Source organism: Triticum aestivum, chromosome 5A, assembly GCF_018294505.1.
Source record: "Triticum aestivum cultivar Chinese Spring chromosome 5A, IWGSC CS RefSeq v2.1, whole genome shotgun sequence".
In the NCBI taxonomy this organism is placed as follows: domain Eukaryota; kingdom Viridiplantae; phylum Streptophyta; class Magnoliopsida; order Poales; family Poaceae; genus Triticum; species Triticum aestivum.
The window spans coordinates 615,260,210-615,403,888 of record NC_057806.1 but is presented as its reverse complement, the minus strand read 5'-3'; the positions used below and the strand labels follow the sequence as shown (position 1 = coordinate 615,403,888).

Sequence of the window (143,679 nt, the reverse complement as noted above, 5' to 3'; positions counted from 1 at the left end):
CGTGAGTGCTATGGATGGCGTTCTCGTAGGGAGACGGGAGCGGATCCATAGTGGTGTATTGATATGGTGAATATGTGGACTCGTGTGCGCCACCTCAAAAGAGTTACTTGCAGTCGTAGTTCAGGATAGCCACCGAGTCAAAGCTGGCTTGCTGCAGTTAAACCCCACCACCCCTTGTTGAAAATGATGCATATGTAGTTAGTTCTGATGTAAGTCTTGCTGGGTACATTTGTACTCACGTTTGCCTATTTTATGTTTTTGCAGAGAGACTTCAGTCTCACTAGTAGTTCCACGTGGACTTCGACGTTTAGCTTGTTACCTCAGCTACGATCTTGTGCCCTCGGCAGGATCTGGTAGATAGTCAGGCTTCTCAGCCTTTTTCATTTATAGATGTCTGTACTCAGACATGATAGCTTCCGCTTGTGCTTTGACTTGTATGCTCTGATTGTTGGGTCATGAGACCCATGTTTGTAATATCTCGCTCCTCGGAGCCTATTGAATAATTACTTGAGTCGTAGAGTCATGTTGTGATGCCATGTTGTATTTGCACATATCGAGCATATTGTGTGTATGTTATTGAAATGCTTGGTATGTGTGGGATCTGACATCTAGTTGTTTATCTTTAGTAGCCTCTCTTACCGGGAAATGTCTCCTAGTGTTTCCACCGAGCCATGGTAGCTTGCTACTGCTCCGGAACACTTAGGCTGGCCGGCATGTGTCCTTCTTCGTTCCTGTGTCTGTCCCTTCGGGGAAATGTCACGCGATGAATACCGGAGTCCTGTTAGCCCGCTACAGCCCGGTTCACCGGAGTCCTGCTAGCCCAGTGCTACAGCCTGGATTCACTCGCTGATGACCGACACGTTCGATGCTGGGTCATGGATGCCTGTCCCTGTAAGTCTGTGCCACTTTGGGTTTACGACTAGCCATGTCAGCCCGGGCTCCTTATCATATGGATGCTAGCGACACTGTCATATACGTGTGCCAAAAGGCGCAAACGGTCCCGGGCAAAGGTAAGGCGACACCCGTGGGAATACCGTGCGTGAGGCCGCAAAGTGATATGAGGTGTTACATGCTAGATCGATGTGGCATTGAGTCGGGGTCCTGACAGCGTTGGTATCAGAGCCAGACTGCCTGTAGGATTACCAAGCCAAACTGGTCGAAGTTGAGTCTAGAAATTCTTAGTTATATAAGGGAATTGATTGTGGGATGGAACGTAAGGCTCTTTTTACTCCTTATACCTCATGGCCCTTCTGATCTAAGTCATCTTATCTTCCTACGGGGATTAAGAACTAGGCTATCTCTTCTTTCTATCAGGATCACGCGTTACTAATCCGTAGACTTATAAGATTGTTGGATTTAAGCTTGAGTTCAGTTCCTACTACTTCTGTATGTTAACTGTTGACCTCCAAACCTTGATATTGTGCTTCTGAGTGGTTATGCCACCATTTTTGTGAATGTCTCAAATCTTTTTTTGAGCATTTACAGCCGTTATGCTGTCCGAGTCATCCCAGGGTTCTAAATAGTCTGATGCATTTGCAAAATCCTTTTCCTATGGTTTCAATGTCTTTTAGGCCAGGTTAATCACACAAATTAGTGAGTTGAGGTACTTTATTGCCTTGACATATATGTTGGAATAATTATTATGACCCTAGGTGTCTCAGGGGATCATCTAGTAGTCTAGCCATGTTTTGTGTTTCCAGTGTGATGATTCAGGCCGTCATTATCGAAAGCATCCCGCGATGCCATTTAGTTAGTAGTATTCTATTCCTGGGTTCTTGAACCCGAGATCCACCCTACTTACTTCATGTTGATAGTAATTGCTAGTTCCTTCAAGATATTAGTAACTTTGCGATAGTCCTCGAGGTCCGTGGTATTTCCTTCTTCCAAATACTATGAACCGCTTATGGCAGATGTTTATTGGATCAAAAGATCACAATTAGGGTACTCTTGAGGAGATCTCCATTCATAAATCGTGACTCTGCCAGTCCTACCTCTCTGCATGGGTTATCCGGAAGAAATATGTTGAACTTGGTTCGACATACTAATCTATGCATCCACAACTCAGAAAATTATATGTTCCTTTGAGTTGTTCTCTTTAGTTGCATTCTGACCCTCGTCTATCAATTGATAGTCAAGAGTATGCGTGCGTTCGTTTATCGATGCCTATTACTCTTGTGGTCCGTCAAGCCATTCTATCGCAGAATGACTAGGAGAAACAAACTCCAGTACCTCTTCCATATCCAGGATTGGGTCAAAGAAGTTGTGCTCCGCAGATCAAATTGCTAATCCAGCTTTTGTTCTGTTCTACCTTGGAGTATTACCATCTTTATATCGGGATTGTTATAGGAATCGCACACCATCCTATGAACTCTTGGTACAGTGATACTTCTTGCCATCATTAGTCATTCCTCGGTCTTCGTGTTGATGCAACCGGAATACCGACAAATGAATTGTGATGTGTGAAATCAATACGCCTAGCAACCTCGTTGCTGGGTAGTTAAAGGACAATAATTTCATTCTTAGCATGTTGGTTTTTGAATCATCCTTCTAAGACTGATCGTGCTACCTAGTCCTTATTTCGGTGCACCCTTCGTTTAATGAGTTAGGATCTTGTCAAGTCCTCACTCATTTGATCATATCGTCTTGCTCTCAAAAGCGAGATTGTTCTCGAGCTTAGTAACATACCGGTGGTTCGTGATTTTCCGAATATCTTCTCGGGAGTATTACCAGGTTGTCACCTGACCGCTATGTTGAGTTCGTGATCAAGTTGGTTTATTCCTGTAAACCACCCCTTCTCCAAGAATCCATGTTGGATACCCTGAGCTAGTTGGATAAGCTAAACAACAACTTGGAGAGTTGGAAGATAAAAGCTTGTCCGACTTAGTTCATGTTAAGGGATATCTTTTGTGTGTGTGTGTGTGTGTTGAAGAAAGATGATATCTTCATCAATTGGTCCTCGTGAACAATTGTTGGATCTATTATCTTACCCAAACCTTTGATTGAGTATGGGCTATCATCCAATCAGACCAGAACCAACGATATTCGTAATGTTGTCTTACTCGTGGTTGATCCCTCGAGCATACACCATTACATCTTGGTCTGACCAATGCTATCACCGTGTTCACTTAACTATGGAATTCCTTTTAAAAGGAAACCCAGATGAATTGTTGTTGAGCCCATTGACAACATCCTTATCTCCTCCATGATTTTGTTGGACATTAAGCTAGTGTTGGAAACTTTTGAAAGCATTTTCTTCATGCTAGCTCATGGGGTATGTGTTTGATGAAAGGAGTGACTTCCTCTTATACACGTGCATTTGGTGAAAGTTGCCGCCGTGAATTTGAGAAAGTTAATGTTGTTTCCTTTGGAATCATCCCAAATCAGTCATGCACACGTGCGAAGAATTCTGTGGTTTGAAGACTTGCAACCTTCATTCCATATGTGTCCCGAGCACACCAAGCCACTGATTGATTTGTTCAAGGAGAAGAAGTTCCTTCATAAGAGCTAATCATATGACTTATGCAAGGACTTCGTTATCCACGGTGATGGTTCCCAACCAGAACTCGGTAGCGTTTTATTGTAAGACTACCACGTGGTCATGCTTGTCCGAGACAACATGTTCACACGTGCGTAGCAGAACCAGCTCATGTTTTGGAGCTTGCTATCGTAGTTCATTCCCCGAGAATCTCGCAACGTCATCTCGTCGAATTGTGTTGCAAACTTTCATTTTTCTTCCTAGACTCGATGAGTCTGGAATATCCTAACACCAACCAGATCTGAATCTCAGGCAGATATGATGGTTGGAACATTTTCCAAGAACTATAATATTGGTCCCTCGATAACCGGTAAAGTGGATGTCGTGGCCAACACACCCAACCGGAAGACCTATTATTGTAGTATCTTGTTTGAGGAAGTTGGCCACCTCCCCATAAGGACTTCGTAGGATTTACCCCCTAGCTATGCCTTATGATTTTAGTGTTTCCGAAGTACGACCTTTACCTGATGTTCTAGATACCAGACCATTTCAAGGAATGGGATACGCTAGTACATCAAGGAGAACATTAGAAGCGGAGTGCTAAATGTCTCTCGGTCGATCATCCAGATTTTATTTCCCTGGCCCTGCCAAGGGTGAAATCTGAGAAAGTGTTATCTTCCTTTGCATCTGCATCATCCATCATCATTCGTCATGGTAGCAAGCTGTGTTGCCAGGATCCTTGACACGGATATTGGTAGAATCTTGATGATTGTGGAAATGCTCAAGTTCTTGAGAGCACGCACAAGCGCTACGTGTTACCATCGACTCTAACTGGATTCCTCTTAGTTTCCTCGGCAATGCTATGACCTTTTCAAACAGTGAATTCACTCTCTATTGTTGGGTTCTTCCCCAGTTACCAGAATCATTCCCAGCATTTGCATTTTGTTCCCAGCTTGCACCGCCAATTTGCCATTCTACCATGGATCTCCTCCATTTCCGGTGATAAGCAAATTCATCCATTGTGTTGTCTTCAACAAGGTAATCCACATCATCCAAGTCCGAGTATGCCATTCTACCGACCCCCTCCAAACGATCGCTCGAGAATTGTCTTAGGCTGGTTTAAAGAGTTTCAATGATCTCTGAATCAAAAGTATTTCTTTTTGCCACTTAAGGTAATAATCTATGAATCAACTTCCCCTCCTCCAGGATGTTTTCGTCGTGGTATCATGGCAACTCAACTCCTCGCTACGTTGACAATCGTTTACCACCTTCTTAGGTGTGGAATTGTTGTCCACCTAGTGAACCTTCGTCATCCGTTTCTTTCCACCCCTCTTGATGTGTATCTCGTGTCTCAACCCGAGAGATGGTCCTATGTATCATTCCGTGAGTTGTTCGATCTTCGAGAAGATCGACCCTTCTAGAGTCTCTTTCTTCCCTCCATGTCATGTTGACAGGATTTCTCAGAGCAAGACCTCGAGTCAAAGATGGTGATCGAATCAACGTTCCTATGAAGTGCAACCTGGATCGTGAAGATTGTACTAGTTGCGTTCCCCCTTCACCTTACCCTACGCTTGAATCTCGGGACGAGATTTTTGTTTAGTGGGGGTGAGCTGTCACAGCCCCAGATCAGCCCTTGTTTGTTTTTGTTTTAGCATCCATGCAACATGTTTAAATTTTATGAAATTTGAAATGGGGATGACCAAGCCCTAGCACCAAAGCATTGCAAATAGGTTCCACTTCAAAGTATTTTCAAAGAACCCAAATTGGTTTGCAAAAATGTTCATGATTACTGGAAAAGGGTGAAAACCATATCCAGAGATGATGGATATTTTTCCAAGACATTTTTGGATTTTTGAATAAACCATATTGTATTTGACTTTGGGCATTTAAATACTATAAATAATTTAAATGTTCAAATAAATGTTGGAAATTGTTAGGGGTCACTGAAATAATTCAGAAAGCACCCATAATTGTTTCCAGGATTTTATAAAATGATTTGATATTTTAAATCAAATCAAAAACAAATTGCAGAAAATAGAAAAGATAAAACAGAACAGAATTATAAAAAAAAGAGCAGAACCACCTGGACTTACCTGTGAAGCCCACCTGGTGGCCCAACAGGACCGGCCCAGCGTAGCCCAGCCCACCCTTCTCCTGTCGTCTTCCTCCCTGCCAGGAGGACGGACACCGCGACGCCGCCGCGCGCGCCACCTCCACCCTGCTCGGCCACCTCCTGCTTCCCCCCGCCTCCCTAGCGACGCCCGGACGACGCCACGCACTCCCCCTCGCCCCCTGCACCTGTCCTCTCTCCCCCTGGACCCCATCCCCTCCTCTGCTCCCCTCTCGCGCACACCACCGAGCGGAGCTCGCTGTCATCGTCGCTGTACCCGTGGCCACCGGCCACCCCTAGCCCCGCCGATGCGCCCAAAGGCTCCGCCTTGACCCCCTCCTCCTCCTCCACCGAGCCACGCCCCTCCAGAAGCCCCGAACATCCTCTCCGGGCTCATCTCCTACCTCGGACCCACCGGTCGCCGTCGCCCAAATTCGTGGAACTCCGGCCGTTCCCGAGCAAGCCGAGCCCCTCTTCGTGATCGCTGTGAGCTCCTCCACCCTTTCCCCCTCTTCCCCGCTTCATTTGGTCGCCGTAGCCGTCGCCCCCTTTATGGCCGAAAAACGCCGCCGCCTGAGCTCAACGTCGGCGTAGCTCCGGTGACCATTTGGTCCCGGGCATGCGCCCAACGCGCTCCCCGCATCGCGTAGAGCCTCCGTGGCACCTCGCCGCGCTCGTTTGCGCACCGCAGCCCCATCCCCACTTGCACCCGAGCTTCGGCCGCCGCCGAGCTCGTCGCCGGCACCACTCCGGCCACTCCCCGGCCGCGCCACCACCACAGTTGGATGCGGACGAGCGTCCGCATCCCGAAGCTGTGCTCCGCACGCCAAACCGAGCCATGTGGGCAAAACCCGAGGCTCGCCACCGCGGCTGGCCTCGCCGGCGTCAAGCCGCCGGTGGGTTTGACCCATTTTGGCCACGGCGGGACCCCCCCCCCCCCTGTGTCCATGACAGGTGGGGCCGGCCTGTTAATTAGGTTAGGATTAGTGTTAACTAAAAATTAGTTAGACTAATTACACTGACATATGGGTCCCACAGGTCAGATTTGACCTGGACAACGCCCGTTGACTTGCTGACGTCACCGTGAAGTCATGCTGACGTAGTAATAGGTTTTCTGGATTTAATTTAATTCAGGAAATTCCAGAAAATGCCTAAAACTTCTAAAATTCATAGAAATTCAACCGTAACTCCAAATGAAATAAATTATATATGAAAAATTATCAGAAAAATTCAAGGAATCCATCTGTACCATTTACATGCATGTTAGAACAACTTATCACTACTGTTTAGGGCAAATGAAGTGAATGACATTTAAATAACCACATATGGAGTTTGAATTTGAATCTTGGATTCAAACCAACTTCATTTAATCTGGTTTTAGATGCATTAGCCCAAAACACATTCATTTTGCCATGTCATGATCATGCATCATATTGTGCATTGCATTGATTGTGTTCCCTTCTGTGTTGCCGGTATTTGTCCCCTCTCGATAGACGTGATACCGATGATGTGATCGTTGACACTGATGAAGACTCAATGTTATCTTCAGAAGTGCCAGGCAAGCAAAACCCCCTTGTTCATTCCGATACAATCCCACTCTCTCGCTCCTGCTCTCTTTTACTGCATTAGGACAACAACGACATATTTGATACTTGCTGCGGTAGCTGAACCCCTTTATCCTTTGCATGACCTGTCCTTGCCACAGTAAATAGATGAAACCCACTAGCATGAGTAGGAGTTGTTTGAGCCCTGATGTGCCTACTCATTCATGCTTGTTTGTCATGCCTGCTACTGCTTAGAGTTGAGTCAGGTCTGATTCATCGGGGATGAATCAGAGGTGTGTGAACATGTCCTACTGTGTGTGAGCTAAGTGTGTGAACACGATTTGGTAAAGGTAGCGGTGAGAGGCCATGTAGGAGTACATGGTGGGTTGTCTCATTGCAGCCGTCCTCAGGAACTGAGTTCTGTGTTTGTGATCCATGATTCAGCTACTACCATGCATTGGGCCCTGAAATATGACCCCGCTCGACTTCTTAATCACCCTAGTCCTCTGTCCAGGAGTTGCAAGTAGTTTCTGGTGTTTGTAGTATGCTGGAGGCCGTGGACAGCGCTGACCGTAGGGGTGGGCTGTGATGCGGTAGGCACGTGGTCGGGTATACCGGGCGCCCGTTTGGTGTCACGGAACCCTGTTCACATCGTTTGGGGCTGTGAGCGAAACTCCGGCCGGATCTCCTCATGGATGGAACCCGAATAGGCGATAAACCTGGACTAGAGACTTGAGTGTTTAGGTAGGTCGTGGTCTACACCCACGTCGGCTTTCGCTTGAAGTCTGCCGAGCACATGTCGTGTGCAGACGCTAAGTGGTGGAAACATGTATGAAGAAGTACACCCCTGCAGGGTTAATATCATCTATTCAAATAGCCGTGTCCGCGGAAAAGGACTTCTGGGTTGCTTATATCAGTTCATAGACAAGTGAAAGTGGATACCCTAAAATACGCAAGATAAGCGTGAGTGCTATGGATGGCGTTCTCGTAGGGAGACGGGAGCGGATCCATAGTGGTGTATTGATATGGTGAATATGTGGACTCGTGTGCGCCACCTCAAAAGAGTTACTTGCAGTCGTAGTTTAGGATAGCCACCGAGTCAAAGCTGGCTTGCTGCAGTTAAACCCCACCATCCCCTTGTTGAAAATGATGCATATGTAGTTAGTTCTGATGTAAGTCTTGCTGGGTACATTTGTACTCACGTTTGCCTATTTTATGTTTTTGCAGAGAGACTTCAGTCTCACTAGTAGTTCCACGTGGACTTCGACGTTTAGCTTGATACCTCAGCTACGATCTTGTGCCCTCGGCAGGATCTGGTAGATAGTCAGGCTTCTCAGCCTTCTTTCATTTCTAGATGTCTGTACTCAGACATGATAGCTTTCGCTTGTGCTTTGACTTGTATGCTCTGATTGTTGGGTCATAAGACCCATGTTTGTAATATCTCGCTCCTCGGAGCCTATTGTATATTTACTTGAGTTGTAGAGTCATGTTGTGATGCCATGTTGTATTTGCACATATCGAGCATATTGTGTGTATGTTATTGAAATGCTTGGTATGTGTGGGATCTGACAACCTAGTTGTTTATCCTTGGTAGCCTCTCTTACCGGGAAATGTCTCCTAGTGTTTCCACCGAGCCATGGTAACTTGCTACTGCTCCGGGACACTTAGGCTGGCCGGCATGTGTCCTTCTTCGTTCCTGTGTCTGTCCCTTCGGGGAAATGTCACGCGATGAATACCAGAGTCATGTTAGCCCGCTACAGCCCGGTTCACCGGAGTCCTGCTAGCCCAGTGCTACAGCCTGGATTCACTCGCTGATGACCGACACGTTCGATGCTGGGTCATGGATGCATGTCCCTGTAAGTCTGTGCCACTTTGGGTTTACGACTAGCCATGTCAGCCTGGGCTCCTTGTCATATAGATGCTAGCGACACTATCATATACGTGTGCCAAAAGGCGCAAACGGTCCCGGGCAAAAGTAAGGCGACACCCGTGGGACTACCGTGCGTGAGGCCGCAAAGTGATATGAGGTGTTACATGCTAGATCGATGTGGCATTGAGTCGGGGTCCTGACAGGCTCGACCTTATGCCTGGTGTTTTGTTCCACTCTTGTCGCCTTAGTTTCCGTCATACCGGTGTTATGTTCCTTGATTTTGCGTTCCTTACGCGGTTGGGTGTTATGGGAACCCCTTGACAGTTCGCTTTGAATAAAACTCCTCCAGCAAGGCCCAACCTTGGTTTTACCGCTTGCCACCTAAGCCTTTTCCCTTGGGTTCCACGGACTCAAGGGTCATCTTTATTTTAAACCCCCGGGCCAGTGCTCCTTTGAGTGTTGGTCCAAACTGGGCGATGTCCGGTGCCCCCTGGGCAACCAGGGTCTATGCCAACCCGATGTCTTGCCCATCTAGTGTGCCCTAAGAACGAGATACGTGCGACTCCTATCGGGATTTGTCGGCACATCGGGTGGCTTTGCTGGTCTTGTTTTACCATTGTCGAAATGTCTTGTAACCGGGATTCCGGGACTGATCGGGTCTTCCCAGGAGAAGGAATATCCTTCGTTGATCGTGAGAGCTTGTGATGGGCTAAGTTGGGACACCCCTGCAGGGTTTTGAACTTTCGAAAGCCGTGCCCGCGGTTATGGGCAGATGGGAATTTGTTAATATCCTGTTGTAGAAAACCTGACACATAACTTAATTAAAATGAATCAACCGCGTGTGTAGCCATGATGGTCTCTTTTCGGTGGAGTCCGGGAAGAGAACACAATCTTGTGCTATGCTTGAACGTAAGTAGCTTCAGGATCACTTCTTGATCAATATTAGCTTCTCGACTGTGCTTTGCTCCTCTTCTCGCTCTCTTTTGCGTAAGTTAGCCACCATATATGCTAGTGCTTGTTGCAGCTCCACCTCACTACCCTTTCCTACCCATAAGCCTAAATAGTCTTGATCTCGCGGGTGTGAGATTGCTGAGTCTCCGTGACTCACAGATACTTCCAAACAGATGCAGGTGCCCATGATGCCAGTGTAGGGGACGCTACCGAACTCAAGTGGGAGTTCGACGAGGATTCGAGCCGTTACTATGTTTCTTTTCCGGATGATCAGTAGAGGAGCCCAGTTCAGACGATCGGGGATCTAGCATTTGGGGTTGTCTTTCTTTAATTTGGTTCCATAGTTGGACCTTGATTGTATTCTTGATGATGTATGATATATTTATGTATTGCGTGAAGTGGCGATTGTAAGCCGACTCTTTATCCCTTTCTTATTCAGTACATGGGATGTGTAAAGATTACCCCTCTTGTGACAGACCTACCATGCGGCTATGCCTCTAAGTCGTGCCCCGACACGTGGGAGATATAGCCGCATTATGGGTGTTACAAGTTGGTATCAGAGCCTACCCTCGCGGTTACACGGATGTTTGCGGACAGGTGTGCGGTCATGTTGTTCATGACGTTTGTGACCCGTCGTGGCACACGGCATGGTACATGTACCGGACTGGATGCACAGACATATGTGCCAAGAGGGAACGTTCTTGTGGCCCGACGAGGACGTGGTTCCTCTGAGTGGGGGTGTATGTGATGGCCTGGCTTATTAGGGATGATAGACTACTCATATCAATAAGGAATTCCTTCTTTTCCGAGAGCCCATTTGGACAGAACTCCAAAGTTAAGCGTGCTCAGCTTTGAGTAGTGTCAGGATGGGTGACCGACTGGGAAGTTGCTCCCGGGTGCGCACGAGTGAGGACAAAGTGCGCAGAAAAGACTAGTATTGATCTGTGGGGCCAGTCTAGATCTCGCCAGGAGTAATGACCACCGGCGGGTGTGTCCGGGGTGTTACACGGTCCTTGTTGAAGGTTAAAACAACACACTTGGCGAAAAATTGTTGTGGTTTTGATGTGTAGGTAAGAACGGTGCTTGCTAGAAGCCCGTAGCAGCCACGTAAAACTTGCAACAACAAAGTAGAGGACGCCTAACTTGTTTTTGCAGGGCATATTGTGATGTGATATGGTCAAGAGATGATGAGATATAAATTGTTGTATGAGATGATCATGTTTTGTTAAAGTTATCGGCAACTGGCATGAGCCTTATGGTTGTCTCTTTATTACATAAGATGCAAGCGCCATATAATTGCTTTACTTTATCGCTATGCGGTAGCAATAGTTGCAAAAGCAATAGTTTGCGAGACGACCATGTGACGACACGTTGATAAAGATCAAGATGATGGAGATCATGGTGTCATGCCGGTGACGATGGAGAGATCATGACGGTACTTTGGAGATGAAGATCAAAGGGACAAGATGATGATGGCCATATCATGTCACATATTTTGATTGCATGTGATGTTTATCCTTTATGCATCTTATTTTGCTTAATATGATGGTAGCATTAGGAGACGATCCCTTACTAAAATTTCAAGATATAAGTGTTCTCCCTGAGTATGCACCATTGCGATAGTTTTTCGTGCCGAGACACCGTGTGATGATCGGGTGTGATAAGCTCTACGTTCATATACAACGGATGCAAGCCAGTTTTCCACATGCAGAATACTCGGGTTAAACTTGACGAGCCTAGCATATGCAGATATGGCCTCGGAACACTGAGGCCGAAAGGTCGAACGTGAACCATATAGTAGATATGATCAACATAGTGATGTTCACCATTGAAAGCTACTCCATCTCACGTGATGATTGGACATGGTTTAGTTGATTTGGATCACGTGATCATTTAGATGACTAGAGGGATGTCTATCTAAGTGGGAGTTCTTAAGTAATATGATTATTTGAACTTAAATTTATCATGAACTTAGTCCTGATAGTATTTGCATATCTATGTTGTAGATCAATTGCTCGCGTATAGCTTCCCTGTTTTATTTATGATATGTTCCTAGAGAAAAATAAGTTGAAAATTGATAGTAGCAATGATGCAGACTAGGTCTATGATCCGAGGATTATCCTCATTGCTGCATAGAAGAATTATGTCCTTAATGCACCGCTAGGTGACAGAACTATTGCAGGAGCAAATGCAGACGTTATGAATGTTTGACAAGCTCGGTATGATGACTACTTGATAGTTTAGTGCGCCATGCTTTACGACTTAGAACCGGGACTTCAAAAACGTTTTGAACGCCAAGGAGCATATAAGATGTTCCAAGAGTTGAAATTGGTATTTCAGACTTGTTGGGGATATAGGTACCAGGTATGACCCGCCCAGGAGGGGTCGGGTCAGCCCCAATGGCGGGTCACAAAGGAAGCCCAGTAACATTCAAGGCGATAGTTTATTAAGGTTTATAGAAGGCCTAAGCCCAGAGGCGGCTTAAGGCCCAATATTGTAAATCGCTATATGTAAGGAAAGACTTGTAAAGAAAGGCATATAAAAGAAGTCACCGAGCCAGACACGTTTTATGAGCTGACCGGGACTCTGTAGGCCGCCAAGCGTCAATCCGTGTATATAAGGGGACGACCCGGTGGCGGCTTAGGGCAAGAAACAAGAGATCGATAACCAAGCCGGCGGATTAGCCTCTTGGTGATCGAAACCCCAGCAATTCCAAACACAACTAGACGTAGGCTTTTACCTTCATCGTAAGGGGCCGAACTAGTATAAAACCTCTCATGTCCTTTGTCCCGATTAACCCCTTTAAGCTTCCTAGTTGTGATGACCCTACGACTAAGTCCTTTTGTTAGGACATCTGCCGTGACAATTCCACGATAGTTGGTGCCCACCGTGGGGCCAGCGCATGGTGGATTTGAGTTCTTGAAGGGCAACTTCGAAGGGCTCAAGGGATACGTTGTGGGCCGGATGATCAAGAGTCGTCGCGGCAAGCTCTACATCGACGACGAAGGCTAGGGCCCCGAGGCCGGCTCAATTGAGTACGGGTACCGGGTCCCCTTCGGCGGAATTCATGTCTTCATCGGTCGGATCGGCGAATCAGGCCCTAAGCCGGACGTCCACACCAACCTCGTCGAGACGGCTCAGCGCGCGAGATCCACCCGGCTTCAACCTGCTGTGAGGCATGCCTTCGTGGGTTGCGTCGATAGCGGTGAATACTCTGAAGGATTAGTGGATGGCGGTGAGACGGCCATCTGTTCTGACGCTACGTCATCAACAGGCGAGACGGATTCCTTGTATCAGCTGCAGGATGGCATGCTTGGGGGCTGTTCCGATGGCAGCAATATTTCGGATCCCTTTGAGCCGCCGAATCGAGCCGGAGTCTTCATGGCAGGCACTCAGCCTGGGCAGAACTCCACGGCTGCAACAACAACAACCACCGGGTCGGCAGCGGCCGGATCAGGAGACCCCGCGCGCCCCCCGGCTCAGATGCTAATGGACCTCATGGATAAGCTGACGACTCTGTTGACTTCCGTGGTAGAGCCGGCGGATAAAGCTCAGCATGACGCGGAGGTGGCACGGGTACGCGAAGAGGTGGCACAGGCCAAGGAAAATTTAGCAGCAGAAGAGGTCAGGATGGCCGCGGAGCGGGCGGCTTTGGACGCTCGTGCTCAGCAGCTTCAAGCGGAGACTTTCCGGCTCTCGGTGGATCTGAACGTGTCAAAAGAGGTCATGAGAAGAAGGCATCAGAAAACTCAGTCACGTCTACCTCTAACGCTCGATCCTAGGAACCTTTTCCATACACCCGGGGCCGGTCCAAGTAACCCGCCGGAGGCAAATCGGATCACGACACCCGAAGCACCAGTTCAGCCGCGGGCCATGGAACCACCTCGTATGTATACCGCTCCACCTCATTATGCGCCAACACCACCAGGTCACTTCTCCAATCCTTTGGAAAACCTCATTGTTGTGTCGGCTCGTTTGGCGGCTCTCCCAATGGAAGGCGACTCTCCGGCAGCAATCGAAACACGAAGGGTGAGAGAACTTCTTCAGACGGCTCTGGCGCAGTAGGATGCGTACTCTTACAGTCGAGACAGAATCCATTCAACCGCTCGTCCGAGCCGGAGTCTGAGCTATAGCAGGCATATGGACTCAGCTGATATGTCAAGCAACCTTCAACACCGTAACCAATCGCGCAGGCATGAGCCGGTGCAGGCTGGAACCCTTCACTTAGCTGATCAGGAGAGGATCCGACAAGAGGATGAGCGGGCGGTTCAACTGGCAGCTTAGTAGGCGGCTCATCAAACTTTTCCGGCTTATCCAGCAACCTCTATTGAGGCAGGAGTAGACACAAGAACAGGAGGTGTTCCTTGCCTGGTGCCGGCTATACGTAATGAGCGCTTACCAAAAGACTTCAAGGGGCCTCGTAAGGTGCCTAATTACACGGCCGACTTGCAGCCTGGGGCCTGGATTGAGAGTTATGAGATGGCGATGGAGCTGTTGGAAGTCAGCGATGCAGCAATGGCCAAGTACTTCACTATGATGTTGGATGGGACGGCTCGCACTTGGTTGAAAGGATTGCCCCCCAATTCCATCGGCTCATGGGCTAAATTAAAAGCCCGGTTCATTTAGAACTTCAAGGACACATGCAAACAACCTATGTAAATCGTGGGCCTGACTAATTGTAAGCAAGAGGAAGGTGAATCCACAACCCATTGGGTGCGTCGGGTCAAGGAGATAATACATTCATCTGATAAGATGGATGGCGGCTTGGCAGTCTTAATGTTGGAGAAGAATTGCCGTTTTGAACCTCTAAAGCAGAAGCTAGTGCGGCTCAAGCGTGACTGCAATGACATGGGCCAATTGATGGCGGCTCTGGTCAAGTATGCTGATTCTGACAGTACCAAGGATCCCGTGTCTGATGAGGAAAAAACAGGGAAGAGAAAGAAGAACGACAACGGAAAGGGTCACCAGCATAACCCGACAAATCAAGGAGGTAATAAACGTAAGGCTGACGAATTTGTGGCTAACACCAATGCACATGGCAATAATCAATGGTGCAAGGGTAGGCAACCCCCTCGGTCAGGCGGGTCAGATCCCACCCTCGAGCAACTATTGAATGAACCTTGTCCAAGACACGGCACCCGGGAGAACCCAGCCACCCATCTGTGGAAGGACTGTACAATCATGAAGGCATTTAAAAATTCAAATGCATTTGATGGAAGTCACAGGCCTGGCGGCGGTTCAGGTGGAGGCAGCTTTCATGGCCCGGGCGTCGGTTCAGCTGGAGATGGTTTTCACGGTCAGGGCCATACGGGTAACCAGGGAGGTTATAATCCACAACCCGACCAAGGTAATTAGCAGCAACAGTCCGGATATCACAGCAACCCAAAACAGTTGAATAGTGGGCAATACCATGTATTTACCACTAGTTTATGTAAGAGGGACCAGAAGCTTCATAAGAGGGTTGTCAATGCCGTTGAGCCGGCGATTCCACATTATTTAAGGTGGTCAGAACAGCCTATTGTGTGGAGCAGAGAAGATCATCCTCCCCGGGTTGATAATCTGGGTCACTTAGCCTTGGTAGTGGCGCCTCAGGTTGGTGGATATAAATTCACTAAAGTGCTCATGGATGGAGGCGGTAGCATCAACATCCTCTACTATGAGACATTCTGTCGGATGGGGTTGACTGATAAGAGTCTTAAGCAACCCAACACTGTTTTTCACGGTGTTGTACATGGCAAGTCGGCATACCCAGTTGGTAAGATTGAACTGGAAGTAGCTTTTGTGGATGAATATGATTCCAGGGCGGAGAAGTTAACTTTTGAGGTGGTTAAGATCAAAAGCCCATATCATGCTCTGTTTGGACGGCCGGCTTACGCCAAGTTCATGGCTCGGCCGTGTTATGTATATCTGCAGCTCAAGATGCTGGGTTATAAGGGCACCATTATAGTACATGGAAGCCGAAAAATAGCCCTGGAGTGTGAAGAAGGAGATGCTGCATATGCTGAGTCTATTTGTGCAACAGAGGAGTTAAAGTTTTATAAAGATAATGTTGACCCGGCAGACATGACGTCTTTAAAGAAGCCAACAACGGAGCATGAACCGGTGTTGAAATTCAAATCAACTGATGACACCAAGACGGTTGATTTTGTGCCCGACGACTCATCCAAGCGGTTCATCATCAGTGCCAACTTGGATCCAAAATAGGAAAGCACGCTCATCGAGTTCATCCGTGAGAACCGGGACATCTTTGCATGGAAACCTTCTGACATGTCGGGTGTCCCGAGAGAACTCGCTGAGCACACTCTTAATATTGATCCGAAGTTTAAGCCGGTCAGGCAGTTTCTCTGACGGTTTAACGAGGAAAGGCGCAAGGCCATTGGAGAAGAGGTGGCCCGGCTCTTGGCGGCCAGGTTCATTGTGGAAGTTCTTCACCCAGAGTGGTTGGCTAACCCGGTGCTTGTACTCAAGAAGAACGACACCTGGCGTATGTTTGTGGATTACACCGATTTAAACAAAGCTTGTCCAGCTGACCCTTTTGCTCTCTCTCGTATTGATCAGATCATTGATGCTATGGCGGGTTGCGAGCGTTTGAGTTTTCTGGATGCTTATTCAGGTTATCATGAGATCAAGATGGCAGTCAAGGACCAGGAGAAGACAGCTTTCATCACTCCGTTTGGAGCCTTCTGCTATGTGTCTATGCCTTTTGGGCTTAAGAGTGCCCATGCAACTTATCAACAGTGTATGCAGAATTGCCTTCACAATCAGATTGGCATAATGTTCATGCTTATGTGGATGATATAGTGGTGAAGTCCAGAAAAGAGGAAACCTTGGTAACATATCTGAAGGAGACCTTTGATAACCTCCGGGTCTACAAGATGATGCTTAACCCGGTCAAGTGTGTTTTTGGAGTCCCAGCTGGCCAACTCTTGGGTTTTTTGGTGTCCAGCCGAGGTATTGAAGCTAACCCGGAGAAAAATAAGGCAATCACATCCCTGGCCAAACCAACATGCATCAACGACGTTCAACGGCTGGCGGGTCATGTTGCTGCTCTGAGCTGGTTCATAAGCCAGTTAGGGGAGAAGGCGATGCCTTTGTATCAGATGATGAAAAAGACGAATGACTTTGTTTGGAGTGAAGCTGCAAATTCTGCCTTTGAGGATCTGAAGAAACAGCTTGCTGAGCCGCCGGTTCTTGCTGCTCCGGTTGAGAAAGAGCTGCTATTGTTATATGTAGCCGCTAACTCACGAGCTGTTAGTGTGGCAATTGTGGTGGAACGAAAGGATGCCGGCAAGGAACATCCAATCCAACAGCCGGTTTACTACGTCAGCGAGGTGTTGATTGAATCTAAACAAAGATATCCACATTGGCAGAAGCTCGTGTATGGGGTGTTCATGGCAAGCCGGAAGCTCAAACATTACTTTCAGGGTCACCCAATCACTGTGGTCAGCTCTGCTCCTTTGGGAGACATCATTCAAAATAGAGAAGCTACTGGACGAGTCGCCAAGTGGGCCATTGAACTTGGGTCTCGTGGGTTGAAGTATGTACCACGTACTGCGATCAAATCTCAAGCACTGGTTGACTTTATTAATGACTGGACAGATATGCAGATGCCAGAGGAGAAACCAGACAACACATATTGGACGATTCTCTTTGATGTGTCCAGACAGTTGGAGGGCTCGGGGGCTGGAGTTGTGTTAACTTCCCCTCGAGGTGACAAATTTTGTTATGTGTTGCGATTGATGTTTCCTTGTACTAACAACGCAGTAGAATATGAAGCCTTGCTCCATGGTCTTTGAATGGCAAAAGAAATGAGTCTAAGCTGGGTCCAGTGCCTTGACGATTCAGATTTAGTGGCTCAACAAGTGTCGAGCAAGTGGGATTCCAAGGACCCTCTCATGGCGGCTTATCGCCGAGAGGTCGATGTTGTTGCAGGGCATTTTAAAGGTTATCAGGTGGAACACATTGACCATAGGAAGAACGAAGCGGCCAATGCTTTAAGCCGGTTGGGATCTCAGCATAAGCCGGTTCCACCTAACACCTTTTTGGATGTTTTGCATAACCCGTCTGTTAAGTTACCTACAGAGGAAGATTTAGCCGTTCCTGACCTGGAGGCACAGTTGGTGGCGGCTCTTCACGTCATCCCACATTGGACAGTACTATTCTTGGCTTACATGACCCGGGGCGAGTTGCCAGAGGATGAGACCCTGGCCCGACAGATAACCCGGCGGTCCAAATCAATGACGATTTCTGACGGAGAGTTATTCCATCGCAGCGTCACTAGAGCGTTTCAGCAGTGTGTTTCTCCTGAAGAAGGCCAAGAAATACTTCATGAGATCCATGAAGGGGATTGTGGTCATCACGCCGGGTCAAAGTCTCTTGTGGCCAAAGCCTTTCGTCATGGTTTTTACTGGTTGACGGCTCACGCTGATGCAGAGGATCTGGTCAGTAGGTGTGATGGATGTCAAAAATTTGCACGATGAGCGCATGTGTCGGCTCAAGAGTTGCGGATGATTCCAATCACTTGGCCGTTTGTGGTCTGGGGGCTTGATATGGTTGGACCTTTCAAAAGGTGTAAGGATAAAAAGACACATGTTTTAGTGGTAGTTGACAAATTCACAAAGTGGGTTGAGGCAGAGCCAGTGAGTAAGTGTGATGCAGCCACAGCGGTTTAGTTCATGAAAAAGGTGATCTTTCGCTTTGGCTTTCCACACAGCATTATCACTGACAATGGCACTAATTTATCCCAAGGGGCTATGGAGGAGTTTTGTCAACGTGAGCATATCCAGCTTGATGTTTCTTCTATAGCTCACCCTCAATCTAATGGGCAAGCTAAGAGAGCAAATCAGGAAATCTTAAAAGGTCTCAAACCCCGGCTCATGGTTCCCTTACAACGGACGCCGGGTTGTTGGGTAGAGGAGTTACCCTCGGTACTGTGGAGTATCAACACCACTCCTAACAGATCCACGGGTTATACACCCTTCTTCATGGTTTATGGAGCGGAAGCGGTATTGCCTAGTGACATCCGTCATGACTCGCCTCGTGTGGCGGCTTATGTTGAAGCTAATAACAAACAAGCCAGATAGGATGCACTTGACTTGTTAGATGAGGAGAGAGACTTAGCAGCGGCTCGATCAGCAATTTATCAACAGGACCTACGCTGTTATCACAGCCGTCGGGTTAAGTCCAGGACTTTTCAAGAAGGTGACCTGGTGCTCCGGCTCATCCAGGATCTGTCAGATGCACACAAGCTATCCCCGCCTTAGGAAGGACCCTTTGTGGTCAGCGAGAACTTAAACAACGGGTCATATTACCTCATTGACGTTCGAGAGCACAAAGACTCACGTAAGTCGGAGGAAGAGACCCGCTGGCCGTGGAACATTGCTCAACTTCGGCCATACTACACCTGAGCCACCGGCTCTCGTCATGTACATAATTTGACGTTGTATATACTATGATAAGTAATAAAGCAGGACCTCTGTCCTTTTCCCTTTCAAAGATTATATATTTTTACTCTTTTTTACTATTAAAATGACTATTAAGGAGCTGATTATATCTGAATCAAGTCTAACCTTTTTGGTCCGTCTTATGATCGTATTCGAATCTAGCTGTAAACCTCATGATCACTTGGGGGCTTCCTGTTCAAACATAGGTCGTATTCGAACCAAAGAGAACATAGCTGTCGTAACCCTCTTGATCGGCTCAAAGCCAAACTCACTAGGGGGCTTATTGATCGTATTCGAATCATAGCTTAACCCCTTTTGGGTCCGACTTGGATCGTATTCGAATCAGGGTCGTTAAAAACCTCTCAGGGTCATTTGGGGGCTTCCTGTTCAAACATAGGTCGTATTCGAACTAAAGAGAACATAGCTGTCGGTACCCTCTTGATCGGCCCAACGCCAAAGCCACTGGGGGCTATATGATCGTATTCGAATCTTAGCTTAACCCCTTTGGTCCGGTTTACTGATCGCATTCAAATCAGGAACCCCCAACTTTCAGTTACAAAGTTAATTTATATTGCAAACTGCTATTTTGCCTTCCTGGTCTTTTATTGTCTCAATTTTAAATGATCAGGACGGTCTTTTCACCGGCTTGACTATTTGACAATAAGCCGCCCAGGCATGATGATCATCAGGCATGAAGAAGCATCGACTTCTCAAAAATGGATTGGATCATCAACCTCATCACCCGGGTTATATAAACTGGTGGTCCAGAGGTAAAAAATACAGTTTTTTCCTTTTCTACAGGAACATAGCCGAAATATTACAGAGATAACCATAAATGTGACGCATATATTGGCATCAAGAAGCAAAGAGTCACACACGGCATCTTATGCACGATGGCATAGGCAAAGTATGCAGTTGTTTCAAGCTAAATCTATTACAGGGCTCTAAAGAGCCCACGAAGATGGTTCTCACTCTTCCCTCACCGGTTCACCTCCTTCTGCTGATTGGAATCTGGGTTTTGACCAGTCAAAATCGTTCACGGCAATGAATTCTGCTTCTTCATCAATCAGGCCAGCCGGATCAACTTCTGGAGCAAATGTATGTTGACGAACCGGCAGGATTAGATCTGTCACCTTGTACGAGGGAGTTGCCATCTTCTTATTCTCCAAATCAAAACCCGGCTGATATTTGTCAATATTGGTTTCATCTCCAAGAATGGTAGCCTAAGGTCGAACTCCTCTCACACAAGCAACGAAGTCATCCTGTTCAAATGGAGACACGTCTTCCTTCACGGTAGGGTACCCCCTGGCTACATCCGCCGGGTCTAGATCTGGCACCTAGGCTTTGGAGCGGCTCAGGGCAGTCAAGGATCTGGCTCTCGCACAGGATCGTTTGACTTCTTGGAACCTGGCGAGTAAGATTGACAACTTTTTTAAGACATCACTGAGCCGGTTGGGTCCTTGCTTGGCAGGAGAGATAGCAGCAAGTGCTCGTTGAGCGCCAATGTACAACTGCTCCACTAAGGTATAGACTGCCTTCAGTTTAGTCACATTATCTTGGCTCAGATTCTTGCTTCGCGGGCCTGCACATATTTTGTAAACAAGGGGTCAGCTGGCGGTTTATATTCCGGGTAAAAAGAAGGTATAAAAGATCAGTACAGATGGCTTACCAAAGATGGCGAAAACCATTTGAGACACCCGGTTCTTTAAACCGGTCAGCTCAGTGGTAACCTCTTCAAGAGCCACTTCAGCTTTTTCGGCGCATTGTGTCAGCAGCGTCTTTTCTTCAGCCCAGGATTTCTTTTTGGCAGTCAAGCTGGTTTTTAGTTTTTCTATCTCAGCAAGACTTAATTGAAGTTTAGAATCAGCAGACTTGATTTCTACCTCTTGGTCCGCCAGCCGGGTCTTGGCGTCAGTTAATTGGGAACCCAATTCAGATAAGGCATTCTACAAAACATACACAGGTGTGTCAAGGTTTAAACTAAAAGTTCAAGATTCAAGTCTCAAGTACTTTGCACTGCAAAACCACTTGACACTTGGGGGCTAATGTATGCCAAAACAATTTCTTGTGACTCTAATATATTTCAAGTCCCGAGTACCTTACAAAGTAAAAACACTTGGCACTTGGGGGCTAATGCATGATATTCAGAAAGTCTCTCAAGATTAAGCCGGATTACAATATTTGTTGGGTTCGGCACAAGACAGTTATGAAATTAAGTACCGGCTCATTTATGATCAAGTGAACCGGCCCTTGGGGACTACAGGTGAAGTTTATACTACTTTATTAGACTTCAAAAAAATCTAAGGTAAAGCTTTAGCCTATATCATAAGTCTACAGATCATTCAAGTTTTATCATAATCTGAAGACTTGGGGGCTGGCAGAATATAAGTAAGCCGGAAGTGTTGGGGATCGTAGCAGAAATTTAAAATTTTCTACGCATCAACAAGATCAATCTATGGAGTAATCTAACAACGAGGGGAAGGAGAGTGCATCTACATACCCTTGTAGATCGCTAAGCGGAAGCGTTCAAGTGAACGGGGTTGATGGAGTCGTACTCGTCGTGATCCAAATCACCGATGATCCTAGCGCCGAACGGACGGCACCTCCGCGTTCAACACATGTACGGAACGGAGACGTCTCCCACGCCTTGATCCAGCAAGGAGGAAGGAGAGGTTGAGGAAGAGAGTCCAACAGCAGCACGACGGCATGGTGGTGATGGAGTGGCAGTTCTCCGGCAGGGCTTCGCCAAGCTCACGCGGAGGAGGAGAGGTATTGGAGGGGAGGGGCTGCGCCAGGTTCAAGGGTGTGGCCGCCCTCCCACCCCTCCACTATTTATAGGTGGGGAGAGAGGGGGCCGGCCCCCCTAGATCCCATCTAGGGTTGGGGGCGGCGGCCAAGAGGGGAGGAGTGCCTCCCAAGTCAAGTGGAGGCCCTTCCCCTTAGGGTTTCCCCTCTCCCATGCGCATGGGCCTTGGGGGTGCTGGTGCCCTTGGCCCATTAAGGTTAGGGCGCCCCCCTACAGCCCATGCTGCTGTATTGGACGTGGTGGAACATTTTCCAGACCTCCGGACCCCTCCGGAATCCTCCGGAACCTTCCGAAAGCTTCCCGGTACAATACCGGAAAAAACAGAACTTTTTCCGGAACCCGAACAACAACTTTCCATATATAAATCTTTACCTCCGGACCATTCCGGAACTCCTTGTGACGTCCGGGATCTCATCCGGGACTCCGAACAACATTCGGTAATCACATACAAGTCTTCCTAATAACCCTAGCATCATCGAACCTTAAGTGTGTAGACCCTACGGGTTCGGGAACCATGCAGACATGACCGAGACAACTCTCCGGCCAATAACCAACAGCAGGATCTAGATACCCATGTTGGCTCCCACATGTTCCATGATGATCTCATCGGATGAACCACGATGTCAAGGATTCAATCAATCCCGTATTCAATTCCCTTTGTCCAGCGGTATTGTACTTGCCCGAGATTCGATCGTCGGTATCCCGATACCTTGTTCAATCTCGTTATCGGCAAGTCTCTTTACTCGTTCCGTAACACATCATCCTGTGATCAACTCCTTGGTCACATTGTGCACATTATGATGATGTCCTACCGAGTGGGCCCAGAGATACCTCTCCGTTACACGGAGTGACAAATCCCAGTCTCGATTCGTGCCAACCCAACAGACACTTTCGGAGATACCTGTAGTGAACCTTTATAGCCACCCAGTTACGTTGTGACATTTGGCACACCCAAAGTACTCCTACGGTATCCGGGAGTTGCACGATCTCATGGTCTAAGTAAATGATACTTGACAATAGAAAAGCTTTAGCATATGAACTACATGATCTTTGTGATAGGCTTAGGATTGGGTCTTGTCCATCACATCATTCTCCTAATGATGTGATCGCGTCATCAACGACATCCAATGTCCATGGTCAGGAAACCGCAACCATCTTATTGATCAACGAGCTAGTCAACTAGAGGCTTATTAGGGACATGGTGTTGTCTATGTATCCATACATGTATCTGAGTTTCCTATCAATACAATTCTAGCATGGATAATAAACGGTTATCATGAACAATGAAATATAATAATAACCAATTTATTATTGCCTCTAGGGCATATTTCCAACAGGAAGAGCATACCTCATACTTCAGCTACAATTGCTTGACCATCTCGATTTCTGAGTCACGGCTGGAGTGCACATGACTGAGATAGCCGGACAGCACGTCATTGACATTGAGATGGATGTAATGGGAGACATCAAACCGCATCTTCTACTTCTCTAAGGCTTCTTGTTTAGCAGTGTGTCGAGCTAATATGGTGGGGTTCCCTGGCTCAACAAACCGGCTAGCAGTAACCAAGACGTCAGTGTCAGAGGTTGTTGGTGGGTTAGCTGAACTAGACGGTTCAGTTATAGCGGGTTGAGAGTGGTCTCATCAGCTGACAGTTCAGGAGGGTCGATTGAGCCGTCACAGTCGGATCTTCTGGCGCTTCAGTTTGAGGGGGAGAAGTTGGCATAACCGATTCAGGTGCAAGAATTGACGGGTCTTCCACTGGTTTAACCACTTTGGCCTTCTTGGATTTGGCTTGGCCACTAAGAAAGATTTTATAAGACAATTAGCGCAACGGTGCAAATTTTAAAGATATAGAGGAAATATGATTTTTTTCCTTACCCAGGGGCAGTCTTGAAGGCCAGAAATTGCGTCTGAGATGAGTCGCCAGAAGAGCGAGAAACCTCCTTCAAAGGGCAAATAATGTCAGTAACACAAGAGAATAGATTCATTAATGAAAGCCGAAGAGGAATATAAAAGAGACCTCATTTTGGCGTTTTTGAGGAGTTTGTTGTACAACAGAAGGCGGCTCGTCGTCGTTCCGGGCTTGATGACGGCTCTCGTGTTGCTATATTTTCAAAAGAAAATAAGGGTCCAAATAAGCCAAAGGGTGCGAAAACCTTAATCTCCGGGTTACCCGTCGAAGTTTCTGTCTCGGCAAATGGTCTGAGTCGGAGGAAATAATTACCTCTTCTTCTCCGGCCTGACTGGCCCCCGTGTCGTCCTGGTAATAATCATTGTCAATAAGGTTATTAAAAAACTGGCCAAGGGAGTCAAGGGCTACCTCCGACTCAGAAGTATCATCGTCAAGCTTTAACAGGTCCTCAGCAGTGCTCTTCTTCTTCTTCTTAGACCTCCGGGTCATCTTCTTGGCGGTCATGGCGGCGGCTCTAGCCTTCTTGGCGGCTTCATGGTCATACTTGGCTTTCCAGAAATCAGATTTGGCCTGTAAACAAATAAACAAGATAAAAGGTCATGCAGGTATTTAAAACGGCTGAGAAAAATACAAAGAGAAAGAGGTCAGAGGTTCTTTACCTCTGGCGCCGGGTTAAGTTTGCAGAAGGGGTTTAACCTGACTTTACTGCAGTCTTCATATTTGCCGTTCACCAGAAGGGTCGACATTGAAACAATATCTTCTTCAGTTAATTGAACGGAGTTGTGACAAATAGAGTCATTTGGGCCTCCACCATATTCATACATCAATTTGGATCGGCGGCTTAGAGGGATGACCCGCCATGAGACCCAGCAAGGGGTCAAGTCAACTCTGGTTAAGCCGTTCCCCAATAAGGTGTTAATCCTTTTGATTGATGGAATAAGCTTCTTGCGTTCGATGGCAGTGAGTTTGTCAGGGAGCGCAAACTTGGAGTCAAGACGCTCTGCGTGATAACCCGACAGTGGCTTCTCATTTGCTGGTGAAGTGTCTTGACAATAGAACCAAGTCTGATTCCAGTCTTTGGGATGACTCGGCAAGACTATTAGAGGGAAGACGGCGCCCTGTCGACGCTGAATTGAGATGCCTCCAAGTTCCAAGCTAGGGCCATTGGTACATTCGTTCTAGCGGTTCAGATAAAAATACTCTCTAAAGAGTTCCACAGTCGATTCTTCTTGAAGGTACACCTCACAGAGAACTTGGAAATTGCAGATATTGGATATGGAATCGGGCCCGAGATCTTGAGGGTGGAGTTTGAAAAAATGGAGGACATCTCTGAAGAACTTTGAGTCGGGTGGTGAAAAGACACGGTTCATGTGGTCAGAAAAGACAATGACTTCACCATCTTTTGGATTGGGCCATTCCTCGTCCGGGTCAGGTGCACGGTAAGACATAACATTCTTCCCTGGCAAAAATCCTATGGAGAATAAGTCCTTCAAATTATCCTCAGTTACTGTTGAGGGAACCCAGTTGCAGACAGTCGGTGCTTTTCACGTCATGATTTTCAAAAGACGAACTGAAAAGAAAGTGACATGCCGGTTCAATTCAATGATGATGGTGAAGTTAAGTGATGATGGTACAAAGGAGTAATGGCGGCTTAAGTAAGGGCTAATGTCATATAAGGAAAAGTAAGGCGGCGCAATAACCCGCCATGACTACAAATATTTGAGAAAACAGATTCAGATAAGTGTTGAGACAAACAAGTGTCCTAATTGCTTGATATTATTCTAGATCAAATGGCTATTCAAAATGGAAAATATTCTAGACCTAAAAGTCTAGCGTAGATGAGTTCATGAGTCCTAATGAGGCCTTTATATCGGGAAAAGGGATCAACTAGTATCAAGAGTAGGCACAAAACAACTACCGCACAAGTATATATCTCTTTTTGGATCAAGAAGAGGCTGCAGTGGAAGAACTACGAAGAAACTGTGATGAACTATGAATAACACGCAGAAACCTAGAAAGCCCTAATGCAAATCTGAGGAGCAAGAAGGGAAATGCTTACGGCCACAAATCTTCCGCAGAGAGTTGCCGCCGTTCTCTGGACCGATTCCAGTTGATGCAGCAGCCAAAGTCGACGGAGGTGAGGTGCTTTCTGACAGCGGCGGAGCTCGAGCAACAGTGGGGGTTGCGAGAGGTAGAAGACGAAGAAGAGAGAAGAATGAGAAAGACCGGGGCGTGCCTAATAAAGGGATAAGTGAACAGGCGGGCGTGAAAATCGAGGAAGACCCGAATAATGATTATCCAACTAAACGGACGCCTCGATTCTCGGAAGGCATTAAAGGATAGAGATCTGTTGAGAGATGACGTCATAATAGTTTTTCATGTTTTCAAGAAATGACGTCATGGCGGGTTACAAAAATTTCTGCGAAGAGAGGAAGGTGGATTTCATCGAAGTATTGAAGATTGACAAAGAACAAAGTTCAAAGTCAACCTGGGGCTTAATGTGGGGGATACAGCTACCAGGTATGACCCACCCAGGAGGGGCCGGTCAGCCCCAATGGCGGGTCACAAAGGAAGCCCAGTAACATTCCAGGTGATAATTTATTAAGGTTTATAGAAGGCCTAAGCCCAGAGGCGGCTTAAGGCCCAATACTGTAAACCGCCATATGTAAGGAAAGACTTGTAAAGAAAGGCATATAAAAGAAGTCACCGAGCCGGACACGTTTTATGAGCCGACCGGGACTCTGTAGGCCGCCAGGCGTCAATCCGTGTATATAAGGGGATGACCCGGTGGCGGCTTAGGGCAAGAAACAAGAGATTGATAACCAAGCCGGCAGATTAGCCTCTTGGTGATCGAAACCCCATCAATTCCAAACACAACTAGACGTAGGCTTTTACCTTCATCATAAGGGGCCGAACTAGTATAAAACCTCTCGTGTCCTTTGTCCCGATTAACCTCTTTAAGCTTCCTAGTTGCGATGTCCCTACGACTAAGTCCTTTTGTTAGGACATCTGTTGTGACAATTCCACGACAAGACTCATGTCTGAGTCGAGAGGTATGAGACCTCTGACAAGTACTTTGCCTACAAGATGGAGGAGAATAGCTCAACCAGCGAGCCAGTGCTCAGATTGTCTGAGTACTACAATCGCTTGAATCAAGTGGGAGTTAATCTTCCAGATAAAATAGTGATTGACAGAGTTCTCTAGTCACTATCACCAAGTTACTGGAGCTTCGTGATGAACTATAATATGCAAGGGATGACAAAAATGATCCTCGAGCTCTTTGTGATGCTGAAATCGACGAAGGTAGAAATCAAGAAAAGCATCAAATGTTGATGGTTGACAAGACCACTAGTTTCAAGTAAAAGGGCAAGGGAAAGAAAGGGAACTTCAAGAAGAATGACAAGCATGTTGCCACTCCCATGAAGAAGCCCAAAGCTAGACCCAAGCCTGAAATTAAGTGCTTCTACTGTGAAGGAAATGGTCACTAGAAACGGAACTGCCCCAAATACTTGGTGGATAAGAAGGATGGCAAAGTGAACAAAAGTATATATGATATACATGTTATTGATGTGTACTTTACTAGTGTTCATAGTAGCCCCTGGGTATTTGATACTGGTTCAGTTGCTATGATTAGTAACTCGAAACAGGAGTTACAAAATGAACAAAGACTAGTTGAGGGCAAGGTGACGATGTGTATTGGAAGTGATTCCAAGGTTGATAAGATCACCATCACACACACTCTTTACCTTCGGTATTAGTGTTGAACCTAAAATAAATATTATTTGGTGTTTGCATTGAGCATAATATGATTAGATCATGTTTATTGCAATACGTTATTCATTTAAGTCAAAGAATAATTGTTATTCTGTTTACATGAATAGTACCTTTTGAGGTCATACACCCAAGGTGAATGGTTTACTGAATCTCGATCGTAGTGATACACATATTCATAATATTGATGCCAGAAGATGCAAAGTTGATAATGATAGTGCAACATATTTGTGGCACTGCCGTTTAGGTCATATTTGTGTAGAGCGCACGAAGAAACTCCATGCTGATGGGCTTTTGGAATCACTTGATTATGAATCACTTGATGCTTGCGAACCATGCCTCATGGGCAAAATGACTAAGTGTAACATCCCAAATTTTCAATTTGGATTGTTATACATAGGTCATTCATGCATACCATATTTTAATGCATTTTTCTTTGCGATCCTTGAAATTCTAAGCAACTCAAGGACCCACTAAGAGAGTTGGGGATTTCACGTTTTTTATATTTGAATTTTATCAAATATCAAAACAAGGATCATTTTGGTTTTAATTATTTTCCCCTCTGAAAATATTTCTAATTAAAATATATGAGAGGAGATGATATGACTTCTCCAAAATAAATGAAATATCAGAGGAAAAATATTAAAATCAAATAAGTAATTTCATTTGGATTTTTATTGCTATTTTATTTGAATTAGGAAAAATGCGTTTTTCAAAATTGCATTAGAGGCCTAAATAAATGTTCACTTTGTCCGCAATATTATTAGAGGACCGTGAAAATTTATTTCAGGATTTTTGGAGTCTGTTTAGTATTTCTTTCGTTAGTGTTTCTGTGCCAGGATTTATTAAAAAAAAGGTGAACCAACCTAACCGGGCCGTGTCCGACTAGGACTCCTGGCCCAACCGACCTTTATAAGCCGGGAGGCCCGACCCCGCCAAACCCTAGCCCGCCAGCCTCCACCCACGCAGCCGCCGCCGCCGCTCGCCACCGCCCCGTCCCGCCGTTGCCACCCGCCGTCTCGTCGGAGCCCCGCCGCCGCCGCCCCGCCGCCAGACCCGATCTCGCCGGAGGTATAACCGCCGCCGCCGCCGGTTTTCGCGAGAAAACCGTTTGTTTTTTTAGAAACCCTAGTTTCATTTTGTTTAGATAGGTTCATTTTTTCGGTTTAGTTAAATAGCAGACGTTCGTCAGTACGTTCGTTTTAACGAACGCTGTTCATCCGTTAGCCGCAGACAGCGAACGTTCGTTTGTTAGCCTGCTCGTCAGTTTTTCTTTTTCCAGGGTTTTTCCGCGATTATTTTCGATCGCGATTTCTGCCCTAATCTTCGTTTTAGTATATCTTTTCGCTCGTTTATCCGAATCAGGTGAAACAAGCGCCTAGATCTTCGTCTCGAAGCCCTCTTTCTGTTTAATCAACTTGAACAAGATTTTGGTACTGTAAAATTTGACTTTAGTCCAGATTAGTAATCGGATCTTGTTTCTTTCGTAGTTTGAGTTTCGTTGCTCCGTTTGATTTGATTCTTTTTGCAAACCGGAGTTCTTTAGTTGAACTTTCTGGTTAGATCTTCTTATTTGAGTTTTACCCGTGCATCTTTGCCTGAGTGCTTATGTATGCTATTGTTTGTTTGCGATAGAATTCCCGGAGTGCGAAGCGTGCTACTATGAGTCTTTAGGATTTGCAGATCGTCAGCAAGGCAAGCAACACTTTGATCATACCCCTTTATTACCCAGTTTTTATGCATTAGTTCAACCCTCACACATTGCATGAGTAGGATCTCTTAACATGTGGGTCTGGAAAGTAGATTATGAGGTAGAACCTATTACCTGTTTTATTATCAAACCTTTGGGAGTTACTTGTATGTTATGCTTATTGCCATGCTATGCCGTAGACGTGGATTGGGTTTGAGAGTATCCATGACAGATGTGAGTTGTTAATTAATGGTTCAACTTAAGGTGGCAACTTTAATACACATCTGGGTGGATTGCTTGTGGGCTCCTGGAGAATCCAGTGTTGTCCAAGGATATCCCGGAGTACCCGTGTGATCATCCTACGGTCCGCCACCCAAGCTCAAAGGGATCATAACATGCTAGAAACTTCCGTGTGCAGCCACAAGTCATTATGGGCTCTGGCATAGTTGAGTATGTTGTGTGACCTCTTTCAGTGGTGGGCTAGCAGATGTAGGGGAAAGTAGGTGTAACTATCCACCCAGAGTAAAGAGTTAATGCTTCTGAAAGACTGTGTCTCGGTCATCCGTTTCTCAAACACCCTGTAGCGCGAGAAATCCAATGGAGGAGATCGAGTCTTGTGGGGAAAAGTGCGCAAACCTCTGCAGAGTGTATAAACTAATCATGGTTAGCCGTGTCCCCGGTTATGGACATCTTGAGTATCTAGTACTTGAATTATTGATTTGATCTCATCACTCTAAATTAATTTGTTGGGATGTTAATGACTACTTTAATTGGGATTGAGTTGGAGGAACCTTCTCAATGATGTTTCAACTACCATGATAGTTAAATAAAATATATTCCTTTATTGTAGGGAAAAATTAGCTTTTCGCAAAACAATATGACCATAGAACCTCCACCAGCCATATATGAATGTAGTGATAGCATTTATCTGTTCATTGCTCTCTTGTGTTATATTGCCAGCATATTCCATGTGCTGACCCATTTCGGGCTGCAACATATCATGTTGCAGACCTTTCAGACGAAGAGTAAGGTGCGCTAGGTTGTTTGTTGTGCACTCAGTTATGCCGTTGGAGTTGATGGACTCGCTTTATCTTCCAAGCCTGTTGTTATCTTAGTTAGATGGCCTTAAGCCATATTTATTGTAATAAGTTCTCTTTTGAGACATTCTATGTAATAAGTGTGTGATTGCTACTCTGTTATAAATCCTTAGAGTACTGTGTGTGTCAGCATTACCAATCCAAGGATGACACTGAAGCACAGAGACTTGACCGTTTGAGGTCGGGTCGCTACACTAAGACTCCGTTCTCCGGAACAATGGAGCAAGCAACTGACTTATTGGAAATAATACATACTGATGTATGTGATCCGATGAGTGTTGAGGCTCGTGGCGGATATCATTATTTTCTGACCTTCACAGATGATTTGAGCAGATATGGGTATATCTACTTAATGAACCAGAAGTCTGAAACATTTGAAAAGTTCAAAGAATTTCAGAGTGAAGTAGAGAATCATCGTAACAATAAAATAAAGTTTCTACAATTTGATCGCGGAGGCGAATATTGAGTTACGAGTTTGGCCTTCAATTAAAACAATGTGGAATAATTTTACAAACTCATGCCACCTAGAACACCATAACATAATGGTGTGTCCGAACATCATAACCGTGCTTTATTAGATATGGTGCGATTTATGATGTCTCTTACCGATTTACCACTATCATTTTGGGGTTAAGCATTAGAGACAGCTGCATTGACGTTAAATAGGGCACCATCTAAATCCGTTGAGACGACACCATATGAACCGTGGTTTGGCAAGAAACCTAAGATGTCGTTTCTTAAAGTTTGGGGCTATGATGCTTATGTGAAAAAGCTTCAACCTGATAAGCTCGAACCCAAACCGGAGAAATGTGTCTTCATAGGATACCCAAAGGAAACTATTGGGTACACCTTCTATCATAGATCTGAAGGCAAGATTTTCGTTACTAAGAATGGATCCTTTCTAGATAATGAGTTTCTCTTGAAAGAAGTGAGTGGGAGGAAAGTAGAACTTGATGAGGTAACTGTACCTTCTTCAAATTGGAAAGTAGTTCATCAGAGAAATATGTTCCCGTGATGCCTACACCAACTAGAGAGGAAGTTAATGATGATGATCATGAAACTTTGGATCAAGTTACTACAGAACTTCATAGGTCAACCAGAGCACGATCCGCACCAGAGTGGTACGCTAATCCTGTACTGGAAGTCATGTTACTAGACCATGTTGAACTTACGAACTATGAGGAAGCGATGATGATCCCAGATTCCGCAAAATGTCTTAAGGCCATGAAATCTGAGAAGGGATCCTTGTATGAGAACAAAGTATGGACTTTGGTGGACTTGCCCGATGATCGGCAAGCCATAGAGAATAAATGGATCTTCAAGAGGAAGATGGATGCTGATAGTAGTGTTACTATCTACAAAGCTTGAATTACCGAAAACAGTTTTCGATAAGTTCAAGGTGTTGACTACGATGAGATTTTCTCACTCGTAGCGATGCTTAAGTGTGTCTGAATCATGTTAGCAATTGGCACATTTTATGAAATCTGGCAAATGGATGTCAAAACTACATTTCCTAATGGATTTCTTAAAGAAGAGTTGTATATGATGCAACAAGAAAGTTTTGTCAATCCTAAAAGATGCTAACAAAATGTGCAAGCTCCAGCGATCCATCTATGGACTGGTGCAAGCATCTCGGAGTTGGAATATACGCTTTGATGAGTTGATCAAAGCATATAGTTTTATACAGACTTACGGTGAAGCCTGTATTTACAAGAAAGTGAGTGGGAGCACTACAACCTTTCTGATAAGTATATGTGAATGACATATTGTTTATCGGAAATGATGTAGAATTTTCTGGAAAGCATAAAGGAGTGTTTGAAAGGAGTTTTTCAAAGAAAGACCTCGGTGAAGTTGCTTACATATTGGGCACCAAGATCTATAGAGATAGATCAAGACGCTTGATAAGATTTTTCAATGAGTACATACCTTGACAAGATTTTTGAAGTAGTTCAAAATGGAACAGTCAAAGAAGGAGTTCTTGCCTGTATTGCAAGGTGTAAAGTTGAGTAAGACTCAAAACCCAACCACGGCAGAAGATAGAGAGAGAATGAATGTCATTCCCTCTGCCTCAACCATAGGTTCTATAAAGTATGCCATGCTGTGTACCAAACCTATTGTATACCTTACCATGAGTTTGGCAAGGGAGTACAATAGTGATCTAGGAGTAGATCAATGGACAACGGTCAAAATTATCCTTAGAAGACTAAGGAAATATTTCTCGGTTATGGAGGTGATAAAGAGTTTGTCATAAAGAGTTGCGTCGATGCAAGCTTTTACACTAATCTGGATGACTCTAAGTCTCGATCTAGATACATATTGAAAGTGGGAGTGATTTGCTAGAGTAGCTCCGTGGAGAGCATTGTAGACATAGAAAATTGCAAAATACATACGGCTCTGAATGTGGCAGAACCGTTGACTAAACTTCTCTCACAAGCAAAACATGATCACTCTTTGGGTGTTAATCACATAGCGATGTGAACTAGATTATTGACTCTAGTAAACCCTTTGGGTATTAGTCACATGGAGATGTGAACTAATCACATAAAGATGTGAACTACTGGTGTGAAATCACATGACGATGTGAACTAGATTATTGACTCTAGTGCAAGTGGGAGACTAAAGGAAAAATGCCCTAGAGGCAATAATAAATTTATTACTTATATTTCCTTATATCATGATGAATGTTTATTGTTCAAGCTAGAATTGTATTAATCGGAAACTTAGTACATGTGTGAATTCATAGACAAAACATAGTGTCCCTAGTATGCCTCTACTTGACTAGCTCATTAATCAAAGATGGTTAAGTTTCCTGAACATAGACATGTGTTGTCATTTGATGAACGGGATCACATCATTAGAGAACAATGTGATGGACAAGACCCATCCGTTAGCTTAGCATAAATGATCATTTAATTTTATTGCTATTGCTTTCATCATGACTTATACATGTTCCTCGGACTATGAGATTATGCAACTCCCGAATACCGGAGGAATACTTAGTGTGCTATCAAACGTCACAAGTAACTGGATGATTATAAAGATACTATACAGGTGTCTCCGATGGTGTTTGTTGAGTTGGCATAGATCGAGATTAGGATTTTTCACTCCGATTGTTGGAGAGGTTGATGACGCACAAGTATAGGGGATCTATCGTAGTCCTTTCGATAAGTAAGAGTGTCGAACCCAACGAGGAGTAGAAGGAAATGATAAGCGGTTTTCAGCAAGGTATTCTTTGCAAGTACTGAAAAAAGTGGTAACAGATAGTTTTGTGATAAGATAATTTGTAACGAGCAACAAGTAACAAAAGTAAATAAAGTGCAGCAAGGTGGCCCAATTCTTTTTGTAGCAAAGGACAAGCCTAGACAAACTCTTATATAAGGAAAAGCGCTCCCGAGGACACATGGGAATATCATCAAGCTAGTTTTCATCATGTTCATATGATTCGCGTTCGGTACTTTGATAATTTGACATGTGGGTGGACCGGTGCTTGGGTGATGTTCTTACTTGAACAAGCATCCCACTTATGATTAACCTCTATTGCAAGCATCCGCAACTACAACAAAAGTATTAAGGTAAACCTAACCATAGCATGAAACATATGGATCCAAATCAGCCCCTTACGAAGCAACACATAAACTAGGGTTTAAGCTTCTGTCACTCTAGCAACCCATCATCTACTTATTACTTCCCAATGCCTTCCTCTAGGCCCAAAAAATGGTGAAGTGTTATGTAGTCGATGTTCACATAACACCACTAGAGGCTAGACAACATACATCTCATCAAAATATCGAACGAATACCAAATTCACATGACTACTAATAGCAAGACTTCTCCCTTGTCCTCGGGAACAAACGTAACTACTCACAAAGCATATTCATGTTCATAATCAGAGGGGTAATAATATGCATAAAGGATCTGAACATATGATCTTCCACCAATTAAACCAACTAGCATCAACTACAAGGAGTAATTAACACTAGTAGCAACCTACTAGCACCAATCCCGGACTTGGAGACAAGAATTGGATACAAGAGATGAACTAGGGTTTTGAGATGAGATGGTGCTGATGAAGATGTTGATGGAGATTGCCCTCTCCCGATGAGAGGAGCGTTGGTGATGACGATGGTGATGATTTCCCCCTTCGGGAGGGAAGTTTCCCCGGCAGAACAGCTTTGCCGGAGCCCTAGATTGGTTCCGCCAAGGTTCCGCCTCGTGGCGGCGGAGTTTCGTCCCGAAAGGTTGCTTCTAGTTTTTTCTCGACGAAAGACTTCATATAGCAGAAGATGGTCATTGGAGAGCCACCAGGGGGCCCACGAGGTAGGGGGGCGCCTCCCACCCTCGTGGACAGGGTGTGGGCCCCTGGTCTTCATCTTTGGCGAGGATTTTTCATTATTTATTATAAGGTATTCCGTGGAGTTTCAGGACTTTTGGAGTTGTGCAGAATAGGTCTCTAATATTTTCTCCTTTTCCAGCCCAGAATTCCAGCTGCCGGCATTCTCCCTCCTTATGTAAACCTTGTAAAATAAGAGAGAATAGCCATAAGTATTGTGACATAATGTGAAATAATAGCCCATTGCAATAAATATCGATATAAAAGCATGATGCAAAATGGACGTATCAACTCCCCCAAGCTTAGACCTCGCTTGTCCTCAAGCGAAAGCCGATAACAATAAATATGTCCCCATGTTTAGAGGTAGAGGCGTCAATAAAAATAAAATACGGACATGAGGGCATCATGATTATTCTCATAACAGCAACATACATAGATATTGTCATTTGATTACTTATGTTCAAGTGATGATCTATTCACAATGCAAAAGTATGAATCAGAAACCTTATTGAGAACCAACAAACTATAACCTCAGTCAATGAAGCAATTGCAATTTATCATAACATCAGAAAGAGTCTATGTCAGAGCTAAAAAGCAGGTCCGCATACTCAACTATCATCTAGTCCTTCATAATTGCTAACACTCACGCAATACTTGTGGTTACGGAGTTTTAATCGGACACAGAGAAAGATAGGGGCTTATAGTTTCGCCCCATAACCTTTTACCTCGAGGGTAATGTCAACAATAATAACTCATGCCCCCCTACATCCAATTAGATATATATATCAGGTTCTTTCCAACATGATGGGCTTGCCAAAGGATAAAATGAAAAAGGAAAGGTGAAGATCACCATGACTCTTGCATAAGGTAGAAGGTAATAATAAAAGATATGCCCTTCGCAGAGGGAAGCAGAGGTTGCCATGCGCTTTTATGGTTGGATGTGCAAAATCTCAATGCGAAAGAACGTCACTTTATATTGCCCCTTGTGATATGAACCTTTATTATACAGTCTGTCGCTTTTATTACTTACACATCACAAGATCGTATAAAGCTTATTTCTCCCACACTAATCATACATATTTAGAGCAATTTTTATTGCTTTGCACCGATGACAACTTACTTGAAGGATCTTACTCAATCCATAGGTAGATATGGGGGACTCTCATGGCAAAACTAGTTTAAGGGTATTTGGAAGCACAAGTAGTATCTCTACTTGGTGCTGAGAATTTGGCTAGCATGAGGGGGAAAGGCAAGCTCAACATGTTGGATGATCCATGACAACATACTTTATCTCAGATATAAGAAAACATAACCCATTACATTGTCTTCCTTGTCCAACATCAACTCTTTAGCATGTCATATTTTGATGAGTGCTCCCAATCATAAAAGATGTCAATAATAGTATATTTATATGTGAAACCTCTCTTTCCTTATTACTTCCTATTAATTGCAACGATGACCAAAGCTATGTCTGCCAACTCCCAACAACTTTTAATCGTCACACTCTTTCTATGTGAACTCATTACTATCAATAAGATCAATATGATCTCTTTGTTTCTTCTTATTCTTTTTCTCTTTTCTTTTACTCACCCAAGATCATAGCAAGAAAATCAAGCCCTTGACTCAACACTAATCTTTATTATATAGCTCACGGACTCGATTACATAGAGAGATCATAAGGCAAAACTCAAAACTAGATCATGCCATAAACTTTATTCTACTAGATCAAAATACTACTAATAGGATCGAACTAAGGAAAACGGTAAAGATAGGAGTTGTGATTGTGATACGATACTGGGGCACCTCCCCCAAGCTTGGCTGTTGCCAAGGGGAGTGCCCATACCCATGTGATTATATCTCCTTGGTTGGTGAAGAAGGTGGAGGTGTTGTTGATGATGCGGGCTTGTCATCCATCTTCCAAGGCATAGGTTCACCATCATAGAAGGATGATCGAGTCTCCGGAATCCTCGAATCTGCAGCCAAACTCATTCTTTTGAATCTATATTCATACTCACAGTTTTGGTTTTGCAGGTCATAGATTTGGGCTTGGAGGTGCTCGATCTTCTCATGTAGCTTGAAGATGGCCTCCTCGGTGTTCTTGGCATCCGGCTTGTAGTTGTTAGTGAACTCCGTGAGCATCGTGTGGCTAGCATTGATTCCATGCTCCACCATCCCCTGGCAGTTGAAAACTTGTTGCTCCATTGCTTCGAGCCTCGTCTCAACGCTTCCGATTCCCTTTGGTCCCTCAGCATCGCGGATGTGCAGCAACCCATCATGCATCTCAATGGTTTGAGGGTGTCGCAGCAGCTCCGCGAGGTAAGGGTTGATGACCTTCTCGAAGAACTTGTCCTTGGAAGCACTTGGGGACATCACGATAATCTAGATCTGTCAGAAAAATAGCTCGAAACAAGAACAAAGAATATTTGCATGATACGGGAGTCAAAACCTTCGGGAGAATATATAGTGATTTTTTACCGACCAAAATACATATCGTGCAAGAAAATAGAGTCCGGAAGGCACACGAGGTGCTCACGAGGTAGGGGGGCGCGCCCAGGGGGTAGGGCGCGCCCTCCACCCTCGTGGGGCCCTCGTGTCCTTCCCGGACTACTACTTAATTTTCTATTTTTCTAAATATTCCAAAACGAAGAAATATTGCCTTAAAAACTGTTTTGGAATCGGTTTACTTATCGTACCACATACCTATTCCTTTTTGGAGTCTGAAACATTCTGGAAAGTGTCCCTTATGTATTCCTCCAGGGTTACGGTTTCAATAATATTGGTTTCAACATTTATGGGATTACCTGAGATATAATGTTTGATTCTTTGACCGTTTACCACCTTCGGATTTGTGCCTTCGAAGTTGTTGATTTTTATGGCACCGGAACGATAGACCTCCTCGATAACATAGGGGCCTTCCCATTTAGAGAGAAGTTTTCCTGCAAAAAATCTTAAACGAGAGTTGTATAGCAATACATAATCACCTACATTAAACTCACACTTTTGTATCCTTTTGTCATGCCATCTTTTAACCTTTTCTTTAAACAACTTGGCATTTTCATAAGCTTGGGTTCTCCATTCATCAAGAGAGCTAATATCAAATAACCTCTTTTCACCAGCAAGTTTGAAATCATAGTTGAGCTCTTTAATAGCCCAATATGCCTTATGTTCTAGTTCGAGAGGTAAGTGACATGCTTTTCCATATACCATTTTATACGGAGACATACCCATAGGATTTTTATATGCAGTTCTATAGGCCCATAATGCATCATCAAGTTTCTTGGACCAATTCTTTCTAGACCTATTGACAGTCTTTTGCAAAATTAATTTGAGTTCTCTATTACTCAATTCTACTTCACCACTAGACTGTGGGTGATACGGAGATGCAATTCTATGATTGACGTCATATTTAGCAAGCATTTTACAGAAAGCACCATGAATAAAATGTGAACCACCATCAGTCGTTAAATATCTAGGGACTCCAAACCTCGGAAAAATAACTTCTTTAAGCATTTTAATAGAAGTGTTATGATTAGCACTACTAGCTGGAATAGCTTCTACCCACTTAGTAACGTAATCAACAGCAACTAAAATATGTGTATATCCATTAGAGGCAGGAAAAGGTCCCATATAATCAAAGCCCCAAACATCAAATGGTTCAATAACAAGTGAATAATTCATAGGCATTTCTTGATGTCTACTAATATTACCAATTCTTTGACATTCATCACAAGATAGGACAAACTTACGGGCATCCTTGAAGAGAGTAGGCCAATAAAAACCGGATTGCAATACCTTATGTGCAGTTCTATCTCCCGCGTGGTGTCCTCCATAAGTTTCGGAGTGGCACTTGCGTAGGATCTGTTCCTGTTCATGCTCCGGTACACAACGTCTAATAACACCATCTACTCCTTCTTTATAAAGATGTGGGTCATCCCAAAAGTAATGTCTCAAATCATAGAAGAACTTTTTCTTTTGTTGGTATGTGAAGCTAGGTGTTATGAATTTAGCAACAATGTAATTAGCATAATCAGCATACCAAGGAGTACTACGAGAAGTACTTATGACATTCAATTGTTCATCAGGAAAGCTATCATCAATAGGTAGTGGGTCATCAAGAACATTCTCTAACCTAGATAAGTTGTCTGCAACGGGGTTCTCAGCTCCTCTTCTATCAACAATATGAAAATCAAATTCTTGTAGCAAGAGAACCCATCTAATAAGTCTAGGTTTAGCATCTTTCTTCTCCATAAGATATTTAATAGCAGCATGACCAGTGTGGATAGTTACTTTAGAATCAACAATATAAGGTGTGAACTTATCACAAGCAAATATAACTGCTAAAAGTTCTTTTTCAGTAGTAGCATAATTTCTTTGAGCATTGTCTAGAGTCTTACTAGCATAATGGATAACATTTAATTTCTTATCAACTCTTTGCCCTAGAACAACACCTACAACATAATCGCTAGCATCACACATAATTTCAAAGGGTAAATTCCAATCAGGTGGCTGAACAATAGGTGCAGAGACTAATGCTTTCTTAAGTATTTCAAATGCCTCTACACAATCATCATCAAAGACAAATGGTATATCTTTTTGTAATAAATTAGTGAGAGGCCGAGAAATTTTTGAGAAGTCCTTAATGAACCTCCTATAAAATCTGGCGTGACCAAGGAAACTTCTTATACCTTTGATGTCCTTGGGACATGGCATCTTTTCAATAGCATCAACCTTGGCTTTATCAACTTCAATACCTCTTTCAGAAACTTTATGCCCCAAGACAATACCCTCATTAACCATAAAGTGGCACTTTTCCCAATTCAAGAAAAGATTAGTTTCTTCACATCTCTGCAAAACTCGATCAAGATTGCTCAAGCAATCATCAAAAGAAGATCCATAGACGGAAAAGTCGTCCATGAAAACCTCATGAATCTTTTCACAAAAGTCAGAGAATATAGCCATCATGCATCTTTGAAAGGTAGCAGGTGCATTACATAAACCAAAAGGCATACGTCTATAAGCAAAAGTACCAAAAGGGCATGTAAAAGTAGTCTTTGATTGATCTTTAGCCGACACAGATATTTGAGAGAAACCAGAATAACCATCTAGAAAGCAGTAATGTGTATGCTTGCATAATCTTTCTAGCATTTGATCGATAAAAGGTAAGGGGTAATGATCTTTCTTAGTAGCCTTATTTAATTTGCGGAAATCAATTACCATCCTATAACCTGTAATAATTCTTTGTGGAATCAATTCACCTTTATCATTAGGAACAACAGTAATACCTCCCTTCTTAGGGACACAATGAACAGGACTTACCCACTGACTATCAGCAACGGGATAAATTATACCTGCCTCCAGAAGCTTTAGTATTTATTTTCTTACCACTTCTTTCATTTTAGGATTCAGACGTCGTTGAGGATCACGAACTGGTTTGGCATCTGCTTCCAAATTTATTTTATGTTGACATAGAGTGGGACTAATGCCCTTAAGATCATCAAGAGTATATCCAATAGAAGCACGGTGCTTCTTTAGAGTTTTCAATAATCTTTCTTTTTCATGCTCTGAAAGGTTAGCACTAATAATAACAGGATATATCTTCTTTTCATCAAGATAAGCAAATTTAAGATTATCAGGCAACGGTTTAAGCTCAAACATGGGATCACCCTTAGGTGGAGGGGGATCCCCTAGGATTTCAACAGGCAAATTGTATTTTAGAATAGGTTCCTGTTTAAAGAATACTTCATCTATTTCCCTTCTTTCATTCATAAACATATCATTCTCATGGTCTAGCAAATATTGTTCTAAAGGATCACTAGGAGGTACGGAAATAGAAGCAAGACCAATAATTTCATCCTTACTAGGCAATTCTTCTTCACGGTGTTGTTTACTAAATTTAGAGAAATTAAACTCACGAGTCATATCATCTAAGCCGACAGTAACAACATCCCTTGTGCAATCTATGGTAGCATTAATAGTATTCAAGAAGGGTCTACCAAATATAATGGGACAAAAGCTATCTTGTGGGGAACCAAGAACAAGAAAATCAGCAGGATATTTAGTTTTCTCACACAAGACTTCAACATCTCTAACAATTCCCATTGGTGAAATAGTATCTCTATTAGCAAGTTTAATAGTGACATCAATTTCTTCTAACTCAACAGGTGCAATGTCATGCATAATTTCTTTGTAAAATTCAATAGGTATTGCACTAGCACTATCACCCATATCACATAAGCCATGATAACAATGATCTCCTATTTTAACAGAAATAATAGTTATGCCTACCACAGGTCTAGGTTTATCTGTATCACGGGGTTTAGCAATTCTAGCAGTTTCATTACAGAAGTAAATAACATGCCCATCTATATTATCAGACAAGAGATCTTTAACAATAGCAATATTAGGTTCAACTTTAACTTGCTCGGGAGGTGTATATGTTTTAATATTGCTTTTACGAACCACAGTTGAAGCTTTAACATGATCCTTTATCCTAACAGGGAAAGGTGGTTTCTCAACATAACAAGTAGGAACAATAGGATCATTATAAGTGACAGTCTTTTCTTGAACTTTAATAGGTGCAGCTACTTTTACTTCTATGGGAGGATGATATTTAAACCACTTCTCCTTAGGGAGATCAACATAAGTGGCAAAAGATTCACACAAAGAAGCTACTATCTCAGAATCAAGTCCATATTTAGTGCTAAACTTACGGAAAATATCGGTATCCATAAAAGATTTAACACAATCAAACTTAGGTGTCATACCTGACTCCTTACCTTCGTCGAGATCCCAATCTTCAGAGTTGCGTTTAATTCTATCCAATAAATCCCATCTAAATCCAATAGTCTTCATCATAAAAGAGCCAGCACAAGAAGTATCGAGCATGGAGCGATTATTTTCAGAAAGCCGAGCATAAATTTTTTGAAGAATTGTTTCTCTTGGGAGCTCATGATTGGGGCATGAATATAACATTGATTTAAGCCTCCCCCAAGCTTGAGCGATGCTTTCTCCTTCGTGAGGCCAAAAATTATATATATAATTGCGGTCACGATGAACAAGATGCATAGGGTAATACTTTTGAAGAAATTCCAATTTCAATCTTCTATAGTTCCATGATCTCGTATCATCACATAGCCTATACCATGTCAATGCGTCTCCCTTCAAAGATAAAGGGAAGACCTTCTTCTTAGCAACATCATCGGGTATACCTGCAAGCTTAAATAATCCGCAAAATTCATCCACATATATTAGGTGTTCATCGGGATGCTTTGTTCCATCTGCTGTAAAAGGATTAGCTAGCAGTTTTTCTATCATACCCAAAGGATACTCATTAGGAATTTCATTTTCAATAGGTTCAGTAGGTTGAGGAGCAACTCTTTGCTCTACTGGTCGGGGTGAAGATACCCCGAACAAGCCCCTCAGAGGATTACTTTCCATAATAACAAGTGACAGTAAATTTCAGCACACTATATAAATTTTTCCTTACCAAATTCCACCTACCAAAGGCGCTTCACTCCCCGGCAACGACACCAGAAAAGAGTCTTGATGACCCACAAGTATAGGGGATCTATCGTAGTCCTTTCGATAAGTAAGAGTGTCGAACCCAACGAGGAGTAGAAGGAAATGATAAGCGGTTTTCAGCAAGGTATTCTCTGCAAGTACTGAAATAAGTGGTAACAGATAGTTTTGTGATAAGATAATTTGTAATGAGCAACGAGTAACAAAAGTAAATAAAGTCCAGCAAGGTGGCGAAATCCTTTTTGTAGCAAAGGATAAGCCTGGACAAACTCTTATATAAGGAAAAGCGCTCCCGAGGACACATGTGAATATCGTCAAGCTAGTTTTCATCACATTCATATGATTCACGTTTGGTACTTTGATAATTTGACATGTGGGTGGACCGGTGCTTGGGTGATGTTCTTACTTGAACAAGCATCCCACTTATGATTAACCTCTATTGCAAGCATCCGCAACTACAACAAAAGTATTAAGGTAAACCTAACCATAGCATGAAATATATGGATCCAAATCAGCCCCTTACGAAGCAACGCATAAACTAGGATTTAAGCTTCTATCACTCTAGCAACCCATCATCTACTTATACTTCCCAATGCCTTCCTCTAGGCCCAAAAAATGGTGAAGTGTTATGTGGTCGATGTTCACATAACACCACTAGAGGCTAGACAACATACATCTCATCAAAATATCGAACGAATACCAAATTCACATGACTAATAATAGCAAGACTTCTCCTTGTCCTCAGGAACAAACGTAACTACTCACAAAGCATATTCATGTTCATAATCAGAGGGGTAATAATATGCATAAAGGATCTGAACATATGATCTTCCACCAATTAAACCAACTAGCATCAACTACAAGGAGTAATTAACACTACTAGCAACCTACTAGCACCAATCCCAGACTTGGAGACAAGAATTGGATACAAGAGATGAACTAGGGTTTTGAGATGAGATGGTGCTGATGAAGATGTTGATGGAGATTGCCTTCTCCCGATGAGAGGAGCGTTGGTGATGACGATGGCGATGATTTCCCCCTCCGGGAGGGAGGTTTCCCCGGCAAAACAGCTTTGCCGGAGCCCTAGATTGGTTCCGTCAAGGTTCCGCCTCGTGGCGGCGGAGTTTCATCCCGAAAGGTTGCTTCTGGTTTTTTTCTCGACGAAAGACTTCATATAGCAGAAGATGGTCATCAGAGAGCCACCAGGGGGCCCACGAGGTAGGGGGCGCGCCCTAGGGGGGCGCCCCCCACCCTCGTGGACAGGGTGTCGGCCCCCGGGTCTTCATCTTTGGCGAGGATTTTTCATTATTTATTATAAGGTATTCCGTGGAGTTTCAGGAATTTTGGAGTTGTGCAGAATAGGTCTCTAATATTTGCTCCTTTTCCAGCCCAGAATTCCAACTGCCGGCATTCTCCCTCCTTATGTAAACCTTGTAAAATAAGAGAGACTAGCCATAAGTATTGTGACATAATGTGAAATAACAGCCCATAGTGCAATAAATATCGATATAAAAGCATGATGCAAAATGGATGTATCAGAGGTATCCCTGGGCCCTCTCGGTAATGCACATCACTATAAGCCTTGCAAGTAATGTGACTAATGAGTTAGTTGCGGGATGATGCATTACGGAACGAGTAAAGAGACTTGCCAGTAACGAGTTTGAACTAGGTATGATGATACCGACGATCGAATCTCGGGCAAGTAACATACCGATGACAAAGGGAACAACGTATGTTGTTGTGCGGTTTGACCGATAAAGATCTTCGTAGAATATGTAGGAACCAATATGAGCATCCAGGTTCTGCTGTTTGTTATTGATCGGAGAAGTGTCTCGGACATGTCTACATAGTTCTCGAACCCGTAGGGTCCGCACGCTTAACGTTCAATGACGATTGGTATTATGAGTTTATGTGATTTCATGTACCGAAGGTTGTTTGGAGTCCCGGATGAGATCACGGACATGACAAGGAGTCTCGAAATGGTCGAGACATAAGGATTGATATACTGGACCATGTTGTTCGGACACCGGAAGTATTCCGGAGAGTTTCGCATAAAACCAGAGTGACGGAGGGTTACCGGACCCTCCCCCCGGAAGTTAATGGGCCACCATGGGCCTTAGAGGAGAGAGGGCCGGCCAGGAGGTGGCGCACGCCCCCTAGTCTGAATTGGACAAGGGGTGGGGGTGGCACCCCCTCCTTCCTTCTCTCCCCCTCCTCCTTCCTTCCCCTCCTTGTTGGACTAGGAAAAGAGGGAACCTACTCCTAGCAGGAGTAGGATTCCCCCCCCCCTTGGGTGTGCCCCTTGAGGCCGGCCGACCCCTCCTCCCCTCCTTTATATACGGGGGAGCAGGGCACCCCATAGACATAGAAGTTGATTTCTTAGCCGTGTGTGGTGCCCCCCTCCACAGGTTTCCACCTCGGTCATATTGTCGTAGTGCTTAGGCGATGCCCTACGTCGGTAACTTCATCATCACCGTCACCATGCCGTCATGCTAACGAAACTCTCCATCGGCCTCAGCTGGATCTAGAGTTCAAGGGATGTCACCGAGCTGAACATGTACAGATCGTGGAGGTGCGTGCGTTCGGTACTTGATCGGTTGGATCACGAAGACGTTCGACTACATCAACCGCGTTGCTTAACGCTTCTGCTTTCGGTCTACGAGGGTTGTCGGGGATATACCCCACGTTATGACCCGACCGGAGTTATAACCCGGCTGGGACTTGGTAAGCCGGCGGGTGTTAAGTCAGATGATAACCCGGTAGGTGTTAAGTCAGATGATAACCCGGCAGGTGTTAAGTCAGATGATAACCCAGCAGGTGTTAAGTCAGATGATAACCCGACATGTGTTAAGTCAGATGATAACCCGGCAGGTGTTAAGTCATAACCCGACAGGCAATCATAACCCGACAGACAATCATAAACCGGTAGGAAGTCATAACCCGGCAAACCATCATAAACCGGCAGACAGTCATAACCCGGTAGACAGTGATAACTCGGTTGACAGTCATAAAACGACAGATAGAGTCGCCTGGGGTTATGAAGCCCGAGAAGTTATGAATCCCATGAAGAGAAGTCAGAATAGTTTAAGTCTTAATCCAAGTTGGACTCTACATGTAACCCGCCCCTTCGACATATATAAGGAGGGGCAGGTCACCCTAAGAGCACTACAAAAAAATACACTTCTGTGATGATACGTGTTTGTCATAGTAGGTCGCTTTTTTGTCATGCATGTACATCCATGACAAATTTATGACAAAATCAAGATAGTCATACCTGTGCTATCGTAGAAGTGTTCCATGACATTACCAAAATTATCACCATGGAAGTGTCCACTTCCATGACAATAAATCGCGCGTCACAGAAGTGCTTTCGTCAAGGGTGACCGACACGTGGCATCCACCGTAACGGAACGCCGTTAAGCTATCGGGTCGGGTTTTGGATCCGATAACCCGTTAACAGCCCCGACCAATGGGGATTTTCCACGTGTAAAATCATCATTGGCTAGAGGAAACATGTGTCGGCTCATCGTTGGGACAGATGTCATCCACTCACTGGACAGAAGGCACCTATGATACGTTGACACGTGGCACAGCCCAACAGTGGTCCATTCCTGTGAAAAGGCCGGCCCATTTGACTTGGTCAAAAGCTGGTGGGCCGGCCCATGGAAAGCCTATTAACGGCTTATTCGCATATAGCCCATTTACAACCCGCTAACCCAAGGCCCGTTACGCCCTATCCGAATTAGGCCCAGTAGCGTCATCTGGGCCATCCAATATGATTCCAGCCCGTTTTCACTTCTGGCCCATGTATAGCCCATGACGTCTTTTGGCCCATATGGGGCCCTTTGTAACTCTTGGCCCATTAGCGGCCCGTGCTAAAATTGGCCTGTAATGAACAGTGTATCACTTTACACCCATTAACGGCCCATGGTGAAACTGGCCCGTAATGAACAGTGTATCACTTTATACCCATTAACGGCCCGTTATTCCGTTGGGCCGTCTCCAGCCCATGTTATCTCTCGGCCTTCTCAGAGCCCATTTATTCTTGGGCTCATTTCCAGCATTCGTTTACTTACGGCCCGTTACTGTCATTTTCTGCTTGTGGGCCAAATTCAGCCCGTGGTTACAGTTGGCCCGTTTGTGGTCCATTAATACGTTGGGCCGTTTTCATAGCGTCATTAAATACGGCCTACTAACGATGGCCCATTATGGTCGGCCCATGAACGGTCGATTCCAACTCTAGCCCGTTTACGGCCAGAATGCGGTCTGTTTGGCCCATGTTTGGCCAATCGATCATACGGCCCGTATAAGGCGCATTGATGATACGGCCCGTAGAAGGCCCATTGATGATACGACCCGTAGAAGGCCCACTATTTCTACGGCCCGTAGAAGGCCCACTGTTTCTACGGCCCGTAGAAGGCCCACTGTTTCTATGGCCCGTAGGAGGCCCGGTGTCACTACAGTAAATATTAGCCCATGGTTATTGTGGCCTAGTTTTAAAAAATAGGTTATTGCAGCCACTAGCAAACCGCAAAAAAAGAACTGCACTGGCTACAAGCAAAGAAATAAATAAGACAACAAGGAAATAAATAAGCAAGCAACTTACACTAGGCTATCACGACTATTACACATATTACATCCACTGGGCATCAAAGTTCGCCACCAGTGCAAATATAGGGAACACAGCAGCATATAAACGCCGCAGCAAAACAAGTCCAGAACTGAAACCACTTCAGAAGAGCTCAAGAAACAATATCTTGGGTACCCATAATGCTGGCAAGATGCTTAGCAAGCTTATTAAGTTTCTCTTGTTTAGCGCTTAAGTCCTCCAGCGCTTGCTGTTGCACCAGAAAGTATGCATCTGAATTCTGCAGGGACTTCCTCAGTCCTTCGGCTTCCTGTCGCATAACATCTGATCAATGTCTTTCAACTTGAAGTTGAGACTCAAGAAGCCGAACTGATTCAAGCAATGAGTTCGAAGAGCTGGTGCCAGTAGTGGTAGCCAGTAACTCGAACACTACATCAAGACAGGACTTTGGGGTTGTCTCAGTGTCTTCAATATAGTTTTTATCAGCTTTCTTGGAGACCAACATGGATGTCTCACTATCTTGAACCTTATCTGCATTACTTCCTTTACCATTGCATAACAGGGTACTCTTCTCCAATATTTTATCCGCGTTCTAAAAGAGAAACAAACAAACACATCTCAGGTTTACAATGTAGTATATGAAACTCATTTTGATAAACCAGTTCAGTAGTAAGGTGGACAGGATAACAGCATGAAACAAACATATATCTATGTAGTATGGTCACTGTATGGTCTATATCATTCTAGTTTATGTTGCCAAATCAAGATAGATACAGTTCGAATCATATATATTTAAGACAAAGCAGCATAGACAGAATATAAGTGTGGGAAACTACACAGCAATAACAACACTTGTAATGTGCATGGCATGAGAACATAACTGTTTATTCAATTGAAACTGAAATCAACATAGGGCAAGTTATAACAGCAAACAGCCAAACACGTTGAAGAAATAGGTTTAAAACATACCTGTTGCACCATTGGAGTTTCAATTGCATCCTTCAAATTTGAAATTAGTTGGTATCAGTAAATACAGTGATGCAAGAGCAAAGTAGTATGAACCATAGCTACGGAACCTAACCTGAGAACAATTCTTCTTCTACTTTAAGCGTTGACTTCGGGTTCGGAGTGGTGGTCCTCGTGATTTGGGCACTGCAGTTGCCTTACTAATTGCTCATGTTTGGGTGCTCTCTGGTGGAGACGGTGCTGTGTCAACGGGAACTGGGTGTCTATCTGCTGGGGTTCGGGTTAGAAGGGGTGTAGCTGGTTCTCTGTCCAACTGGGTAGGGGTACAATCTGCATGAGTGTGGGTTATGTGTGGTGGGGCTGGTTCTTGGGCAAGTACAACCGTGGTTCTATCTGCATCGACATGTAGCACGATCTTTTCTGAAGACCGTGTTTTTACTCCCACAGATACTGCCATCACTCCCTCCAATTGAAATGGCTGATAAACAAGAAAAGTAATTGAATGTATAGACATTGTAAGATAGACAGGTGCAATGGATAGTAGGGAAGAAAATAGGGCATGAAATAATTCACATTTATGTTGTCTAAGCAAACAGAATAGCAGGACATAATTTCACATATACGATGGCTAATTAAACAGGATAGCATGACACAATTTCACATGTATGATGGCTAACTAAACAGGATAGAATGACATACTTCAAAATATGATGACTATGTAAATAAGATGACATGATATAACTATGCAATGTGTCTATTAAAGTGGTTGGCATGCCATAAATCACAAACATGCCGTCGATGGAAACATGATGGCATGATATAATTCACGGATAGAATGACATAATTTAAATATGATGACTGTAAACAGGATGAGATGATATAACTATATTATGTCTTTAGAAAATGGGTTGGCATGCCATAATTCAGATACATGCTGTCTATGTAAACATCATGGCATGACATAATTCAAATATATGATTTATATACTAAGGAAGTGAGCAGAGGGCAATCACATATATGATGTGTCAACTAAGGAGATGACATTCAATATTGTGTATATGATGTAAAAACTAAGCATTGCAATACAACATATGCATTATATGAGTAATATAACCCTGCCAAGTTTGAGCATACACCTCAGGGGGGTAATAGAACTGGTCATCTGCCTCTGAATCCTCCTCTAAAGAGCTATCTGTAACTAGCAAGATATCTGCTTCAGCAGGTAGCATTGTCTGCTCTGAAGACCTTGTTTTCACTCCAGATTTCTTCATCACCAATTCAAATGGCTGATGCACAGGAAGAGCAGTTGAATATACAAACATTGTCGACAAAAGCAATGAGAAATACAAAAAAGGATGGCATGATATAATTCACATATATGACGCTTGCCTAAACAGCATGGCATTGCATAATTCACATACATAATGCCTTGCAATAAGATAACATTGCATAATTCACATATATAATGTCTTGCAACAAGATGGCATTGCATAATTCACATATAGGGTAATTAGACACTAAACAGGTGGCATTCACACAAAGCATGTCTAAACTAAGCAAATGACATAGCAATGCAAGATACCATACGCATGATATGAGCAACATAACCCTGCCAAGTTAGGGCATGCACCTCGGGGGGGGGGGATATGACTGGTCATCTGTCTCGGAATCCTCCTCTGAGGAGCTATCGGTAACCAGCAAGACATGCGCTTCGTCAGATAGCATTGTCTGCTCTGAAGACCTTGTTTCCACTCCAGATTTTTCCATGACCGTGCCAAATGGCTGATGCATAGGAAGAGTAATTGAATGTACTAAAATTGTTGACAAATTTAACACGTAATAAAAAAAATGATGGCATGATATAATTCACATATAAGATGACTGGCTAACCAGGGTGGCATTGCAAAATTCACATATATGATGCCTAGCTAGACAAGATGGCATTGCATGATTCACATATACGATAAAGAAACTAAACAGATGGCATTGACACAAAGCATGTCTAAACTAAGCAGATGGCATCTTTAATGTATACAGTAAGCAATGCAAGGCACCATATGCATGATATTACCAACATCAACATGCCAAGTTAGAGCGAAGACCTCATGGGGTAAATAGGAGTGGTCTTCTCCTTCTGAATCCCCCTCATAACAATTATCTTCCTCTTGATTATGATCCGAAATGGGTGGAGGGGGCTGCCTTTGCGCCCACCATGGAACGACGTCTGCATGAAATTTTATTGCCACGCAAGGCTCGTCTCTTTTACTCTACATGATCAGCTCCATTGTGTACAATAACTGGCATGCATAGGAATAAAACATAGTGAGATTATGTAAGGAGTGCATGCACAAATCCAGAGTGATGGTAGCAAACTGTGGATAGACCCAAAACCAATGATAGCAAGCAGATAATAGCTTCAGTTAAAAAATATAGATAATGGCTCCTTTAATGTTTGTTTGCACCCAACATGAAACTCATAGTAGACACCGGAGATTAACCAGATAGTAGACAGATAGTACTGATTGTTGCCCCAATATGTACCCCACAACCATTTAAAAACTCAAGTTTCAGCATTAGTTTGGACCTGACTCGGAGTCTAATAGGTGAACACGACGATAATGTAGCATGTCATCATATTAAGCGACGCATAATGTAAGCAGACACAGAAGAGTGCGACCTCTCTTGCGGACCCGTGTAGTCCTCAAGGTCATCTGCTCAGTTGATGATGGTAATGCAGTTGCCGTGGCTGCCGGCGGCGGTGAAGAAGATCTAAGGCGGCGAAAGACAGTCTGGAGAGCGGATCCCTGCTATGGTGAACCCTTCCGTCGTTGGAGCAGTTGAGCTGGGATGGAACACATCGCCGCAGGAGCAGGACAAACCACACAAGGTTTTCTTTGACACATATCTGTAACAGAAGTAATTGAGTAAGGGCTTGTTTGAATTTGAGGATTCTAACAATGCAGGGATAGGAAATAGACAGGAATAGGATAGGAATGCACGTGCAAAATAGAGAATTTAAAAACACGGAATTTCTACCAATCTGGGTGTTTGATTCACAACAATTGGAAGATCACAGGATGCAAAAAAGCATGGTGAGATTAAGTCAAACCACAAGAAAATGTACGGTTATAATGCTATTATGCTACTATCTCTTAGTCTTGTGCTTGATGAATAGGAATATGAAAAGGAGGAGAGGTGGAAACTAGAATTCCTACGGTTTTTCTTTTAAGGAGACACTAAAGGAACAAATCCTACAGTTTTCCTTTGCTCCATTCCTTTGCACCAAATTCATGAAAAGTAGTACCATAGGAAACTTTCCAATTCTGATGTTTATCATTCACTTTTCCTTTCAAGCACTGGCAATTCTAGTAGGCACGCTTGAGCAAGGAAAATCCTACACTAAAAAAATGTTTTTGTGCTACTTCTATTACTTTGGACCCAGGCCACTGCCATACTAGCTCAACTCCCAGGCCCATCGAAAAATGCACAGCTCAAACGCGCAGAGATAAATAATGATGGCGTTCAACAGAGTCCATCACGGATAGCTAAGTTGCCTGGTACCTCACTGCTTGTCATATAGTAGGATAAAATAATCGTATTTCCCGTTACTACGAGTGCTCAGTGGACAATATATATAACATGTAGAGTAAAAAAGAGATGCAACAAGTGTACAACCTCTTTGGTGAAGCCATGTCGATCTCAGTGTGATTGGGTTGGCCGGTGAGGATGCTCCGGTTGGCTTGGCTGTCGGAGGAGGGGAAGAAGATCTTAGGCGTCTGGAGATGGAGCCCGAGGTACTGCTCTGCTGTGATGGAGGGTTTCGTCGTTGGAGCAGCTCCGGTGAGTTGTATGACGCCGAGGCTGAAGCAGGACAAGAGAGACAACGAACAACGTTAACCTGAGTGGAATTCTAATAGCATCTCCAATACATGAAGTAAAATACATAAACACAAAGTGCTAGATGTAAAATACATCAGCCGCTCATCTCTAAACTTAACTGTCGAAACTGAATTTAACTGTCGAAACTGAACTTAACTGTCGAAACTGAACTTAACTGTCGAAACTGAATTTTGCTGTCGAAACTGAATTTTGCTGTCGAAACTGAACGCACTAGCAAGGTGAGGCTACACGTCGGTCGACTGACTTTTCATCTCTGGTCAGTCGATTTTGCAGCCGTTGGATACAAAATTAAGGGCGTGCGGTTCATCTTCAACCTCCACCCCCTGAGCCGGCCAAACAGCAGCCCCCCGCCGCCCGCGGCCGGCGGTGCGCCACCCCGCCCGCCCCGAAAACACCCCCACCGTCGGTCCGCCGCCGCCCTGGCCATCCCTCTAGGCCCCCCCCCCGTGCCGAGCTTTTTCCCTGGAGATCCCCACGCCACCGCCCCGCCAACGCCCCGCCACCGCCGGCGACCACCGCCCCCATCCTGAACCCTAAGATAGATAGTGGGTTACCTCTCTGATGAGCCCCCCTCCCCGCTGTGGCTGGTTCTTCCTTCACCCCGGTGGCATCGGAGTGAAGTGTAGCTAAATCGGAGCAGCATCGCAAGCAAGAGCAAGAGCGAGAGCAGCATCGCGAGCAAGAGCAATAGCAAGAGCAGACCAGGCAGGGGACCGAGAGCAAGAGCAAAGCAGCAGCATGAGCGAGAGCTAAAACAGCAACAGGTCCTACTAATGTGGACATCGCCGTCGAGGGAGCGACGCCGTGGAGGAAGTGGCCGGCGACGCTGCCATGGATGGAGCCGCGCCGTGTCGGCTCGGGACCGAGCGCCAGCAGCACCATGAGATCGAATCAAGAAGAAAATGCGGCGATTAGTGTACAACCTCTTTGGTGGCGCCAATTAGGCCGCAGCTTTATCCGAGGAAACGGTGATGATGATGATCTTCCGGTGGTGCAGGTGAAGACGGCAGTGTGGGAACGGAGGTGGCGCGAAACACGAGGGGAACATCAGGGCAGCTCCTTAGAGGTGGAGGACGGTGTGGCTGAACCGACGGGACAATGAGATCGACGATGGATCCTCATCCGGTACAGTGGATGAGGGACGTCGAGGTGTTGTTGTGGACGACGTCGTCGGGGAAGAGGCTCCGGCTGGGTGGCGGACGGGGCAGGGTGTGCGGTTTCGTCGCGGGTTTTCGCGGCCTCGGTGTACGAATGGGTAACCCGACAGGTGTTAAGTCAGATGATAACCAGGCAGGTGTTAAGTCAGATGATAACCCGGCAGGTGTTAAGTCAGATGATAACCCTGCAGGTGTTAAGTTAGATGATAACCCGACAGGTGTTAAGTCAGATGATAACCCGACAGGTGTTAAGTCAGATGATAACCCGGCAGGTGTTAAGTCATAACCCGGCAGACAATCATAAACCGACAGGAAGTCATAACCCGACAGACCATCATAACCCGGCAGACAGTGATAACTCGGTTGACAATCATAAATCGGCAGATAGAGTCACCTGGGGTTATGAAGCCCAAGACATTATGAAGCCCATGAAGAGAAGTCAGAATAGTTTAAGTCTTAATCCGAGTTGGACTCTACATGTAACCCGCCCCTTCAACATATATAAGGAGGGGCAGGGCACCCCAAGAGGGGGGAATAATCTTAGGGCTGGACATAACTAGGAGGGCTGGTTTACGATGACTCCCTCATGATCATAATAAGACCTAGACACAAACAGCATGTAGGGTTATTACCGGACGATGTTTCCCGGGGCCCGAAGCTGTCTAAATCCTTGTCTTGTGCGTTGATCCGCCTCGCGTCTCTCGATTCTGACCAACCCCTTCAAGCTACCGCATAGATGCGTTGGCCTCACGACTAAGTCCTCACACTAGGACATCTGTCGTGACAATTCCACGACAAGGGTACATGAACACACTCTCCCCACTCGTTGCTATGCTTCTCCTAGATAGATCTTGCGTGATCGTAGGAATTTTTTTGAAATACTATGTTACCCAACAGTCCTAGCAGACAAGAGCTTTCTGGCGCTAAAGTCAGGGAGCAATCATCCGTCCCGAAAGTCCTCCCCTTATTTATTTCTAGGTCAAAATGACTTATATACCAGAAGTGGGGGACCGGAGGTGGGCCGAGGAGGGCACAACCCACTAGGGCGCGTCTTGGCTGCCTGGCGCGCCCAGGTGGGTTGTGCCCACCTAGTGTGCCCCCTCTGGTAGTTATTTGCTCCAATATTCATCATATATTCCAAAACAATTCCCCGTAAATTTTCAGCTCATTTGGAGATGTGTAGAATAGGTAATTCCGACGTAGCTTTTTCAGGTCCAAAATTCCAACTGCAGACATTCTCCCTCTTTGTGTAAACCTGGCATATTATGAGAGAAAATACATTAGAATTACTCCATAAAGCATTATTATGCATAAAAACATTGTAAATAATAGTAGGAAAACATGATGCAAAATGGACGTATCAAGTTTCATCGTGTTTGGACTCCGTTTGGTATTGATTTTCTGAAAAACAAAAAACATGAAAAAATAGAAACTGGCACTGGACACTAAGTTAATAGGTTAGTTCCCAAAAATAATATAGAGAACATACAAGATTGATAATATAATAGCATGAAACAATAAAAAATTATAGATATGTTGGAGTTGGAGACGTATCAGCCGACGCTGCCGAGGTAGTGTAGAATGCGACCGCGCGCCTTGGGCATGGGCGGCGCACGGTGCTCCTCCTTGACGACGCGTCGGGGCTGCGGTGAGAGTCGCTCCTTGTTGACGTGATGTCCGATTTGGACACCGCGGGTGCGCGACGGCGGCGAAGAGCGTGGAGGGGATGTCGGCTTCGGCTTCACGGGGAGGAGCGAGGCCATTGATGTGGACGACAGAGCGACGAAGAATCAATTCCATCTGGTCTTCGAACTTCGCATCGGTGGCGGCGTAGACCTGGACAGGCACCACAAGCGCAGACTGCTGCTGCGGCAGCTGCTAGTCCTCCTCGACGCCGGAGGAGATGACGATCTCTACTTCATCGGGGAGCCCCTAGTCAATGAGGACGATGGCCCTGGAGTTCGAGGGCGGCATCTCCACGACCTGCCAGATCCCGCCCCGGAACCGCCTGCTACCGCCGAAATAGCTGGCAGGTGGAGTGATAGCTATCAGTAAATGAACATGCCTTCCTCGCTTGGCACTTTCTAGACCTGGGCCCGTTGCTATTTCTCGTGAAGCCCACTACTGAAAGAAGCCCAAAACAGTTTTGGCCGGGAAACCTCTATGTACAGGTGGGTTTCGTCAGCTGGAAAAGGGCGTGGTACAACATCGCGTATGCAGCGAGCCCAGGCAAGTTCCCAGGGTCGCTGGCGCTGGCTCCGCCCTTGGCCGGAGATGTGGAGGGATATGAACGGGAAGAGGAGAGGAGGACAAGGAGGAGGAGGATGCGATGTGAACGAAGCCGGAGCGCGGATTATATATCCGACGCCAGGCCATGCGAAGGGCCGGTTAGCCGCTTCAATGCAGCGGAGTGGCCGGAGTTGGTTGTATCTATGTTGAAGCGGTGGATGCTGATTGCTTGTATCTATGTTGGTAATTCCCCGAAGAGGAGGGGATAATGCAGCACAACAAAGGTAAGTATTTCCCTCAGTTATGAAACCAAGGTTATTAATCCAGTAGGAGAACCAAACAACACTACGTAAACAACACCTACACACAATCAACAAATACTTTCAACCCAACGCATGAAGGGGTTGTCAATCCCTCAGCAGTATTGAGATATATTAAATTGTAGGAGATTTGATAAATAGATCTAAGTAAAAAACAAAATAAAATAAATAAAAGAAAATTGCAGCAAGGTATTTTTCATTTTAGTATGATAGGTAATAGACCCGGGGGCCGTAGTTTTCACTAGAGGCTTCTCTCAAGAAAATAGTGAAGGAAATATGCCCTAGAGGCAACAATAAAGTTATTATTTATTTCCTTAAATCATGATAAATGTTTATTATTCATGCTAGAATTGTATTAACCGGAAACATGATACATGTGTGAATACATAGACAAACAAAGTGTCACTAGTATGCCTCTACTTGACTAGCTCGTTTATCAAAGATGGTTATGTTTCCTAACCATAGACATGAGTTGTCATTTGATTAACGGGATCGCATAATTAGGAGAATGATGTGATTGACTTGACCCATTCCGTTATCTTAGCACTTGATCGTTTAGTATGTTGCTATTGCTTTCTTCATGACTTATACATGTTCCTATGACTATGAGATTATGCAACTCTCGTTTACCGGAGGAACACTTTGTGTGCTACCAAACGTCACAACATAACTGGGTGATTATAAAGGTGCTCTACAGGTGTCTACGAAGGTACTTGTTGAGTTGGCATATTTCGAGATTAGGATTTGTCATCCGACTGTCGGAGAGGTATCTCTAGGCCCACTCGGCAAAGCACATCACTATAAGCCTTGCAAGCATTGTAACTAATGAGTTAGTTGCGGGATGATGTATTACGGAGCGAGTAAAGAGACTTGCCGGTAACGAGATTGAACTAGGTATTGAGATACCGATGATCGAATCTCGGGCAAGTAACATACCGATGACAAAGGGAACAACGTATGTTGTTATGCGGTTTGACCGATAAAGATCTTCGTAGAATATGTAGGAACCAATATGAGCATCCAGGTTCTGCTATAGGTTATTGACCGGAGACGTGTCTCGGTCATGTCTACATAGTTCTCGAACCCGTAGGGTCCGCACGCTTAAAGTTCGGTGACGATCGGTATTATGAGTTTTTGTGTTTTGATGTACCGAACATAGTTCGGAGTCCCGGATATGATCACGGACATTACGAGGAGTCTCGAAATGGTCGAGACGTAAAAATTGATATATTGGATGACAATATTTGGATAGCGGAATGGTTCCGGGTGAGATCGAAAATATACCAGAGCACCGGGAGGTTATCGGAACCCCCCGGGAGGTATATGGGCCTTATTGGGCTTTAGTGGAAAGGAGGGGAAAGGATCAAGGGGGGTGCCCCCCATCCCAATCCAAATTGGGAGGGGGGCCGGCCCCCCTTTCCTTCCTCCCTCCTTCCTCTTCCTTCCCTCTCCTACTCCAAGTTGGAAAGGGGGGAATCCTACTCCCGGTGGGAGTAGGACTCCCCTTGGCGTGCCTCTCCCTGGCCGTCCGCCTCCTCCCCCTTGCTCCTTTATATACGGGGGCAGGGGGCACCCCATAGACACAATAATTGATCATTGATCTCTTAGCCGTGTGCGGTGCCCCCCTCCACCATAATCCACCTCGATCATATCGTAGCGGTGCTTAGGCGAAGCCCTACGTCGGTAGCATCATCATCACCATCACCACGCCGTCGTGCTGACGAAACTCTCCTGTGAAGCTTTGGTGGATCGGAGCTCGCGGGATGCCATCGAGTTGAACGTGTGTAGAACTCGGAGGTGTCGTGTGTTCGGTACTTGGATCGGTCGGATCGTGAAGACGTACAACTACATCAACCGCGTTGTGCTAATGCTTCCGCATTCGGTCTACGAGGGTACGTAGACACACTCTCCCCTCTCATTGCTATGCATCACCATGATCCTGTGTGTGATTAGGAAAATTTTGAAATTACTACGTTCCCCAGTAGTGGCATCCGAGCCAGGTTTTATGTGTAGATGTTATATGCACGAGTAGAACACAAGTGAGTTGTGGGCGATACAAGTCATACTTCTTACCAGCATGTCATACTTTGGTTCGGCGGTATTGTTGGATGAAGCGGCCCGGACCGACATTACGTGTACGCTTACACGAGACTGGTTCTACCGACGTGCTTTGCACACAGGTGGCTGGCGGGCGTCAGTTTCTCCAACTTTAGATGAACCGAGTGTGGCTACGCCCGGTCCTTGTGAAGGTTAAAACAACACTAACTTGACGAACTATCGTTGTGGTTTTGATGCGTAGGTAAGAACGGTTCTTGCTCAGCCCATAGCAGCCACGTAAAACTTGCAACAACAAAGTAGAGGACGTCTAACTTGTTTTTGCAGGGCTTGTTGTGATGTGATATGGTCAAGACGTGATGAGATATAAGTTGTTGTATGAGATGATCATGTTTTGTTGAAGTTATCGGCAACTGGCTGAAGCCTTATGGTTGTCTCTTTATTGCATAAGATGCAAGTGCCATGTAATTGCTTTACTTTATCGCTATGCGATTGCAAAAGCGATAGCTGGTGAGACGACCATGTGACGACACGTTGATAAAAGATCGAGATGATGGAGATCATGGTGTCATGCCGGTAACAATGGAGATCATGATAATACTTTGGAGATGGAGATCAAAAGCACAAGATGATGATGGCCATATCATGTCACATATTTGGATTGCATGTGATGTTTATCTTTTATACATCTTATGTTTGCTTAGTTTGATGGTAGCATTATAAGATGATCTCTCACTAAATTTCAAGGTAAAAGTGTTCTCCCTGAGTATGCACTGTTGCCAAAGTTCATCGTGCCGAGACACCACGTGATGATCGGGTGTGATAAGCTCAACGTTCATCTACAACGGGTGTAAGATAGTTTTGCACACGCAGAATAATCGGGTTAAACTTGACGATCCTAGCATATGCAGATATGGCCTCGGAACACTGAGACCGAAAGGTCGAGCTTGAATCATATAGTAGATATGATCAACATAGTGATGTTCACCATTGAAAACTACTCCATCTCACATGATGATCGGACATGGTTTAGTTGATTTGGATCACGTGATTACTTAGATGATTAGAGGGATGTCTATCTAAGTGGGAGTTCTTAAGTAATATGATTAATTGAACTTAAATTTATCATGAACTTAGTCCTTATAGTATTTGCATATCTATGTTGTAGATCAATAGCTCGCACATAGCTTCCATGTTTATTTTGATATGTTCCTAGAGAAAAATAAATTGAAAGATGTTAGTAGCAATGATGCGGATTGGATCCGTGATCTGAGGATTATCCTCATTGCTGCACAGAAGAATTATGTCCTTGATGCACCGCTAGGTGACGGACCTATTGCAGGAGCAGATACAGACGTTATGAACGTTTGGTAAAGCTCGGTATGATGACTACTTGATAGTTTAGTGCACCATGCTTTATGGCTTAGGACCGGGACTTCAAAAATGTTTTGAACGCCACGGAGCATATAAGATGTTCCAAGAGTTGAAATTAGTATTTCATACTCATGCCCGTGTCGGGAGGTAGGAGACCTCTGACAGTACTTTGCCTACAAAGATGGAGGAGAATAGCTCAACCAGTGAGCATGTGCTCAGATTGTCTGGGTACTGCAATTGCTTGAATCAAGTAGGAGTTAATCTTCCAGATAAGATAGTAATTGACAAAGTTCTCTAGTCACTATCACCAAGTTACAAGAACTTGGTGATGAACTATAATATGCAAGGGATAGCGGAAACGATTTCCAAGCTCTTCGTGATGCAGAAATCAACGAAGGTAGAAATCAAGAAAAGCATCAAGTGTTGATGGTTGACAAGACCACTAGTTTCAAGAAAAGGGCAAAGGGAAGAAGGGGAACTTCAAGAAGAACGGCAAGCAAGTTGCTGCTCAAGTTAAGAAGCCCAAGTCCAGACCTAAGCCTGAGACTAAGTGCTTCTGCTGCAAAGGAACTGGTCACTGGAAGCAGAACTGCCCCAAGTATTTGGCGGATAAGAAGGATGGCAAAGTGAACAAAAGTATATTTGATATACATGTTATTGATGTGTACTTTGATAGTGTTTATAGCAACCCCTCAGTATTTGATACTAGTTCGGTTGCTGAGATTAGTAACTCGAAACGGGAGTTGCAGAATGAATAGAGAGTAGTTAAGGGTGAAGTAATGATGTGTGTTGGAAGTGGTTCCAAAATTGATATGATCATCATCACACACTCCCTATACTTTCGGGATTAGTGTTGAACCTAAATAAATGTTATTTGGTGTTTGCGTTAAGCATGAATATGATTTGATCAAGTTTATTGCAATACGGTTATTCATTTAAAGTCAGAGAATAATTGTCGTTCTGTCTACATGAATAAAACCTTCAATGGTCATAAACCCAAGGTGAATGGTTTATTGAATCTCGATCGTAGTGATACACATATTCATAATATTGAAACCAAAAGATGCAAGTTAATAATGATAGTGTAACTTATTTGTGGCACTGCCGTTTCGGTCATATTGGTGTAAAGCGCATGAAGAAAATCCATGCTGATGGGCTTTTGGAATCACTTGATTATGAATCGGTTGATGCTTGTGAACCATGCCTCATAGGAAAGATGACTAAGACTCCGTTCTCCGAAACAATGGAGCGAGCAACTGACTTATTGGAAATAATGCATACTGATGTATGCGGTCTGATGAGTGTTGAGACTCACAGCGGGTATCGTTATTTTCTGACCTTCACAGATGATTTGAGTAAGATATGGGTATATCTACTTGATGAAACATAAGTCTGAAACATTTGAAAAGTTCAAAGAATTTTAGAGTGAAGTGGAAAATCATCGTAATAAGATAATAAAGTTTTTACGATCTGATCGTGGAGGAGAATATCTGAGTTACGAGTTTGGTCTTCATTTGAAACAATGCGGAATAGTTTCGCAACTCACGCCACCTGGAACACCACAACGTAATGGTGTGTCCGAACGTCGTAATCGCACTTTACTAGATATGGTGCGATCTATGACGTCTCTTACTAATTTACCGCTATCGTTTTGGGGTGATGCATTAGAGACAGTTGCATTCACGTTAAATAGGGCACCATCTAAATCCGTTGAGATGACACCGTATGAACTATGGTTTGGCAAGAAACCAAAGTTGTTGTTTCTAAAATTTTGGGGTTGCAATGCTTATGTGAAAAAGTTTCATCCTGATAAGCTCAAACCCAAATCGGAGAAATGTGTCTTCATAGGATACCCAAAGGAAATAGTTGGGTACACCTTCTATCACATATCCGAAGGCAAGACATTTGTTGCTAAGAATGGATCCTTTCTAGAGAAGGAGTTTCGCTCGAAAGAAGTGAGTAGGGGGAAAGTAGAACTTGATGAGGTAACTGTACCTGCTCCCTTATTGGAAAGTAGTTCATCACAGAAATATGTTCCTGTGACTCCTACACCAATTAGTGAGGAAGCTAATGATGATGATCATGTAACTTTAGATCAAGGTTACTACCGAACCTCGTAGGTCAACCAGAGTGAGATCTGCACCAGAGTGGTACGGTAATCCTGTTCTGGATGTCATGTTACTTGACCATGACAAACCTATGAACTATGAGGAAGCGATGATGAGACCAGATTCCGCGAAATGGCTTGAGGCCATGAAAGTTGCGATAGGATCCATATATATAAGAACACATTATGGACTTTGATTGACTTGCCCGATGATCAATGAGTCATTAAGAATAAATGGATCTTCAAGAGGAAGACGGACGCTGATAGTAGTGTTACTATCTACAAAGCTCGAATTGTCGCAAAATGTTTTCGACAAGTTCAAGGTGTTGACTACGATGAGATTTTCTCACTCGTAACAATGCTTAAAAGTCTGTCCGAATCATGTTAGCAGTTGCCGCATTTTATGAAATCTGGCAAATGGATGTCAAAACTGTATTCCTTCATGGATTTCTTAAAGGAAGAATTGTATATGATGCAACCAGAAGGTTTTGTCGATCCTAAAGGTGCTAACAAAATGAGCAACCTCCAGCGACCCATCTATGGACTGGTGCAAGCATCTCGGAGTTGGAATATACACTTTGATGAGTTGATCAAAGCATATGGTTTTATACAGACTTGCGGTGAAGCCTGTATTTACAAGAAAGTGAGTGGGAGCACTACAACATTTCTGATAAGTATATGTGAATGACATATTGTCGATCAGAAATAATGTAGAATCTTCTAGAAAGCATAAAGGAGTGTTTGAAAAGAGTTTTTCAAAGAAATACCTCGATGAAGTAGCTTACACATTGAGCATCAAGATCTATAGAGATAGATCAAGACGCTTGATAAGTTTTTTTTCAATAAGCACATACCTTGACAAGATTTTGAAGTAGTTCAAAATGGAACAGTCAAAGAAGGAGTTCTTGCCTGTGTTGCAAGGTGTGAAGTTGAGTAAAGACTTAAAACCTGACCACAGCAGAAAACAGAAAGAGAATAAAAAGTCATTCCCTATGCCTCAGTCATAGGTTCTATAAAGTATGCTATGTTGTTTACCAGTCCTATTGTATACCTTTGCATCATTCTGGCAAGGGAGTACAATAGTGATCTAAGAGTAGATAACTGGACAGCGGTCAAAATTATCCTTAGAGGGCTAAGGAAATATTTCTCGGTTATGGAGGTGATAAAAGAGTTTGTCGTAAAGAGTTACGTCGATGCAAGCTTTTACATCGATCTAGATGACTCTAAGTCTTGATCTGCATACATATTGAAAGTGGGAGCAATTAGCTAGAGTAGCTCCGTGCAGAGCATTGTAGACATAGAAATTTGTGAAATACATACGGATCTAAATGTTGTAGACCCGTTGACTAAGCCTCTTCCACGAGCAAAACATGATCAGCACCGAGGCTCCATGGGTGTTAGAATAATTAATGTGTAATCTAGATTATTGACTCTAGTGCAAGTGGGAGACTGCTACCTCTTGAGCACTGCGTTGGATTTCCCCGAAGAGGAGAGGATGATGCAGCAAAGTAGCGTAAGTATTTCCCTCACTTTTTGAGAACCAAGGTATCAATCCAGTAGGAGGCTACGCGCGAGTCCCTCGTACCTACACAAAAACAATAGCTCAACGCAACCAACGCGCTTAGGGGTTGTCAATCCTTTCACGGTCACTTACGAAAGTGAGATCTGATAGAGATGATAAATAATATTTTTGGTATTTTTGGTATAGAGGTGCAAAGTGAAAAGTAAAAGGCAAAGTAAAAAAGCAAAGCAATAATAAAGTGATGGAGATTGATATGATGAGAAAGAGACCCGGGGGCCATAGGTTTCACTAGTGGCTTCTCTCAAGAGCATAAGTATTCTACGGTGGGTGAACAAATTACTATTGAGCAATTGACAGAATTGAGCATAGTTATGAGAATATCTAGGTATGATCATGTATATAGGCATCACGTCCGAGACAAGTAGACCGACTCCTGCCTGCATCTACTACTATTACTCCACTCATCGACCGCTATCCAGCATGCATCTAGAGTATTAAGTTAAAAACAGAGTAACGCCTTAAGCAAGATGACATGATGTAGAGGGATAGTTTCATGCAATATGATAAAAAACCCATCTTGTTATCCTCGATGGCAACAATACAATACGTGCCTTGCTGCCCCTTCTGTCACTGGGAAAGGACACCGCAAGATCGAACCCAAAGCTAAGCACTTCTCCCATGGCAAGAAAAACCAATCTAGTAGGCCAAACCAAACTGATAATTCGAAGAGACTTGCAAAGATAACCAATCATACATAAAAGAATTCAGAGAAGATTCAAATATTATTCATAGATAGACTGGATCATAAACCCACAATTCATCGGTCTCAACAAACACACCGCAAAAAGAAGATTACATCGAATAGATCTCCACGAGAGAGGGGGAGAACATTGTATTGAGATCCAAAAAGAGAGAAGAAGCCATCTAGCTACTAACTATGGACCCGTAGGTCTGAAGTAAACTACTCACACTTCATCGGAGGGGCTTGCATGATGACGTAGAAGCCCTCCGTGATCGATGCCCCCTCCGGCGGAGCTCCGGAACAGGCCCCAAGAAGGGATCTCATGGATACAGAAAGTTGCGGCGGTGGAATTAGGTTTTTGGCTCTGTCCCCGATCGTTTGGGGGTGCGTAGGTATATATAGGAGGAAGGAGTACATCGGTGGAGCTTCGAGGGGGCCACGAGGCAGGGGGCGCGCCCTAGGGGGGCGCGCCCTCCACCCTCGTGACCGCCTCGTGTCTTTCTTGATAGAGGGTCCAAGTCTCCTAGGTCTTATCCGATGAGAAAATCACGTTCCTGAAGGTTTCATTCCGTCTGGACTCCGTTCGATATTCTGTTTCTCCGAAACACTGAAATAGGCAAAAAACAACAATTCTGGGTTGGGCCTCCGGTTAATAGGTTAGTCCCAAAAATAATATAAAAGTGGAAAATAAAGCCCAATATGGTCCAAAACAGTAGATAATATAGCATGGAGCAATCAAAAATTATAGATACGTTGGAGACGTATCAAGCATCCCCAAGCTTAATTCCTGCTCGTCCTCGAGTAGGTAAATGATAAAAGGAGAATTTTTGATGCGGAGTGCTACTTGGCATAATTTTAATGTAATTCTTCTTAATTGTGGTATGAATATTCATATCCGAAAGATTCAACACAAAAGTTCATATTGACATAAAAATGATAATACTTCAAGCATACTAACTAAGCAATTATGTCTTCTCAAAATAAGATGGCCAAAGAAAGTTCATCCCTGCAAAATCATATAGTTTAGTCATGTTTCATTTTCGTCACACAAGAATTCTCTCATCATGCACAACCCCGATGACAAGCCAAGCAATTGTTTCATACTTTAGTAATCTCAAACCTATAAACTTTCACGCAATATATGAGCGCGAGCCATGGACATAGCACTATGGGTGGAATAGAATATAATGAGGGGGTTATGTGGAGAAGACAAAAAAGGAGAAAGTCTCACATCAACGAGGCTAATCAATGGGCTATGGAGATGCCCACCGATTGATGTTAATGCAAGGAGTAGGGATTGCCATGCAACGGATGCACTAGAGCTATAAATGTATGAAAGCTCAACAAAAGAAACTAGTGGGTGTGCATCCAACTTGCTTGCTCACGAAGACCTAGGGCACTTGAGGAGGCCCATTGTTGGAATATACAAGCCAAGTTCTATAATGAAAAATTCCCACTAGTATATGAAAGTGATAACATGAGAGACTCTCTACTATGAAGATCATGGTGCTACTTTGAAGCACAAGTGTGGTAAAAGGATAGTAACATTGTCCCTTCTCTCTTTTTCTCTCATTTTTTGGGCCTTTCTTTTTTATGGCCTTTCTCTTTTTTGGGCCTTCTCTTTTTTATGGCCTTTCTTTTTTTATTCCTCACTTGGGACAATGCTCTAATAATGATGATCATCACACTTCTATTTATTTACAACTCAATGATTACAACTCGATACTAGAACAAAGATGACTCTATATGAATGCCTCCGGCGGTGTACCGGGATATGCAATGAACCAAGAGTGACATGTATGCAAGAATTATGAACTGTGGCTTTGCCACAAATACTATGTCAACTACATGATCATGCTAAGCAATATGACAATGATGAATGTGTCATGATGAACGGAATGATGAAAAGTTGCATGGCAATATATCTCGGAATGGCTATGGAAATGCCATAATAGGTAGGTATGGTGGCTGTTTTGAGGAAGATATAAGGAGGTTTATGTGTGAAAGAGCGTATCATATCACGGGGTTTGGATGCACCGGTGAAGTTTGCGCCAACTCTCAATGTGAGAAAGGGCAATGCACGGTACCGAAGAGGCTAGCAAGGATGGAAGGGTGAGAGTGCGTATAATCCATGGACTCAACATTAGTCATAAAGAACTCACATACTTATTGCAAAAATCTACAAGTCATCAAAAACCTCGGCACTACGCGCATGCTCCTAGGGGGATAGATTGGTAGGAAAAGACCATCGCTCGTCCCCGACCGCCACTCATAAGGAAGACAATCAAATAACACCTCATGTTTCAAATTTGTTGCATAACGTTTACCATACGTGCATGCTACGGGACTTGCAAACTTCAACACAAGTATTTCTCAATTTCACAACTACTCAACTAGCATGACTTTGATATTATTACCTCCATATCTCAAAACAATCATCAAGCATCAAACTTTTCTTAGTATTCAACACACTCATAAGAAAGTTTTATTATTAATCTTGCATACCAAGCATATTAGGATTTTAAGCAAATTACCATGCTATTAAGACTCTCAAAATAATCTAAGTGAAGCATGAGAGATCAATAGTTTCTATAAAACAAATCCACCACCATGCTCTAAAAGATATAAGTGAAGCACTAGAGCAAAACTATAAAGCTCAAAAGATATAAGTGAAGCACATAGAGTATTCTATCAAATTCCAAATTATGTATGGCTCTCTCAAAAGGTGTGTACAGCAAGGATGATTGTGGTAGACTAACAAGCAAAGACTCAAATCATAAAAGACGCTCCAAGCAAAACACATATCATGTGGTGAATAAAAATATAGCTCCAAGTAAAGTTACCGATAGAAGTAGACGAAAGAGGGGATGCCTTCCGGGGCATCCCCAAGCTTTGGCTTTTAGGTGTCCTTAGATTATCTTGGTGGTGCCATGGGCATCCCCAAGCTTAGGCTCTTGCCACTCCTTGTTCCATAATCCATCAAATCTTTACCCAAAACTTGAAAACTTCACAACACAAAACTTAAAGTAGAAAATCTCGTGAGCTCCGTTAGTGAAAAAAAACAAAAGACCACTTCAAGGTACTGTAATGAACTCATTCTTTATTTATATTGGTGTTAAACCTACTGTATTCCAACTTCTATATGGATTATAAACTATTTTACTAGCCATAGATTCATCAAAATAAGCAAACAACACACGAAAAACAGAATCTGTCAAAAACAGAACAGTCTGTAGTAATCTGTAGCTAGCGCAAGATCTGGAACCCCAAAAATTCTAAAATAAATTCCTGTACGTGAGGAATTTATCTATTAATCATCTGCAAAAATAATTAACTAAATAGCACTTTCCAAATAAAAATTACAGCAGTTCTCGTGAGCGCTAAAGTTTCTGTTTTTTACAGCAAGTTCAACAAGACTTTCCCCAAGTCTTCCCAACGGTTCTACTTGGCACAAACACTAATTAAACACAAAAAAACACAACCAAAACAGAGGCTAGATAATTTATTTATTACTAATCAGGAGCAAAAAGCAAGGAATAAAAATAAAATTGGGTTGCCTTCCAACAAGCGCTATCGTTTAACGCCCCTAGCTAGGCATAACAAGCAAGAATAGATCTAGGTATTGCCATCTTTGGTAGGCAATTCTTCAATGAGGCATCTATCTCCCTTAGGAATTTCTTTCTTTCTAGTGATTATCAAACTCTTAGGCACAAGATCAAAAAATTCATTTGTAGCAATTGGTTCTTTAATGATAACAAAAAGATTGGGATGAATACTTATAGATTTAAGATCCGCAGTTTCCTTACTAGATGATTCACCCTTATTTTTAGGAACATACATAAGCTTGAAAATTTTAGTAGGAGGACTTGGAGTATTCTTTACGGAAGAAAAAGCGGTTCCCAAGTTCGTAATGATACCCTCAAGTTTATCGATTCTAGTGGAATCTAGATTTATTTTCTCATTAACTATGGGTTCCTTTTCCTTAATATTTTTCAAAGTCATTCCTACCTTAGATCCATATTGGGTAATTTGATTGTGGATCTTTTTATCTAGATTTTCAATTAATTCAATGGTAGCAACTTTATTTTCAATAATTTCAAGTCTTTGCATAACATGCTCCAAAGTTAACATAGTTCCATTAACCAAAAGAGGTGGTGAGCCAAATAAATCTAACATAGCATTATAAGAATCAAAAGTATGGCTACCCAAGAAATTCCCTCCGGTAATGGTATCAAGGATATATCTATACCAAGGACTAGCACCTACATAAAAATTGCGGAGAAGAACTGAAGTAGATTGCTTCCTCATAGATCTATTTTGAGCATTGCAAATTCTATACCAAGCATCTTTTAGATTTTCTCCCTCCCTTTGTTTAAAATTTAGAACTTCATTCTCGGGAGACAACGAAGAAGATATGAGACTAGCCATGACGACAAGCGAGCAAACAAAAGGCAAACGGGCAAAAAGAGGCAAATAGAGAAAGAGAGGGAGGATAGAGAGAGAGAGAGGGCGAATAAAACGGCAAGGGTGAAGTGGGGGAGAGGAAAACGAGAGGCAAATGGCAAATAATGTAATGCGGGAGATAGAGATTGTGATGGGTACTTGGTATGTTGACTTTTGCCTAGACTCCCCGGCAACGGCGCCAGAAATTCTTCTTGCTACCTCTTGAGCACTGCGTTGGATTTCCCCGAAGAGGAGAGGATGATGCAGCAAAGTAGCGTAAGTATTTCCCTCAGTTTTTGAGAACCAAGGTATCAATCCAGTAGGAGGCTATGCACGAGTCCCTCGTACCTACACAAAAACAATAGCTCAACGCAACCAACGCGCTTAGGGGTTGTCAATCCCTTCACGGTCACTTACGAAAGTGAGATCTGATAGAGATGACAAATAATATTTTTGGTATTTTTGGTATAGAGATGCAAAGTGAAAAGTAAAAGGCAAAGTAAAAGCAAAGCAATAATAAAGTGATGGAGATTGATATGATGAGAAAGAGACCTGGGGGCCATAGGTTTCACTAGTGGCTTCTCTCAAGAGCATAAGTATTCTACGGTGGGTGAACAAATTACTGTTGAGCAATTGACAGAATTGAGCATAGTTATGAGAATATCTAGGTATGATCATGTATATAGGCATCACGTCTGAGACAAGTAAACCGACTCCTGCCTGCATCTACTACTATTACTCCACTCATCGACCGCTATCCAACATGCATCTAGAGTATTAAGTTAAAAACAGAGTAACGCCTTAAGCAAGATGACATGATGTAGAGGGATAGTTTCATGCAATATGATAAAAAACCCATCTTGTTATCCTCGATGGCAACAATACAATACGCGCATTGCTGCCCCTTCTATCACTGGGAAAGGACACCGCAAGATCGAACCCAAAGCTAAGCACTTCTCCCATGGCAAGAAAACCCAATCTAGTAGTCCAAACCAAACTGATAATTCGAAGAGACTTGCAAAGATAACCAATCATACATAAAAGAATTCAGAGAAGATTGAAATATTATTCATAGATAGACTGGATCATAAACCCACAATTCATCGATCTCAACAAACACATCGCATAAAGAAGATTACATCGAATAGATCTCCACGAGAGAGGGGGAGAACATTGTATTGAGATCCGAAAAGAGAGAAGAAGCCATCTAGCTACTAACTATGGACCCGTAGGTCTAAAGTAAACTACTCACACTTCATCGGAGGGGCTTGGATGATGACATAGAAGCCCTCCGTGATTGATGCCCCTCCGGTGGAGCTCCGGAACAGGCCCCAAGATGGGATCTCGTGGATACAAAAAGTTGCGGCGGTGGAATTAGGTTTTTGGCTCCATCCCCGATCATTTGGGGTATGTAGGTATATATAGGAGGAAGGCGTACGTCGGTGGAGCTTCGAGGGTCCCACGAGGCAGGGGGGCGCGCCCTAGGGGGGGTGCCCTCCACCCTCGTGACCGCCTCTGGCTTTCTTGACGGAGGGTCCAAGTCTCCTGGGTCTTATCTGATGAGAAAATCATGTTCTCGAAGGTTTCATTCCGTCTGGACTCCGTTTGATATTCTGTTTGTCCAAAACATTGAAATAGGCAAAAAACAACAATTCTGGGCTGGGCCTCCGGTTAATAGGTTAGTCCCAAAAATAATATAAAAGTGGAAAATAAAGCCCAATATGGTCCAAAACAGTAGATAATGTAGCATGGAGCAATAAAAAATTATAGATACATTGGAGAGGTATCAGAGACTGAAGGAAATATGCCCTAGAGGCAATAATGAAGTTATTTTTTATTTCCTTATATCATGATAAATGTTTATTATTCATGCTAGAATTGTATTAACCGGAAACATGATACATGTGTGAATACATAGACAAACAGAGTGTCACTAGTATGCCTCTACTTGACTAGCTCATTTATGAAAGATGGTTATGTTTCCTAACCATAGACATGAGTTGTCATTTGATTAACGGGGTCACATCATTAGGAGAATGATGTGATTGACTTGACCCATTCCGTTAGCTTAGCACTTGATCGTTTAGTATGTTGCTATTGCTTTCGTCTTGTGGAACACTTTGTGTGCTACCAAACGTCACAACGTAACTGGGTGATTATAAAGGTGCTCTACAGGTGTCTCCGAAGGTACTTGTTGAGTTGGCATATTTTGAGATTAGGATTTGTCACTCCGATTGTCAGAGAGGTATCTCTGGGCCCACTCGGTAATGCACATCACTATAAGCCTTGCAAGCATTATAACTAATGAGTTAGTTACGGGATGATGTATTATGGAACGAGTAAAGAGACTTGCCGGTAACGAGATTGAATTGGGTATTGAGATACCGACGATCGAATCTCGGGCAAGTAACATACCGATGACAAAGGGAACAACGTATGTTGTTATGCGGTTTGACCGATAAAGATCTTCGTAGAATATGTAGGAACCAATATGAGCATCCAGGTTCCGCTATTGGTTATTGACCGGAGACGTGTCTCGGTCATGTCTACATAGTTCTCGAACCCGTAGGGTCCGCACGCTTAAAGTTCGGTGATGATCGGTATTATGAGTTTTTGTGTTTTGATGTACCGAAGGTAGTTCGGAGTCCCGGATATGATCACGGACATGACGAGGAGTCTTGAAATGGTCGAGACGTAAAACTCGATATATTGGACGACTATATTTGGATACCGGAATGGTTTCGGGTGAGATCGAGAATATATCGGAGCACCGGGAGGTTATCGGAACCCCCCGGGAGGTATATGGGCCTTATTGGGCTTTAGTGGAAAGGAGGGGAAAGGAGCAAGGGAGGTGGCACGCCCCCCATGCCCAATCTGAATTGGGAGGGGGGCCGGCCCCCCCTTTCCTTCTCCCTCCTTCCTCTTCCTTCCCTCTCCTACTCCAAGTTGGAAAGGGGGGAATCCTACTCCCAGTGGGAGTAGGACTCCCCTTGGCGCGCCTCTCCCTGGCCGGCCGCCTCCTCCCCCTTGCTCCTTAATATATGGGGGCAGGGGCACCCCATAGACACAACAATTGATCATTGATCTCTTAGCCGTGTGCGGTGCCCCCTCCACCATAATCCACCTCGATCATATCGTAGCGGTGCTTAGGCGAAGCCCTGCGTCGGTAGCATCATCATCACTGTCACCACGTCGTCGTGCTGACGAAACTCTCCTGTGAAGCTTTGCCAGATCGGAGCTCGCGGGACGTCATCGAGTTGAACGTGTGCAGAACTCGAAGGTGCCGTGCATTTGGTACTTGGATCGATCGGATCGTGAAAACATACGACTACATCAACCGCGTTGTGCTAATGCTTCCGCATTTGGTCTACGAGGGTACGTAGACACACTCTCCCCTCTTGTTGCTACGCATCACCATGATTCTGTGTGTGCGTAGGAAATTTTTGAAATTACTACGTTCCCCAACAAATAGCATACGGCGGATACACAAATTATTGTTGGGAAATTGACAAAAAAATAAATAATTATGACGACATCCAAGGCAATGATCATGTATATAGGCATCACGTTCAAGATTAGTAGACCGAAACGATTCTGCATATACTACTATTATTCCACACATCGACCGCTATCCAGCATGCATCTAGTGTATTAAGTTCATCGAAAAATGGAGTAATGCAATAAGAACGATGACATGATGTATACAAGATAAACACACGTATGAATAAACCCCATCTTATTACCCTTGATAGCAATGATACACGTGTGTCATGTCTCTTTTCTATCACTGAGATTGAGCACCGCAAGATCGAACCCATCACAAAGCACCTCTTTCCATGGCAAGAAAAATCAATTTAGTTGGCCAAACCAAACCAATAATTCAGAGAAGAAATATGAAACTATAACAATTATGCATAAAAGAGTTCAGCAAAGACTCAAATAATATTCATGGATAGATTTGATCATAAACTCACAATTCATCAGATCCCAACAAGCACACCGTAAAAAAGAGTTATATCAAATAGATTTCCAAGAACATCAAGGAGAACATTATATTGAAGATCAAAAAGAGAGAAGAAGCCATCTAGCTACTAGCTACGGACCCTAGGTCTGTGGTAAAGTACTCACGCATCATCGGAGGGGCAAGAAGGACGATGAAGAACCCCTTCGTGATCGTTGCCCCCTCCAACAGAGTGCCGCAAAAGGCCTCTGGATTGGATCTCATGGTTCTGGAACTTGCGGCGGGTGGAAAAGTGTTTCGTTGACTCCCCTAGGGTTTTTGGAATTTTGGAGTATTTATAGAGGTGGAGGTAGGTCAACAAGGTCCCCGTGGGCCCCACTACCCACCAGGGCACGCCGGAGGCCCCTGGCGCGCCCTGGTGTCTAGTGCCCCCCACGGGCCTCCTCCCGTGTGCTCCAAAAGCTTCCAGGGTGATATAAGACCCTGGAAGCTCGGTCTGGTGACGTATCAGCTGATGAACAAATATCGATATGTTGGAGACGTATCAGCTGCCGAGAGGTCACGTTGGTCAGCGCCGCCTTCCCTCCCTCTGGTCACATCGCGACATCAGTGCCGACCTCCACGTGCTCTGGGCCGGCATGAATGCGACACGGTAAGCGGTGTGTGCATCAGAAGGAAAGCGCGGGAGGGGCAGTGAGGGTTTTTGATGAGCCAGGGCGGTCAGAAGCGGGCATGGGATCGGTCCGAACTCCCGCAAAGCCCCCTCCCTCACTTGTCTCCGGTTTGCGGGAGAAATCGCGTCCGGACCGCTCCGTGGACCGATACATTCTCGCGTTGGATGAATTCCGTGGTTCAGACAGATGCGAGCGGTTTGCGGGTTCGCCTTGGAGATGTCCTAATAACTCAACGAAATTTAAAGAGGTTGTTAGATCTATTGTGGGAAGGGTCGACGATGCTCGACAACCTTTCCACTAGGGTCTAAAAACCCTGATAGGCACTTGGTGAACACTTAGTCACTCAACTATGTATGTTACCAATATCGAAATCAATCTAAAGACTTGGATGCACTTTCATGAACATTTGAGCCCTTGACTTTACACAAACAAATTAGGGCACTAAATTTTGGGCAGTATGAGTAGTATGCTAGGGTTGAGCGTCAGATAGGCGCCTAGCGCTCGGTGAAGCCCCAAAACCCTCCTCCCCCCTCTGGCGCGAGAGGCCGCCCTCAATCCCCCCCTCACTGCCAAGTTCCCGCCAGTCTCCTCCATTCCCCTCCCCACCTCTCCCAAATCCAATCTCCAAATCCTCATCTCCCTCCCCATCTCTCTCGTCGGCGGCGAGGCGGCCCAAAGGGGGGAAGAGGGGCGAAGATGCTGTGGGTGGACAAGCACCGGCCGAAAACCCTAGACAAGGTCATCGTCCATGAGCAGGTCGCGCAGAACCTCAAGAAATTCGTAAGAACCCGCGACCCGCCCCTCCTAAAATCACTCTCCTAGGGTCTCCCCCGCCTCCTTGTGTGCTGATCTGTTCTGTCGGTGTCCGTTTGGTTCAGGTGGCGGAGCAGGACTGCCCGCACCTGCTCTTCTATGGCCCGCCGGGGTCCGGCAAGAAAACCCTAATCATGGCGCTCATCAAGCAGATGTTCGGCGCCGGTGTGGAGAAGGTAGTTCCTTCTCTTCAGGATAAATCTTTGAAGATCTAGATTTTTTTACCTTTTTTTTTTTTTGCCCGTGGCCGGGGTGTTTATTTTTCTGCTGACATTTTCGTGCATTTTGATGGCCCCGTTGCAGGTGAAGATGGAGAATAAGACTTGGAAGATCGATGTGAGTCGTGGCCCTTCTTTCAGCCCATCTCTGTCTTTCCTTGTTATTGTCACTATTATTGCAATGTTGCGATGTGTCATTGAAGAATTGACAGAAAGTAGTATGCAAATAAAAAGTTATGCGGTTGTCACTACATGTGTCATGCATACAGGGAGTCTTTCTTTTTCAGTTTGTGCTATTGGTGAACATAGCACTGATCCACCATGATATGAAACAAAGCATTTGCCATTTCTCTGTATGTCGATAGCTTATTAGTGTTCTGTGGCATTACCTAAGTTGTCAATTTGGGATAGCTATGAATATGTCTGAGAGTTTGATGTGCAATTTCCTTTGTACAGACCGGGACGAGGACATTTGATCTAGAGCTGGCGATGTTGTCAAGTTCCCACCATTTGGAAATGAACCCCAGCGATGCTGGCTTTCAGGACAGGTATGTTGTTCAGGAGGTTATCAAAGAGATGGCCAAGAGTAGGCCGATTGATGCCAAGGGCAAGAGAGCATTTAAAGGTTGGTACTTCTTCTGATTTTGTTCTTATAACTCTCTAGTTCCAAATATTGTTGTCTTACAAAGAAGTTGCCACTAGCTTTTCTTCCCCTGGCACCATTGTCTATTGCATCCTGTAATGATGAATCATCTCTATATAGCATGAAGTTGTCTTATACAATGCTAGATGATTTACTCGTTACTACCTCCGTTGCTTAATATAAGACGTTTTTGCAGTTCAAATTGAACTGCAAAAATGTCTTATATTAAGGGACGGAGGTAGTACTTTTCAGTGGATGATTTCAACAAGTGCATAAACAGATGATGCTATGCAAAGTGACCATGCCACTTGCTTAGGCTGTATGCTTGCTTTATTTAAAAACAAATTCCTCATTCAACATAAACTTAAACATACTTTGTATATTTGCAGTGCTTGTCCTAAATGAAGTTGACAAGCTGTCACGAGAAGCACAACATTCCCTCCGTAGGACAATGGAGAAATACAGTGCATCGTGTAGACTCATATTATGCTGTAATAGCTCCTCAAAGGTGACAGAAGCTGTAAGGTCCCGTTGCTTGAATGTGCGAGTGAATGCACCTACCGAAGATCAGGTTAGTAATGGATATTTGATGCCATTTTTACTGCAACTAGTGTCAGTTGTGGATCTTTGGCTTGATTTCATGGTCGGTGCTACTATGTCTAATAGGGTGTTCAAAACTTGCATGGGTTCCTTTGCTTCTGAGTTTGGTAATTAGTTCAGTTATGGTAAATTGAGCTTTATTCATTTTCATAAGTGTTGTGAATTGAATCTGTAAAGTCGGGACTTTACCAGGGTTGTTTGAACTGCTCTATGTAAGGTTTGAATCTATGCTTTTATCAGTTTATTTGTACCATGTTCACAGCAAGGAAATGGTAGTGAAATTTTTAACTGTGCTCCAACCTCATTATTCTATGTATAGTTGAAGAAGTTATGCATACTGCACCCCTAAACCTTGCCCATTTGCAGATTGTACAAGTACTGGAATTCATTGGGAAGAAAGAGAATCTGCAACTTCCATTTGGATTTGCTGCTCGGATAGCAGCTCAATCAAACCGCAACTTGAGGCGAGCAATATTATTTTTTGAGACATGCAAAGTCCAGCAGTAAGCCCGACTGCTACCTTTAATTGTTACTGCAGTTCTGTTAATGTTGGTTGTGCTGTGTCCCTAGTTTTATATTTGTATCATGTATCTCACTGTTTACGCCCTTTAGTTTTTACATTTATCTGGTTTTCCCTTAAGTTTTTTTCTTCTGTTTCTATATTGCAGATATCCATTTTCAGCAAATCAAGTGGCGCCTCCTCTTGACTGGGAGCAGTATGTGTCTGAAATAGCAACTGAAATCTTGAGTGAACAAAGCCCTAAAAGGTCTGTCGTGTTTCATTTCCAACTTCTATTGAGCTGCAGTCCCTAATGTTTGCCTTTTCCTTTCATTTCCTGTTTACATGTTTTCATTTTTCATTTTTAGTCACCACATATTTGTTTTCCTTTTTTCTGTAAAGATACTATTACATTATTGTTCTCCCTCGAGCCCTCTTTTCATGCATCATAATGGCTCCCGGCCATCAGTGGATACCCATTGTAGAATTATTAGGAAGATCTTCAGAATTGAAGAGATTTCGTAACCTACATGCGGCCAGCAGCCAGCACTGATGTCATGAGATGTCTTGTACTTTACTTATTTAATCTAATAGGCGTGGTAATGGATCTGCATCTGCTTGGAATGTTATATTTTCGTCTTGTGTCACACCATATGGAAGCGACATCTGCTATTTTTGGTGGTTCACCATCTGTTACGCACTTTTGTTCTTCACAATATCTGTTTATTAATTTTCCTTACATAGTGAGTCATCTAAGACATTTTCTGGTTTCGCTTTGATTTGACTTTGAATAGTAAAATTAATATTTCAGGCTATATTCTGTACGCCAGAAATTCTATGAGTTACTTGTGAATTGTATCCCACCTGAAAGCATCTTGAAGGTGACACAATGCTTCTATTGCTGCTTTACCTTCATTTTTCGATGACCTTTAATGTGGGTGCAAGTTAAACTTGTTTTTGACAATTGCAGAAGTTGTTAACCGAGTTAATGAAGAAGTTAGACTCTGATTTGAAGCATGAAGTTTGTCGCTGGGCTGCACACTATGTGAGTAATTGTTATGCTAACATTTTTTCCCAGCTCCCAGCCAATTTAGTTTCATATGTTCTTTGTAACGTAGGAGTACAGTAGACTTTTCATGTTCTATCTCCACTAATGTCACATAGTACTAGCTCTACCTCTTAGTTCTATGGCCTTAATTTTGTATTTTCTTCCTTATTGATGCTTATTTTCATTCTTGTGATAAATCTGCTTGTTAAGCTCTGGTGTCATGTCTTTGGCAGGAACACAAGATGCGACTTGGGTCAAAGGCCATTTTTCATCTGGAAGGTACATCTTGTGCACCTTTTAGAAACTGGTGTGTTGTGCATAATGTTGTCAGGTTTCTTGTTGGTCTAGCGTGTGCATATTTGTATTGTACCAATAGTTTGACTTATCTGATTATTATCGGCATAAATGGACCTAGCTATGTCTTCTCACAATACGATTTGATGGCACCACGTAATAAGTAAAAACCATAGATTTGGTTGCACTATTAAAAATATAGGTCTTGTTTCAAAGAGAGACAAGTTAATAGAAACTTTCCCTCAAAATGTAGTGGAATACAATCCTACAAATTGAACCAGCAACATATGAAAAACTCCTTACAATCCTCCACAGTTCTTAAGGAAATCCTTTGGATCAGAGATGCCCTTAATCTGGCATATATATACCTCATGATCTGTGTACATTGTATTTCAATATTTTGGGTGGCTACCATTGTGGCGGCACTAGCCTAGTTGGTACTCAAAAACTGATCCCTGACTCGTCTGCACCCATGTTTTGCTACTGTTTCTGCAGCTTTCGTGGCCAAGTTCATGAGCATTTACAAGGAGTTCCTTTGTGCCGCATTTGGTTGAGCAAAACCAGAGCATACGGATGTTTGCCGCTGCAAGAAGATGCTCCTAGTTCGCAGTCTCTGTCGTCGCAATCGCTTTGGTCTGATGTGTGGGCGCTTACATTTTGTATGTTACTCAGTCAGTGTAGTTTGTACTGAATTCATGTGAGCAAGTACTTATTTACTTTGAATCATTTGCTACTGAAAGGTGGAGTCGCCCACCTATGATCGTCTTGATTTTGTTCTGCCTTGTCCTTGGACGTCAAACGAATTTCAGCATCTCATCCTATAAATGCCAACAGGGTGCTAAACGATATCACTACCTCCTTTCTGGTTATAGAAGGCTTACACGTACATATTATAAGTTATATGAGTATATCATAAATATTATAGCATTAGAAATTTGAAATATTATAATTCCTAATGGTATAACTGTTCTGATATGTGCTAGAGATACCTATAAATAAGAAACGGAATTGCTAAATCTCAGTTGACTGAGACTTAATCAAGTCTCAATTGATACTATATTCTTTTTTATATGTTCTATCATTTGACTAAGATTTGGAGCCATGCCCAATTAGAAAGGAGGGAGTAAATCGCAACAATGATTAAATACTTAAACAGCCAAGCGCTTTTTAACAACATCAATGTATTCCATTTACAGGTAATACTTGATGCATTTGTAAATGTAAATACAAGGGCCTGTCTATACACATGTATTAATTCAAAATATTCTCAGAAGAGTTGTGCTAGTATGTGTTTTAGTTCATGTTGGCGTGCACAAATGTGTCAGATTTGTATAAAAAAGGAAGGGAGGATAATGATAAGCCTTTACGTTCAAAAATGTGATTCTTACAATGTTATCTTTTGCTTTTTCAGACTTAACTAGTTCTACTTATTCTGAAATCACTATGGAATTCTAACACAGAAAAGTACTCCCTCCGTCCAAAGGAATTTTGGCAACACCATTCATCTGACCCAGAGTGTTTATTAGAAATTCTCCTAAGAAATACTGTATAATCTTTAGAAGAATACTATGAACATCATACAATCCAAATACTCCCTCCGTTCCTAAATACTTGTCTTTCTAGGCATTTCAACAAGTGACTACATACAGAGCAAAATGAGTGAATGTACACTCTAAAATATGTCTACATACATCCGTATGTAGTAGTCATTTGAAATGTCTAGAAAAACAAATATTTAGGAACGGAGGGAGTAGTATTCTGCGAGACCGAGTTAGCGTGGCCAGTCTCAGTTGTTCACCTCATCACCTGACGTAGTGGCTCCGCTTGATAAAGGCAAGCTTATTAACAGTTAAGCGAAGCAAAGTTCTCTTTTAAAAGAAGAAGGTAAATTATCCAACAAAACGGTTATGAACGAAGAAGGTAGTACAACAGAGCGGATGCTATTATTATTACAAGAAGATCTGTCACAAAATCAAATGACTGTTACGAATTTATACAGCAGCGACTGCTCGCTAACACATACAGGTCAGTGCTTGCTGGCGGCGGCGGCGTTAGACCCTGGGCCTCACCCTGCGCCCGCTGGTGTCGCCGCCATCCGAGATCTGGCCCCACACGCTCTGGCTCTTGCCCCCGCTGCTGCATTCCTCCTCGCACCCGGCTACTGTCCGGAGGATCTCTGACTGTAGCGCCGGGCAGTTGTCTTTGAGGTAATCGAATCCGTCGGTCCGGATTACAGCTGCAGATACATAAGGGCATCTGGAATGTTATACAGTTCAGGACGCTTGTTTGGGCACCACCAAGAAACAAACAGTAGAAACATATGCAAAGGCAGTCTACAAGTACTCCCTCCGGTCCTTTTTACTCTGCATATTAGAATTCTCTGAAGTCAAACTTCACAAAGTTGAAGTTTGACCGTATTTATATGAAAAAATATCAACATCTGCCATGCTAAAGTTATACAATATGAAACTTTAAGCCATGACACATCTATTGATATTGATTTCAAATTGTGAATGTTGGTACTTTTTTCTATAAAGTTGGTCAAACTTTACGAGGCTTGACTTCAGTCAAATCTTATATGCGAACTAAAAAGGACCGGAGGGAGTACCATAAAAAAGCAGTACACATTAAATTACTGACGTTATAGGATATCTCGGATGAAAATATTGTCAAATTGAGAACATGACACACAAATGAAAATTAAAATGCTTTGAGCCAACTACTGTAGCTTGCTGTCTGATTGGCATAATGGGAGATTCAAAACGTTGCCGTCATCAGGCTAACATTGTGCCCTCAGCACAAAAAGATACATGTATCTGTATTACTAAGTGGTACATCTTCTGTTCTAACTATTGCTACAAACAAAGGCATCATATGGGCCACTGTTCCTTTCCATGAGTATGCATAAGGGTGTATACTTGTGGAAACAAATGGCAGCATGCTGTTTCATACACCACCTTTTGGACGCAAACTGGAAACTACCGACAGGAGTTCTCAAGCAGATATGAATATAACTGCAATTATCCGATAACTACATAGGACGAGCACATCGAATTGCATCGCTTGTTAAGCCTTATTACCTGAAAGGTTCTCAGCAGCAAATTTTAGGCAGACGGACTTGAGCTCTGTAGCATGATGCCGATCAGCCAGCGCTAGAGTAGTTGCCACAGATTTTACAGAAATCTGTTTGCACAAGTAAGATTCACATAACACTCTTAGCCTTGGCAACTCATATTTGTCTGCTGCAGCCAACAATTTCCCAGCTAAAGTATCAAAGATGGGACAATCTGAGCTTGATGCAGACAATTCGTCATCACCAACAAGATTGTCCCTGTACATGAAGTGAAGCACAGCCTACAACATAGAGTATTTGCATAAGATAATAAGATATAAATCAAGCTTGTTAAACTGCGAAATCCAAAGAATAAGATCAGCATAGAAGAAACATACCTGAAATACTTTTGGCTCCATGTCATCGATGACAATCTCTTTGATTTCGTTACTTGTGTCGACTTCACTGTTTTCTTCATCTGATTCAGGATCAAGAAATTCAGATCTAAAAAAAGAAGATCGGGCAGCCAACACTAACTTATGAGCATGAAACTTCTCTCCTGCTACACTAAAAATAACATCTGCACCCTCTTGAGAGTCCAAAAGCGTCCCAAAATGGTAGCCTATGTCAGAATCCGGAACCTCTAGAGAATGTGGCCTAGAGTATTCCATGGTTGATGTTACAACGCCCACAGTACAATTTATCTTCAAGCAATCGTCTTTAAGAAAGTCCGATGTCTCAAGAGCAGTACGTCGAAAAAACCTTTTATAACCCCTGAAAACAGAAATTAAGATTAAAAACCAATTTCAGAAAAAATATTTACATTTTTACTACTTGAAACCCTTCGCATTTTAAAAAAAATCATTAACATGACCAGTCGTGTTCACACAAATTTCTATAATCAATTTACCAGGTGTGTGTTCCCACAAACTTTTATAATCAATTTACCAGGTGTGCACAAAGTTGCTAATCTCGCACTCTTTTATACAGTAGGCCATATCTATATCTATACCTACAAGTTCTCTAGCTGCTCCCAGCTTAACCTAAAGTTACTAGAAATTTTCTGATTGATCTCATTCATTGGATCTAACACCTAAAATGACACTGTAGATCTACAAGTATGTTGATCAATTAAAATAATTATATGAAATGTTCAAACAGAGGCTGATGGAAGTATGTAAAGCAAACACATTAACCAGGTAAATATCTCTGCTGAAGGATGTGTTGAGAATATCATGACAAGAGGATATCCAAATAAAACAGTCCTCCCAGATAATGTGTTTGGCAAGGAATTTAGGGTGGTACTAGTTAATTAAACATGGTTAATTTGGGGTTGCAGTCCAATGGGTTGGACAAGTAGTTAACACTAATTCGTACACCAAATCCTAATCAGTGCACTCCCAAGGAGAAACAGGCCCACAGCACAACCAAAATAACTCCTAACCGTAGCCAATTAGTAATCGACTAGTTATTGGTGCAGTGTCAGAATCAGCACCTGGCTACCTACAAAATAAGGCGAGAACCATGCCAACAGACCTAAATCGGTAGAATCACATCAGATAGTTATGAGTTGTGATCGAGGCTCATCATACATTAGGCGTAGCTACTGACCAATTGCTTTAAAATGAAAGCCAAATCGCAAGGCAACGGGAGCAGGAGACCTCGTAAGGGCCGTGATCCCCGAGAGAAAGCGATTGCGGTGGGAAGGTAAGGCTGGATGAGCATACCACATGGATCCGCGGTACTTGAGGGTGTAGGGCCCGGCGTCGAGGGCGCGGTCGAAGTGGGAGTGCACCTTGTGCTTGCCCCGGCCGCTCTGGTCCTGGAGGGTGAGCTCGAAGAGGGCGCGGACGTCGGTGCCCTCGGAGGCGAGCGCGATGAAGACGGAGACGTAGGCGGAGTTGTCCTCGGGGTTCTTCCCGTCCGGGTAGAAGTAGATCGCCCACTGGTAGCCGCCCACGGCGAAGGTCTCGCTGGCGATGTGCTTGCCCACGCCCATGCCCTTGGCGAGGGAGTAGCCCTGGATCACGAACCGGTGCGACCCGTTCACCGTCTCCGTCACCGACCGCGAGCTCGTCGGCGAGGCCGCCGCGGCGTCCCGCGCGGGCGCCGTCGCCCCCGCCCCGCGCTCGATCACCACCGCCCCGCCCCCGCCCTCGTGCTGCGGGGACGCGTCGCCGCCGCCCCCGGCGTCGTCGTCGTCCATGCGGGAGGGTGGGAGGCTAGGGTTGGCGGGCGGAGGAGGGAGGGGATTGGGGATTTCGTGGCTTGGCGCTCAGCTGCTACAGCACGCGGGGGAAACGAGGGAGGGAGGAGGGTGCGGTGGGTGGAGCGAGCGAGAGAGAGAGAGGGTGAAACGAGGGAGGGAGGGAACCGCCGGGAAGGTAACAAATTAACCAACTGTTTCGGCCTGTGAGTGACGCATTCATGCTGTGGCGCCTGATTTTTTTTGTTGGAGAAGTATCTGGTGATACCACCATTTCATGCTCCCATTTTTAAAAATTCAAATTAAAATGTTTCAATGAATTTCGACTTTTTTTCTGTAGAAAACGGATTCTTTGAAAACATTGAATCTTTCCTTGCCCAGATCCAAGCTCGAATCGAACGGTTGCATGTAGCAAAACTCCCACAGTGTATTGATTTGGTAGGATGAATTCAGTTGACGTCTCCAAACAGGCAAGCATGCTCGTCAATGTGAGAGATAATAACAAAACAGAAGGGAAGTCAAAGGCACATCAACAGGCACTCAGGCAGCGATTCTCCTCCGAACGTACTACAGCATAAATAAAGCGCATGATTTGCCGCTGCAAGGCGATACTACCGGAGAAGCAATCATTGCGCATCAACAAACAACGCTCCCTGTGCCAACTCACGCCACATTACTGTACTGTGCAACCGGAGTACCGGGCAATGATTTCAAACAATGGCTACAGCCTGGATGGGGCAGCGCCTCTGCCCCGGCCGTACGGGAAAAATTCAATGGCTGTGCCCCGTCCCTGTGCAAATCTCTGCATACACACGCGCCCCAGGAGTAAAAACTCGTATTTCACCTCCCGGTGAATGAACTTACAGCAATTTCGCTATCGCTTTGCTAAATTTGGGCGCAAAATTGACCTGCAACATGGCCTAGCTCCTACCGGCGAGCACCTACGTAGTGTCTCAGAACGAGCTCACAAGCCCCACGCCTAGGTCCTCCGCGAGCTCGTCCCACAGAGGGATGAGGATCAGCACGACGAGGAACACCGAAGCTATCAGGGCGCCCCTCCTCCAGGTGCCGACGTCGCTAACGTCGTCCAAGCATGGCTTCTCAGGTGTTCTCTGGGAATACACCACAAGGTAGACAGGCATAGGTTAATGTATGAAACAAATGGATCCTCCTGCCTGGTGCCTCCTAACCGTCATCCATTTTCCTGTTTACCTGACATAGTAGCACGTATAGACCCCAGGGAAGAGATAGCGGCCCCCCAAGCTATAGAAGGGGGGGAAAAAAGAACATTAGAAGTGAACGATTTGATCGTTTGAGTCTTGGGTCAAAAGTTCCCAGAAATAAATAAAAAAAGTCCACCATTTTTCTTTAGTAATGATAGTATAAAAATAATTAAGGTCACCGGTGTTATGACATACAATTACACGTACAATACTGCATGTAGTTTAGTATTAATGGAAATGTATTTTCTCTTCTTTTTAGAGGTAAGAAACACAAACTGTACTGCAATGGAGACTCTGAAGCCAAAGCTGGGAAGGCTAAGTGCAAGTTGTTGGTCAGAGAAAGAAAGCAACATGGACTGACGTACCACTCCAAGTCCAAGCAACGAATAAGTCGTCAAGCCAAATCCAAATAAAGCATCCTTGCCGAAAGCACCCTGTTGAACACACCACAGAACTTCAGACTTGGTAAAGGAACCTCAGGATTTTGCTGCTAATCAATCATGTTATTTCAAAGCTACTAGCTCCATCCAAGAGCAAGATGGACTGAGGTAGTCCAAGGTTAAGCACCAAAACGTCCAGAGGTTCCAGATATTAATTACTGTAAGGTTAATGCAGATTGATGAAACAAGCTATGGAAATTTCAATAACTCGTGAACAAAAGCGTAAAAGGGGCAATGTAATGAGATGTTGAATGTATCACTTGTTACTGTGCAAATGAAGCCCCCATTGATGGATATATCTGTCAGTAAAGTTGTAAATGAATAATCAATGTTAGGTCTGAAGATTTTTCACAGACAGGAGACACTTGCTCTGTTCTGCAATGGAGATGTACAGGACCTGCCAGTGGTTGAACAGTGTACCAAGTTGTAATTCTTATTTTTCTAAACATTCAAAAAACCCAATCACTCAAAGATTCACAAAGTAGAGCTTAACACTGTTTCCACTTTTCAGATCACTGACAGCTACAGGCATCTCTAAATAAATGGATTTTGTTCCTGCATACACTAGTTTCTTGACCTCTTGATCATGATCTCTTTTTTTTTTGACGGGTGATCATGATCTTTTGTCAGTAGCTCATGGCTGCATGCTACTGTCCACCTGGTAATACAAGTCACACAGATTGGACATGTCACAAGTGCAGATATTCACTACCACTAAAGATGGAAGACAACTTCTCATTTTATTAAGTTTAGTCATAGCATCCTAAGTCACGCTTAAACGACTCAGAAACTCTTATAAGAGAGGTGAATGATAAAAAGGTCCTGAAGACAGTATTAACTGTCAATGAAGGGAAACCGAGAGCCATTCTCAAAAAGAGTAGATACTGGCACATACTCCTGCCCACTAATTATGCTCTCCAAGGAAGAGCACTTGGAAGGAGATTCATTTATTCATGAGAGTACTGGTCATGGGGTGTATAGGAGGAGCGGAGGGGAGAACTCTTTGAAATTGAAACATGGACTTCATATGTGGACAAAAAGAGATGGAATGACATATTTCTGGATGAAGGGAGCACATGCATACGGTCCAGCATGATTATTTGGTTGCATCCATAAGAAAAAATATGGAGTATTAATTTTTACCTGTAAACCTCTTCCACCGTCAAGACATCCAACAGGAAGCATATTGAAGGCAGTAGTTGTCAAACCACACCTGCAGAATTTGCAGGAACAGTAAGACAAACAAAATCTGTTTGGTTACAAGAGGTCGGGCAATTCATGAACGATACTTCACCAGCCAGCGATCACGAGAGGGTGGATAGAAACCGTAGCAGCATGCAAAGCACTGAAAATCAATTTAGGTTCATTAGAAAATAGAAACATAGAGTTTATATCGAAACTACAAAATGCAGAGTTGAGCAGTTGATAAAGTATACAAAGTTAATAACCTCTATCATGGATGATGGGTATACTAGTATATTCATCAGAAGTTGTATCACCAACCATAGTTTTTAAAGTGGTATAAGGGGAAGCTAGGTGCCTAACCCCTGTTTTAGTTATCAAGCGCTTAAGGCAAGGTGGTAAGGTGAGACAGCAGCTTGGCAACATAGGAACAGAGCAACCGGCACATGTATTAGAGAGAAAATGGAACGTGCTGACATGGGCTACTATCCATTGTTCCACACAGAACAGAACATCCCCATGGCATAAAGGCACATTATCAGTGCTGAAGTGACGCTGAAGCAACACCTACAAAACCATGGTACTAACACGATTCGTAAGCTGTAACAATTCTTAATGCTTAACTATCCACGCTCATAGAAGATCCCATTACACGTAATAATTCATCAAATATAAGTTGGGAGTTAAGAAAACCATTGACATTCTACTTGAATTGATCAAGCGAAAAATCCTCCTAAACCAGAAGAGTTTCAGCTAAATCTGGTACACTTCTCAAAAACTGCAGCTATGAGTGAGAATCAGGAAAGTAGCACACACTTCCTGAGTGTTCTAAAATGGTAGCTATAACAGGATAACACAATGGACTGAAGGAAAAAGTGCAGCTATCACATCTGAAACTAGAACAGATAAAAACTTAAAGAATAGTCTAACGGAATTAAATACTACTCCCTCCAATCCATATAAGTGTTGCAGTTTTGAACTAAGGTTGAACTAAACTTAGTTCAAAGCTGTGACACTTACTTTGGATCAGAGGGAGTAGTTTAAATGTCAGAAAGTAAATGTCCAAAATTCCAGGTATCAGTCACCTGTAACCAAGTATTGCTCTGCTAATAAGTCCAAGCAACAAAGAACCCTGGAACAGATTGCTGGGTACTTGAACCAAATCAGTTGCCCCAGCAGGATTTGAGGAGAGCCACAAGCCTACAGAGAACATTGAAAAAGAAAGTGCAGCTCCAGCCAAAGGACCAGCCATTGATACGTCAAACATTGTCTTTCGATCTGGTAGAATGGATTTGAACTACAGAAGTGAATGATGAAAATAAGAAAAACTTCCACATGTGGTTGGAGATAAATATGCACAATCGTATGACTTTTGCAACATTGTTCACAAAATTAGACATGTCAAAATAATAATAACCAATAGGACAAAAAAGGTGTTTCCTTAAGATTTAGACTCTGGAATGTACCTCCCATGAATGATGACACCCGAAGTAGAAAAAAATATATAACTACTCAAGCAACTCCCAACAGATCTAATATTATTTACCACCACACACCAGGGGGGGGGGGGCAGTAAAAGAAACTTAAAAAGAGGCGTATTCCAATGCTATCATGCTTACAGGTGGAGAATCAGATAATGCAGATAAAGCGCAATATATTATCAAGAACTCAAGATTTTACCCAACTCTTCGTCATCATGGCATACTAGCAAATTAGTGATCAAGTATTTGAAATACAGTAAAGAAATAGCAGGAGCACAATACATTCCTGTCAGATGCAATCTTATACATATTATAACACTTCTTCTACTATTAAAGACACTAACCTGAGTAATTGAACCAAAAGTTCCAAGAGTAAAGTTCGGAATGAAGAAAGGAATGCCCAGTTTCACATTCTTTGGGTATGCTGCCAAAAAGTGTCCAACTTCCTGCATCATAATGTAACATGGTAGATCAGGTCAAAACAATTACAAACAGAGGGGCTTCATGAATAACAGCTCAAACCGCTAAATGCATCACTACTTAATTAAAGGATCCGCTGATACCATTGTCTGCTAGTTGATGCCAACGTTGAAAAGCTTGGAGCAGAGCTAATCGATCGAATACTTTATTTTTTAAACTACCAACTGTACCGAGTCATAAAGGATAGAGGAATTCCTCAACAACAAAAAAAGGATAGAGCAACTATTAACATTTGAGTCTTTACACAAACCTGTTCGTAGCAATTATGTTATGTTAATGCTGGAACGAGTTTAGCAATAACTCTAACAAAGGAAATACAATAAGAAGATGCACTTTGCCCCTAGGCCCACACTTCATATGGCAGCAAAAAAAACGTGAACACAACTGAATTCTGGGTGTCTTTTGTAACCAACTGGAGCATTGCAGAAAAGGTTAACAATGATAATTTCCATTGCATTTCTTGAAAGCTTGAACTGGTGCAAGAGATGTACTCCCTCCATTTCTTTTTACTCCACATATAAGATTTGTCTTAAGTCAAACTTCGTAAAGTTTGACCAAGTTTATAGGAAAAGACATCAACATCCACAATACCAAATTAATACCATTAGATGCATCATGGAATTAAATTTCATATTGTATACCTTTACTATTGTAGACGTTGATATTTTATAATATAAATTTGGTCAACCTTTATGAAGTTTGACTTAAGACAAATCTTATTGCGGAGTAAAAAGAAACGGAAGGAGTACTATTGCTCAAACAAGAGCTAAAAGACCAGAAGAAAAATAAATGCTCAGCAGAACTTTGATGTGATTTACATGAAATAGTTGGATAGCCAAGACGCCATAAGCCACTGGTAGAGCTGACTCCACAAATGGAAGTAAAAGTTGCATGTCAGGTGGGGGTCCAGTAGCATTTGGATCAGTGAAATATGAAACAATGTCTGGTGGAAGACTGCTTATCTGCACAGGCAAAATGAATTAGCAACATAGCATAGAAGGGTATTAAGCTCTGGTATCACATAATGGGTTAGGCCGATATACCTTTGACGCAATTCCTAGCTCAATACAGGAGAACACAGTGAGAAGGAAAAGTAACAGCGAAATAACGTATTGCCACAGGGTAGTAGGTCCAGGCTCAGAAACTTCTCTTCTGAGCAAACCAAAACTAACACGTGGCCCCCCGCGTGGGTCATCCTCTTCTGAATTGGGCTCTTCCACCATGAAAAGATTGTATTTGTCACCTGTAAGTTCACGTAGCTGCCGTTGAAGTTTTCCAAAGATTTCTTCTCTGTCCCCTCGGAGATTCCCAACAAAAAGGACTCCTTCCCCAAGATCACCAAAAGGTTCTTCTCTTGTCAACCAGAATGTTGTGTAGCCAAAAAACTTTTCCTTGATGGCCTTGACATCAGCTTGATCAACCTTTTCTGGGCCTAGGAGTTCCAATAACTTAACTGTATCGATATTATCCACACTGAAGCTCAAAAGAGGAGGCTCGCTTGATACACCAGGAGTCTGAGCAAATGGATATGTTATAAAATATGTTTGAGAAAAGAATCAGCCATGTTCATAATAAACAAATATGCATTACAAGTGAAAAGAAATGTTGGTGTACGCCTTATTAAGAAGTACTTCCTCCGTTTCAAAATACTTGTCGTGGTGTACGCCTTATTAAGAAATGTTGGAACGACGGGAGTACATATCATGTTTTTCTCTATTTCTTAAGACAAGGAAATTATTCAAGCTTACTCAAAGAATTCTGAAATTTGGTGAGTAAGTTCTAACAGGTTTAAACTGCTATGGCGGTATTCACTTTACTTGGAACTTGCAGTCATAATAGAATAGAGAACTAATAGCTGTAGTGATATGATGCAGTCATTAGTGAGTATAGCAGAGACAGCATGGGATTCATCATTTAGGTAGAATTTCATCTAACAACCTGACATGAGTACCTAAGTATCCAATGAAGGATACTAAATATCATAGCGCTAGGCTTTGGAAACACGAACAAGCACAATGTGGCAACATCCCTTCATTTTTGGCAACTGAATGTCGCGTCTGCCATATCAACATTAAGATAGTGCCTCTGCTCAAGAACATAGGACGTTTTGAATATCACTGTAGTCTCAACATGTAAATTTGACCATTACTTCCTTTTTATGACCATTTCATACTTGCACATGCATGGCTTAATCTTTGAGACAAGCATATAACTACTGGCAGGATCAACCAGGTAGCATGTCCTCGGTGACGTCCAGCGTCAGGAGTCGTCTTAGCCTTCCACTTGCATGGAAACGCAAAGGCAACAGTCAGGCCGGTTGTCGCTGTTGAGCGGGCATAGCTCATCCTCCCTGAGGATTGGCGCAGAGAGTTGCGTATCCTACCACGTAACTGTGGAGAGGTAGAGGCAACACTTGTTCCGGTTGTTCTCAGTTCGGAGAACTTTGGGTCGGGTCGAGGCAGCCAATAGGGCCACGAGCCTTTATCATAAGCAGCATCCAGGCCAACAGTGTGAGCGAGGTTGCCTTGATAGCAGCAGGCATGTTACATGCCAGCACCACGAGGCAACGCCGCAAGCACTATTCGGCCAGGGTTTAGGGTTTAGGGTGGTAGCTGCAACTGTAGATGTATTATGATCTGAGTTTTTTTTTTGTGTGGCAACTCTAACAATATCCATATAATCAAACTAAATAGTCTTCTATGCCATCATGGTCCAAGTTATAGAAGTTTGGCTACACTGGATGCTTTCTAAAATGTCGTACATATCTGATTTAAGGGATTAATTACTTCACTAGTATAGTAGTCATACTAACACTACACTATAAATCTATAATCACTGATCACAAGGATCATTCAGGAATTCGATTCCCCTTTCAAAAAAATGAGTTAATGAATGATAGCACTAATTGTGCATCCAATGACCCAATCCTGCCTCTAATTGCACACACTTCTATCTCTCAGTCCAGCAGAATGGGCTAGAAAAATACTCCTAAATCAGCAAGCTGTTCAGTCCAACTATGTTCAGCACACGAAATGGCCAATGGCTTAGTTCCTCATACCGCAGAGGACGGCGACGACGAGGAAGAGAAGCTCCCCGAGCGGCTCCGCTCCGAGCCCAGCTCCTCCGCGGCCCCCACCTTGGCTTCCACGGGCGCTGCCGCCTCCTCCTCGCCCCGCTTCTCCCCGTCCTCCCCGCCTCCGCCGCCCTCGTCGACGGAGAAGCGCCGCATCCGGTCGCACCGCCTCAGGGGCCTCCAGTCCACCAGGTAGGCGCCTCGCGGGCACCCCCATCGCGAGGAGGCCACGGAGGGCCTGGGCCTGGGGAGGCGGAGGCGGAGGCGGGCCGCGGCGGTGAGGTGGACGAGGGGCGAGCTCGCGAGCGCCGCGGCGGCGGCCGCCATGGCGGGGCGCACAGTGTGGTGGAGCGCCGCTGGGCTTGGCAGTGCGGTGGTCGGGGGCGGGAGTAGCCCCGGCGGAGTGAGATGGAGCGGTGGGAGGGGAGAGGGAGGATAGGGTGCGGTGCACGGGGAAGAGAGAGAGTGTGGAGGAGCTGGATTTGGCAGCTGAGTCGTCGGCCGCGCTTTCCTGGGCCGGACAGTCCAGCAGTCCACTGCGAAAATATCCTGAAAAAATGTTATCTTCGGCCGACCGGCCCGGATAGCCCACGCGCCGCGCCGGCCTATTAGGTTCCCGTTTTCCTTTTTTTCTCCTTCTTTCTTTCATTAATTCTGTTTTTACTGTTTCCTTTTATTTTTCCTGTACTTTTAATATTATATTTTCAATTTATAGAATATATGAACATTTTTAAGCTCAAGTTGTTTTGGATGGCTTCGGCACAACAAACTAGGAGGATGTCCTTTCACTAGGTTTTCGATGATTGCTATTTTTTGGATTGTGATTTTCCTTTTACTAGGTTTGAGCATTGTAATAGGGGAGCAAATGAGGTGGCGCATGAAATAGCTAGACTAGCGAAAGTTTTAGTGACAAGGGACTATTTTGAGGAGCCCATGATGAAATTGTATCTTTTCTTACGGACGATGTAACTATTATCTCTAATTAATAAAGTTCTTGGTCTATTTCAAAAAAAAAACTAGGAGGATGTCCGAGAAGCTGAGCATCTGCATTTTTTGTTGAGAAAACGCCTTGGAGGCTCTTTATTCATTATAAGTAGGCGAGTTCATATCTGATTAAGATGAAGAGCCTCTCTAGCCAACACATGTGCTACTACATACGATTCCATCACAATCAATTAGCGACTGGAATACGTTGCGTCGCGCGCAGCACGAGCTTGGACTTCCTCCGTATGGCCAGGCCGAACGCCTCCGACATGTCGAGCTCCTCCGGCCTCCCGCCGTCGGGGAGCTCCCAGTCGAAGTGGTAGAGGAGGCCCGCGAGCACCAGCTCCATGTTGGCCAGGCCGAGCGCTATGCCGGGGCACATCCTCCTGCCGGCGCCGAAGGGGATGAACTCGAAGTCGCCGCCCCTGAAGTCCACTGCGGCGGCGGCGCTCTCCTCCTCGAACCTCTCCGGCCTGAACACCTCGGCGTCTTCCCAGTAGGCGCCGTCCCGGGCCATGGCCCACGCGTTCACCAGCACCCTGGTCCCCTCGGGGACGTCGTAGCCCATCACCTCGCACGCCTCCCGGCACCGCCGGGGCAGCAGGAACGGCACCGGCGTGTGCAGCCGCAGCGTCTCCTTGATCACCAGGTGGAGGTAGCTCAGCTTCCCCATGTCGCCCTCGGTCAGCTTCTGCTGGCCTCTGAACGCCTCCCGGACCTCGGCCTGCGCCTTGCGGAGGAGGCGCGGCTCCTTCACCAGCTCCGACATGGCCCATTCCAGCGTCGTGGCCGACGTCTCGCTCCCGGCCGCAAAAACCTCCTGGAATTAGTAGACGATGGTACTAAGAGAGCGTGACGTGCTTCGATCAACTTTGAAATGAGAAAAGGGGAGTGGTAAGTGGTAACCAGGACGACGGTGATGATGATGTCCGTGGTGAGGGCGCCGCCGTCCTTCTGCACCCTCAGCAGCACGCCGAGCAGGTCGTCCTCGCCGTCGCCGCCGCTGCCTTGGCCGCCCTCGGCGCGCTCGCGGATGATGTCGCTCAGGATGTCGCGCGCGTTGCGGTTGCACTGCTCGGCCTCGCGAAGCCCGCTGCCGATCCAGCGCGCCAGCGCCGACGACGGGAACAGGTCGGACAGGCTGTTGCCGGCCGTCAGCCTCGCGGTCTCGTCGAGGTCGTGCAGGAACTCCTCGCGCCGCGCGCACCGGCTGCCGACGGCCGACCGCACCACGACGTCGTTCACCACGCGTGCCAGCCGCTCGCCGATCTCCACGACGGCGCCGTTGTCGGAGCGAGAGCGAGCGCACTCGTCGGCGACGGAGCGGAGCAGGCCGCCGGCCTCCTCCTCGCGGATGTGGCGGAAGGACTGGACGCGGCGCGCGCTGAGGAGCTCGAGCACGCACACCCGGCGGAGCTGGCGCCAGAGGTCGCCGTAGGGGGAGAAGAGGACGTCCTGCCCGCCGCGGGTGAAGACGGCCAGCATGGGCGTCATGTGGCGGCTGGCGAAGGCGGCGTCGTGCGTCTTGAGGACCTCCCTGGCGGCCTTGGCGGAGGAGACGACCAGCGTGGGCACGGCGCCGAAGCGGAGCAGCATGAGCGGGCCGTGCCTGCCCGCGAGCTCCCTCAGGGCCCGGTGCGGCAGGGCGCCGTGGCGCGACAGCAGGACGTGGTGGAGGCTGCCGACGAGCGGCAGCTGCCATGGCCCGGGCGGCAGCCGCTTGCGTGGCGCCGGCGAAGCGTGCACGTACATCCTCTTCACGACGAGGTTGACGAGTAAGAAGACCAGCAAACCGAGCAACGGCAGTGCTACGAGCTCCATTGTTGGAGTATGGAAGGAGGAGCTAATCTCTTGCATGGAGGGAAGCATGTGTTTGGGTGCGAATTTATAAGGCGTCGTCGTCATCTATGCCTTCACGGCCGGCAGCTACGATCGGTCAGTCGGTCGGTGCTCGTGTACGGGTGTAGTGTTGGTGACTACGTACATGTGACTTACTGTTGAGGCCTCCTTTGGTTTTTGGTTTGTAGGAAATCTTATAGGATTTCTATAGGATAAGATTTGCATAGGATTTTTTTTTTGAAGCCCTTTGATTCGTAGGAATGGATTCCTATTCATATGTAGGATAGGAATCAATCCTTCATATTTTGAAGGAAAGAAACATTAGTTAAGACTCAATAAAAAAATTCCTATCCTATGCATCAAATGATATCTCTTTATCTTTAAAAATTAAGATACATGTCATCTCATTTCCTATGATTTTCCTATTCCTATTATATTTTTATCCTATGAATCAAAGGAGGCCTAACAATTAACCTAGGTGAATTGGAATTAATTTGTACGTACGGTGAAAGAAACCCCTGGAGGGTGGTAGACTTTTTGTTTCCAGAACGTGCTCTTAACAATCTAGGCAAAAATGGTAAACACATGGACTAAAGCAACGGGACTTTGAGGATCAGTTGACTTGTTTTTTTTAATTGAGCTAAATAGCATTCTCCCCTGAAATATAAGAGCGTCTCCAATAGAAGCATAAACGTTTCGCGCGCTGCGTGCCACTGTAATACTTTTAGCACGTCGAACCCAACATTGGTTTAGCGGATACCAAAAAACGCGCGCCCAAAAAACACGCAGTGCAAATTGTGAAGTGCGCAATCCAGCGCCCCAAATTTGTAGCTTCTGATAGCGCTTTTTAGTGCGTGCTCAAACCTTTTTTCTGCATGCACTATTTTACAGTTTCTGCTGGAGCTATCCAACGCCCATAAAACCTGAATTTTAGCGTGCAGAGCCGTTTTTGTGCGCCTGTTGAAGATGCTCTAACTGGTGGGGTGGGCGCCCAGCCCCGTAAAGCCCCCGTAATTGCCTGATAATGTAGCAAAGCTCCAATCTAGGCTAACTAAAATTTCTACGAAATGGAGGCAAAAATGCTACACCTACATAACTTTATTATGTAAAGCTACATTCTGAATTTACTCAACCAATCACACCCCCTCCCCCCTCTGAATTTCACGGGGTGGGCCTAGGCTTTCTTTTTTCCTTCCAACCAAATCAAGCCAGGTCATCCTGTTCGTAAGTTACATATCAATATTTACGTAGGCGTAGCAAAGCTCGAACAGAGGGCATCTTAAACTGGAATCGCCAAATGGACGGCCCAAGATGTTAATCAAATTTTCGTTGCTTATCTGCTCTCTTCTTTCTGTCAAAATTTTCAAAATCAGTGACAATCCGTCCATACATTTAAGTACTTGCAAACAAATGCAACTCCTATTAAAAGCATAGGATGTTCAAAGTTCTATACATATCGGACTAAAAGCAAAATAATTGGCCATTCGTTTTAAATGCCTCAATTCTGAGCCTGCCCCACTTCACTGGACTAAGTGCAGTGAGTTATTCTAGGACTCTCCAATGTCGATGTGGAAGTATATGAGTGTTGGAGGCAATGGCGGTGATGGTGGTCCCTCCGGAGGTGTTCCGGCGGCGTAGGAAGGGAGGGGAGAGAGCACCCGCCTTCTCCTTCTTCCTTGGCCTCCCTTCTAGGAGGAAGAAGGTTTTCCCCTCTTGTTTGTGGTGGTCAAGGTTGTGGAGGATGAGAGCCTTCTTCGAGATAGGACCTGACTCTCGAGAGAGGCTGTCTCTGGACGCTAAAAATGATGTATAAAAGCAAAAAAATGATTACAGTTAGAAGAGTGTTGTTTCTAAAAAGAAGTGAAGAATCAATTATATAAGTGTGATCCAAGCACCCAACACATATACCATGGCCATAAGAGCACACAACTTATTGCATAAGAATTAACTGATGACTTACATGCATGAACCGATGATGGGGAATGGTTGTGATGCATGGATATACTATTGCAAAAAAAAAAGTAGCTCAAAACTTATAGGCACGGCTTGCTTATAAGGCATGGTTGCATGGTTAGAAAAGATAGATAGCGGATTGTACCCCTCGACACTTATTTTGAAACGGATGGGGTAGCTATTTAGCATTTGAGGAAAAGTGTCATTTATATAAAAAAGAAAGTGAACAACTATATAAGTATGCTCCGAGTATCTAACATATGTACCATGTCTATGAGAGCACAAAATCTAATTGAAAAAAACGATGAGTTACCTGCATGAACCGATGATGTGGTAGCACTACATGGATATGCTAATGCAAAAAATATAACATATAACTTGCACGCATGGCTAATTGACGTGGCATGGTTGCATGGCTAGGAAAAATATATAGTGAGTTGTAGTGCATGTCACAATTTGTGCAATGTATTTTAAAACCACACATAATACACTAATGCATGTTGCATGGTAGAGGGCTCTTATGCATATATGAGATGCTAGTGGACGTATGTTAAAAAAATGCTAGTGGACGTAACAACCACAATAACAATGATGTTGTAAAAGCACGCATATTGAGATAATTAAAAGTAGCGTGGATCACTCTCTTAAGCATATAAGATTTTGTATAATGCATTTTATAATGATTATGGAGACTGTTCTTTCGACGATTCTCCTAAGTTGTTCTTACTGGCTGACGCAGACTCGAGCAAGAGGCGGCTAGCTCCGGCTCCAGGTCCTGGACACGGTGACGTACCGGCGGCTGTCTACCAAATGGATGTTTATGTTTTATAATTTACTCAACCGAAGCGTATCATGGACACGGTATCCATGTGTTACGCGATCAAGATTAAGTGACCTGGTACCCTAATAGAAATGGTGACTTAATTGTACCGGTGCATACTGAACTAGTGAACTGACCACATCCGGGCTCCCGTTTCGTAGACTGATCATAGATGCAGGTATTTTATTCTCGAGTGTACGACTGAAACCACCAATCAACCACGCTTGAATGAAGAATACAAATGTCCGACCAACAGCCAAGACAAGATTCTGCATACTATTGGTAATTTATCGTTATCTGATTCCAGATGTAGACGCGGTAGCAGAGAAACGACCGACTAAACGGTCGACGGAAGGCAGCCGGCGGCCGGGCTCCGTCGTGCCGTGACCAAATCCAGGGACGCAGCTCCTCTGATCGTACGGCGCACTCGCTGACGTGTGGACCCGGACCTACGCGTCAGTGGCCCAACGTCAGGGGGCCGTACGTCAGGGGATCCGGCTCCCAAATCCAGAGCGCGCCACCACGTGAAAGCACGCTGAGGAGGTGTCTCCAAAACCCAATCGCCTGGTTCCTCCTGAATGTTTGTTATGCTGGTCCTTGAGAGGGCCTGAAAGATGCAGTTTTTATGCATGGGACTATGACAGGGAAGTACATCTCTTTCAAAAATAGAGCTAGTCGTTTGAGAAGAAAACACAAGGGCTGTGGAATTATAACAGAGAGAAGGGGAGAACAGAAGAAATAGAGTTTCTCTGCCTGACTACAGTAATTACATACCAAAAAATGAGAAGGGGAAAATAGAAGAAATAGGGACCGTGGAATTGCCCGCTTTTCTTCGTCAATTCGGACTCTTGTAGCAACTAGCTGGAACATGAATTCGTTATGGTATCGGAGTCAAGATGTCTCAAGTTCAAGACCTTCTCGACGCACTATTAAAAAAAAGATTCTATGACCTACGCTGAACACATAAAGACTAAAAAAATAGATGTGAGAGAGAGTGTTGAAATATAATATTGTCTATCTTTGTTCGTTAGTTCAGACTTTTGGAGCAGCTGGCTGAAGCATAAATTCAATATACTTATCTGAAACTTAATTAGCCGACTCCATTTACGCATCCTGTTTATCAACACTAGTAATCATGTTTTGAGGAAGGGGAGCCTTGGCGCAGTGGTAAAGCTGCTGCCTTGTGACCATGAGGTCATGGGTTCAAGTCCTGGAAACAGCCTCTTACATAAATGTAGGGAAAGGCTGCGTACTATAGACCCAAAGTGGTCGGACCCTTTCCTGGACCCTGCGCAAGCGGGAGCTACATGCACCAGGTTGCCCTTTAGTAATCATGTTTTGAACGAATTTGTTTATAAACTTCTAGGAAATAGCATAAAGAGCAGTTAGTCATAGTCGATTAATTGTTTTTTTTCATCTGAAAGGAGGTTATCTCTGTTCTCTACATCAATACAATGCACACATCCATTTTTGTGAACTAGCATGTTTCCAAAATTCACTTGAACCAAAGAAGGGTGACCTTGTTGGTGGCAGTAGTGCTGGCAATGTTGGCCATGACAATCTTAGCGAAGTCTGAGTCAAACTCATGAAAGTAGTTTAACATCGACGAGCAAGCAGTGGTCAGGAGACACGCCCCAAAATCTTATCGCTCTTCATCGGGTGTAGGTTAGTAATGGGCCTAGTTTTGTAGACTTGCCCTCGTGCAGCCGTGCATGCGGTCGCTAGGAGCCCAAGACAGGGAAGCCGAGAGCAGCATAGGGAGTGAAACAGTTACGATGGTGTGAGCGCGAGGAGGCAGAAGACAAGTTGGTTGGGTAACATCCGGGGATAAACCTATGTTCCAGTTGGTAATAACCCGCCATCCCAAAACAAAAATGGTGTTTTACGAACCAACCAACATGTGGTTGGATGGTTAGAGAGACAGTGGTATTCCTAGCCCACCAAGGTCAAGTCCTAATGTTGACGAGGGGCCTATGGTGACTTCGTAAATCTTAAGATGATATGTCGGCTCAGTCTCTCAAAGGTGCTCATAGGGGTAGTGTGTGCGTATATGCGTTCACATAAATGAGTGTATGCGCGTGTATATGACCGCTTGTGTCTACTAATGTTCAGAAAAAATGGTTTTTACTAATGCAACTGTTAATGACTTGGAACTAACAACAATTAATTATATGTTTCAACCGGTAAAAAAAGGACACTTCGGCTGACACGCCTTTAGATTCGTGGTTCCGCCCCTTGATCTCCTTGTCACGTCCGTCTAGGTGCAGTGAGCACAGGCCATCGCCGCCGCCCTCTCTTTCCCTCCATGGCCACCGCCTGACACTGTCGTTGCGTCCAACAGAGGCCGCCACCGTCATGACTCTCAGCCGTGCACCTACATCAGTTTCAGCACCATGGTCTTGCCGACGGTCACCAACAATCCCATAACATCCAAGAACCCCGCCGTCCCGCACAGTGTGCCCCCCGTAGCAAAGCCCAACACCGCCCCGATTACCATGCCAGCCCTGCAGACCGCGAACGGCAGTGCCAGCAGCGCGCCGCCGCGCACCACCGACATGCTGCCCTGGTCAGGCCAGCCCTCACCGTTCGGAGATGTGACCTTGGGCTCCGATGAGAACATGGAAGGCATCAAGAAGGGGGCTAGCTATGCCGAGACGAGGTTGTCCGCCGCCATGCCAGTCGCCACCGGTGATCGCGACGTGTCTAGAGCCTCCAAAGATCGCCACACAAATCACCTCTCCAGCGGGTCACCGCCACCGAGCAGCCGCCAGCGGCAACAGGGGTCATAGTCGATCAAATGAAAGATTAACCATGGACAAAGAACATATTTACTGCTAGACGGGAGCACAAGTTTTCAAGCGAACATTATGTGTGCCATGCCACTGCCATCCATGGCCTTCGGTTCATATACGCCCCCTTCTTTCTCAAAAGCACGTGCTGTTCCCACTAATTCTCGCAGTCACGATCCGCACACAGACTTGTCTGGCGCTCTGCATCCGGGGCCTTGTTCCGCACCTCGCCGTAGAAATAGGAAGCGAGGCCCCAGAGCGACAGCCCGAGGGCGACGCCCTTGGTGCCGCTGAAGGGTTCATGGAAGAAGACGACGGCCAGGACCTCGGTCACCGGGAGGAGCACGGTGATGATGACTCCGGCGAGCAGCGCCGAGCCGTAGTAGATGGCGCCGATTATGCCGAGGCAGAAGCACTGGTACACGGCGGCTGTGCCGACCAGCAGCATGTAGTAGCCCGCCTGGCCGAGTTCGGACTGTCGGGCTTCTCCTGGGATTGCCTGCGTCACAATGCTCAAATTTGTTATGCTATGCTCTAAATTCAAGTATAAAGAGAAATGCTAACTTTTGACGAGCGAGCGGAGCGAGGCCCGTCGCCAGTAGGCGTGGGCCAAAGCCTGTTCAGTGGATTTTCAGGTACTTTCAATGCTTGTTTAAAATTTGGCAAAACTGATGAGGGACTAGCTGGCTATGTGGATTTAAATTTTGCTTCCAGCGATTTGGACACATGTTCACAGTTTCTGATTGTGCCGTGAGTTGGAGCGCAAAGTTGCAACCAGTAGTTGCCTAGTCTACCAATGAAGCAGAATACATGACTATTGCAGAAAGCATGTAAATAATCAGTTTGGTTGAAAGGTTTGTATTCTAAGCTTTGTGAAGATAATTCTTGCATTAACTTGTTTTATGATAGTCAGAGTGCCATATGCCCCACAAAGGATCAGATGTTCCATGAGAGAACGAAGCATATTGATGTCAAATATCATTATGTCTGAGACATTGTTGAGCAAGATAAACTGAAGTTATGCAAGATTAGCACACATGATAATCCTGCTGATATATTGATAAAGCCAGTTCCTGATGCTAAGTTTGAGCTTTGCTCAGACTTAGTTGGTATAACTCATTAGCCCTAGTGGTTGTTTGACGCCGAAGGTGTTTTCTTTGTTGTTCAGGGAGGAGGTTCTCATTCTTGCTACAAGATGGAATTTGTCTTAAGGTGGAGTTTGTTATGTTATGCTCCAAATTCAAGTATAAAGAGAAATGCTAATTTCTGACGAGCAAGGTGCGGGGAAAAATCCCCCGCGTTTGTAACCTCTTCTGATATAGTGAAGTTTGGCTTGCTGGCGTTTCCCTTCGTGTTGGAGGAGTTTTTCACGTTAAAATCTTGTGTCCTTTGCTTGTTTTTGATCTTTGAGTGTCATATCTCTACAAAATTAAACTCTCGATTTTATGCTAATAATTTTGGGTCAATACTAGTACTAAGATTCTATTCTGTTTATACGAAAATCAAAAGTATTCAAACAAAAAGGAGTTCGTTAGACATTGGTTTTGCATCATTCGAGCACTAGGCTCAAAAACATGTATTGATATCATCCTCCCTAGCAAGACATTTTTTAGGTGAAACAGTGGCGCAAAACACCCCACTAGAGAGGAAGGAATGTATGTACTTTCTCCGTTTCGAATTATTTATCGCATGTATGGATGTATCTATATGTATTTTAGTTTCAAATATATTCATTTCTGCAACGAGTAGTTTGGAATGAAGGGAGTAGAACTGAAAGAAGAACGAACGGGCGACAAAACTGTTCTTTTAAAATTAAAAAGAAACTTTGAAGAGAAGAGGTTGCCTTTTAACGGCATATCACCGGGGATGACAACGGTGTTGCCAGAGAACTGAGCAAGGTAGGACGAACTTTAATTTCACTTGTCGTGCCCATCCATCAATTCAACCCACAGCCTACTCGCACCCACAGCAACAAGTATCACCGGGGAGTGGTATGATTAACCGAAAAGACGTGGAGATGTCGATCACATTGACCCACTAGTTATCGAGATAAGCCCTCAATCACTTTCAATCTCGTCATCTTTGTGATGTCCCAGCTAAATGGAGTAACCCACAACTGCCTTCTCGCCGTTACTTTTTACGAACAGTAATAGTCGTGGAAGCTTTGAGAAGTTGAAAATTTTGTGGTCAAAGGATGCAATGAAGTCGACTGAGACTTGTTCATACAATCTTACGTGAAGATCCATGCAAATTTTTTATTTTTTATTTTATTTTTTATATGTTGTGCCATCCTCGGAAAATAGGTCTATAAAAGCATCTCTAGCAGACCCCGTATAAGTGGTCAAACCCTTATAATTTTTGCATTTCACAGTTTCGGTTGAAAAAAATGTCCAGAACAGAAACCGTAAATTTGGTCCAACCTGTAAAATTATTAAGGGCCACCGAAAATGCACACCCGAAACTTTTATAGTTGGAGGTTGGAAGGCCGAACCTAGAGGGCCCTGTATACCGGTCAAACCTCGTCGAAGCAACCACGTTGTCGCTGAGTTTGTCGGAATCCGCCATAAACCTGCCGGAATTCATCACCGCACATTGGAAAAGGCCGCTAGATGCCGCAATCGACCACTGTCAGTTCGAATTGGACGAGCTCCGACATCGCCGTGGCCTCCCATGACCTTAGTTTGGCCGCCGGAATCCTCCCGACGCGGCAGGCAAAGGGGCACGGCTCAGTCGGCCCGACTGGCAATAGAGCAAGGCGCGGACGGCGGAGGCGACGGGGCGTAGTCGGCGAGGCTGGGCGCGGCCGGCGTGGTGATGGGGCACGGCCGACGGGGTTGGGCGCGGCCGGCGCGGCGCCGGCTGGGTGAAAGGACGACAGCGGTCAGATTGAAGGAAGGAGCTCTTTATCCCAGTTTTACAGTTTATTTTACAGTATCTGTTCGGTGTAGCTAAAATTAACCTTTAAAATGCAATTTTTTTCGATCCGTATCCCAGTTTTATAGTTTGCGATTTTAAGGGGTTTGCTAGAGATGCTCTAAGAAGTAGTATAAAAAACTTTGAAAAAACACCTAGTTGAAAGCTTTTTTTTTTGAGAGATACCGGAACGTCTATTCATCATGAAATTTTGCAGCCACCTAACGCACTAGAGCATCTGCAATGCCAACAACTTTAGTTTGTTTTGGTCCATTTTACTATTTATTTTTGAATATATTACCGTTCACTGGGGGAGACGAGCCTGGACTCAGATCGTGGATTGCCTCATGTTAACCTTTGTTTTAGTTATCTCGTGGGAGTCACATTCAGAACTCCGAACCTAAATATTTTAGGCAATTGCAACGGAAAGTAGGCGAAGAGCAGAGGCAAGTGAAGCAGTGCTGAAAACTCACCTGAAAGTCGTTGTTCGCCAGCATGCCGACGGCGCAGAACGCCGTGGCGGTGAGCCCGATGACGACCTGAATCTCAACGACGAGCGTGTAGGTGAGGGCGGCGGCGCCGGCGCGCGCCGCGTGCCACGCCTGGCTGAGCTCCATGACGGGCAGCACGAGGCCGTAGAGCGCCGCGGCCGCCAGCGCCATGCCGAACCCGGCGGCGTACTGCGCGCCCGACACCCCCGCCGGGCGGTCCCCGCCGGAGCCCATCCCCAGCATGGCGGCGCCGACGCTGAGCAGCACGATGGCGTTGACCGTGGAGCCCGTGAAGCGCTGGCGCACGAGCAGCAGCGCGAAGGCGGCCGTGAAGGCCAGCTGCGTGGAGATGAGGATGGAGGAGGTGGACACCGGGAGGTAGGCCTGGCCGTAGGCGTAGAGGAAGTTGTCGGCGCCGGTCATGAGGCCCACGACGGCGGACGCGGCCAGGAGGCGGGGCGTCATGAGGAAGACGCCGGTGCTAGCCGTGGCGTCGTCGCCCTGGCGGCGGCTCCTGCGGCGGCGGCGGGAGGAGAAGGAGAAGCCGAGCGGCACGAGGAGGAGCGGCCAGCCGGCGGTCTGGAGCAGGCTGGATAGCCACTTGCGGGAGCCGCCGCGCAGGAAGTAGAGGCGGAGGAGGAGCGGGCCGCTGGCCGCGCCGACGGCCAGCAGCAGGAAGTTGACGGCGAGGAGGGGGTCCCGGAGCGGCTTGGCGGCGGCGGCCGGGAGATCGTGCCATCGCCACGCTCTAGCCTCAACCTTGGGCGCGCGGTGCTCGGTCGGGATCTCGACCTCCATCTATGTCTGCAGCGCATGCACTGGCTGCGCGAGAGTTGGCTGGAGGATCGATCGGTGAGACCGATTGGGCTGATGCAGCTGAGCTAGCTCGTCACTGCTCTGAGCGTGTCCTTATCTCGGTGATCCTCCCAGTTTGCCATTTGAGCCTCGTTTTTTGAAGTGTCGAGTCGTTCTCAGCACTGATTGCAGAGGGAAACGGGGACGATGCTTGGAGAGTCAGAACTGTCGGCTGCGTCTACGATCATCTCGGTTGTACGACTTCCACGCCGGATACATAGATGTTGACCGTATTCTTGTCCGCGCTACTGTGCCAAGGAGAGTGGATTTTCCTGCTCCTCAGCTCCATGGCGCCCTGTTTCTGAAAATTCGAAAATTGCATTTTAAAGTTTCAACAGGTCCTGAAAAAACAAATGCACGTAACCATCGAGATGTATACCACATATGTTCATATATTTTTTGTAAAGGAGGCTTACCCCCGGCCTCATCTGAAGCCTGCTAGGAATGGGAGGGACTCAAACAGACTGACACACCAGTCGTATCTGAAAGCGACTGTGCATCGCTGAGCAAAGCTTTTTGGAACAAAAATGATAACAAGCTGGTAGCGCACGAGATTGCTACGTTTTAGCTAGCCGGGTTGTGGTGCATGCAAAATAACAAGTTGGTGGCAGTGATTCATTCGTCACCCTCCATATGGAAAAAAAAATTGGTCCTTTTTTATGTGGTGCTTTCTCCTTTCAAATTAAGTTCCAAATCCTTCCGTCTTCCTCCGGTCGGTTGTTGTATTTGTCCCCGACTGAAGTGTTGTATGATGAGGCAAGCAGAGCTAGATGGTAGGCATTGCGAACTGGGGAGTCCACCTATGGCTAGTGGGTGTAGTTAGGGCAGTAATGCATAAACCAAAAGTAAGTTTTACTCGGTTATATATAGATGGGGGGTGGGGGGGGGGGGGGGGGGGGGGTAGGCCTGGCTAAAATTTAGTGAAGTAAATATACTTCACTAAGGTTTACTTTGATGTCTGCTCCTCTAGTTTTTAGGGTGTTAGAAATGCCTTAAGATCCTTCTGGATATGTTTCCGCTTCATCTTCATCATTTTCGGTGGGGTTTCCATAGAGGTGTTGAATATGCCCATCGTAGCAAGACGTGAAGGTTGTGGTGGCGTTGTGAAGATGGTCTTTCTTTCTGGACTTTGACATTTTTTGGTTTTTACAGGCACTTATTTACCTTTTGCCTCGTATTGGTATTTGTTGAGGTATAAAATGAAGTACATTCAGGTGTTTTCTCTATTAAAAAATGCCGTGCAAACTGCTGAGCCAGTGTAAAACCTGCTCGTATGGGGTTGTAAGAGCATCTGCAGCCGGACATAGTAAATATGCCCCTTAGCCCGCGGATGCGCCCGGTCAGTGACCGGGCATGTCCGTTTTGAGCTTTTGTTTATCAGTCGGCGCAGCCACACTTTTTATTTTTCTTCTCATATGTCCGGTCACTTGCATGTGATTGGTGAAGATAAAGAAAAAGAAAAAAAATGAATAAAGAAAGAGAAAAGGTGGTCCGGAGTGAGGCCGTGTCCTACGTGGCGGAATGCCCAGCCGCGTCCGCGAGCCCTCATATCCTCCCCATATTTGAGATGAATATGAGGGTTCGCGGACAGCCCGGCGTATAGAAATAATATGAAGGGTCCGGTTAGGTCACGTTTTTTCTTGTCTCTCCTGTTCGACCAATGACCGAGCACATTCACGGACGTATGAGGGATGATTTCCCACGTCCGGTTGTAGATGCTCTAAGACCATCAACCAATTTTGATGTTGCAACCCTATCTGCAAGGACGATTTCCATCGAATAACTTGCATACGGTAACAGAGATTGTCGACCTCGCGACAACATAATTTGTCTAAAAAAAGTTTGATTTATCATGCTTAAACATCTGACCATTGCCGTTTCTTTTTGGTCGTGAATGCCCTCCGGTCCTTCCGCTCTGGTTTGCCCCCGGTATGGCTCGATCAGATCGATCGTTTTTTGTCCGCGCGTGCGTGAGGAGGCTGGCGACCAGAAGCAGAAGCAGAGGAGCGCGCGGTGCAGACGGGGAGAAAATTCCACGCGCTCCACCCGTGTCATATTCTGCTCCGCTGCCGTGCGCGGCCGCCGCCCTCACGCCTCTGCAACTGCAAGCGGCCACCATCACGGCCACAGCGGCGGCGTCCTCTTGTACCGGAGCACGCACAGGCACAGGGTCAGAACTCACGGCGCCATCTACTCCCTCCGTTTCAAATTACTCGTCGTGGTTTTAATTCAAATTTGAAACGGAGGGAGTACATCGCTTTGGCTGATTCATCCCTTCCCAACCCCTTCTGGTTGTAGTATGAGTTCGTTTCTTTCTCCGGGGACTTCGTCATGCACCCGTTCTCTTACGGCAGTCGGTGTGCATTTTAGGCCAGCGCATCCTCTCTTCCAGTCCGCTAGGTTGGTTCGCCGACCGATTTTGTTGCTGTGCGGCGCCCTGCAGCTTCGATCCGTGCCCGGATAGGTTTCTTCTTCTTCAGCCCCCAAAATCCATGCATCCTGATTGGGTCCATCCGTGCCCTGCGCGAGCACGGAACCCATTCCCTGTCTGAGTGTAGAGTAGAAATTCGGCGTTCTTGTGCCGATTTGTGATGTGGAAGTAGCTTTGGGAAGTAACTGCAAGTCGTAGCATTGGCTGTTTTATGTTGAGCGGCTCAATTTAGGCGCATGCCACGCGTCGCCCGCCCGGGTAGTGTCCTAGACACTTGTAGGATTATCGCAACATCAACCATGCTGCGGGCAACCATTGCAACATGGACCATGTAGTGGACACTCGCCTTTAGCTTGCGTGACATTCATTATTTGGGCCTTTTGTCATCCAATGCACCATGATCCATGTTATGGTGACCCATTGCAACATGGACGATGAACCCTAAACCCTATGTTGCAAACCCGCCTTCCCATCAACAAAGCCTCTCCTGGCGGCAACATCATCCATGTTGCAGTTGTCTCCGGCGTTCCATGATCACAACATCTCACTATCGGTCGACGTCTATGGTCGCAGCTCCGCTGCCCAGGGCTCGTAGCATGTGTTGAAAATATGCCCTAGAGGCAATAATAAAATGGTTATTATTATATTTCTTTGTTCATAATAATTGTTTATTATTCATGCTATAATTGTGTTATCCGGAAATCGTAATACATGTGTGAATACATAGACCACAACACGTCCCTAGTGAGCCTCTAGTTGACTAGCTCGTTGATCAAAAGATAGTCATGGTTTCCTGACTATGGACATTGGATGTCATTGATAACGGGATCACATCATTAGGAGAATAATGTGATGGACAAGACCCAATCCTAAGCATAGCTCAAAGATCGTGTAGTTGTTTGTTGTAGCTTTTCCGAATGTCAAGTATCATTTCCTTAGACCATGAGATTGTGCAACTCCCGGATACCGTAGGAGTGCTTTGGGTGTGCCAAACGTCACAAGAAACTAGGTGACTATAAAGGTACACTACAGGTATCTCCGAAAGTGTCTGTTGGGTTGGCACGAATCGAGACTGGAATTTGTCATTCCGTATGACGGAGATGTATCTCTGGGCCCACTCGGTAATACATCATCATAATGAGCTCAATGTGACCAAGTGGTTGATCACGGGATCATGCATTACGGTACGAGTAAAGTGACTTGCCGGTAACGAGATTGAACGAGGTATTGGGATACCGATGATCGAGTCTCGGGCAAGTAACGTACCGATTGACAAAGGGAATTGTATACGGATTGATTGAATCCTCGACATCGTGGTTCATCCGATGAGATCATCGTGGAGCATGTGGGAGCCAACATGGGTATCCAGATCCCGTTGTTGGTTATTGATCGGAGAGGCGTCTCGGTCATGTCTGCATGTCTTCCGAACCCGTAGGGTCTACACACTTAAGGTTTGGTGACGCTAGGGTTGTAGAGATATTAGTATGCAGTAACCCGAAAGTTGTTAGGATTCCCGGATTAGATCCCGGACGTCACGAGGAGTTACGGAATGGTCCGGAGGTAATGATTTATATATAGGAAGTCCAGTTTCGGCCATCGGGAAGGTTTCGAGGGTCGCCGGTATTGTACCAGGACCATCGAAAGGGTCCCGGGGGTCCACCAGGTGGGGCCACCTATCCCGGAGGGCCCCATGGGCTGAAGTGGGAGGGGAACCAGCCCCTGATGGGCTGGTGCGCCCCCCTCTCGGGCCTCCCCTGCGCCTAGGGTTGGGAAACCCTAGGGGTGGGGGCGCCCCCCCCCACTTGGCTTGGGGGGGGGGGAAGCCACCCCTTGGCCGCCGCCCCCCTTGGAGATTGCATCTCCTAGGGCTGCCCCCCAAGGCCCCTATATAAAGAGGGGGGAGGGCAGCCGCACCCCCTTGCTCTTGGCGCCTCCCTCTCCCTCCGTAACACCTCTCCTCCCCGCTTGCGCTTGGTGAAGCCCTGTCGAGATCCTGCTGCATCCACCACCACGCCGTCGTGCTGCTGGATCTTCATCAACCTCTCCTTACCCCTTGATGGATCAAGAAGGAGGAGACGTCTTCCCAACTGTACGTGTGTTGAACGCGAAGGTGTTGTCCGTTCGGCACTTGGTCATCGATGATTTGGATCACGACGAGTACGACTCCTTCAACCCGGTTCTCTTGAACGCTTCCGCGCGCGATCTACAAGGGTATGTAGATGCACTCCCCTCGCCCTCGTTGCTAGATGACTCCATAGATTGATCTTGATGATGCGTAGAAAATTTTAAAATTCTGCTACGTTCCCCAACAGTGGCATCATGAGCTAGGTCTATGCGTAGTTTCTATGCACGAGTAGAACACAAAAGCAGTTGTGGACGTCGATATTGTCAATTATCTTGTCGTTACTAGTCTTATCTTGATTCGGCGGCATTATGGGATGAAGCGGCCCGGACCGACCTTACACGTACGCTTACGTGAGACTGGTTCCACTGACTGACATGCACTAGTTGCATAAGGTGGCTGACGGGTGTCTGTCTCTCCCACTTTAGTCAGACCGGATTCGATGAACAGGGTCCTTATGAAGGGTAAATAGAAATTGGCAATTCACGTTGTGGTTTTGGCGTAGGTAAGAAACGTTCTTGCTAGAAACCTATAGCAGCCACGTAAAAACTTGCAACAACAATTAGAGGACGTCTAACTTGTTTTTGCAGCAAGTGTTTTGTGATGTGATATGGCCAAAGGATGTGATGAATGATATATGTGATGTATGAGATGATCATGTTCTTGTAATAGGAATCACGACTTGCATGTCGATGAGTATGACAACCGGCAGGAGCCATAGGAGTTGTCTTAATTTATTTGTGACCTGCGTGTCAACATATAATGTCATGTAATTACTTTACTTTATTGCTAAACCGTTAGCCATAGTAGTAGAAGTAATAGATGACGAGACAACTTCAAGAAGACACGATGATGGAGATCATGATGATGGAGATCATGGTGTCATGCTGGTGACAACGATGATCATGGAGCCCCGAAGATTGAGATCAAAAGGAGCAAATGATATTGGCCATATCATGTCACTATTTGATTGCATGTGATGTTTATCATGTTTTACATCTTATTTGTTTAGAACGACGGTAACTTAAATAAGATGATCCCTCGTAATAATTTCAAGAAAGTGTTCCCCCTAACTGTGCACCGTTGCGAAGGTTCGTTGTTTCGAAGCACCACGTGATGATCGGGTGTGATAGATTCTAACGTTCGAATACAACGGGTGTAAGCCAGATTTACGCACGCAATGCACTTAGGTTGACTTGACGAGCCTAGCATGTACAAACATGGCCTCGGAACACCGAAGACCGAAAGGTCGAGCATGAGTCGTATAGAAGATACGATCAACATGAAGATGTTCACCGTTGTTGACTAGTCTGTCTCATGTGATGATCGGACACGGCCTAGTTAACTCGGATCATGTTTCACTTAGATGACTGGAGGGATGTCTATCTGAGTGGGAGTTCATTGAATAATTTGATTAGATGAACTTAATTATCATGAACTTAGTCTAAAATCTTTACAATATGTCTTGTAGATCAAATGTCCCATGTTGTCCTCAACTTCAACGCGTTCCTAGAGAAAACCAAGCTGAAAGATGATGGCAGCAACTATACGAACTAGGTCTGGAACCTGAGGATCATCCTCATAGCTGCCAAGAAAGATTATGTTCTAGAAGCATCGCTAGGTGACGCACCTATCCCAGAGAGCCAAGATGTTATGAACGCTTGGCAGTCACGTGCTGATGATTACTTCCTCGTTCAATGTGGCATGCTTTACAACTTAGAACCGGGACTCCAAAAGCATTTTGAGAGAGACGGAGCATATGAGATGTTCGAAGAGCTGAAAATGGTTTTCCAAGCTCATGCCCGGGTCGAGAGATATGAAGTCTCCGACAAGTTCTTCAGTTGTAAGATGGAGGAAAATAGTTCTGTCAGTGAGCACATACTCAAAATGTCTGGGTTGCATAACCGCTTGACTCGGCTGGGAGTTAATCTCTCGGATGACGCAGTCATTGACAGAATCCTTCAGTCGCTTCCACCAAGCTACAAAAGCTTTGTGATGAACGTCAATATGCAGGGGATGGAAAAGACCATTCCTGAGGTATATTCAATGCTGAAATCAGCAGAGGTGGAAATCAAACAGGAACATCAAGTGTTGATGGTGAATAAAACCACTAAGTTCAAGAAAGGCAAGGGTAAAAAGAACTTCAAGAAGGACGGCAAGGAAGTTGCCGCGCCCGGTAAGCAAGCTGCCGGGAAGAAGCCAAAGAATGGACCCAAGCCCGAGACTGAGTGTTTTTATTGCAAGGGAAGTGGTCACTAGAAGCGGAACTGCCCCAAATACTCAGCGGACAAGAAGGCCGGCAACACTAAAGGTATATGTGATATACATGTAATTGATGTGTACCTTACCAGTACTCGTAGTAGCTCCTGGGTATTTGATACCGGTGCGGAGACTGGCGAAGGAGCTGCGGAATAAGCGGAGACTGGCGAAGGACGAGGTGACGATGCGCGTCGGGAATGGTTCCAAGGTCGATGTGATCGCCGTCGGCACGCTGCCTCTACATTTACCTACGGTATTAGTTTTAAACCTCAATAATTGTTATTTAGTACCAGCTTTGAGCATGAACATTGTATCAGGATCTCGTTTAATTCGAGATGGCTACTCGTTTAAATCCGAGAATAATGGTTGTTCTATTTATATGAGAGATATGTTTTATGGCCATGCTCCGTCGGTGAATGGTTTATTCTTAATAAATCTCGAGCGTAGTGTTACACATATTCATAGTGTGAATACCAAAAGATGTAAAGTTGATAATGATAGTCCCACATACTTGTGGCACTGCCGCCTTGGTCACATAGGTGTCAAACGCATGAAGAAGCTCCATGCAGATGGACTTTTGGAGTCTCTTGTGAAGGAAATATGCCCTAGAGGCAATAATAAAGTTATTATTTATTTCCTTATATCATGATAAATGTTTATTATTCATGCTAGAATTGTATTAACCGGAAACATAATACATGTGTGAATACATAGACAAACAGAGTGTCACTAGTATGCCTCTACTTGACTAGCTCGTTAATCAAAGATGGTTATGTTTCCTAACCATGGACAAAGAGTTGTCATTTGATTAACGGGATCACATCATTAGTTGAATGATCCGATTGACATGACCCATTCCATTAGCTTAGCACCCGATCATTTAGTATGTTGCTATTGCTTTCTTCATGACTTATACATGTTCCTATGACTATGAGATTATGCAACTCCCGTTTGCCGGAGGAACACTTTTTGTGCTACCAAACGTCACAACGTAAATGGGTGATTATAAAGGTACTCTACAGGTGTCTCCAAAGGTACATGTTGGGTTGGCGTATTTCGAGATTAGGATTTGTCACTCCGATTGTCGGAGAGGTATCTTTGGGCCCTCTCGGTAATGCACATCACATAAGCCTTGCAAGCATTGCAACTAATGAGTTAGTTGCGAGATGATGTATTACAGAACGAGTAAAGAGACTTGCCGGTAATGAGATTGAACTAGGTATTGAGATACCGGCGATCGAATCTCGGGCAAGTAACATACCGATGACAAAGGGAACAACGTATGTTGTTATGTGGTCTGACCGATAAAAGATCTTCGTAGAATATGTAGGAGCCAATATGAGCATCCAGGTTCCGCTATTGGTTATTGACCGAAGACGTGTCTCGGTCATGTTTACATTGTTCTCGAACCCGTAGGGTCCGCACGCTTAAGGTTACGATGACAATTATATTATGAGTTTATACATTTTGATGTACCGAAGTTTGTTCGGAGTCTCGGATGTGATCACGGACATGACGAGGAGTCTCGAAATGGCCGAGACATAAATATTGATATATTGGACGGCTATATTCGGACACCGGAAGTGTTCCGGGAAAGTTTCGGATAAAACCGGAGCACCGGGGGGTTACCGGAACCCCCCGGGGGGTTAATGGGCCTCATGGGCCTAAAGTGGAGAAGAGGAGGGGCTGCCAGGGCAGGCCGCGCGCCCCCTCTCCCCCTAGTCCGAATTGGACAAGGAGGAAGGGGCGGCGCCCCCCTCTCCTCTCTCCCTTCCTTCCCCCTCTCCTACTTGGACAAGGAAAGGGAGGGGAGTCCTACTCCCGGTAGGAGTAGGACTCCTCCTGCGCGCCTCCTACTAGGGCCGGCCGCACCCCCCTTGGATCCTTTATATACGGAGGCAAGAGGCACCCCATAGACACAAGTTGATCCACGTGATCATATTCTTAGCCGTGTGCGGTGCCCCCTTCCACCATAGTCCTCGATAATATTGTAGCGGTGCTTAGGCGAAGCCCTGCGACGGTAGTACATCAAGATCGTCACCATGCCGTCGTGCTGACGGAACTCTTCCCCGACACTTTGCTGGATCAGAGTCCGGGGATCGTCATCGAGCTGAACGTGTGCTAGAACTCGGAGGTGCCGTAGTTTTGGTGCTTGATCGGTCGGGCCGTGGAGACGTACGACTACATCAACCAAATGCTTCCGTTGCCGATCTACAAGGGTACGTAGATCACACTTTCCCCCTCTCGTTGCTATGCATCACCATAATCTTGCGTGTGCGTAGGAATTTTTTTTTAAATTACTACGTTCCCCAACAGTGGTATCAGAGCCTAGGTTTTATATGTTGGTGTTATAGGCACGAGTAGAACACAATTGAATTGTGGGCGATATAAGTCATATTGCTTACCAGCATGTCATACTTTGGTTCGGCGGTATTGTTGGACGAAGCGGCCCGGACCGACATTACGCGTACGCTTACGCGAGACCGGTTCTCCCGACGTGCTTTGCACATAGGTGGCTTGCGGGTGACAGTTTCTCCAACTTTAGTTGAACCGAGTGTGGCTACGCCTGGTCCTTGCGAAGGTTAAAACAGCACCAACTTGACAAACTATCGTTGTGGTTTTGATGCGTAGGTAAGATTGGTTCTTGCTTAAGCCCATAGCAGCCACGTAAAACTTGCAACAACAAAGTAGAGGACGTCTAACTTGTTTTTGCAGGGCATGTTGTGATGTGATATGGTCAAGACATGATGCTAAATTTTATTGTATGAGATGATCATGTTTTGTAACCGAGTTATCGGCAACTGGCAGGAGCCATATGGTTGTCGCTTTATTGTATGCAATACAATCGCACTGTAATGCTTTACTTTATCACTAAGCGGTAGCCATAGTCGTGGAAGCATAAGATTGGCGAGACGACAACGATGCTACGATGGAGATCAAGGTGTCGCGCCGGTGATGATGGTGATCACGACGGTGCTTCGAAGATGGAGATCACAAGCACAAGATGATGATTGCCATATCATATCACTTATATTGATTGCATGTGATGTTTATCTTTTATGCATCTTATCTTGCTTTGATTGACGGTAGCATTATAAGATGATCTCTCACAAATTATCAAGAAGTGTTCTCCCTGAGTATGCACCATTGTGAAAGTTCTTCATGCTGAGACACCACGTGATGATCGGGTGTGATAGGCTCTACGTTCAAATACAACGGGTGCAAAACAGTTGCACACGCAGAATACTCAGGTTATACTTGACGAGCCAAGCATATACAGATATGGCCTTGGAACACGGAGACCGAAAGGTCGTTGAATCATATAGTAGATATGATCAACATAGTGATGTTCACCAATGAAACTACTCCATCTCACGTGATGATCGGACATGGTTTAGTTGATTTGGATCACGTAATCACTTAGAGGATTAGAGGGATGTCTATCTAAGTGGGAGTTCTTTAAGTAAATTAATTGAACCTAAATTTATCATGAAACTTAGTACCTGATAGTATCTTGCTTGTTTATGCTTGATTGTAGATAGATGGCTCGTGCTGTTGTTCCGTTGAATTTTAATGCGTTCCTTGAGAAAGCAAAGTTGAAAGATGATGGTAGCAATTACACGGACTGGGTCCGTAACTTGAGGATTATCCTCATTGCTGCACAGAAGAATTACGTCCTGGAAGCACCGCTGGGTGCCAGGCCTGCCGCTGGAGCAACACCAGATGTTATGAACGTCTGGCAGAGCAAAGCTGATGACTACTCGATAGTTCAGTGTGCCATGCTTTACGGCTTAGAATCGGGACTTCAACGACGTTTTGAACGTCATGGAGCATATGAGATGTTCCAGGAGTTGAAGTTAATATTTCAAGCAAATGCCCGGATTGAGAGATATGAAGTCTCCAATAAGTTCTATAGCTGCAAGATGGAGGAGAACAGTTCTGTCAGTGAGCATATACTCAAAATGTCTGGGTATAATAATCACTTGATTCAATTGGGAGTTAATCTTCCAGATGATTGCGTCATTGACAGAATTCTCCAATCACTGCCACCAAGCTACAAGAGCTTCGTGATGAACTATAATATGCAAGGGATGAATAAGACTATTCCCGAGCTCTTCGCAATGCTGAAAGCTGCGGAGGTAGAAATCAAGAAGGAGCATCAAGTGTTGATGGTCAACAAGACCACTAGTTTCAAGAAAAAGGGCAAAGGGAAGAAGAAGGGGAACTTCAAAAAGAACAGCAAGCAAGTTGCTACTCAAGAGAAGAAACCCAAACCTGGACCTAAGCCTGAAACTGAGTGCTTCTACTGCAAGCAGACTGGTCACTGGAAGCGGAACTGCCCCAAGTATTTGGCGGATAAGAAGGATGGCAAGGTGAACAAAGGTATATGTGATATACATGTTATTGATGTGTACCTTACTAATGCTCGCAGTAGCACCTGGGTATTTGATACTAGTTCTGTTTCTAATATTTGCAACTCGAAACAGGGACTACGGATTAAGCGAAGATTGGCTAAGGACGAGGTGACGATGCGCGTGGGAAAAGGTTCCAAAGTCGATGTGATCGCGGTCGGCACGCTACCTCTACACATACCTTCGGGATTAATATTAGACCTAAATAATTGTTATTTGGTGCCAGCGTTAAGCATGAACATTATATCTGGATCTTGTTTGATGCGATACGGTTATTCATTTAAATCAGAGAATAATGGTTGTTCTATTTATATGAGTAATATTTTTTATGGTCATGCACCCTTGAAGAGTGGTCTATTCTTATTGAATCTCGATAGTAGTGACACACATATTCATAGTGTTACAGCCAAAAGATGCAGAGTTGATAATGATAGTGCAACTTATTTGTGGCACTGCCGTTTGGGTCGTATCGGTATAAAGCGCATGAAGAAACTCCATACTGATGGACTTTTGGAACCACTTGATTATGAATCACTTGGTACTTGCGAACCATGCCTCATGGGCAAGATGACTAAAACATCGTTCTCCGGTACTATAGAGAGAGCAACAGATTTGTTGGAAATCATACATACAGATGTATGTGGTCCAATGAATATTGAGGCTCGTGGCGGATATCATTATTTTCTCACCTTCACAGATGACTTAAGCAGATATGGGTATATCTACTTAATGAAACATAAGTCTGAAACGTTTGAAAAGTTCAAAGAATTTCAGAGTGAAGTTGAAAATCATCGTAACAAGAAAGTAAAGTTTCTACGATCTGACCGTGGAGGAGAATATTTGAGTTATGAGTTTGGTGTACATTTGAAACAATGCGGAATAGTTTCACAACTCACGCCACCCGGAACACCACAGCGTAATGGTGTGTCCAAACGTCGTAATCGTACTTTACTAGATATGGTGCAATCTATGATGTCTCTTACTGATTTACCGCTATCGTTTTGGGGTTATGCTTTAGATACGGCCGCATTCACGTTAAATAGGGCACCATCAAAATCCGTTGAGACGACGCCTTATGAACTGTGGTTTGGCAAGAAACCAAAGTTGTCATTTCTGAAAGTTTGGGGCTGCGATGCTTATGTGAAAAATCTTCAACCTGATAAGCTCGAACCCAAATCGGAGAAATGTGTCTTCATAGGATATCCAAAGGAAACTATTGGATACACCTTCTATCACAGATCCGAAGGCAAGACTTTTGTTGCTAAATTCGGAAACTTTCTGGAGAAGGAGTTTCTCTCGAAAGAAGTGAGTGGGAGGAAAGTAGAACTTGACGAGGTAACTGTACCTACTCCCTTATTGGAAAGTAGTGCATCACAGAAAACTGTTTCTGTGACACCTACACCAGTTAGTGAGGAAGCTAATGATGATGATCATGAAACTTCAGAACAAGATACTACTGAACCTCGTAGATCAACCAGAGTGAGATCTGCGCCAGAGTGGTATGGTAATCCTGTTCTGGAAGTCATGATACTAGATCATGATGAACCTACGAACTATGAAGAAGCGATGGTGAGCCCAGATTCCGCAAAATGGCTTGAAGCCATGAAATCTGAGATGGGATCCATGTATGAGAACAAAGTATGGACTTTGATTGACTTGCCCGATGATCGGCAAGCAATTGAGAATAAATGGATCTTCAAGAAGAAGACTGACGCTGACGGTAATATTACTGTCTACAAAGCTCGACTTGTCGCAAAAGGTTTTCGGCAAGTTCAAGGGATTGACTACGATGAGACCTTCTCACCCGTAGCGATGCTTAAGTCTGTCCGAATCATGTTAGCAATTGCCGCATTTTATGATTATGAAATTTGGCAGATGGATGTCAAAACTGCATTCCTGAATGGATTTCTGGAAGAAGAGTTGTATATGATGCAACCAGAAGGTTTTGTCGATCCAAAGGGAGCTAACAAAGTGTGCAAGCTCCAGCGATCCATTTATGGACTGGTGCAAGCCTCTCCGAGTTGGAATAAACGCTTTGATAGTGTGATCAAAGCATTTGGTTTTATACAGACTTTTAGAGAAGCCTGTATTTACAAGAAAGTGAGTGGGAGCTCTGTAGCATTTCTGATATTATATGTGGATGACATATTACTAATTGGAAATGATATAGAATTTCTGGATAGCATAAAGGGATACTTGAATAAGAATTTTTTAATAGAAGACCTCGGTGAAGCTGCTTACATATTAGGCATTAAGATCTATAGAGATAGATCAAGACGCTTAATTCGACTTTCACAAAGCACATACCTTGACAAAGTTTTGAAGAAGTTCAAAATGGATCAAGCAAAGAAAGGGTTCTTGCCTGTGTTACAAGGTGTCAAATTGAGTAAGAGTCAATGCCCGACCACTTCAGAAGATAGAGAGAAAATGAAAGATGTTCCCTATGCTTCAGCCATAGGCTCTATCATGTATGCAATGTTGTGTACCAGACCTGATGTGTGCCTTGCTATAAGTCTAGCAGGGAGGTACCAAAGTGATCCAGGAGTGGATCACTGGACAGCGGTCAAGAACATCCTGAAATACCTGAAAATGACTAAGGATATGTTTCTCATATATGGTGGTGACAAAGAGCTCATCGTAAAAGGTTACGTTGATGCAAGCTTTAACACTGATTCGGACGATTCTAAATCGCAAACCGGATACGTGTTTACATTAAACGGTGGAGTTGTCAGTTGGTGCAGTTCTAAACAAAGCGTTCTGGCGGGATCTACATGTGAAGCGGAGTACATAGCTGCTTCGGAAGCAGGAAATGAAGGAGTCTGGATGAAGGAGTTCATATCCGATCTAGGTGTCATACCTAGTGCATCGGGTCCAATGAAAATGTTTTGTGACAATACTGGTGCAATTGCCTTGGCAAAGGAATCCAGATTTCACAAGAGAACCAAGCACATCAAGAGACGCTTTAATTCCATCCGGAATCTAGTCCAGGTGGGAGACATAGAGATTTGCAAGATACATACGGATCTGAATGTTGCAGACCCGTTGACTAAGCCTCTTCCACGAGCAAAACATGATCAGCACCAAGGCTCCATGGGTGTTAGAATCATTACTGTGTAATCTAGATTATTGACTCTAGTGCAAGTGGGAGACTAAAGGAAATATGCCCTAGAGGCAATAATAAAGTCATTATTTATTTCCTTATATCATGATAAATGTTTATTATTCATGCTAGAATTGTATTAACCGGAAACATAATACATGTGTGAATACATAGACAAACAGAGTGTCACTAGTATGCCTCTACTTGACTAGCTCGTTGACTAAACCTCTCCCTAAAGCAAAACATGATCAACACCAAAACTGCATGGGTGTTCGATTCATCACAATGTAACTAGACTATTGACTCTAGTGCAAGTGGGAGACTGTTGGAAATATCCCTAGAGGCAATAATAAAATGGTTATTATTATATTTCTTTGTTCATGATAATTGTCTATTATTCATGCTATAATTGTGTTATCCGGAAATCGTAATACATGTGTGAATACATAGATCACAACACGTCCCTAGCGAGCCTCTAGTTGACTAGCTCGTTGATCAAAAGATAGTCATGGTTTCCTGACTATGGACATTGGATGTCATTGATAACGGGATCACATCATTAGGAGAATAATGTGATGGACAAGACCCAATCCTAAGCATAGCTCAAAGATCGTGTAGTTCATTTGCTGTAGCTTTTTCGAATGTCAAGTATCATTTCCTTAGACCATGAGATTGTGCAACTCCCGGATACCGTAGGAGTGCTTTGGGTGTGCCAAACGTCACAACGTAACTGGGTGACTATAAAGGTACACTACAGGTATCTCCGAAATTGTCTGTTGGGTTGGCATGAATCGAGATTGGAATTTGTCACTCCGTATGATGGAGAGGTATCTCTGGGCCCACTCGGTAATGCATCATCATAATGGGCTCAATGTGACCAAGTGGTTGATCACGGGATCATGCATTATAGTACGAGTAAAGTGACTTGCCGGTAACGAGATTGAACGAGGTATTGGGATACCGACGATCAAGTCTCGGGCAAGTAACGTACTGATTGACAAAGGGAATTGTATACGGATTGATTGAATCCTCGACATCGTGGTTCATCCGATGAGATCATTGTGAAGCATGTGGGAGCCAGCATGGGTATCCAGATCCCGCTGTTGGTTATTGATCGGAGAGGCGTCTCGGTCATGTCTGCATGTCTCACGAACCCGTAGGGTCTACACACTTAAGGTTCGGTGACGCTAGGGTTGTAGAGATATTAGTGTGCAGTAACCCGAAAGTTGTTCGGAGTCTCGGATGAGATCCCGAACGTCACGAGGAGTTCCGGAATGGTCCGGAGGTAAAGATTTATATATAGGAAGTCCAGTTTCGGCCATCGGGAAGGTTTTGGGGGTCGCCGGTATTGTATCGGGACCACCGGAAGAGTTCCGGGGGTCCACTGGGTGGGGCCACCTATCCCGAAGGGCCCCATGGGCTGAAGTGGGAGGGGAACCAGCCCCTGGTGGGCTGGTGCGCCCCCCCCCTTGGGCCTCCCCTGCGCCTAGGGTTGGGAAACCCTAGGGGTGGGGGCGCCCCCCACTTGGCTTGGGGGGAAGCCACCCCTTGGCCGCCGCCCCCCTTGGAGATTGCATCTCCTAGGGCCGGTGCCCCCCCAAGGCCCCTATATAAAGAGGGGGGAGGGAGGGCAGCCGCACCCCCTTGCTCTTGGCGCCTCCCTCTCCCTCCGTAACACATCTCCTCCCCGCTTGCGCTTGGCGAAGCCCTGCCGAGATCCTGCTGCATCCACCACCACGCCGTCGTGCTGCTGGATCTTCATCAACCTCTCCTTCCCCCTTGCTGGATCAAGAAGGAGGAGACGGCTTCCCAACCGTACGTGTGTTGAACGCGGAGGTGCTGTCCGTTCGGCACTTGGTCATCGGTGATTTGGATCACGACGAGTACGACTCCTTCAACCCGGTTCTTTTGAACGCTTCCGCGCGCGATTTACAAGGGTATGTAAATGCACTCCCCTCACCCTCGTTGCTAGATGACTCCATAGATTGATCTTGGTGATGCGTAGAAAATTTTAAAATTCTGCTACGTTCCCCAACAGCATGACCTCCTGCAACATGACCATGCGGATTTGCAATAGCAAAGTCGAACCATGGGGACACTCTCTTCCTCACTTTGCCTAATGGGCACATGGATGTGGTCGATTTGGGTGCGTCGAGGAGGCACATCCATGGCGGAATCAAGAGGTAGGAGAAGAGGGGGTCCTTAGCAAGTTCATGGATGGTAGGAGAAGAGGATCCATGCATCTCTTGGATACCTTCGAGTTATTGCGTAAACCATTCAACTGAACCATAGAAGCATGTGTGGAATGAGCACATGGTGGACCAAAGGAACGGGAGAATATCTGGTGCACTGGTGCTTGTGGTGCTAAAGATGCACTGAACTCATGTTGCACATTTAAAAATGTTAAACAAAAATCTGATTTTTGGTCATATTCACACAACATTAATGTAGGTTGTCACAAAATTCGAAACAATGCACGACAAACAAAAATGACAAATTCAACATTGAATACTACATAACATAAGTTGGGGTTTAGATTTGGCCAATTATCACATTTATGTCAAATTTGTCATTCTTGCATCTCAAGAAAATGTTTCAATTTTTGATAGAATTTTTGCGACAACATACAATGATGTTGTTTCAATTTGTTAGGCTTTCTAAAGATTTTTTAAAATGGTCTACTGCATCCGGTGCACCGGTAGTACCACAAGTGTGGGTGCGCCAAATACATTCCCCCGAAGGGGCAGCGGTGTATGCTGATTTGCGTGGTTGTGATGAAAATATGTGATGTCCAATTCAAGCATTGTTTTGCGGGTAGCCAATGCTACACAACACATGAGATTGCTAGACATTGTTTGCAACAATAATATTTTGTGTAATTGGGTAGATGATCCTCTGTTTTTTATTCTTGAATCTCATGCAAGTATTATGCGACAATCAATGTAAAAGTACACACAGGCATACCGACATGGTTGAGTAGTGGCATTTTGTCGTTGCCGGCGGGGAACCAAGGACCTCATCGACATTATTGAAAAGCGGAACTCCTGGGAGAATCTTTCTTGTCGCCCTCCATTTTCCGTAGAGCTCCGCTATTTTCACTAATGTTGGTTCTTGGTGCACCGGGGATTTGGGGTCGCTGATGGCCAACCTTTAAGTGGGTATTTGCATGTTTAGTTTGTTTGGATACATGTTGTCGTTATGGTTGTATGGTGTTCTTTGTGTTACGCCTACAGGTGTGTCGTTTGCTTGTGGTTGATTATTTTTATGGGCTATAAAGGGAGCTCATGTAACCACCACTGGCCATCACGACTAAAATGTGTAACAACACTACCAACGAAAAAATACGGCCATGCCCAACATAATTTAAGCCTACCCAAACACATGTAAAACAAATTGAACAACCAACTATAATAACCTGCTAGAGGAAAAATACAATAATCATAAATTTAAACTTGTACGTGAATATGAAAAAATATTCATGAATTTTAAAACAGTTCATGATTTTTAAAACAGTTCATGATTTTTAAAACAGTTCATGATTTTTAAAAATATTCACAAAATTTTAAAATATTTGTCAATTAGAAAAGTTTGGGAATTTAAAAATTGTTCCCAGCTTTTAAAAACTACTCACAAATCTAAAAATATGTTTCTGAATTAAAAAAATTGTTCACAAATTTGGAATAATTTTATGAATTTGAAGAAATGTTCACTGATTTAAAGCATGTTCCCAAATTTCAAAATATTTTCGTAAATTTCAAAATAATCGGGTTAAAAAATTGAAAATAAAAAAGGAAAACAAGTATAAAACAAAGCAGGAATATAAAAAGTAAAAAGTAAAAAATACAAGTAAAGTCACAAAATAAAAACCAGAACTGAACCTTCCCGAAATAGAAACAACCATCCTACTTGGCCGGCCGAATAGCGCCCATGGGGTTCACGTGTGCTTGACCCCTTCAGCGACGTGCATGGATTACGAACTACCATAGTAACTATCGGGAGAAAAAAATTGGAATTAATTCCACAACTGAAGAACGACGTGATAAAGCACGCATTATCCTCTCATTGAGTAATCAAGCTCCCTGTATTTGGAGCCTCCTGGCGCGTCGAGTGATGTGGCGTCAATAGGCCCCGCCTATCAGGGTGTTAAATTTGTGAATAATATAAAGTTCACCAACATTTTTAAATTTATGAATAGTTTTTAATTTACCAACCTTATTTCAAATTCGTGAACATTTTATGAAATATATGAATATACAAAAAATCATTGTTTTTATTTGCAAAATTTTAAATGAATATTTTAATATCTATCTAGTACATCTTTTGGTTTACCAAACCTTTTCAGATAAAAAAAATCGTTGGCTTGAGCTAGCAGTGGAGCGAGTGGAGAAAGTAACGCGTTTGATAACCTGCATTATGACGAGTCATGCCTGCTGAATGCAGTTTTAGGCCGTTTGATTGCTTGAGTTGCACTAAAGGCTTAACCCTTATGAACCATATAAAGCATCTCTTAGGCCTCGTTATGAAGAAGGACGCGTCTAGCCGGCGGCCGACTGCCCACTAGCACTCCGTGGTGGCCGGCTAAAAAAGATAAGTTTTTGTTTCCCTGACTCATATTAGAAAAAGTAAATATGTGTGGACATATATGAAGATGATAAATAATTGTAAAGTATCCACGTGAACAGATGTGAACGTATTTAATTTGTGTTTTTAGTTTTTAAAAAAATCATAACTTTCAAACCGCGCGTCGAAATTAAGATCTGTTTTCACTTTTGAAACCCTCGTGGCGTGCTCTTCGAAACTAGATCTCGCATGGCTATGTTTTGACGAAAAAAAAATTGTGCAATTTTCTCCCTGTTTTGTGCAACTGCCTAGCCGTCGGTGTGCAACTACCTGACAGGGATGTGCAACTTTTCTCCTATACCGTAAACATGCAGATTTCAATGATGGTGCAAAACTAACTCCTTCCAATGAGATGTGCAACTTCGTCTGTTACCCAGGCCAACTGCATAGTAGTTGATCTGAAACTTTTCCCTGCCCGTGGATGTGCTTCACTATTTGCTGCATGGCCAACAAACTAACAGTGGATGTGCAACTTCGTATACTGCCACGACCAACTGTCTAATTGTGATTTGCAACTTTCTTTCGTACCTCATGGATGTGTAGTTTTCCTGCTAGCACACGGCCCAAACCACCCCCCTAATGAGTTTTGCAACTTTAGCACTCTGTTTATATGCAACTTTTTACCATTCAACTGTCCCTGCCTGTGAGATGTGCAACTTCGTATATTGCCCCTGGCCAACTACCTAGCAGACTATGTGCAACTCTGTTTGTTGGTCCCGCCAACTGAAAATACAGGTCCACAAATAGAGAGCGTATGGAGTTGCACATTGACTAATAGGCAGTTGGCTTGACCAATAGACTAAGTTGCACATATCCCTTGCAGGGGAGGTGTGGGTAGGGTGTGCCAACAGTGAAAAACTACGCATCCACAAGTAGGGAGGAGGGTTGCACAACGACTACTAGGTAGTTGACCGGGGCAGTAGACTAGTTGCACCATATAGCACGAAAGTTGGCATAAAAAATAATTCGTCGAAACATACCCATATGGGATCTAGTTTCAAAGATCTCGTCACGAGAAATCCAATTGTAAAGACGGATCTAAATTCTGATGCATGGTTTGAAAGATATGACTTTTTAAAAATTTGAAAACCCAAAATAAATGGACGTGGATCTGGTTTTCGTCACATGTGACAAATCTGACCGCATTTAATACTAGTAGTCACATGCACTAGCAGACAATACATGCATGTATGCATGCGAGTGACAGAGCGGCCACTCATTCTCTTCATTCTCTCCAACGAGCGCGCGTGCACTTTTAAAATTTCAGGTATGAAGAAACGCTTGAATTGTAGTTTTTCCACGACCACCCGTACCACTCAAAGAACAGTGAAGATTGAGTGTCAGAAAAGAAAAGAAACCCTTTTATGGAGATTTTATTCGCAAAAAACGCAGATTCTAGAAAAGGTTAAAATATGGAATTATTTCTTCCTGCACCGCTGCACGGCCAGGATCCGATCAGGAACGAGAACCGACGGTCGACGTTCGGACAGGGGATGTTCACATGCCGCCACTCTCTCCGGGCCCCACCAAGTCCACCTTTCCCACCGCCTACGCCGCCGACTGTGTCGGATCCGCGGAATCTGAGCCCGCCAGCCAGCCACCGCCCGCCCACCATCACAAGCCACCGACAGCCGGGCCCAGGCTTTCCACTTGGGCCAAGATTCAGCCATCCTCATCCTCACCCCCATCATGCCACCTCATTCCCACACTGACAGCTCGGGCCGTGTCTCCGGTCCCACACCGTCAGCGCGTGGCGGCTACGCGAGCCCACGGCTCACGAGTCACGAGGGACGTCACGCTCCTCTCGCCCCCCTATACCGCCCCCCTTTTCTCCCCCCCCTGCACACGCTCGTCCGCACCGACGAAGCTTCCCTCCGGCTCCCCACCCCCGCACCGCCACCCGGGGAACCCCAGCGAGAAGGAGGGGAGAGGCGGCGGCCGCCGGGCAGGGCAGGCCAGCGCGCGCGCGTGCGCTCCGGGAGCGAGGGATCGGTCGGGATGTCGACGCCGGCGAGGAAGCGCCTGATGCGCGACTTCAAGCGGCTCCAGCAGGACCCGCCCGCCGGAATCAGCGGCGCGCCGCACGACAACAACATCACCCTTTGGAACGCCGTCATATTTGGGTAACAGCACAAATCCTGCCCTGTTTCTCTTCTGTTCATCCCTAGGTTTTGGTGCTTGGGGATCTCGCGGAGTCGCGATTTCCGTTGTACTAGTTCGGTGCGTCGTTGATGTATATGGTGCCGCTGTTATCGTCCCCTGATGTTGTTGTTTCGTGTGATTCTGCAGGCCCGATGACACGCCGTGGGATGGAGGTGAGCCGCCGGTTCCCGATTTAGGTTTCAGTTTGTTTCCTTCATTCATCCGTGTGCATGTAGCTGCTCGATTACTAGTGTTTGCTTGCTGTGTGATACACTGATTGGTTGATTGGCGCTGCAGCTGGACCTATTTATGATCTGTCTGTAATCGCGCGAAAGATTGTTGTCTTTCTAGTTTGATTTCTCATGTACACGGTGTGGATGTAGAGCTAAGGGGAAGTAGAATAACTTTTTGCCCCCAAAGTAGCAACCTGCCTAACTAAGCCTGTCGTTTACCGGTCAGTTTACGTCACTGGTATGACAGGAAACCGTCGAACCGAAAGCTGTAGCATTCGTGATGTCCGTTGTTTAACAGAAACGTAACGGGCTGCCTGTTGTGACAGTGATTGGCTAATTGGTACCGTACTACGGCCTATTTGTAATCCGTAATCGTGTGAGAAATTGTCGTCTTCCTTGTTTGATTTCTCTTATACAAGGTAAAGCTAATGGGAAGTGCAATAACTTTCTGCACCCAATTACCTACCTGCCTAACTAAGCCTGTCGTTTACCGGTCGGATTATGTCACTGGTACGGCAGGAAACCGAAAGCTGTAGCATTTGTGATATCCGTTGTTTAACGGAAACATAACGGGCTTCCTGTTGCAATATAGTGATTGGTTAATCAGTACCGCAGTTGGACCTATTTGTAACCTGTCATTGTGCGACAAATTGTCGTCTTTCTCGTTTGATTTCTCATATACACGGTGTAGATGTAGAGCTAATGGGATGTACATTAGCCTTTTGCCCCCAGAATAGCAACCTGCCTAACTAAGCCTGTCGTTTACCGGTCGGTTTATGTCACTGGTATGACGACAGAAAACAGAAAGCTGTAGCATCCGTGCTGTCCGTTGTTTAACGGAAATGTAAAGGGCTGCCTGTTGTGATATAGCGAATTGGTTAATTGGTACTGAAGTTGGACCTATTTATAATCTGTAATCGTGTGAGAAATTGTCGTTTTCCTCGTTTAATATGCAATAACTTTTTGCACCAAAATAGCTACCTGCTTAACTAAACTGTCGTTTACCGGTCGGTTTACGTCACTGCTACGGCAGCAAACCGAAAGCTGTACCATCTGTGATGCCCGTTGTTTAATGGAAACAGAAAGGGCTTCCATCTTGTGTTTGATTGCTGCTTTAATGCTAAAGGGTGTCATCCTCTCACAAGTTAGCAAGAAACATGCTTTTACAGATGTTAAATTTGGTCTAGTAATGTGCACAGTGCAGCTATCTTTAAGCAAGGTTAATTCCTATCTTGCCTCTGTGTAGTGCGTATCTGGCCTAAGCGCACGCCCAGCAGCGCTTAAGGCTAGGCATTTCGTTGTCGCCTAATGCATAGGGCACACCTAAGTGCACGCTTAGAAGCTCCTTATTTTTATCATTGCTCTAAAGTGTACGTTACAGTTTGGCATCGTACCTGGCACACCTGAAATCAGTAATAAGCATATGACCCATAAAAAAACATGCTCTTGGCTCTTGAAATAATAGTGACGGAGTGTGTGCGCGGGTTAGTCTTCTCGACTATCATTACTTATATCTGCTGGTTTTTTTTGTGGTGTATGCCAGCTAGCAATTATTATGTACTCCCGCTGTATCAAAATATAAGACGTTACTTGACACTATGACAGTGTCAAAAAAGGTCTTATATCTTGATACAGAGGGAGTAATATATATCTCCCGCAAAAAAAAGGGAGTAATATATATGTACTACCTTAGTCTTAGCCTTAAGTCATGAGTTCGTCATGCACGTGTGTAGCCATCATATGAGCGGTGATTTGGGAGCCCTTGTTTGAGATGGGGTCTCTATTCCTACCTGTGCATGTTGGAGTATGATTTATTTATTATTGGTATTTGTTGTCGTAGCACAACTGGCAAAATTTATCGGGGCACATTGTATTTTTGTTGGGCAAGATCACTTCATCTCTAGAGCCCAGAGGACAAACAATTTTGTCTTCTGCAAGGTACTGAGATGGGGCTGCAGTAATTAAATATCAGCTTTATTTTGTGGAGTTTTGTTTGTTTGGGACAAAGTATTCTAGAAGCCTAGAATACATGATCATCTGATTCAGGAATGTCTACTTTCTACCCAAGTCCAGTTGCCTGCAAGACTTAAAAACACCCTGAAATTGTGATAACTGATAATATATTTTTTGGATCCAGTTCGATGTTCATTGGATCCTATCCCTTTGGTTTGGTTTGTTAAGATCACAAACTGCTTAGTTTAGTTTGACAAGCTTATGCTCATGATCCAAGGAAACTACATACATGGTACCAGGGAAATATGGTCCGCACTGTGTCTTTCCATTGCTGTAGTCTGGAGAACAAACTAGTGGTTTTATTAAGTAGTCATAAGTTTAATAACATTTATTATGTTACACATTATAGGTACGTTCAAGCTGACCCTGCAATTCACAGAAGATTACCCCAACAAGCCACCAACTGTTCGTTTTGTCTCAAGGATGTTCCACCCAAACAGTATGTCCTCTTCATGACTTCCATTCAATCACTTGATTACTTCTTGAAATGACTACTGTTCTCAGAGATTGAAGCCTTGAGGGTCTGTTCGAAATTGGTTTAATGTTTTCTATTATCTGTCCAGTTTATGCAGATGGAAGCATCTGCTTGGATATCCTACAGAACCAGTGGAGCCCTATATATGATGTTGCAGCAATATTGACCTCTATCCAGGTATTCTTTAGGCCATCTCTCTTACTGTAATTAGATTAATTTTCTAGCTTTATTGGTTGCTGTTCACTTCATTACACAATGCAACCATTGGCACCTACCAACTACTCTTTAAGTTTACACAATCCGTATTGTTGTCATCAGAAGTAAAACCTGTTTCAATTTTACAATAGTATAGAGGAAACAAGAACGGTGCTCGCCTATAGATTGACATGAGTTGCACAGTACTGTCATTGAGGCCAGATCCAGATCTTATTGAGAACTTTTATTGTGTAACAACCACCTGTCCTATAGGTAACATGCGACCAATAAAGAGTTACCAGTGACACAGCTTGCTAAAGTTTGATCATAAATAGCAAGTTACCAAATACAGCCTTTTCTTCCGTTCTGTTGTGGATGTAAAAATTATTTTCCTCATTTACTTCGAAAGTAGTGTCCTGGGGTGCTATGGGTTATCTGTCCCTGAATCCACACACTATACTTAGTTTACTTATTTCTATCGTGGTTTGCTATGCAGTCCCTGCTGTGCGACCCGAACCCGAATTCTCCTGCGAACTCTGAAGCAGCCAGAATGTACAGCGAGAACAAGCGCGAGTACAACCGCAAGGTTCGTGAGGTCGTGGAGCAGAGCTGGACAGCGGACTAGCGTCGCCAGATCCTGCAATAAGCAATGCCTGGAACGTCTCCATTTCTGGCTTTGCTGGTCTGTACCACCGAATTAAAACATTGAAAAACCCCATGGCCGTTGTGTCCCTGTGCTTGATCTCCTCTTGTTTTTTCGGTGCTTGTGACCTATTTGGTGAACTAAGGCATGTTATAGCCATTGTAAAGATTTTATGTTATAGCTAAGAAGTTGGTGCTGCTTGCGAGTCTTTAAACACTTGGTGTGTTCTACAAATGGTATTTGTGCTAGTTTTGGTAGAAACAGGAACGATGCTTGCCCAACATTATTATTGCTAGCATAGAGAAAAAACATAGGAATATTTGCTCCCGAGATGAAGGCTTCAGGTAGAGAAACAACAGAGGAATTGAAAGGAAAAAGAAAGCTCTACACTGACAGAAGAAATACAACCGTAGTAGTTGGGAGCCTGCTTTTCTGCACATCCTGGAGGACAACTCATCACCGGCAGCTGCATGTTCATCCATCCTCCTGGGAGCTGGATGACTTGGACGGGAGAAACAGCTGGTTTATTATCGTCTATCTGCTGAATCTGGAGGACCTGGCGGTCCGGGACGACGACACCGGGGACCCGTCGCCGCTCCGGATCTCCCCCTCCCAGTCGTCCTGCACCTGGGTGGCGAACTGGAGGTTCCAGAGCACGTCCTCGACCGACGGCCGGTGCACCGCCTCCTTGGCCAGGCACCTCAGGCAGATCTCCATGACTGTCCTCAGTGATTCTTCTGAACAGCTCTTGCTCACCGCCGGGTCCACGAAGCTCCTCCTCCTGGCCCTGTCCTCCTCGGCCATTGCCCATAGCAGCTGCAGCACAAACAAGATTCAGGTATCTGTGTTGCGTTGCGCACTACCATCTACAACTAGGTGACCGATCATACATACCAGTTCCTTCATTATTTCCACCTCATATATGGATGTGATGGGCTTTCCAGACACAAGCTCAAGCAGGATCACCCCGAAATCAAATATGTCAATCTTGTCGCCGAGCATCGTGCTGCAAAGTAGCATTGCGGAACAAGGAAAGATGAAGAAAATATTAGTTGTGCCGGTTGGAATTGCTAGATGATAAGCATCTGAAGCTTGAAACTTGTAGATACCTGTCAGTTTGGTGCCTGCTTCCAGCCCCTCCCTGGTCGGATTGACAGACAAGCATACATTGTTGGTCAGCAAATGGCCATAAAAACCTTACAAAGAGTAGCTGGATGTTTTCATCCCATAAGTTAGTATTTCGCGGATCTACCTCAGGTTTTGCAGCCTCTCCTAGGATCGGAATGTTGTAGCTGCCGATTTTGGCGACATGGTTTTGGTCTAGAAGAATGTTGCTGATCCTCAGATTATTCCCAAACAGACCAGGTATGATCCCTCCATGCAAGAACTGTATGCCCTTGGCAACGCCGATGGCGGCTGATATCCTCTGCCCCCAGGTAAGCTTCCGTCCTTCAGTTCCTTCTGGTAATGAACAGTTCAAGCAAAGCAACATAACATTCAGGCATTGGACCGTCAGAGCAATTGAAAAAAATGGAGATAAGAGCTGACAACATACGCGAAATCCTGCTCCTCAAGTTCCCGTTTTGCACGTACTCGAACACGAGGTAGAGTTGGGTCACGGTGGATTCGTCGAGATCGTATTCAAAGCAGTGCCCTAGAGCACTGACCAAGTGCCGATGCCTGAGCCTAGATATCGTTTCGATGTGGCGGTTGAAGCTTTGGGAGCTCTGGTTCCTCTTAACCTTGAGGCTCCTGATTGTCACCGAGGCACCATTGCTTAGCTTCCCCAGATACATCTGACATGATGAACTCATGGTCATGAACATAACCAGAACAAGTCGTGGTAAAATTTCAGGCATCACTTGCCCCAATTTGTGAACAGACTGAAGAAAATTCAGTGAAGAGATCGACGACGCTGTACCTCGCCATAAGAATCTTGCCCAAGCAGGCAAGAGTTTGCGAAGTTGTTCGTCGCGGCCTCGAGCTCGACCAGAGAAAATGATCTATATGGTGGGATCCCCAAAGCTCCTAGCTTCACTGTCTGTGATATGTAACCTTTTTATTTGTCATCCCAAATGCCAAAATGGAAGCAAATGTTAGTGAGTTTTTCATCAAGTTTGATTTCAAGAAATGAAATTCAGGGTCTCTTAGACTAATTTCACAAGTCATAGGATGAAATTCAGAGATCGATCATACGTGCATCGGCGAACAGCTTGGAAGGGTAGGCACTGGAAGTAGAAGTATGGTCCTCCATCAATGTCGCCGAGGGCCTCGTCTTCGCCCCTTCCATGGTCATCTTCTTGACGGCGAAGAAGGCCATGGCGCCGACGAGCGAGACAGCGACGAGGACCGCCATTACGATGCCGGCGATGAAGCCGGCGTGCCGGCTAACTTTCTTCTTTTCATTGTGACGAGGAACTATCCCCACGGCCAGTGCCTGGTTCTGACAGAACGGCGACGGGTGCTGCGAGCCGTCGCCCCTGTCCAGACAGTTCTCCGACGAGAGCACCACCGTCGCCGGCTTCCCGCCCGGCCTCAAGCAGGCCGGCACGCTCCCCATTAGGAGGTTCGACGACAGGTCGACCAGCCGGAGGTTGTCTCCGCAGGGCACCTTGTCGGACAGCGCCCCGGTGAACCTGTTCCCGGCGATGCTCAGGTACTGGAGCGACGGCAGCGAGAGCAGCGCCGGCGGGAACGGCCCGACGAAGCGGTTCAGCGACACGTCCAGATGCTCCAGCAGGTAGAAGGAGCTGAGCTCGGCGGCGGGCAGGCCACCGGTGAACTTGTTCCGGCTCAGCACCACCGACGCCACCTTCCTCCCGAGCCGCGGGAACGCCGGGCCGAGCGAGTTGCCGCCGACGTCGAGCACCTGGAGGCTCGCGAGGCCGCGCATGTCGGGGAGGTTCCCGGAGAGGTTGTTGGAGGCGAGCACGAGCGAGCGCAGCGACGGCGCCCTCCCGAGCGACTCCGGCACGGCGCCGGCCAGCGAGTTGTTCCGCAGGCTGAGCACGGCAAGCGCCGGCAGCGCGGTGCCGACCCAGCCCGGCACCTCGCCGCCGATCATGTTGTCGTCGAGGATGAGCGTCTGCAGGCCCTGGAGCCGCGAGAGGCCCCTCGGGATGGGCCCGTAGAGGTAGTTGCGGCTCATGTTGACGATCTCCAGCCCGGCGAGCCGCTCCAGCTTCCCCGGCAAGGGGCCCCAGAGGCCGAGGCCGGAGAGCGTGAGCACCCTGAGGTCGGGGAGCCTGGACAGCGTGGTGACCAGCGCGCCAAGGGAGAAGTTGAGCGGGAGCGGCGGCGCGCCCTGTGCGGCGCCCTCGACGTGGAGCTGCGTGACGGTGTCCCCGTAGCAGACGACGGAGGCGGAGGGGGCGACGGTGCCGCCGCCGCCGCAGAAGTCGGTGGTGCGGCGCCAGTGCCGGAGCGCCGGCGGCCGGCCCAGCAGGTGCTGCACCTTGAGCAGGGTCCACGTCTGGGAGGCCTGCAGCAGCGGCGCGCCCCCCGGGAGCAGCACGGCCAAGAAAACCAACCCCAGCAAGCAGCCCGGGCCAGCCGCCGCCATTGCCGGCCAAGAAGACGACGACGATTCCTTCAGCGACACCGCTCGACCGATCGATCGGCAAGAACCGGCGGAGCGAAAAGACGATCAGATTAAGAATGTGTACTGCACACGCCAATCTGCTTTGGCGATTGCTTTCCGGCTTTGGTGATCGAGGACTGTACGTGCCGGCAGCCGCTGCGGAATGGAGCTTTTGATTGTGGGTTGTGGGTACAGGAAATTTCAGAGGCCTCGCCGCCTGGATGTAAAGCGGCAAAGCCGCCTGAGCGACAGGTGCTGGTGAGTGGTGACCAGACAACAACAACAGCAACAACAACAATGTGCTTGTGCGCAGACGAGGAATGGCGTCCAAATTAGTCCCTCACAAGTCACGAAGATGCTGGCACCAGACTAGACCATTAGCAGAGAAGCCTGCTGCAGAAAGATTTGCAACAGCATTAGATTATATGCTTGCTCAACAACTGGCGAAAAGAAAGATAAACAAGAGTCGGCGTGCCGAGCTACCACTTTGGGGCCAAAGCTAGCTACGTTACTTGACAGGAAACTAAACAAAAATGAAATGAATTTTACCTCGCGGTCACTGGAGCTGCGGCGGCGGCAGAGATGGAAGAGGCCAAGGGAACTTGTGATGGGCGGGACGACGAGCTAGTGGAGTGGCTAAACGTACAGACACTCACAGTACACTGTGGTGGCTAGTGGAGTGGAGTGAGTGTCCTGTGAGCTATGGTACTGGTGCAGTGCAACTTGTAGCTGCTGCGGTGGGGATTAGTACCGTTCACGGGGGTGCGGCGGAGGCGCCAGGGAACCGGGAACCCGGAGCAACGGACAGGTGGTGCCTCAGCTGGAAGGCTGGAGCAGGCAACGGACGACAGCAGGCATCAGTCCGATGCTCCACTTTTCCCCCTCCCACCCTCTTTTACTACCTCTGTAAACTAATTACTTCTCTGTAAGCTAATACTCCCTTCGGTCATTTATAGTCTGCATATAAGTTTTGTCTCAAGTCAAAACATCTCTACTTTGATCAAACTTATTAAAAAAATATCAACACTTATAATGCCAAATAAATATTGTTAGATTCATTACGAAATGCAGTTTTATGGAATACATATTCAGTATGGTAGATGTTGATATTTTTAAATATATATTTGGTAAAACTTTGTAAAGTTTGACTTGACCCAAATCTAAAACGCAGAGTAAAAAGAACTGAAGGAAGTACTACTATAAGGGAGTACCAAAAAAAAAAAAGGTAATAATGCCACTTTAGCACTCCCTTCGGATGGGAATATAAGTCGGGCACGGGTTTTCAGGCCTTTGATTCGGTTAGTGAAAAAAATGTGTTGTAGTAGGTCATAAAAAACAAGTTTTTACATTCGCAATCGAGTGAAGTTTCTACGCACATTTCTTTGTGACATACTTCCTCCGTCCCAAAATTCTCATTTTAAATTTATCGAAATACGGATCTATCAAGTTACATTTTAATATTAAATACATCTGTATCTAAACTAATGTAAAACAAGAATTTTGGAACGGAGGGAGTATTACGGACGATCTAAGAGCAACTCCAATGGGGCGACCCATTTCGTCCGCGGCCGTCCGTTTGGGTCGGCGCGGACAGAAAAGGCGGCCCAACGCGCCGACCCAAACGGACGCGCGTTCGTTTTTCGTCCGCGGACGATCCATTCCCGGCTCATTTTTGAGCCTGATTTGCGTCGACGCGGACACGCGACGAACGCGCGCTTGCTCGTCTACTCCTGTCCCTGGGCCCGCTCGTCTGTGGCACATTGGCCTTCCCTCCCCCCAGCCAACAAGCAACCCTCGCCCCCGCCTCCTTCGTCACCGACGCCGCCGCCCATTTTGCCAGCAACTCTTCCAGCTGACGCCGCCCCTGCCCCCAGTCGCCCGCCGCCGCCGTTTTGCCGCCGTGGAGCAAGCTGGTTCCCCGTTGTTTCGCCCACGCCTAGCCGCCCCGCGACCAAAAAGACGCTCGCCGCCCCAGCTACAGACGACCGACACGCTCGTCGGACGCCGTCACCCTCGTCGGACGCCGACCGGGCAGCTAGCTGGTCTGTGGGCGCCACGTCTCCCCTTGCCGGCCGTCTCCTTCTTCGATGCCCGCAAGCTGTTCAACAGTTTGCCAAGGTACGAAAATGGACTCCGCCGACGAGTTCTTTTTTCACAATTTTCTTTGCGACTACGACGATTCGTCCGACGAGGAGGAGGAGATATTGGCTGCTGTGTTGGTCCATCACCACCTCAACAACCAGCGGCCGTTGTTCCGTGGCTCCATTCCGGGCCACCTTCCGGCGTTGAATCGTAATCGGGAGAGCGGACATTTCCTTCTCTGGAAGGACTACTTTGATACAACAAACCCGTTGTTCAAACATCACAAATTCCGCCGCCGATTCCGTATGAGTAGGCATGTTTTCAACCGTATTAGAGAGGGAGTGGTCGGCTATGATGACTACTTCGAGTGCAAAGAGGATGCCGCCGGGAAGATTGGTTTCTCCTCTTATCAGAAATGCACTGCCGCCATCCGAATGCTTGCATACGGAGTGCCCGGTGATCTCATTGACGAGTACGTCCGTATGAGCGAGTCTACATGCCTAGAGTCCCTGTATAAGTTTTGCAAGGCTGTGATTGCTGTGTTTGGCCCTGAGTACTTGAGAAAGCCGACAGCTGAAGATACAGCCCGTTTGTTGGCGATGAATGCTAGCAGGGGCTTCCCGGGGATGCTTGGCAGCATAGACTGCATGCACTGGGAGTGGAAGAACTGCCCTTCTGCTTGGCAAGGACAGTATAAGGGACATGTCAGGGCTTGCACTGTCATACTAGAGGCCGTGGCGTCTCAAGATCTCTGGATCTGGCACTCTTTCTTTGGCATGGCTGGATCACACAATGATATCAACGTGCTTCAGTGCTCGCCGGTGTTTGCTAGGCTTGCCGAAGGCAACAGGCCACCGGTGAACTTTACTGTCAACGGCCACACCTACGACAAAGGGTATTATCTGGGTGACGGTATCTATCCTCAGTGGACCATATTGTCAAGACAATACCCAACCCTGTTGGAGAGAAAAGGAAAAGATTTGCCCAAGAGCAAGAGAGTGCTAGAAAGGATGTCGAGCGTGCCTTTGGTGTTTTGCAATCTCGATGGGGCATCGTTCGGTATCCTGCTAATACTTGGAGCACGCAGAAACTATGGGAGGTGATGACTGCTAGTGTGATCATGCACAACATGATCGTAGAAGACGAGCGCCCGGAACGTCTGTACGATCAAGGCTTTCAGTTTCAGGGTGAGAATGTTGTGCCTGAGCATGGAGTGGCGACAACATTTGAGCAGTTCACTCAGTTTCATGAAGACATGCGTGATTGAGAAACTCACGTGCAACTGTAAAATGATTTGGTTGAGCATATGTGGACTCATGTTGGCAACCAATAGATGTATTTTTTTATTCATTTTGCAAAACTATGTGAAACATTTTTATTTTTATTTGGCCTGTAAACTATACTATTTATTTGGGCGGATTATTTTGTTTGTTAAATTTTCATTTCACCATATGTAAGAATGCAATACAAAATTGGGCGGCCAGCCGGCCACGCCTGCACATATGGGTCGGCGCGTTGGACGCGCTGTTGACCCATATAAAAAACAGGGCGGACGCCGGGCGGGCGGCCGACCTAAACGGACAAAAAGCGAACGAAATCGCAGTCCGTTTGGGTCGGCCCGTTGGAGTTGCTCTAAGTCCCCATTTCAGAGTTATGTTCCCATCCGAACAGAGTATGGTGCTTCTTTGCTTTATTGGGATTAGATTTTGGTCTCTATCTGTTTCCAACCTAGATATGGTGCTGCTTTATGTCTCGACCTTCTTTTACACAACTTTGCTGATTAAGAGGGACGTGACAGGCTTTCGGCCTTGAGAACAGCGGTGCCGATCGCCATGCTTGGGGTTTGGTAAATGTTAATGATGCTCCACACCAAACTACCAACACTCTGGCTAATTAGCCTAGCCGGTTCTTGCCTTCCGGGGGCAGAAGTAGCCGTTAGGACAAACATGATGCTATTATTGCACGGTATACCGTATGATGCTAGGCTAGCATTGCCCTTCAAATGCACCTTTTTCAAAGCGATGAGTACCTGTAGTACGTACCTCCATTCCATACGGCCGCCCCTTTCCGCACCTACTGCTGGCTACTGCGATCAAGCATCATCAACATGGCTCGCCTCTTTTTCCCGCTTTTCCTTGGATTCCTTGGTTCTCTCCTTTCCTTTCGGTAGACTACTTTTTCACTTGTAGTGCAAGCGGCCACTTGATTTCCCCTGATTTCCTCTCTGCTTTGGTTAAAGATGGTGAGGGGGCAGGAAATCGAAGAACGCCCTCCATTCCTGGCGTGGAAGAAGGGGGTTCTTGTGTTAAAGGAGTGAATTGCATAAAACCATCATATTTGGGGCTTTGTTTGTGGAAAACTACCTGATCGTTAATTTTTTGTAAAAGTAACCGCGCATTCAGTAATCATTTTGCAAAAAGCACTGATCGAATGATTTAGTTCATTTAATCACTTTCTGACAAGTGGGGCCGGATTGTCGGAAGCTGACTTGGCAAAACATTTACAAACGCCCTCTTAGGCTTGGAAAAACACAAGCAATCAAGCCCCTCCCCCTCCCCCCGCTCGGCTGCCGGCCACAGCAACCGCCACGCCGTCCTCCGGCGAGGAGGCAATGCCGCTGACCTGACCTGACGCCTGACGGACGAGCACCTGGGGACGGTTGAGTGTGCGGCTGCCTGCAGCTGGTGCTGCTCGCCGCCGCAGGTGCTGCTGCTCGCCGCAGCTATCCCCTGCTTCGACCCCGTCTGGATTGGGAGAGCCAGAGCCCCCCGAGCTACCTAGCCCCGCGCCACTCCGACGACCTCATCGCCGGCGACCACCGCTGCCCTGTCTACCATCTCCTTCCTCCTCCCTTTTCTTTTCTTCTCCACCGCTGCCTCGTCTACCATCGGCGACGGCCGGAAAGGCGAGAGGTGAGGCCGCGTTGGCCGGGATTGACGACGCGGGTCGCCATGGCTGTGGATCTCGTCGTCGCGCGCACGGACCTGGCATCAACGACGCCCTTGCGCCCGTTCCTCTCAACGCCCTGGACCTCTAGGCTCCCGTCGCCGCCGCCGGAAACCCACAGCCAGCCCCGCCTCTCCTCATCTCCTCCATGCCCGTCTTCGCCGAGGGAGACCACGTGCACCTCGCCCCTGCTTGGCCCAGCAGGACGAGTCGTGACAATCATTGGAGTTTGTCCTTCTTAGAGCTCCGAGACGCATCTATCTCCACGGCGCAGCGCTTCTCCCTGACAAGTGCGGGTTTACTATCACCACGCGGCTGGTGCGTTCTGCACGTCGCTCCAGCATCCCCGACCCAGCGCGAGCACGCCCCTCCTATGACCCAGCGCTCGCCTCGCTCCGGCGTCCCCGACCCAACAGCGCCCAGGAGTCCAGGAACCTCCGCCCCACCCTCTGCCCTGCGCGTCGCTCCGGCGTCGCTGGCCAAGCAGCGCGGCGGAGGCCATGAACCCGATGCCCAGCGCGCCTCTGCCCGAAGGGTGGGGGGCTGATTGCTTTTGTTTTTCTAGATCTAAGAGGGTGTTTATAAATGTTTTGCCAAGTCAGCTTCCGACAATCCAGTCCCACTTGTCAGAAAGTGATTAAACGAGCTAAATCACTCGATCAGTGCTTTTTGCAAAATGATTACTGAATGTGCGGTGACTTTTGCAAAAAAATTAACGACTAGGTAGTTTTCCGCAAATGAAGCCTCAAATATGTAGTTTTATGCAATTCACTCTCTGTTAAAGAAAAGGTGAGCACGGAATGCAAGCGAGGCACCGCATGGGGTTATTTTTTTGCGCTGAAACCATGATGAGTTCTTCCAACTGTAGAGTGCTCTGATGTCCGTGAGATTCATGCGTCGATCCTTGTGAAATTATAAATGCCCATCCTCCGGCCAACCTGTGCTTTTTTTGATGTGCCAGTGAATTGTCCTACTCAGACCACGGACAGAAAACATTCTTCTCGGTTTACTTTCCATCTCCTCTCCGTTCACTTGGCATAAATCTACCATTTTCCCAATTCCTCACATGTGCATACGCAATTGGATTATTGTGAAAGTAAAGAATGTGTGCGCCTCGAAGGGAAGGCAAACACATAATAAAGGATGCACTATGCTCTACACCGGAAACACGTAAATGGCGTGTGCGATGTAAATCCAGAACCTTGTAATAATATTGATGGACTGTTTGGAAAGTAGTAGGAGATGAAAAACATAGAAACAGGAAAAACTGTAGGACGATATAATATCTTGTGTTGATTGTTTTTGAGATAGCTAACCGCTCATATCAAGCGGTTATATAATATTTTCTGGATTTGTACAAAAATCTGAAACACATACTCCCTTCGTTTCAAATTACTTGTCTTGGATTTGTCTAGATACGGATGTATCTAGATTCATTTTAGTGCTAGATACCTCCGTATCTAGATAAATCTAAGACAAGTAATTCGGAATGGAGGGAGTATATGGTACAACATCGTTCACCACATCCAGGAATTCTTCACTCTTTGGATGCTTGATGACCTCGCGGAGGATGACATAATTTGGAAGCACACAGCAGTGGTATCTACTCAGCCCCCCCCCCCCCCCCACACGCGCGCGCTCTTATAAGGCGCAATTCTTGGGCAAAATTATCTCCCCTATGGACTATATGATTTGGAAGATCTGGGCACCACCTAATGTCAATTTTTTTGCTTGGTTGGCCATTCAAGATAGAATGTCAACCACAAGTAGATTGGTCAAGCGAAGTTAGCTAAATTATGGTCTTTGTCCACTTTGCAAGAGAGAGCAAGAGACCGACGCACACATCCGCTTCAAGTACCGCTTCACCTTGAGACTTTGGAGTTTCGTAAAACATTGGTTGCATCTCGAGACGTCGATATCTCCTCTTGGCACTTGGACCGCTCTGTGAAAGAATGGTGGACCAACCGGGCTGGCTCTAGCACACCAAATAGAAAAGCCACTGCATCCCTCATGGTGCTCGTTATTTGGACAATTTGGAACAAAAAGGAATGCAATGCTCTACCTGCACAAGAGTGCACCACTGGCAATCTTGCTAAACATCATCAAGACCGACGCGAGCCTTTGTGTCGCTGCAGGTGCCAACTAGCTAGGGGTCATAATATTGGGAGAGTGATCATTCAATGTAAAGGGATGATGCTTGTAACACAACTCTATTCTCTTCTTAATTAGTGGACGAGGCCAATCTTTTGCCTCCATGTTGAAATAAATAAATAAATGGTACTCTACAACGTAGCTATTTGGACCTCACAAATATATTTTTTTGGCAAGTTTTGTTTGATACAGAGAGAGAAAGAGAGATACAAGAGACATGCTGCATTAGACTTTTCAAAGAAAAAATAATTCTTGAATTCCCTTAAATACTGAGAAACTTGCTGATAAATTACATTCACTTATTTCAATAGTAGGATGGTTAAGAATTATTTTTATTTGAATCTAACGATAACAATATCCATCATGTGTTGATATTTTTTTTGTTATAACATAATCTTGTGCAATTGTCTCTAGTTATAAGGTAATATTACCGTCGATATGTAGTTCCATGCCATATAATTGTATAAGGCTAACATTTTTATTATTTGTATAAATTCAGATAGACAGTTTGATAACTGAATTTGCAATCATCTTATTTCAATTGTTATCTCTCGTTGAGTTTGTATCAATGTTCACTCGAGGTCTTACATAAATGAGTTCTTAAACTGCAATATATATATATATATATATATATATATATATATAAAATTAGAACATTGAAATACAGAGATACACCGTCACACTATTAGAAAAAGGGCTATAGATGATATGGCCACTAATGGTGCACCAAATATGTGGTGCGCCACTACTATATAGTAATGGCGCACCATGAGTCGGTGCGCCATTAGTAACAAATTTTTTTTTCCAAAAATTATAATGGCGCACCTCCTATATAGTGCGCCACTACTATTTTTTTTTTGCAAAACTACTAATGGCGCATTTGTCTGTGGTGCGCCATTAGTAACCTGGGACCAGCTATTTTGTTGCATCTCGATCTCGACCCCCCCCCCCCCCCCCCGCATTCTCCCCCGCTAGCTCCACCGCCGCCGATGACCCACCGCACCCTCCCCCGCTCCACCGCCGCCGATGACCCACCGCACCCTTCCTCGCTCCACTGCCGCCGACGACCCACCGCACCCTCCCGGCCCGCTCCACCGCCGCCGATGACCCACCGCACCCTTCCTCGCTCCACTGCCGCCGACGACCCACCGCACCCTCCCGGCCCGCTCCACCGCCTCCGAGCACCCCCCGCACCCTCCCCCGCTCCACCGCCGCCGATGACCCACCGCCGCCGAGCACCCCCCGCACCCTCCCCCGCTCCACCGTCGCCGAGCACCCCCATTTGATGATATTTTCAAATAATAATTTTGATAATATTTTTTAATAATGTTTTTACGATGAATGGTTAAAAGAATCCATTTACTCTAGATGTTTAGATGCTTTGTCTTGTGGGTTGGCGGGGTGTAGATGAACATCAGGCTCGGTCCCTGAATGATTTTAGCACCACACAAAAATCCTGCACCCCGATCGTTTGGCAACGTAGCTGTTGCTAGCAGTTGGCCGTATGAGCTTGTACTTGCTGACACCGAAATGTATGTATTTGCACGATCGAGTAAATCACAGGGCAGGTCAAAGCAAGACAGGACAGCCCTTTAAAAAAAAGCAAGACATGACGATGTGGTAGTTACTAACGAGCTTGAGACACTTGCTAAGACGAGGGAAGACAAACTATTAACGAGCTTGATTAGCCTGCATGTGGAAATAAGATAACATGTTTAATTAGGTCATGTACTGTGCTTGTTCCTTGGCTATTTAGGTTGCAAAAAGGAATTTGAAAGTACTCCTTGTTAGGCTCCCAGCCACCAAAGCAAATCCTAAAAGTTTGGCTGGAACCATATGGCATTCGTTGGCTCCTTGTCACAAAAGGAAGGGTGGTATTCTTGCTCTTTTAAGCAGTAGTAGGCCTGGCCACCATCATCAGTCTTAGTACAACTTGGAAAGTACACCTTGTTGCATAAATCTCTTCCGCAAGCTGGCCTCGCAATTAGAGCATTGCTTCTGTCCCAAAACACGGCAGCATCCTAGACCGATCAAGTTTAAGTACTCTGATGAACCCAAAATTGCCGTTTTCTCGGATAATGGCGACTAGGTCACCTTTCCACTCCGCTAGATAGCTATAGTTCAACTCCTGAATTGTATACACATAGTCACTTCCACGTATCGGTTGATCTGTCTTGTCAAGGACCTTCCACTCCATCTTTTCCACGTTCAAGTCCACGACTTCGAGCCTGCCATTCATGTCTAGGAATAATAATAACTAGTTTGTTTTGAAGTTGTTACCCAACTAATTAAGTGACTGGCAATATCACCAACAATTATTTGTATTAAAATCACATCTATTATTTCGTTATTTTTGTTCTGATATTAATTGTGCTTCTATTAAAAGAATTGGGAGTTACTCACTGTACTAGAACTCTGTAGGTTCACTTTGAGAATGTAAGCACCTATTATTGCCACTGATATCATTGGCTCATTGCTGCCTTTGTGCAATGCAGAACTGTTAAGAGTGATTTGGAGGATTCAAGATTCAGTGAATCTCTTTTGACATTTAAAGCTCAGAACTGAAGGTACTTAATAAACTCAAAAGCATTGATGATAACTCTTGTTGCCTAGAAACAGAGGTTGTTTACATATTGCATTGCTGGTGTTTGTTTATGTTCAGAGTTTAAGCATGTGTAGTGTAATGTAGTGTAGTGTAGTGTACTAAGCTTGTTCTAGTGTAAAATCAGACTAGTATGGCCCTGGCCACAATCTGCCAACATTAGCCTTCTGTGATTTTCAAAACAAGTTAACTGCATTCAGATCTCTTGATGCTCAAAACCTGTCAATTTCTATCAGCTTTTGATCTATCAAGTTGATATTTAGTCAAGTAGATGTCAAACTTGACACATAAACAACAGCTTTAATAAACAGAGAGACAAGATGTAGGGTTTTTAGCTGCTGCCACAACACAAAGTCTATAGATGCTGAAGTTGTCAGTATTAATTATCAAATCATTCAGAGTAGATGACAGCCAGATGCTCTATTCATTTTTGTGGACTTAGTGAACATGATAAGACAAGCCAGATGCTCTATTTTTAATTAACAGTAATCCATGATCAGCAACAGTTTCTTTCACTAATTTTCAGTTAACAGCAAACCATGATTTTTTTTCAGCTAAAACTATTGATGATTTTTTGTTGGGTGACCTATTAGATCTGGAATGGAAGCTCACATAAGTTGAGCTGATTTTTGTCCATATGAAAGCAGAGGACCATATGGTCTGTGGCCTTTTCATCCATATGAAAGTAGAGGCCCTTGAGTTTGCTGGGTTTTGTCTCCGACCATCGTGTCGTGATGATTTTGCAGGTACCCCGAGAGGCCCTTGAGTTTGCCGAAATGTCGATTAACTTCCGTTTCGGCAAATTCGGGTACTTCATATATCCTATTTTCAGCAAAGGTCATGCTAAAATTTTCCATGAATTTTAGCATGACTTTTCTAAAAATCGGACATATGGGGTACTTGCTACTAATGCATGGGCCGGGGTATCTTAGTACTTAATTAAGTAGGATCAACTGCCTCTTGTGTTATACATATTCTATTTGGATGGCACTGCTAACCCTTGACCATAAATACTTGAGATGGATGTAGCAAGCTTAAAGAAAGAAATGTTTTTAGGCCAACTCCACTGGGCCTGGCTGAAAATGCACAAGTGTGCATGACTAACAATATTCTATTGTAAAGCTAAACATGAAAGAGGAACCACTCATCCTAACCATTTGCTCTCAAAATTACCACTTCACTTCTTACTACTGAAAATCTTAGACCATCTCCATTCACCAATAGCTCAAACCAGTTCGAAGGGCGTGTTTTCACCACACTGTGGGTTATCTTATTGGACCCAACGCAAGAGATGATGTAGTTTTGAATTATGAACATAGGATATGTCGTCATCGGACGACGAAAGTCTCCTGGGGGAGTGCGGCTGGTGCCACGACGATCGAGGTCTGTGCGACATGCCTCACCTGGACGATGATCAGCGCTTCATCATAAGCTCGAAGAGACCTTCAAAGTTGAAACGGTACACAACGATGACAAGTGTTATTTTCATAATTAAGAATGACTTCAAATATTTCAACGTGTAATCTTCATCTTTTACAATTCGAGTATAGCTTATCCCATGCCATGCAAGACGCTATGTCTTGGAGAGGATGGATTTTGAAGACCATGAAATTTCTGAAACAAAGAAAATTCAGTTAAGGACTCATCACGATGTGGATTTTGAAGTAAATCTGTATAATTCTGGGAGCGTAACCCATTTTGGTTGCAAAAATTGTGAAGCATTTTGCAAGATGTATGGTTTTGATGAGGGTATGCTTGTCACCATGGATCTTGGTGATCCTGACATCGACCAAGACAGTATGGACATTTGGGTCCTTGTTGATACGCCTCCAGTTCTACCGCTATGTGAGTTTCTCAAACATAGTTAATTATTAACTAATTTATATTGTTTATTTCAAAATAGTTGAAAACTTATTTCCATGGACAACTTATTTTTATTGTTCAAAGAATGTGCGGAAGATGGTAGACAAAACCCACTACACCGATGGCTCTGAATTAACAACTTACAAGGAGAAAAATCATCTGGTCAAATTTTGTACTGACATTGAGAATTACAATATCTACAATCAAACTCCTCAACATTATGGTCAATACATGCCACTAGTGCATGTGTTCAACTACGGTAACTACCATGGAGATACCCTGGTAAGATTTTTTACTATTACGACATCCGTGCATCTTTTGCATACTTCTAAAACTAGTACATCATTGTTAACTATGAAGTTATTACTATGTTTTTCAACAGATAATCCCAGAGAATTGTGTGCCTCATTTGATGTATCAGAAAGGTAGTCTTAATGTTTTGAACATACAGCCAGGTCATCCTACGAATCTCAACTGTCCATACGAGATTTCTAAAAGAAGTGGAGACATGAAAATCAAAGGATGGAAAAAAATGTATGGACAGTCGTAAGGAGGTTCTTGGAAGCAAAAGGAAGCGAAGCGCAAGAATTGGAGACAGGATGATCTCCATTCTCCATAATGGAGAGTCAGGGTCTATATTGTTTTATGCTATTTTACCTTAAATAGGGTATTTAGGTCCTGCCTAATACTGATGATCATGTGCTAAGAACAATTAAGTAGGGTTGGTTCGATGACTATCAAGATAATGATCGTATGACTTGTTATTAATAACGAGTAGAAGTTGTATGATGATGATTAGTAGGACTTGTTAGGATTAGTATTACTTCCGAAAAACTCGCTACTCACGGTCTCGAGACTTCTAATGTTCTATCTTTGTTCGGTCTTTTGAATTTCGAGACTAATATGATGATTTGTATTCGGAGACTAATCTTCTATTGTATTCGATGAATCTGCTGTTGTTGTGTGGTGTTGTCTAAATTCTGTCCAATAATATATTTTGTAACCTGTGAAAATATCAGAAAATAAAAAAAATCCCTAATATTCATACTAGTGGCGCACCACTCAAGACATTAATGGCGTACTGTAAAAATGACACTAATGGCGCATCATCCACTAGTGCGCCATTAGGCCTTGTACAATGGGAGATGCTTAGAGGGGTGCTTAGAAAAATAAACCGAGATTTTCTGAAGCACCGGTGCCTATTTTTATAGGAGAGACGCTTAGTTAAGTGTCTACCCTGTACAAATAAGCACCGGTGCTTAAGAAAAGTCTGGTTTATTTCTCTAAGCATCTTCCCTAAGCACCTCCCATTGTACAAGGCCTTAGTATGCCAAAGCACATGAGTACATATGGCCCCC

The 143,679-nt window shown here is 45.0% G+C and overlaps 7 protein-coding genes across 10 annotated transcripts; 2 read left to right on the top strand and 5 right to left on the bottom strand.

Annotated features, from left to right (window-relative positions):
* Nucleotides 1-73,033: 73,033 nt before the first annotated feature.
* On the top strand, nt 73,034-77,397 carry LOC123105353 (replication factor C subunit 5). Its single transcript, XM_044527414.1, has 11 exons — nt 73,034-73,336; nt 73,435-73,545; nt 73,673-73,705; nt 74,044-74,212; nt 74,620-74,801; nt 75,197-75,333; nt 75,499-75,597; nt 76,141-76,210; nt 76,300-76,374; nt 76,611-76,656; nt 77,167-77,397. The coding sequence occupies exons 1-11, from the start codon at nt 73,253-73,255 to the stop codon at nt 77,223-77,225; spliced, it is 1,065 nt and encodes a 354-aa protein (XP_044383349.1). The 5' UTR covers nt 73,034-73,252; the 3' UTR covers nt 77,226-77,397.
* A 1,129-nt stretch (nt 77,398-78,526) lies between these two features.
* Nucleotides 78,527-82,070, bottom strand: LOC123105352 (BTB/POZ and MATH domain-containing protein 5). Of its 2 annotated transcripts, none has more exons than XM_044527413.1 (4): nt 81,451-82,070; nt 80,122-80,497; nt 79,752-80,025; nt 78,527-78,927 (listed from the first exon to the last, which is right to left on the bottom strand). In XM_044527413.1, the coding sequence occupies exons 1-4, from the start codon at nt 81,927-81,929 to the stop codon at nt 78,902-78,904; spliced, it is 1,155 nt and encodes a 384-aa protein (XP_044383348.1). In that variant the 5' UTR covers nt 81,930-82,070; the 3' UTR covers nt 78,527-78,901. The 2 variants fall into 2 exon arrangements, with proteins under 2 accessions (XP_044383348.1, XP_044383347.1); XM_044527412.1 differs by having other exon boundaries at nt 78,527-78,907.
* A 513-nt stretch (nt 82,071-82,583) lies between these two features.
* Nucleotides 82,584-90,266, bottom strand: LOC123105351 (probable zinc metalloprotease EGY1, chloroplastic). Its single transcript, XM_044527411.1, has 10 exons — nt 89,794-90,266; nt 87,779-88,249; nt 87,554-87,697; nt 86,600-86,701; nt 85,860-86,071; nt 84,887-84,937; nt 84,736-84,805; nt 83,518-83,586; nt 83,142-83,192; nt 82,584-83,041 (listed from the first exon to the last, which is right to left on the bottom strand). Exons 1-10 carry the CDS (start codon nt 90,133-90,135, stop codon nt 82,883-82,885), a joined length of 1,671 nt encoding a protein of 556 aa, XP_044383346.1. The 5' UTR covers nt 90,136-90,266; the 3' UTR covers nt 82,584-82,882.
* A 713-nt stretch (nt 90,267-90,979) lies between these two features.
* LOC123101637 (zealexin A1 synthase-like) lies at nt 90,980-92,613 on the bottom strand. The gene is made up of 2 exons (XM_044522997.1): nt 91,699-92,613; nt 90,980-91,612 (listed from the first exon to the last, which is right to left on the bottom strand). Exons 1-2 carry the CDS (start codon nt 92,611-92,613, stop codon nt 90,980-90,982), a joined length of 1,548 nt encoding a protein of 515 aa, XP_044378932.1.
* A 5,605-nt stretch (nt 92,614-98,218) lies between these two features.
* LOC123105350 (purine permease 3) lies at nt 98,219-102,739 on the bottom strand. 2 transcript variants are annotated; one of them, XM_044527409.1, is made up of 2 exons: nt 101,580-102,713; nt 98,219-98,692 (listed from the first exon to the last, which is right to left on the bottom strand). In XM_044527409.1, exons 1-2 carry the CDS (start codon nt 102,393-102,395, stop codon nt 98,351-98,353), a joined length of 1,158 nt encoding a protein of 385 aa, XP_044383344.1. In that variant the 5' UTR covers nt 102,396-102,713; the 3' UTR covers nt 98,219-98,350. The 2 variants fall into 2 exon arrangements, with proteins under 2 accessions (XP_044383344.1, XP_044383345.1); XM_044527410.1 differs by lacking the exon at nt 98,219-98,692 and adding an exon at nt 98,710-101,052 and having other exon boundaries at nt 101,580-102,739.
* Nucleotides 102,740-123,122: 20,383 nt separating this feature from the next.
* On the top strand, nt 123,123-127,311 carry LOC123105348 (ubiquitin-conjugating enzyme E2 2-like). Its single transcript, XM_044527408.1, has 5 exons — nt 123,123-123,519; nt 123,686-123,711; nt 126,134-126,223; nt 126,348-126,436; nt 126,951-127,311. Exons 1-5 carry the CDS (start codon nt 123,395-123,397, stop codon nt 127,077-127,079), a joined length of 459 nt encoding a protein of 152 aa, XP_044383343.1. The 5' UTR covers nt 123,123-123,394; the 3' UTR covers nt 127,080-127,311.
* Nucleotides 127,312-127,367: 56 nt separating this feature from the next.
* LOC123105347 (probable inactive leucine-rich repeat receptor-like protein kinase At3g03770) lies at nt 127,368-131,438 on the bottom strand. 2 transcript variants are annotated; one of them, XM_044527406.1, is made up of 8 exons: nt 131,227-131,438; nt 129,294-131,070; nt 129,019-129,152; nt 128,653-128,893; nt 128,350-128,558; nt 128,207-128,238; nt 127,992-128,103; nt 127,368-127,913 (listed from the first exon to the last, which is right to left on the bottom strand). In XM_044527406.1, the coding sequence occupies exons 2-8, from the start codon at nt 130,657-130,659 to the stop codon at nt 127,632-127,634; spliced, it is 2,376 nt and encodes a 791-aa protein (XP_044383341.1). In that variant the 5' UTR covers nt 130,660-131,070; nt 131,227-131,438; the 3' UTR covers nt 127,368-127,631. The 2 variants fall into 2 exon arrangements, with proteins under 2 accessions (XP_044383341.1, XP_044383342.1); XM_044527407.1 differs by having other exon boundaries at nt 129,294-131,067.
* Nucleotides 131,439-143,679: the final 12,241 nt, after the last annotated feature.

Coding starts and splice junctions, on each gene's coding strand:
- LOC123105353 (XM_044527414.1), top strand. CDS start 73,253: ATGCTGTGGGTGGACAAGCACCGGCCGAAAACCCTAGACAAGGTCATC. Junction 73,337..73,434: donor CGCAGAACCTCAAGAAATTC/GTAAGAACCCGC, acceptor CGTTTGGTTCAG/GTGGCGGAGCAGGACTGCCC. Junction 76,375..76,610: donor GTCGCTGGGCTGCACACTAT/GTGAGTAATTGT, acceptor TGTCTTTGGCAG/GAACACAAGATGCGACTTGG.
- LOC123105352 (XM_044527412.1), bottom strand. CDS start 81,929: ATGGACGACGACGACGCCGGGGGCGGCGGCGACGCGTCCCCGCAGCAC. Junction 80,026..80,121: donor TGGAGCCAAAAGTATTTCAG/GTATGTTTCTTC, acceptor TCTATGTTGTAG/GCTGTGCTTCACTTCATGTA. Junction 78,908..79,751: donor TGCTGCTGAGAACCTTTCAG/GTAATAAGGCTT, acceptor ATGTATCTGCAG/CTGTAATCCGGACCGACGGA.
- LOC123105351 (XM_044527411.1), bottom strand. CDS start 90,135: ATGGCGGCCGCCGCCGCGGCGCTCGCGAGCTCGCCCCTCGTCCACCTC. Junction 86,072..86,599: donor CTTTTGGTTCAATTACTCAG/GTTAGTGTCTTT, acceptor TCACTTCTGTAG/TTCAAATCCATTCTACCAGA. Junction 83,193..83,517: donor CGTTGCTTGGACTTGGAGTG/GTACGTCAGTCC, acceptor CCCCTTCTATAG/CTTGGGGGGCCGCTATCTCT.
- LOC123101637 (XM_044522997.1), bottom strand. CDS start 92,613: ATGGAGCTCGTAGCACTGCCGTTGCTCGGTTTGCTGGTCTTCTTACTC. Junction 91,613..91,698: donor TCATCATCACCGTCGTCCTG/GTTACCACTTAC, acceptor TACTAATTCCAG/GAGGTTTTTGCGGCCGGGAG.
- LOC123105350 (XM_044527409.1), bottom strand. CDS start 102,395: ATGGAGGTCGAGATCCCGACCGAGCACCGCGCGCCCAAGGTTGAGGCT. Junction 98,693..101,579: donor TGGCGAACAACGACTTTCAG/GTGAGTTTTCAG, acceptor ATTGTGACGCAG/GCAATCCCAGGAGAAGCCCG.
- LOC123105348 (XM_044527408.1), top strand. CDS start 123,395: ATGTCGACGCCGGCGAGGAAGCGCCTGATGCGCGACTTCAAGCGGCTC. Junction 123,712..126,133: donor TGACACGCCGTGGGATGGAG/GTGAGCCGCCGG, acceptor TACACATTATAG/GTACGTTCAAGCTGACCCTG. Junction 126,224..126,347: donor AAGGATGTTCCACCCAAACA/GTATGTCCTCTT, acceptor TTATCTGTCCAG/TTTATGCAGATGGAAGCATC.
- LOC123105347 (XM_044527406.1), bottom strand. CDS start 130,659: ATGGCGGCGGCTGGCCCGGGCTGCTTGCTGGGGTTGGTTTTCTTGGCC. Junction 128,894..129,018: donor GGCAAGATTCTTATGGCGAG/GTACAGCGTCGT, acceptor TCATCATGTCAG/ATGTATCTGGGGAAGCTAAG. Junction 128,104..128,206: donor AGCAGGCACCAAACTGACAG/GTATCTACAAGT, acceptor GCTACTTTGCAG/CACGATGCTCGGCGACAAGA.